The sequence below is a fragment of the Heteronotia binoei genome, chromosome 6 (genome assembly GCF_032191835.1).
Source record: "Heteronotia binoei isolate CCM8104 ecotype False Entrance Well chromosome 6, APGP_CSIRO_Hbin_v1, whole genome shotgun sequence".
Lineage (NCBI taxonomy): Eukaryota > Metazoa > Chordata > Lepidosauria > Squamata > Gekkonidae > Heteronotia > Heteronotia binoei.
In genome coordinates this window covers 44,679,343-44,823,521 of record NC_083228.1, presented here as the reverse complement: position 1 = coordinate 44,823,521, position 144,179 = coordinate 44,679,343, and positions in this window count along the sequence as shown.

Below are 144,179 nucleotides of genomic sequence, written 5' to 3'. Positions count from 1 at the left end.
ATATAACACAAACTATCACTAAGGTCTTCGTGATATATGTCTGACACTTTACCACAGTTATGTAAATATTCATCTTGCTGCTCTGACCAAGCTATTTCTTCTGCCATTCCCTCTTTTTGCATATGTAGTCTAGCATCTTTGGGGGGGGAGGGTTAGTTGTTTAAATCTCTGTACATGAAGCTCACAATAGGCACAGAGAAGTGCAAATGGGTGACTGCATGGGGGAAGTTATGATAAAACATATCTCACAAACAGCTTATATTCATTCATTCTTTCATTCATTCTAGTAGATTTTTATTCTGCCCTCCCCACAAGCAGGCTCAGGACAGCAGAAAATACAATACAATAGTATAATATAGTGGGTTGAACACATTGAGGAGAAATAGCAATGGTGATAACAGCTCTTTATTAGAGGCAGCATGGTAACTGGCTACTACGGATGTGCAAAAAAAAATTCGGTAGTACACGGATTCGGAAATATATGGGGGGGGGGAAATCCCATATATTTCTGAATTCCGTAGTCGGAATAGCCGCATATACGGTAGATGCACGGCTATTTACGAATATACGGCCCCATTATACCCTATGGGCCATTGAAATCAATGGCAAATAGGGTATATTTGAAGCTGCCTGGAGGGGAGGGGGTTTGAGGGAGAGCCCCCAAATTTGCAGAGGACTGCAGGGGACTCTCTCCTACAAATCCCCCAAGTCCCAAAGAGATAGGGCCAGGGGGTCCAATTCCTGGGGCACCCAAAGCCAAACCTAACTTCACATCAGAGAATCTCTATAGGACCCAAATGCACTATATACATCTATCTACTCTATGAAACCTGCCACACAAAACGCAATCTGTTCAAGGCTGCAGCAAACCCAGATGCCAGCTCTCCAGCCCTGCCCCAAAGAACATGGGGAGAGCTAGCCAAGCACAACAAGCATGCTGGCTCTGGGTCTCTCACCCAGGTGCCAGCTTCCCTGCCACAGAACACACAATCTACAGATGCCAGCTCTCCAGCCCTGCCCCAAACATCACGGGGAGAGCTGGCCAAGCACAACAAGCCTGCTGGTTCTGGGTCTCTCACCCAGGTGCCAGCTTCTCTGCCACAGAACACACAATCTACAGATGTCAGCTCTCCAGCCCTGCCCCACACAACATGGGGAGAGCTGGCCAAGCACAACAAGCCTGCTGGTTCTGGGTCTCTCTCCCAGGTGCCAGCTTCCCTGCCACAGAATACATAATCTACAGATGCCAGCTCTCCAGCCCTGCCCCAAACAACATGGGGAGAGCTGGCCAAGCACAACAAGCCTGCTGGTTCTGGGTCTTTCACCCAGGTGCCAGCTCCCCCCCCCCCCAAAAAAAACCCAGAACCAAGAAAAAGGACAACAGGAGAAGGCCAAAAAACTCAACTGTTAAAAAAGTGGCCTTTTAAACAATACAAATTAGGCCAAACAGCCCCCCCCCCAAGAACCAAAAGAGAAAAGGAACAACAGCAGCAAAATACAGCAGCAACAAATCAAACACAGAATCCTTTTAAAACAGTAAAAAACTTAACTTTTGACAATACAGGAACTTTACCAACCCCTCCCCCCCCAAAAAAAACCCCCTTCACCTTCACCCTAACCCCAAGAAATCCAAGCCACCCAAATCAGGAAAAGTAAAACGACATTGCACTTTTAAAAGTCCTCTCACTAAAATAAGATATGGGCAAATTGGCAAAAAAAAAAACCCCACCCCAGGTCCCCTCCCCCAGCAGAACCCCCTAACCCCAAATAAGCTACCCACCACCCAAATCTGGATAAGTAAAGGGACTCTGTGTCTTAAAAAGTCCTTTTACCAACTAAAATAAAAACAAGAGCCCAAGACTGTCTTACCTTAGACATCTTCTCTACTCCAGGCAAGTTTGGTAAGGCTGAGAGAGAGCAGCAGGGCCAGCACAGCACAGCATAATCTCTCTCACACACCAACACAGCAGCAATGGAATGGAGTCCAGCCAGGCAGACTCCTTAAAAAGGTTCTCTGGCCCTACAGAGAGCAGTTTCAAAAAATAGCACTGCTCTGTGATTGACAGACAACAGTGCTTACTTGGATACCCAAGTAAGCAAAAGATCAAAAGAACAACAATGTTGCTGATGGCTGGGGGATCAGCTACACAACAGCCCTGCAAAGCATGCATTTGCAATGCATTTTGCAAATGCATGCTTTGGATTGGCTGCTGGGGCTCCTCTTCCCCCTCCCCCCCCCCTGATTTCAGGGAGGCTATGGGAGAGGCGGGAAAAGGCTACCAAAGGTGGGAAAGGAGGCAAGCAGCTCCCCTGAGGCTGCAGAAGCCCCTTTCCTGCCTTTTCCATGGATTTCCGTATACTTCCGAATATCTATACGGAAGTATACGGGGAGCCATACTCGACTCCCACATGATGGGCCCCAACTGGATTCGGCTGTATGCGATTCTGTATACAGCCAAATCAGGGGTGATTCGGTGGTTGATTCGGTTCAGCTGAACCGAATGCACACCCCTACTGGCTACCACAAGACTGGTGAAAGGGCCTGCGCACCCAACCTATATACAACTCTGGTTTCCACGCTAATGTGACATAGGGTCATTCAAACAGGCAGGGAGCCCGTGGTTGGTTTAGGGTGGTAGGTGTTTATGTCCTACTGCCCCTTGTTCTCCAGTCCCCAAGCTCTGCTCTCCTGACTCCAATGAGCCAGGTAGGAACTACATACTCCCATTCAATACATAACAAATAGTAGAAACCCAATAATTCTGGAATTAAAACAGTTGAAACCATCTAATAGAAAAGCTGATGACAAATGTGCTAGATTTCCACAGTCTCAGATCTGGAGCCAATCAGCCAGTAAGAAGTAATCAAACTCACCTGAGCCACCTAAATTAGAATAGCAGAACATGGACTCATTAGGGGCTACTTTGGGCCACAGCCACTACTAGGGAGGGACACAAACTGGCTAATGTTTGTCATGAATTTTGGCTGGTTTATGGTTTGTGAAGTGATGTTTGTAAACTGAAGAGCTGCAATGAACTTGCATGAATTTTGATGCAATTTGTGGCAGTTTGGAAAGAGCAAAAACAGAGATTTAAATGGCTCTGAACCATTTAAATTCCTGTTTTCTTGGATGTTGTGAGGATAAAATCATAGCTCAGAAAACCATGTATGCCACTCTGAAATCCCCAAAGGAAAAGTGGGGTAAAAATATGATAGATAGTTACAGATAAGCCAATTTGGTCATTTTGGAGAGTAAACCATTTCCTTTTGACTTTTTCCAAAATTCTTCTTCAAATACCACAGGCATTCATTTGCCAACTAGCCCAATTTATATAGGGGCCATTGTTGATCCAAGCCCGTTCAACTGATTATAAAATCCTGGCAGAATTTCTTCCCGCCCCTTCTCATTGTTCATTTATTAGCATGGAAGAAGTTAACTTTTTATGCAGGTATGAGTGACCACATGATGACACCAATTTCATAGTTTTAGCTTTTTCTTGTAATTTGAAGTCACTGGTTACAATTAAAAGAAGCACACACAGACAGATATAACATATCAGCACTGTACAGATCACAATCTTCTCCAATCAATAGATTACAGATATTTACTATAATACAATGAACATGAACCACAACCTCATCTGGGGTTTTTGCTTTGCCAGGCACTGAGCAGCTTGCATGCATGGCTCCTTGCGCTCCATAACAAATAACAAGATCAGCAGGATCTGTGGTGATTTGTTGTATCACAGCAGTCATCTCCAGGTAAAAGTTTATAGCCCAAAGAGGGATTTTGCAATAAATCATTTACATACTCTTGCTTCATTTTCTGGGTTTTTAAAAAATTTGATCGAGAGTACCAAAAAAAGCCCACCACTTTTAAGTTAGAAGCTAATCAATTAATGTTCCGTCATGAAAACCTTTGATATTCGTTAATGCCATAGCAGAAATATAAAATGCTATAAAATATGCTCATAGTGGCTGCAAAACTAACTCTTACGAGATTCATAATTTGTAGTCTATTTCCAGCAAGAAATGCAAAATGATTCATTTATTCTTGCAAATTAAAACATTAAACATGCCAGATATCACTATGACAATGATGCCTCTTGTCTTTGAAACTATTTTAATTTTTGAGCATTATTGTGATGTTCATTTGGGATTGATCTATACCTTCATGTGACAAACAACATAATAGCAGATCATTTACCCCATACTGCCATCTCTTCAAGTTTCTTGAAGAACTGGCTGTGAGTATTCTGTATTCTTTTTATTGTCCTCAACTTGATAAACTTTTGACATCTCCAGAAACCTACTGCTTAAGGTGACCAGTTCTTTGATAGTGTTTTCTTTGGTTGTAGAACCTTTTCTCTGGCAAAAGCAACTATCATGCAAAAGTTTGTAGCATAGTTATGCAGTGTGTGAGGGGGGAGGGGAGAAGTGTCAGCTAATTAATTTCTAAGTGTCCTGTAGTGAAATGGACAGTAGCCCTTCCAAGGTTTTTTAAATGGCATCCAAGTGACAATGTAGTCCCAGATTAATAAGTGACAATTATCTTCCCAATAGGTTGTCTTATTTCATGGAAACCAACAGAAGGCTTAGATTTGCAAAAATAAAATGCCCTGCTAAATCAGAAGGATTCAGAAGGTCCACAGTGGCTAACCAGGTGCCTCAAGGAAACCCACAAGGAGGACATAAAGGCAACCTCTCCTGCCATTGCTCCAGAGCAAGTGATTTCTAGAGGTTTAAGTGCTGGCCTTTAGTGTGTGGTCTCTGGAGACTCAAAGGAATAAAGTCTGCACACAGCTGCTGTTAGGCAAACTATATACACTATTTATTTACAGATATTTACACAGACTAACAAAGTGCTCCGCATATACAACCACCATCCATCCACCACAATATCACTGAGCTACATTACATTTATATAGTTCAGCACAGTTCATTATCCAATCAGGTTAGTGCTGAGTCATTATACTCTTCCCCCTTACATCATCCTAGCTGACGCAACCTGGAGGACTGCCAGCTGTCAACTGTCATTTAGATCTTCTACTGTCCTAGCGGTGGTCTGATGACTGTATACTCTGACACCCCTCCTCATGTCTCAGACCACTAGCTTCAACATTTCTCTCAGCTTTAAGAATCTGTCCACTGCTACATTTTTTGTAAATACATCTGCCATGTTACCACAAGATTTACAGTGTTTAAGAATGACCACTCCATTATTTACGGCTTCTCTAACATTTTGGTAATGGATATTTATTTCCTTATTCCTGCTCTTTATTCCTCTGTCAACTGCTAGATGCTGAGCACCCATACTATCACAATACACCTCCACCAGTGTTGGGTCTTGTATTCCCAGATCCCTCATTAGCTGTCTTAACCATTCAATTTGGATGATAGTATCACTTATTGCAGAGTATTCTGCTTCACAGCTGCTCATTGAAATATGTGTTTGTTTCAGCGCTTTCCAACTAATTAGTGCACCATACATGAATATTGCACTTCCAGAGGAAGACCTCCCATCCGGTCTTTCCCCCCAGCTTGCATCACTGTAAGCCATTAGCACTTGTTCATTGTCAGTGCTCATCATTAATTTGTGTCCTGCTGTACCTTTCAGGTACCTAAGGACACGTTTGGCTGCAATCCAGTCCCCTTGCCTTGGCTCTGCACATTTTTGACTTAGCAGATGTATGGCCATACAAACATCGGGTCTGGTCCAGCATGCCAAATATAATAGTGATCCCACTAAGGACTGATACATTTGTTTATTTTCTAGAACAGTATCATCCTCTTCTTTTATATAACCAGTTGTCATAGGACTCTGAATGACCTTTGACTCAGACATCCCATACACCTTTAAGAGCTTTTGAATTTTCTCTTCCTGGCTTAATTGGTAATGGCCTTCTGCACTCTTAGTAATCTCCATGCCGAGATAGTGCTGTATCTCCCCCAGGTGTTTGATTTTAAACAGAGCTTGAGCTTCTTTTATAAACCACTCAAGTTGCTTATTGCTTTTACATAGGAAACACAAATCATCTACATGGAATAAAATGTAACATTCTTGTCCATATACCTCATGACTGAATAAACAAGGGTAAGCCACACTTTGATTAAATCCTATACTCTCCAGTGCTTTACGTAAACATTTGTTCCATTCATTCACTGACTGCCTAAGACCATACAAGGCTCTGTTTATTTTTAGGACAGGCAAATCATTTGCATTAGGGAACCCAGGAATTTGCTGTAGATATAATTCCTCCTTTATGGTGGCATTTAGATATGCGGTCGTAACATCAAAATGATGTACTGCCATGCCACTCACCCCTGCTTTACACAGCGTTACTTCCAGTGTTTCAATTCTTACAGTAGGTGCAAAACTTTCATCAAAATTTCTGCCCTCTAGCTGTGTAAATCCTCTAGCTACAAGCCGCGCTTTTTTCTGTAAAGACCCATCAGTCAGGCATTTCAGTTTATACAGCCACTTACAGCTGATGACTGTTTTACCCGCTGGTAGAACCGCAGGCGTGAATACATTGTTTTCTTTCAGTGAGTCAAATTCTTTCTGCATTGCACTCAGCCAACCATCCAGTTTCTTACGGTCTAAGGCTAGCACTTCTTCATAGTTTTGTGGCTCTTTAAAATACACATAGTTTATAGCCGTACTAAACCCATACCTCTCTGGAGGCACGCCTTTATTGACTCTGCTAGACAGTCTTATTTCCTGTTTTACACTCTCTGAACTTTCAGAGGACTGTGACCTGTGTTTTGCTCTTGGTGAGGATGCTTCTTGCTTTATAGTTACACTCCCCTTCTCAACCTGCTGAGATAGAGGTAACACTGCAGTTGAAGGCATTCATTTCCATGAACCCTTTGCAAATTTTGATCCTCACAAAATGATGCAGACCTACTAAAGCTTAGCATGTTATGCTCGTCTGCAAACCTATAAGATTTCATACCATTCTGGTAGCCCAGAAATAATAATTTCTTAGCTCTGGCTCTACCCTTTCTCCTTTTATTCACCGTTATGTTGACCCAGGCTTTTGTGCCAAAAATTCTCAAAAACTCTAGACTTGGATTTTTGCCATATAACACTTTATAGGGTATCTCATTTATGGCCTGTGTCCACAGTCTGTTTACAACGAAGCATGAGGTTTTTAGTGCCTCACACCAGTATGCAATTTTTAGGTCACTATCCTTGAGCATAGCATGGAGCACAGTATGAAGTATGCCCTCTTTTCGTTCAGCCACCCCATTTTCAGCTGCTGCTGACACATTTGCAATTCTATGCTCAATTCCCTGTTCACTCAGCCAGGACTTGAACTGATGTCCAATAAATTCCTCCCCCCATGTCGGTTTGCAAAGCACTAATTTCGCAATTCAGTTGCTTTTGCACTCTGTTTGCCCAGTATTTAAATGTGGTAAACACCTCAGATTTATTTTTCATAGCATATACCCATGCAAAATGACTTTTATCGTCGACCAGTATTAAGGCAAACCTATTTTTAGACATACTAGGGGGTAAGGGCCAATAACATCTGCGTGTATTAATTGCAATGGCCTCTCAGAGAGCCTGTTACTCCTTTTTGCTACATGATAGGCTTTAGACTTAGCCTGTTTGCATACGTTACAATCCAAATATGTATCACAGGGCATAACCTTTGTGACGGAAAGCTAGGGGTTAACAAGAAACTGAAGATGCACAAGGCCTGCGTCAGGTGACCTGAGGGTGGGGGCAAAGTGCTCAGAGCTCTCAGGAAGGGAAAAGAAGTTGAGAAAGAGAAACTGCTGAGGCAGTCAGTCAAGTTGATATCTGACAGAGTGGAGGCCTGTCAGAGAAGTCTGTCAGTGGTGAAGCCTGACAGAGACTGGGAGGGTCAGTTCGTGCCTGACAGAGGCTGAGGGGACAGCTTATCCTGTGAAGGAGCTTGAGACAGTGGCGGGAAAGACTTCCAGAGACTGCAGGCTCGACAACCTTCTCCCCTGTTAGGATAGCCAAGGTCTTATTTATTGTGTTGAAACTCACATGCCCCAGACGCCTATGCAACAGGTGGATACACCTGTGATGCAGCTTCTTATGCAACACCAACTTTGCTTTTACTGCATTTTGTTCTAGCACATAGACATTCTCCTTTAAATTACCTTTGGCTAACAATTTACGTCTTTTAAAGATTTTACATTGCTTATCATCAAAAGACACAGAAAAACCTGCTTTGGCCAAGGCTGACACACTCAGCAGGCTAGTCTCGAAGCTTGGAACACACAGCACATTTTCAAACTTGTGTTCTAGCTCTGGGAAATACACACTCCCCATGCACAGTACCTCAGCCGTCCTGCCATCAGCAAGACTGACAGATTTTAGACTTGCTGGCACAATGTCTTGGAGTAGTTTCTTCTCACAGCAAAACATCTGTGTAGCTCCCGAGTCCACAATCCATGGAGCATGCTGCAAGTGCAAGTCTGTCCTCACCAGCGTATCCTGCTGTCTCTGAGACAACTTAAGAACATAAGAGAAGCTATGTTGGATCAGGCCAATGGTCCATCCAGTCCAACACTCTGTGTCACACAGTGGCAAAAAATTTTATATATACACACACACTGTGGCTAATAGCCACTGATGGACCTCTGCTCCATATTTTTATCTAAACCCTTCTTGAAGGTGGCTATAGTTGTGGCCGCCACCACCTCCTATGGCAGTGAATTCCACATGTTAATCACCCTTTGGGTGAAGAAGTACTTCCTTTTATCCGTTTTAACCTGTCTGCTCAGCAATTTCATCGAATGCCCACGAGTTCTTGTATTGTGAGAAAGGGAGAAAAGTACTTCTTTCTCTACTTTCTCCCATGCATTATCTTGTAAACATCTATCATGTCACCCCGCAGTCGACGTTTCTCCAAGCTAAAGAGTCCCAAGCATTTCAACCTTTCTTCATAGTGAAAGTGCTCCAGCCCTTTAATCATTCTAGTTGCCCTTTTCTAGACTTGCTCCAATGCTATAATATCCTTTTTGAGGTGCGGCGACCAGAACTGCACACAGTACTCCAAATGAGACCGCACCATCGATTTATACAGGGGCATTATGATACTGGCTGATTTGTTCTCAAGACTTCTTCTTGCCTCTTTGCACCTCAGGGCAGTTTCTTCTCAGATGTTTCTCGGACCCGCAGGAAAAACATTTTCTTTCTCGTAGAGCTCTCTCCTCCGGCTGCTTCCAGCTGGACGTAACTCCTCTCTCATCTGGTTCTTTCACCTTCCCCAGCCTCTGGCTGAGACTAGGAAAGCATGTTTTGAAAATTATGATGGCTGCAAATGACCCAGGTTTTTTTGTTCTTCTGTGTTAGTGTTTGTAGCATAAACTATTACATTCTTCATCAGAGTTTTACATTTCTGAATATATAAAAAAAACTTCATTATAGAAAGCATGTTCCTACATATGCAGCATAAATTTTAAGTTGATGTTAAAATGATTAATGATAGCAAGAGTTCATATCTGGTAGAGGTTGGATGGCAGTGCCATCCTGGGCAGAGTTACACCCTTCTAAACCCTTCTAAAGCAAATGGGCTTAGAATGATGTAATTCTGCTTAGGACTGCACTGTGAAACTTTGAGGAAGAGCAACTAAAAATATGTGGATGTGTACAGCAATTAGATCATAGGAAAACTGGGGATATCACCTTCCTAAAGAAATGAGGACATGAGTACAACCATCTAGGCCTTGCTGTTCCTCTAATTACAATATCACTTTCCTGTGACACACCATTGCATTTTTATGTCCTCTTAAATTCGAATGAAATGTTCTTGCCAACAACACACTTTCTCTGCTCAACATTTTATATCACCATCTGTGAAAGATGAATAGTTGTGTTTTCTAGAATTCTTGTTATTTTTTTAAAAAAAACAACAACAACAAGATTTCTTTGGAAAAAAGAGTTGAGCATGGATTCCATCTAGAATCTGTAGCTAGCACAGAAGGACAACCAATATTGTGATGTTTTCACAATGAATGAAGGTCAGTTCTGTGTCTTCTATTTATCTCTTAATGTTGTTCACACAAGTGAGTTGAAAGGAGTCTCCAGTGTATGAATTTTCAGTATATCCTTTCTGCAGAGACTGTAGCTCAGAGACTGATGAGGTGTTTCTTTTCCTTATGTGCAAAAATATGTTTCCTTCCTTAATATTTAGATATATCGCCTTCATTTTATTTATCCCATTCATCTTCCAAGACTGTGGCATACCTAGCCTCTTTGGTGCCTGGGGCAGAAAATTAACACCCCTCTCTTTTATTTTTATTTTTTTTTAAATTGCTGTCAAGTCACATCTCATTAGGGTTTTCAAGGCAAGACACTTCAGAGGTGGTTTGCCATTGCCTGCCTCCATATTAGCACTGTTTAGCTTCTGAGATCTGATGAGATCAAGCTAGGCTGAGGCTATCCAGGTCAGGGCCCATTCTTTATACCAGGGGTGGCCAAGGGTAGCTCTCTAGATGTTTTTTTGCCTACAACTCCCATCAGCCCCAGCCATTGGCCATGCTGGTTGGAGCTGATGGGAGTTATAGGCAAAAAACATCTGGAGAGCTACTGTTGGCCACCCCTGCTTTATACAACAAAATTATTTTCAGGAATAATCATGAAATATCACTAATAATAATAATGGCCAGAAAATAGATTCAGGTGGGTAGCTGTGCTAGTCTGAAGCAGCAGAACAAAGTTTTGTCTTAAAGATGCCACTGGACCCAAACTTTGGGTCTGAACATCTCTTGCCTTGAAAACCCTATGGTCACCATAAGTCAGCTGTGACTTAATGACAAAAAAAATCCATCACACCACTTGTGTTTTGAGCAGGCACTTGGGAAGGTTTCTGTTCTTCATTTTGAAGCCCAGGAGCTGACCATCCCAAATATTTTTGAGAGATAGGAGTCTGCCCTTGTACTGATGTTAACTAACATTAGTCAAAGCATCATAAACTAGTGATTGCAAACATAGATGTTAAGAAACACACTCCCCTACTCAATGTTCCCTCTAAGCTGAGTTAATGTGAGCTAGCTCACAGATTTTTAGTTTCCAGCTCATACATTTTTGTCTTAGTTCAGGAAGCATGACACCATATAGCATACTAATTTATGCAGTAGCTCACAACTTTATTGCCAGTAGCTCACAAAGTAGAATTTTTGCTCACAAGACTCTGCAGCTTAAAGGGAACATTGCCCCCATCCCAAAGAAGGTGCTCCCATTCTCCATCATTTCCAAAGAACTAAAGTCAAATCAGAGAATCTCTGCAGTAGAAACTGAAGATGGAAGGCATTCTTGCAATCCCAGCTGAATCAATACCATTGTGGCAATGCCAGCTGATGTCAAGCATAGAATCACAGACTAAGCAAGGCAGGGGCTGGAAGCCCAGAAGAACCAGTGCAGTGTATAGTGCCAAACAAAGCCAGTGCCTTCTGTTCATAATATTAACAAAGGTTTGCTTCTATACTACTCTTAAATACATTCAGTCACCAAGGAGGATAGGGATGAGAAGGTCTTGAGACCAAAAAGTGAAAATAAAGGGGGGCGGGACACAGAAAAATTAGATGAAGAGAGGCAGAAATGAGTGAGAAACGTGGAAAAGAGGGAGAGAAATTAAGAGAAAACAGTTTTATCTTGCTGCGACACCATAACTACTGCTTTGCAAGATCTGACTGAGCTGCATGCAAGGAAAGGAAGACAGAAAAACTAGACTATTAGAGAAAATGACTGGCAGGCTGGCAACTACTGTAGCAGCTATCAACATGCTGGCTTGATTACATGATTTGTTAAGCAAGTTTGCTTCAATCTTGGAAAAAGGGAAGCCTAGCTGATCTGAGAGTTCTTTTGCTATGCTCATACTTCCCTCTGCCCCTAATAGCTACAGCCAGAACTGCATTTTAAAAATAAAAAAGAAAGATGTTTGGCTGGACTCAGCATGACAATGGCTTCAAGAACCCTCCTTTGAGGGCCTTCCTCAAGCTGCACCCTAAATGGAATGCACCCCATGCCCCACTGCTCCAAGAAACTCAAGATACAATATATTATTCCCCTCCCCTCATTATCTCAACAATTCTGTGAAGTAGGTTAAGCTAAAAGACAATGATTGGCCAATAGGGTTGCCAGTTTCCAGGTGGAGCCTGGAGATCTCCCAGAATTACAATCTAAACTACAGATATCAATTTCCCTGGAGGAAAATGGCTGTTTTGCAGGGTGGACTATATGGCATTACACCCCACTATGGTCCCTCTCCTCTACCAACCCAGTCTCCATCCCAGCCTCGAGCTGGCTATCCTACTGGTCTGTGTTTTACTGACCTACTCAAATTCCTAGCTGAGTGGGGAATTGAACCCCAAGTCTCTCCAGTTCTAGGGAAACATACAGTCCACTATAGCACACTGCAAGCCATGTAGTTCAAAGATGACATTATTTTGAGAGTTTCCCAGAACCCAGTACTTTCCTAGGTATTGACTCTTAACTGAAGATCACTTTGTCTACATTGCCTTGAAGCTGCTCCAATTCATGTTTTCTTTGGTGTGTTCTTAAAATTGTTCAATAAATCCTCCAGACAAAGAGATACTGTAGCCAAGCTATTTAACCAGGAAATGTAACTTTCCCCACTCCGGCCAGATTTTTATATCATACTTAGCAAGAGTACAGTGGCCAAGAGCTTGACCTTCTGAACTGCCATTACTCATAAATGACATTCTGGAAAAGTCTCTTAGACCTTAAAAAGGTAAAATAAAAGTGATAAAAAGTGTTGGAGTAAATGGAAACAACAGCTGAACAACTTCTTGTCCTATGCTGGTTACCCTTCTCTCAACAGAGCATTGTTTTCACAGGGAATTATGCCACAGACTATGGGTGATGGCATGAAAGGTGGTAGGATAAAGGTGCTGAGCATCCAAGATATAAGCCAGTTGGAAGAGAATGACCAAGTGGAGAGCTTCTAAGGCAAAGCAAAACTTATTCAGAGCAGGAAAGCAACGGGAGCCCTTTTCTCACACCAAATTCAGATTAACTGACTGTACATTGAGAGGGGAAAGAGCAGCACCAAAGTGATAGACACCCCCCCCCCAACCTATGCTTGGATACAATGGAAGATTTCCATGGATGAAAGGGGAAATTATTGTTGGTGATTCCCTTTCCCCACAGTAAACCTCTGGAGGTCCCCTAAGAGCAGCATTTTGGGGGGCTGCAATGGGAGGGGAAGATGAGTAAGCCATGCTCTATAAACAAAAATCCCTTTGGTCCTCAGAAATTACCAGGAGATCCAAGCCTATGTGAATTAAGTGGATGGGTGTGAATTAATGGAATGCTTGTAAGCAGGGCTTTTTTGTAGCAGGAACTCCTTTGCATATTAGGCCACTGTCAGGTCTTTGGTGCCCCTCCCGGTCCCCCGGCGTCGCCGTTGCCCCACCCGGGCACTCTGGGGCGTTCCCCGGAGGTCTCAGAAACAGGGGGGTGGGCACTGGGTTACTTCACCGCAGGCCCCCGTTCCCTCCTGGCTGTGCTATGGCTCCTGTCCCTCTCTCGCGCGAGGCAGCCTCTTTGCGCATCAGCCAGCTCTCCTCAGCGACCTCCTCCCTCCCTCCTTTTATGCTTCCTGACCCATCCTCCCCCCTCCCAGGACCTGCCCCTCTCTGGCTCCTCCCCCCCTTCAAAGCCCCAGACGCCCAGGAGAGGTGCGTCGGGGCCGGGCTGACTGGGCGTGCCTCGGGCGTCCCAGCCCTCAGCGGCGTGCTGCAAGGGAGCGTCTCGTGCTGCGACGAGCTGAATGGCTCTCCCTCTTGCTCTCCGGCGTCTTGCCCCGGCCAGACCTCACGGACTCGAAGCCGGGCTCGCCGTCTGGGAGGCGTCGCTCGGGTGGCTGCTTTCGCCCCGTCAGTCGAGGTGAGGGGTGGGGCCTCCACAGGGGCTTGGAGAGGTGGGGAGGGCTCTTGGGGCGATGCCGGGGGCTTGGAGCGGCTGGCAGGCGCCGGGGGGTCTCCTCCGCGCAGTCCCTGCCCGGGCTGGGCGGGACAGCCACACACCCATGATGCAGCCAATCGTCCTGGAGCTTACAGTAGGCCCTGTACTAAGAGCCCTGTAAGCTCCTGCTACAAAAGGAATTCCTGCTACAAAAGAAGTCCTGCTTGCAAGTATGCAAAAATAGAATTGTTCTTGACTGAACAATTTAATAACATTTTTATATGTTTAACTAAAAAAAAAGTGTTTTCTGTTTTTGTTTTTCTCATGGTTACACTAGTAAACTACTAAATATAAGGTAGGAAGCCACATGTTCTTGGGGGGGAAATTAAGAAAACAACCTACATTTTGTACAGTACTGGTTTGCTTTTAAATGTACCCCTTCTTTCCAAGCCCTGTAGGGGGAATTAGTTACTTGATGTGAAGTCCAGCAGACTGAAACTTGTGAAGAAGCCGCCTTTTCATTTTCACAAGCTAAAGGCAAGTTAGTGCTATTCTAGAATTGCAAAATGGGCACTGAGAGAGATTTTGTTAGACCCCAGGGTCCAGCCATGGATCTTTTCTTTCTATTCAGCTGCAGGCAAGTTCTGGAGTGAGCTTTGCTCAAGATAAACCTGGCTTTACATCAGAACAGGAATTTTGAATGACAGGAGAATACACCTAGTGACTCAACATTTCCCATTGTACCTTCTCATACTAAATTGGTCAAGACCTGAGTGGGTGATAGAAACAGCACCACCACAGGGCTTGGCATAAAAAGCAGAGAGGCTCTGCATACATGGTGAATATCTAAATATTCAGAACAAATACTGCTTTCCTCCTTCATTCATATGGTTGAGCAAAAGAGAGAATACAACACATGGAGCACAAAAGGCATCACAAAAGCAAAATTGCAGGTCCAAGACCACAGTGGCCATTGCCACATACAAGATGCAGGGAACACACATGTACTGTCATGGGGCAGCACAATCTTGCATCCATCCCCTTTCCAGTGTGCAAAAAAAGAAGCAAATGGCATGCAAAGCAATCCTGCTCTTTGCAGATACCTTCCTGAGGCAACAGGGCTCATAGGAGGTTGGAGCCAGAAAATCTGCCAACTCCTCATTGCCTGTCCCATGACACATCAGCTGAGATCGGTTAAAGAAACCATATTTAATTATTTAGAGGGCCCATGACTTAGTGGTAGAGCATCTGTTTGGCATGCAAGAAGGTCCCAGGTTCAATCCTCAGCATTGTCACTTGAAAGAACCATGTAGTAGGTGATGTGAAAGACCTCTGCTTGAGGGTGCTGGAAAGCCACTGCCAGTCTGAATGGATTATACTGACCTTGATGGATTCATTGTTTGATTCAGTATACATCAGTGGTACTTTTGCCTGTGGTACTTTTGCTGCCCACCCTCTTTTATGGGTTCCAGTTAGCCTCTGACTCTTCACAGATGGGTAGCATAAGAAAAGTCCTGCTGGATCAGACCAGCAGTCCATCTAATCAAGCGCAAAATGAAACTGGAGCCTGCTTCCCTTCAGCTGAATGATAAAATGAATCTTGTCAGAAGAAGAAGGGAAGGAAGAACTTTAGCTGTGTAACCAAATAAACCAAGGTGGGTGGATCTCTCTTGCAATCCCTTGCAAGTTAATCACTTGTTTTCTGTGAAGTTGAGTTGCAAATGTCATACTTGTCGTACTGTGAAAAAGAAATCGTCTTACCATTTTTCAGGGGAAAACAGGGAAGCTTGAATAATGTTTTATCTGCTTACTTTCTTTGCATCTAGAAAGGATTCTTAGATAGTAACGCTGATAAAATCAGGAGAGGGTCTGGAAGCGCAATTTCCCCTCTGATAAGTTTCATCACCATCTCTATTTTGGATATCTTCAGATATCTCAGTCCTTTGCGTTACCCACATTAGGAAATTCATTTTGTCACAGTTAATAAATATCTTTTTGATTCTTTCCATTGCCTGTAGAGGCCTTTAAAGAAAAGCAAATCTTCTCTGGTGGCTTCTTGTTCATCACGCTTTCCTCCTGAAAAGACAGCTTCAAATGTTTCACAGCAACAGCCCTGAGGCTTAGGCTAATATAATAACTAGGTTTTTTCCACCAATTCGTAGTCAAATTATATGTAAAGAAACATCTCAGATGTAAAGCTTGAGATGAGTTCCAGTTGAAACAGCTACTTCCTGGACTTTGGGAATAGTCTTTTATGTTCTTTGGCATTCTTTGAGGCGAATATTTAAATACTCACAAACCTAATCCCAAAGTCCTTTTGATGATGTGAGCATGTTTTGTGCACTGGAAAGCCTGCTGATTTAAACCTTCATCCTAAGCATGCTTTAATACAAACCCTTTTAAAATTCGTATGGATTTTCTTGTAAGCAAAACTTCCATTAAAAATTCAGGGCAACAGAAAAGCATGATGGTATTTATCCAAACCCAGATTATACAATCTACTTCACTAAATTATGATGTTTATTTTTTTCACTACCATATTGTTATAATAAATGTTTAATATTTCCTAATAGTTAATCATGATATATAATATTATAATTCTTAATCGTTCATCATGATTCCTTTTTCAGATCAAAGGCTTTAGGACCCAAAAACACATTGTTTTAGATGGCATCCATATGATAGAATAATTGATCCCCATCATGTTTAGCCACACAAATAAGATTAAATCATTATATTTTTAGGAAACAAGTTTTAAAAGGGCTCTGAAATAAATAAGCTAATTGTCCTTACTGGTGGAGGGGGGTGGGTTGTGTGTGTGGGGGTGGAACACTGACTTTGAGGATTATTTATTACTAGTAGTAGTAGTAGTAGTAGTAGTACTACTACACCCAATTCCCACTGCTGCAGGAATCTGGGTGATGTACAACATATCTAAAACCACAACCAAATAAAACCAATTAAAAGCAAGTTACAAAACATTATAGCAATCCAATGGTGAATAATAAATAACCCCAATTCACGGGCAGCAGGGGAAGAGGGCAAAAAGGTGGAAATAATAAAGAGTAAAACATAAAGGGCAGGTGTCCTGCATTTTTCATTAAATCAAAACCTATATTCTTGGTTACAATTGTAAAAGATAGAAAGATACTATCCCATGGTCTACTTCTATCGGCTGGATGGCCAACCTTCTGCATTGTTGTGACACCATGGGTACATCCACAAAATTTTAGCAGGCTATTAGTAGTAGGATGTTTCTGTTGAATTATGTTTCTCCTACATATTTGCCCTTTTAGATTTCTAAGAAGAGTTTCAATCAATTTATTTACTTCCCCCATTTGAGCAGTTACAAGAACAGTGCAGTTTGCAGGGCTTTTTTTGAGCAGGAATGCACAGGAACACAGTTCCAGCTGGCTTTGTGTCAGGGGGTATGGCCTAATATGCTAATGAACTCCTGCTGGGCTTTTTCTACAAAAAGCCCTATGTTAAACAATGGTGACATCAAATAGGTGTGGTCTAATATGCAAATGAGTTCCTGCTGGGCTTTTTCTACCAAAAAAGCCCTGGCAGTTTGTATACTAAGCAATTATTTTAAGTTAATTTGATTTATTTCCCCCTCCCCTTTCGGTTATAACCTGTAAGGGAAAGGAAAGTTAAGAAATTCTTATTCTTTGAGCTGATGGATTGTTATAAGAATTATTCTTAGATACATTTCCATTTAGAATATTATGTTAGTCTCACTGTTCATTCTTGTATTTGTGATCTTCAGATGATGATGCTTTTTGTATACTAGTCCAGAATGTTAAATACTGTAGTGCATCAGCTGATTTATATATTCTGGATTTTTATAGTTCCTCTGATGAAGTTCTATTGGACTAAAGCCATATCAGCCATATTTTTTATGGCTAAAGTCATATCGGCCATAACAAAGATCCTGCTTTAATAAAAAGCAGAGAAATGGAAAAAAAGTTGGAGTCAGATTCCTTTGTTATCTTTATAATTTGAATCAGCTTGTTTAATATTGGAATTAAAACTAGTTATATTAAGAAATCAGTCTAATAGTTGCTTCCCTCAGTTTCAGTCGGAAACTCCATTCTGGTTGTGACTCTTGAATCAAATTATTTCACTGTAGAATGAGAAAGAGTGACTGGTCCAAGGTCACCCCACATGTCTCATGTCAGAACACAGATCTGAACCCAGAAATCTCTAACCATTAGATTCATAGGGTCTAATTACAGGTCATTATGTTAGGACAAAAATGCTACTCAAAAGCAAATGACAGGTTATCAATAAATTGCAAAGAGAGCCCACCATAAATTGTTTTACCAGCAGATATTTGTTTCCCTATATTGAGATAGAACTGATAAGAAAAAGCAAGGAAACACAAGTATCTAAGGTACTAAAAATGGCAAAGTAGGATAAAGATACAGCAGTAAGGATAAACTATCTATAGACTTTGCACAACAGAAGATGGACCTCTGCCAAGTTCATGAATTAGTTTTCTGGATGACATTGCAACTAAGGGATGCAGCTCATAGAAGAGATAAGAGTGGTACATGGTATTTCTTTCTTTAAAGGAGAAATGTGTTAGGAAAACTAAGGGTAAATGATGCATTCCAAATCTAAGAGAGTTAATGATTGTGACCCAGAAATTTCACAAGTTTTGGAAGAGTTTCTTCAGAATCAAGAAATGCAAATGGAAACCATGAATCCTTTTCTTCTGGATGGACAAAGAAAAACAGCCCTGCAAATGTTAAGACAGCAGTTATAAACAGGACTTTTCTTTAAAAAGCAGGAATGCACAGGAATAGTTTAGTTTAGTTTATTCAATTTATATCCCGCCTTCCCCGCCAAGTGGGCTCAGGGCAGCTCTCAACATGTAATAATAAAACAAAATCAATAAAAACATTAAGTAAAACAATTGATGCTAATTTTCATACCAGTTCCAACTAGCTTGGCATCAGAGTGTGTGGCCTAATATGCAAATATGTTCCTGCTCGACTTTTTCCACAAAAAAGCCCTAGGTATAAACATCAAACATACTGCCAAGCCTGAAATATAGGCAAAGTGCTGAAACTGCTAGGCAATAGAATTTTTCGTTTAAAGTAATCAGTTAAATATCTACAACTTCTAAAGCTTCTAACTGTGTAGTTACTGTTCTGATTCTGTAGTGTGGATGAATCATCAAAAGGTCTCTGAGCAAATAATAACAGATGCTTGTGGGATTTCTTGCAGTTCCACAAACCTCTCATGAAATCAAATCCATTTAACTTTTAGTAAGGTTGGATATATAGCAGCACGTCTTCAAATACTGCACATAACATGAGGGAGTAGCTCTTGTTCTTAAGGGAAAATAGTATAGGCCATAGTAATGTCAAAGCTACATTTTCTGCTATTTTCTAGACAGCAATATAAGATTGAGCAGGCACTGCTATCAGCTTCATCCTCCCTATGCATAGATTCTCACTGCCATATGTAAGTAGCCTCTATATTGCATCTCTAGAATCTTTTGGAATTACAACTGATATCCAGAAAACAGAGATCCATTTGCCTGGAGAAAATGGGGTGGGGGAACTCTATAGCAATATACCCTGTTGAGATTCCTCCCCTCCCCATGGTCCACCCCCAAACCTCCAGGAATTTCCCAACCCAGATTTGGCAACCATAGTGTTCATCTGATGTGTGAGGAGGCAATGTCCCTTGTCCAACTGCCACAGCACAAAGAAATAGTGAAATAACAGCCCAATCCAGACATATGTGGTGGCCGGCTGCTCGGGCATGGGCGGATCAACGGCGCCACTCGTTGGCTTCCAAAGGGGTTCGGGGTGCCAGAGCACAGCATGGCCAAGCTTTGGCCGCCTCCTGTAGATGTGTAAAATACGCTGGAGCATGGCCTCCCTGAGCGCCATGAGGTCAGGGACAGGAGGGGGCACTTCCACAGGGACAGCAGGGATTGGCTGGCAGTGGCCGGGGAGCCGGCCCATGTGACACTCGCTGGCGGAGAGAGCACTCCCCGGTGAGAGGCTGCCTGCATGCCCCACTCCCCTCACGCACACATCCAGCCCCATGGTGTGGCTGTGAAATCCTTGGGGAAGCATCTGGTCAGCACTTACCACTAGCTCCATGGAGCAGCCTACCTGCCATAGGGTCAAAGCCGAGCCCCTGTCAGTGTCCCTCCCATGGGCTGGATGGCGTACCACATGCCTCAAGGGCCCCCTGCCAGGACACAGTAGGCCACCTGCTGCAGGCACCCATGTATCAAAGCTGCCGGCGACAGTCCCCATGGTGGCTTGCACTCATGCTGTCCCACAGAGACTCGGGCACCCATGAGGGGCGTGAGACAAATTTGAAGTGGCTGTGTGCAGGACTCGCCTCCCCCCACCCCCAGATCCCACTTGAATAAGGACTCAACACAATGTGCGGGGATAAGATTTATTAAAGCGCCAGGCTGCAGAGGGGCTGCGGCCCGGCCCCCTTGCAGGAAGCCTCCTTGAGCCACAGTGGGCAGAGGCGGCCAATCGAGGGGTGGAGTCATGGGGTGGGCAGTCCCCTGTCAGGGGCGGGCACAGCGTCCCAGACGTCATCCCTGATGGAACCCATGTGCAGTGTTTCCCCGCCCACCTCGCCAGGAGGGAGGCTGCCTCGGGAGTGGCAGGAGCAGACCCTCTGCTGGCGACCAGAGACTGGTCGATATTGGCGAGAAGCTGCTCCACCCTCTCGCCCCACTCCTGTGACTGCCTCTCCATGGCCAGGAGACTGGACAGGTTGCCAGTGGCCATGGACACGGTCCTCTCCATCCCCGCCATCCAGCGTTGGCCCACGGCCGTGGCCTCCCGCCATTCCTGATGCCCCTCCAGCCGGTTCCGTTCTATGGTTACCCACATGGAGGACAGGGTGGCAGGGATTCTTTGAGCTGGCCGTGGTCCCTGAGCCCTGGGTCCCTGGTACCCACAACCTGCACAGCCTTCTGCATTGCTGCCACCTTCCGGATTCTCCAGCATCTCCCCCTGGTTAGGGGCTGGATCTGGGGGGAGGGGGCGGAGGCCGCCCCGCACACAAGTCTTCTGTGGCCGTCCACCCCTGATTCCCGGGCCCTGGGGCATGGGGAGGAGATGTGGACAGATCCAGGGTCCACAGCATGAGGGAGGCAGCTAGGGCCGACAGTATGCGTGGGGACGCCCTTCGTAGGTTCTCTACCATGTCGGTTGTCAGTGTAATGGTGCAGCTACCTGCAGAACAGGACAGGGGTCAGATGCTGGCACAGCGGCCAGTTTCGGACGCCCCACGCCCTGCGCTCATTGCTGCACCTTGAGGGGACTCAGGTTGCTCATAATATGTGGACAGACGGAGGTTACCCACCGTGGCATCCATGACCTTTTTTCTCAATGTGTCCTCCCCCTGATTCGGCGCCTCCTGACGGCTGTCTGGACATTCTGGGGGCAGCGAGGGCTGCTGGACCTGCCGACCTCCCATCATGCAGGTACTGGGCGGCCAGCTCCAGTCCTCAGCTGTCCTGCTAGGGTGCCCTCCCACCTCCGAGTCCACAGTGGAGCTTGTGCCTGTCCGCGGCATTTTTTGGAGTCACCTGGGAAGGTTGTTGCCGTCAGAATCTGGCAGTCCCACGATGGCGAGGACGGGGGGGGGGTGCCAACATACTGCGGATCACCTAAATGCATGGCCAGCTACAGTCACCGGGCAGATGAGGGGTCCCATGATTGCCTCAGAGCCGGTCAGGGCCAGGGCCACTGCCTCCTCATAGGTTGAGCCCACAGCGATGAGACCCCGGACCCGCTTCTTGGCAGGGCCAAATGAGTCGTTCCAATGCTTCAGGGAGGACTGCTCTGTGCGGGGGACCTGGCTCACAGCGGACACTCACTCCACCACCATACGCCAGAATCCCCACCGACGGAAGTTCGCCCTTCCAGCTCTAGTGCCAGCAAGCACCACCGTGGCATTCACGGCCACCAAGTCAAAGATGAGCTCACATATGGGCCACTCGGCACGCAGGCAAGGCACCCAGGGATGAGAGCATGCCGTGAATGTGGCTTCTCACACACCGGGGGGACACCGCATGCTCCCATGTATGCTGATGCCTCTTGGGCACTTCATTCTATTATTAAACCAGAATTGTCGGAACTACTCTCGGGATCCCTTCAAAATTCATGCGCTTGTTGAAGGGGAAGATGACGAAATGGCAGGCAGAGCTGAAGTCCTGGGGGGGAGACACAAAAAACAATGACAAGGTAGAAAAACAGGGAGGGGACCCAGAAACCCCTGTGCATTGCCGGGCATGCATCGGCAGGGTTCTCGCATGCCGTGGAACTGTCAGGCAGGGCACCACGGCAGGCATTTTGTGGTCACAGACTCAACTCCCAGCTGAAGCCGTCCCTCGGCAAACAGCGGCCAACGGGGACGATAGCCACCACTCACACTTCTCCAAGTGCTCCCTGGGCTGAGCAGGCACACCTTCAAGTCCACAGGTTTATCTCATTTGCATATCCAGAAGCCCCCGTGGTGGCCTGCGCCACTCCCTACTTGTGGCCCCTGCATGACCCACCAAGCCCACTCCAAAGGGTGCCAGGAGGAGCCAATCATACTGACACTCTCAACCAGAACTAACCCCACCCCCGGCATGTAGCAGCTGTAAACTGCCTCAGAACACAGCAGAGGCGGCTTGGATTAGCTAGTTACTTCCCCGCCTCATAATGCTGGGCCTGTGGGTTTGAGGCCGCCCTGCGGCAGGACTGCTCACATGGCCAGCTTCCCTCTTTATTGAGCCTGCCATCCAGCTGCCATTATTTTTGGTTGGCCAAGTCACCTCCCTGAGCCGCCCCCTCTTTTCTGTTGGCACCCACCCCGAATGCAGCACCCCTATCAGCTCCATCACAAACCAGGCAATCTGGACACATGGTGCACCCAGATGGTCTGGACACATGGTGCAGCCCCGGACAAGTGTCTGCCTTGCCACCTATTAGTTCCCGCCCTTCACCGCTATCGCCCACTGCATTTCCCGCACAATTGCACTACGTGGGTGCCCTGAGAGTTCCCCTGGCCACAGAGCCATGCCCTTGGGATAGCCACGAACAGAGTGAACAGGGGATACAAGGGGCCATGGCGAGATGGGAAAAGTGAAAGACACAGAAGACAAGATGGGCATGCTGGGCTAAGTGTATTGATCTGCAAGCAGGGAGAGCAAGCTTGCGCATGGAGGTTCCTGACTCCCGCAGTCCGAAATGTCGTTGCCGGAAGATGCACCAACAGCTGCGGGGCTGATGGGGCAGGCCAGCTGTGCTCTGGCGACCAAAGAGGCTGGAGTGCAGCGCACACACCTGAAAGACAAAGAGACCGGGGGGAGACTTGCCAGTTGCAGGCATAGGACTCCAACCCGGGGCAAGCCTGTGGGGAGCAGGTCAAGCATCCCAGCTGCCTCTGGTAGATCCATACCACACAATTCCAGTTGTCCCACATCACAGTCCAGCTGAATTGCATGCGAGACCGGCGCGAGCGGCTGGACCTGCCCTAGATGGCGAGTCGTTGGCTGGGCTGTGGAAAGCTGGGACACGTGTCGCACCCCCTTCGCCCCGGCATGGGGATGCCCAAGACACGGGGTGGGGGGGCCGCCAGCAGGATGGACGACCAGGGCACACCCCCACATGCACATGTGCGGTGGCCGACAACCTGCCTGAAGCCACAACCACGCTGGACAGTCTTGGGGGCTGTGGGGACTCCTAGCCGGACTTACCCATCCATACAAGGGGCTCCGGAAGTGAGACCTGTTAGGACTAGGAAGCACAAGTGGTTAAGCAGGCAGCCCAAACTTAGCTCACTTCCCCCCAAGTCCAGCAGCTCTAACTTAACTAACATCCTTCTCTGTGCCATTCCCTCCACCAAGTGCACCCCTCCTCACACTACATCCGCATGCCATAGCCCTCCAGAGCAGAGTGCCGTGCCATGCGCCCTGCCCTCCCAGGGGAATTGTGCATGGCAGGAGTCGAAACCTTTGTAGGGAGGGGAGCACTGATTGGTTGTGGGAGGGGGGCCATCGCCAGTCCGGAGCAGGAGGGGATAACATGGCTCCCAAACAGGTTTCTGTGCTGCCACGCCGCCGGCGTGCGCTTTCTGCTTCCACTAGTGCCTATGGGGTATGCCAGCATTTTGCATGGCATACCCCATAGGGGGGGGGGGTGTCCCCGCACCAAAAGCTCTCTGGGAGTCGACCAGCAGCAGCCACGCCCCTGGGTCGGCCCCCTCCTACGCCGAAGTGCTGCCCTGTGCCTCTGCTGCGCCCCAAGTGTGGCATGGCAGCACTCCGCCATCAGCCCACGGTGGTGGCATGCTGCGGCAGCTGGAGAGTGGCGCATGCCTCATTTCCACTGGCACAGAGGAGGATCTGCCGGTGTAGGTCTCTGTACCGCCAGCATAGCAGTTAGTCCGCTTCCACAGCACTTTCAGGCCCCCCCCTCGTATTGCGCTGTAAATGTTGTTAGTCTTTGAGGTGCCACTGCAACTTTGTCATATATTGCAGCACAATGCAGCAAGACTGTGACCACTATTTAGGAAACACAGGAATCTCTTCCCTAAATTTCAGTGTTGTACTGGGACAGTAGACAATGAAACCAGAAGGAGGAGTGGCACCTGTTGCAGTATGGTGACAAATCCTTTATTTCTCATACTGCAGTAAATTCGTTCTCTCACAGCACCATATCAGAAGAGAGGGAATGCATTCTTACATTGCTGTTGCCTGGGAAACCAGGCAACACTTCCTCTCATCATATTACTATGTAGACAATTTGACTGGCTATGTAGCAGTGTGATGCAGTCTAACTCATGAAGTGTTCTCTGACTGGCTAGCATAATGTAGTGAGGATGAAGAGAAAACGGTGCCAGAGAAGGAAAAGAGAGGGAAACTAGCATGGCTGTGGAGGGTTGCTGTGTGCTCCCGTTTTCACTACAACATTTCTTGCAAGAGAACACTTCAGTTCAGTCTTCCTAGTTGAGAAGCATGTTTGTAGTAATTAGGCATCGAGATAAATGATTTGTTGGACTAATCTGATTGTTAGACATTGACATAAATTCACACAAGACCTGATTTGAAAGCTACTGCAGAAAATTAAACTCCAGGGATTGTGATAGAAAACAAGAGTGTATGGAAGTAAATTCATGAAATGATGAGAAAAATTATTCAGTCTTTCACTTGCATCTTCCAGTAATAATAATAATAGTAATATCTGTGTGAAGGCATTGCTAAACACTGTGCAGATTGCCAAAGGCATTTCATTATGAAATGATTGAACACGTTGGAATTAAGCTGTACAGCTTACTTTCATATATTCAGAACTACTATTTTAAGCAATGTGACAGACTACATGAAATTATTTCAATAAAAAAAAATGAGCATCCAGAATTGCTGGAATATGTGAGCATTTAAATTAGATAATCAAAATGTTTCATTTCACTTTACACCCAAGATAAAAGATTACACTTTCAGCAAGAGAAATACTGATAATGGTCAAATTTATGAAGACATTAGGAACCTTTGAAGATACATTTGGCCCTCAGGGCACATTGCTCAATGAATTCTTTACATACACCCATGCACACATTCAGTTGCATGAAAGCTTCCTCCTGGTACAGTCCACCCTGACTAGGTGAGACTATATAACAACAATGTGGCCTGGATGCAGCGGCGTCACTAGGGCGGGGCCAAGGGGGCCATCGGCCCTCCCCCAGAGCATTCTCATTGGCCCCAGGCACTGACCCATGACCCCCCCCCAACAGGAAGGGGCTGGCCCTGGGACTAGAATGCTGCTGCTGTGTGTGGGCTGGCCGGGATTCTGAAACCGGGGCTGCGCTGCCGCCGGCTCAGCTAAAAGCGGGTGGGTGAGTGGGGGAAACTTAAATGCTGCAAAACTGGTATCTTGGATTACGGGGGCTGGTCATGTGACCAGAGGGTGGATGAGGGAGGGGCCATGTGAAGTGGGCGGGGTTGTGTGCGGAGGGGGTGATGCAGCCCTCCAAAAGGGGTGATGCCCAATGGGGGGGGTGACTTGAATCAGTTACACCCCAGGGTGCAACCCACCCTAGTGACGCCTCTGCCTGGATGAATTGTAAATTGTGTGTGCTTTCCCTCTGATTAGTATCCTCCCTACCAGTGAGGTATATAAGATCCATGTGATTCTGGGATCTCTCCACAGGATAGTTCCCATTCTGTGTGAGTGCATGTGCATGCACAGGTATATGCATACATGCATATCTTGGTGAAGGGGGATCAGAATGCCAAACACATTGCTGTAGACTAGCCCCTGAAGAGAAACTCTGTGCTCTAGGAAACAAGTCTTCAAAAACCTCTCTTATCCCAGTTCTTCAGAATCAGGTAGTTTCTTGAATCTTGCAATGCCATCACTAAGAATTTACCTCGCCTTGCATTTATGGGGAAGGGGAACTGTTTTCCAAACTCCTTGCTGCTTGACTGCTACCCTGCTCTACAAAAACATGTAAAGGGGTAATTTGGATAAACATCCAGGGTCTCCTGTCCTCTAGAAAATCATATCTTCAGCTTCTTGTGAGGATTTTCAGCATCAAAATGAAGCTCTGTTTTAGTATGTCACAGGCCTAATGCTTGGATTACTGTTCATTCCTGAGACCAGAGATGTCTATTGTCTATATATTCTTGTGGGCCATTCCATTTTCCAGACCCTTGTTACCAGTCCAGGAATGGGTAAATATGAACAAATAATGGTGTATGAACAAATAAGGAGACATCCCAAGGATTGCCAGCTCCAGAATTCAAAACTCATGGAGATTTGAGGACACAGCATGGGGAGAGCTAGGTTTGAGGAGGAGAGGGGTCTCAGTGGGGTATAATGCTATATAGTCTATCCTCCAAAACATTCATTTCATCTAAGGGAACTAACTTCTGTCATCTGGAAATCAGTTGTAATTCTTGGAAATCTCCAGGCTCTATCTAGAGGTTGGTAACCCTACTCTGGATACAGTAGTAGACCTTATCCAAAGTTGACTGAGCAGTAAAGAGCCAGACAGGTAAGTGGCTGTGACTTCTTTGGCTTCAGAAGCCTTAAGTGATGTTAGACTTTCTATTGACTATGCCACAATGGGTACAGGAAAGTTTCCTCACTAAACACTACAATGTTTTCTTCACAAACTGGATGCATTTATTTGTTGAAATAATTTAGATGCTGCCTCTCCAGAGACTTCCTTGAGGCAATTTCCCAAGTAAAAAACTCGAACTATAATATCATAAAGCAACACTATAAAGTCTCAGTATTAAAAACAAGCCATGAAAATGTGGCCATTGTAAAGGATAGATGTAGTAAGAATCCAACCGGTTTGAAAGGCAACCTGAAAAGAGAGTTTGTGACCTTTTTGCTCAAAGTAACCTAAAGATAGTTTCCAACTCTAAAATTGCTCTGTAATCCACTCAGTTTAAATATAAACATCATGTTGAATCATATCTAGTAGATTTATCTCCTGCTGTCAGAAAGTCCTTCACGTTAACTCAGTATGCAGCTCATGCCATCTGTGATTATTGATGGGAGACACAGAAACTTTCCCTCTCATTTCTGCCTTATGGAGAGGGCTTGCCCCCATGATTAATATTTGAAATGTCCCTATTCCAGGGAAGCTCATTGTAACATTCTCCATCACTTTCCAGAGGGCAGAAATCCCCTCAGACTTTCAATAATTGACTACTTATTATTGGCAAAGCCAAAGAAGGATGTTACCACTTCAGCAGTTGGCTTTGTCTAAAGTTGCTAAAGATTTTTAGACTGGATGTCTACAATGCTGTATGTTTAATAATTATGTACATCACCCTGAGCACTTGAGGGGGTTATAAAATCCAATAAACAATGACAATGATGACGAATGCTGGGGTTTCTGTTGATATTTTATTAATATTGGGTTTGATGCTGCCACTTTTCTTTTTAACACAGAATTTATAACACAATTCTATTTGTTCTGATCTATGCAAATTAAACTATTTACTACCTACAGATCCCAATGCAATGTTTTCATAAATGCAGATCCTATGGTCAATTCTCTCTACGAGTATAGTTTGTTCACCTCCAGAAATTTCTGCTGGATATGTTCTGCTTCCCCCTTCCACCTGAATATCTCTGGCACTCTGGTGGCACCTTATTGCCTAAGATCAGCATTTGGGGGGATCATTTTAGGCCATAGGGAGAAAAAAGAAGTAAGGAATCCTGTCCCACTTATTGACAAAGAACTGGGAGTGAATGATGGATTTCAGTGTCCTCCTGATGGCTGATTCTGGGTGATGCAGATGTTAAGCTGCTTTATCCATGGCTGAATTGGATTAGCAATACTTAGGGGTTGCTCAGCTGTCTGTCTATAGCTGGAAATAGTTCACATTGCCTTGATGAGCCTTTGCAGCAAGAGATATAATTGTATTAGGCATATTTTGGAGTTTAGCATTGAAAAGTGTTCTGTTCTTGAGATCAAATATGCCCCCTGAGCTGGAGAAGATTGCACACCCTTCCTCATCCCTGGGCCTTCAATGCCTTAGCTGTACCCAGGTGCCTTTATGAGACTTTCCAAGCTTCACATCCCCTGGCACTTACGCTCTAAAAAGGAGTGCCTATTAAAACAAACTCCAAAATAAGAAGGGGAGCCCACTGACCAAGGGGACAGGGCCCTTACCAAAAGAGAAAAAATTGTGACCCCTTGGCCATTTCAGGTTGGGAAAATAGTGCAGGTGGAGAGGCATAAATCTGTCTTCCCACTTACCATGGTCCTTATGCAAACCAGGCTCCCTTGAGCCCAGAAACTGAGTACCCCAAGTAACTCACATTTGCTTTAAAAGTCTTGGTGGTGGACAAGAACATAATCTAAAGGCTTTTAAAAGCAGGTAATTAGGCCTATCATTTTCCTATCTGTCTTGTATCCAGGTCTCTGCCTCCCAGTCTATAATCAATAAACATCTCTTCTTCTAGGTCCTATGTGGAAAGATCCTCACAGACAATTAACCGTTCAGTGCTCTCCAAGACAATGTTTCATTTGTTAACATTCTGTTGTTGCCATTGACTTTCCAGGTCTATATCTTTGCCTGAGTCCTTGCAGCTATATTTTCTGTTTTGCTTACTTTAACTCTCAGGATAGATTTTTTTTTTTTTTTTACCAGAAGGTGGCTGCAGTATCAAATGGAGAAAGGCAGATTCATTTCAGTATTACCACGGCAACCAACCAATCACATTGTTACATGTTGAACCTTAAAAAGAACTAGCCAATAGAGAGCTAGACCACTGGTATCAGCCAGGAATGACAGCAGACCTCCATGCACTCAAGCAGAGGTCCCTCCCCCCCCCAACAGCCCTGGAGATATCAGGGACTCACTGAACCATGATGAAAAAGTATGCCAAAGACATGCTCTTTGATGTTTTGTTACCTGCTTAAGAACAGGTCTCCCACCTTAGAATGCATAGAAATACAGAACCACAGAATTTTGTCATATTCCTCATGATAAAAGAGAAGATTTGCTTGCATCTGATCCAAACTGCAACTAGAAGGAAGCACAGATGTCTCACAGCACTTTGCCCCTGGCATTTTTCACCTTCCAGAGCAAGGTGCTTTAAATACTAATGTTGTCTTTCTGATTCCTTCATTTTGACTGTGTGCTTGCTCCAGGGCTAAGAAATCACGTGTTTAGATCAATTAATATTCAAAGAGAAACTGATTGACAATGCTTTGCTTTCATGAAGGAGCAGAATGAGGACCAAATTTCATTTTAGTTATGTTCAGTCATTAGAATCTCCTCCCTCTCTCTCAGTCATTAGAATCTCCTCTCTCTCACACACACACACACACACACATACACATTCTCTGCTAAACTAGCATCCCCAATGAGCCTTTCCTCATTGGAAAAGTGTTCCAACTCCCTAGTGATGGTAGCTGAAGTTTCTTCAACCTTTCTCTAGCTCTGTGATATTCTTTTTTAAATCCACTTCTTATCACTACAATGGAGAACCAAGGAGACTTACAACATTGTTCTTCCCTGAGGGGTAGGCAGGGCCAGATCTAGGGGGGAGCAGAGGGGGTGCTTCCCCCAGGTGCCACCAGAGAAGGGGGGTGCCAAATTGACTATGGAGTCCATTCTATTATATGGGCCATAAGACAGAATGGGCCCATAAGGGGACATTATTTTTTAATTCCCCCCCCCCTCAAAAACATGTAGATCCAGTCCTGGGGGCTAGGTTCAGCTGAGAAAGTGATGAACCCAAGGTCACCTAGGTACCTTTCATGGCAGTGGTGATTCAAACCCACTTCAGACTGATTCTGGTTAATACATCATGCTGGCTGAGATGGGGCAACTTGCATGCAGGCACCTCAGATGATTGTATATAGCGAGACTGAGCATTTTACTTCAATCGTTTTTCTTGCTAATTCCTAAGATTTCTGTTTTTCTAATGGTCTTGCACATTGAGTTGACTTTTTAAGTGGGTCAGTCCATCATAACCCCAAGATCTGATCTTTTCTGGGTTAAGAAGAGACCATCAGTTATGTGTAGTGAAGAATTTTTGTTTGTGTCTGTGTGTATGTGTAGGCCCTTTCTATATCACTTTGTACTTACTTACAACAAACCTCATTGACCATTTTTCCCATTCCCCCAATCTGAAGGGATCCTTCTGCAATGCTTCACCATTCTGAATAATGTAATACAATCCATAAACCTAGCTACCTCACTACTTACCCCTGACTTCAGATCACTTATGAATGTTAAACAGCCAGTCCCAACATAGACCACACCACTTACTTCCTGCTGCAGGATCATTGCTTCCTATCACCAAGTGACAATCATTCATGTGTAAATTTATCGTTTGATTTAGAAAAACCTTTAAAAAATTGAACATCTTAAAATTTAAGCAGAAGACAGTCTTCTCAATTATATACTTTTTTATAGTGATGAAACTATACCCTCACTTTAAAAAAAAAGAATCCCAACAGAATTACTATGCACACCATGATAAAAATTGACTTTGGCCTTCAACATACTGAACTGCTTGTTTAATTTTTATAGGAGTTGATTAAGATGCCTTTGGCTGAGGTTTTACATTGTTGACTATAATGCTTTACTCTTCAAAGATATTGGAAGAGACAAAGCACAGGCTTACCAGACTATTAAGCATAATGATATGTGATAGACGGTGACGACATGAAACTCACTATCCAGGTAATTTCCTTATATATTGATTTTAAGGTCATTCACTGAAGCTAACGTTCTCTGTTTAAGCAAAATTGTTTTTGTCATGGAAATTACAGGTTGAATTTTTGCCCTTCAAGTAATACCAAGGTTAAGGAATCAGAAAGCGAACTATTTTGATCATCAATATAACTGTAATATAGTTTCTCATTATTTTTACACTTTAGAGGAACATGCTGTTTTGGTGGTAATGAAAGCAGTGTGTCACATTCTCAGGGTGCAGACAGGCAGGAGTCCAAAGCCAGTCCAAGGTAAAAGTCTAGGAAGTCAAGCAGGAGCCAAGTCACCAGTGCAGAATCACAAACCAGAATCAGTAGTCAATGTCCAAAAGCCAAAAGGTCAGGGTGCCAAGGAAATCAAGTAGGTCAGGATCAGGAAGGAGTGTGGATGCAAGCCAGAGAATAGACTTGTTGCTTCCACAAGGTTACCAGGTCCTGGGTGAGAGCTGTATGGGAGTCTCAATCAGCCTGCTCCCTGGGTGGCAGTGACTCTGCTAGAACTCAGGGCTGAGAGACCTGAAGCATCGGCGTGCCTCATGTCTTCGCTCTGAGAGTTCTTTCCGGAGCCTGCTTCGAACTCTTGAGATGGGAGGAGGAGAGCTTGGAGGAGATTGATCGTCAACAGCTGACACTGGTGCCTGGAGAGTGATTGATGGGCCAGCTGCTGTTTGTTCAGCTGAGGAACTGGCTGGCAACTCCTCCAGGTCTGTTAACCCTTCCAGCTCCTCCTTGTCAGGGCTCATGACACAGTGGATAATTTGAAAGTGGAGATTTGCCAAAATTTAGCACTGGATTAGAAGGAAAGACCATTTTCCTATGGAATAGTGTTAGGGCAAGGGGGGGCTCCCTCTGGGTGTCCTGCCCCCCCAGGGAAAGTGTATGCGCAATTCATCGCCTCTCCTTTCCCAGTGTAGTGAATGCTGCGTGGTCACTGTCTGGCTTTGCCTGGCAGATGGTCACTGCAATGGCCTCTCCTATATTACTGCATCCGTGGCAACACCTTCTCATCCCCCCCATTTTTCACAGAGTTTGCCACGTCATGGTGCGACCGAATGTCTGGCAGTATAACCGGATGGGCAGGCTGGGCTCACCAACCTCGCCAGTCAAGAGAAGGAAAACTCTAACATCAAGCCCAGGCAGACAGAGCTCGTTAATGTAACACCTAACACCTGGAGGACTCGCTGCCGGTGTCCCGGCTTACTGGGCCATGGCAGATGACCCCAAGGTGAAAGGGGGGAGCCAGTACTGCACACACTGCGCTTCACCTAAAAATTCCTCTGCGCAGGCCTGAAGGGTATCCACATCCACAACCCACAACATACCGCACAATTCCTGCAGCAATCGGCAAGGGGCGAAACGGCAGGTGGAAGATGCCACTAAAAGCCGCAGTCCCGATCCTGCATGTAGGCGGTTGAGGGTATTGGTCACCTGATGCTGACCCGGAGACGAAAGCATTTTTCGGCAGCACCCTGAACGACCAAGCAGCCTTATTTAGGGACAGCACTGGTTGCTCCACACGGAGAGGGGCCTAGAAAAGGTGGCCTAAACAAAGCTCGTCTCCTCCCCCCCCCCCAGTTGGCTAGCCATGGTCAACGGGCACCCTTACTTGCGGTTGAAAAATAACAACAAAGAAAAGGCATGCACCTGCCTTACAAAGTGTGCAAAGACTAAAGCTTGCATGTTGGAACATCAGAACCATGCTTGACACAGTAGACAGTGGTTGCCCTGAACGACACTCTGCTCTAGTTGCCCACGAACTTCTCAGGTTGAATATCGACATTGCAGCTCTCAGTGAGGTCCATTTGCCTAAGGAAGGTAGTCTTCAAGAACACGGTGCTGGCTATACCCTCTACTGGTCAGGTAAGTCAAAGGCTGAGAGCCGCCTTTCTGGCGTTGGCTTCATGGTCAGGAACTCCATTGCCTCTAAACTCGAAAACCTGCCAACAGGTCACTCAGATCGCATCATGTCCATGCACCTCCCACTTCAAAACAAGAAGCATGCAAAACTCTTCAGTGTGTATGCCCCAACCCTTCAAGCAGATCCTGCAGAAAAGAACAAGTTCTATGCTGATCTATGCCACCTCGTATGGAAGACCCCTATAGAGGACAAGGTGATCATCCTTGGCGACTTCAATGCCAGAGTAGGTAAAGACTCGGAAGCCTGGAAAGGAGTACTTGGCAAACACGGCATTGGCAACTGCAATTATAACAGGCACCTCCTGCTAGAATTCTGCACGGAGCATCAGCTCACCATCACCATCACTATCTTCCAGCAGAAGAACAGTCTGAAGACAGCCTGGATGCACCCATTGCATCCTTATTGCAAGCATTGGCACCTTATTGACTACATTCTGGTGCGCCAGAGAGACCTTCGAGATGTTTTACACACCCGAGTAATGCCCAGTGCAGAATGTCATACGGATCATCGTCTTGTACGCTGCAATCTCCGTCTTCACTTTAAATCTACACCCAGGAGAGGCGGTATCCCCCGGAGGAAGTTTCAGGTTGGCAGCCTTCAGTCTGCTGAAGTTAAAGCTGCCTTCTAGGCAAAACTCCAGACAAGAATTGAGGACCCCAGTTGCCCCACAGACCCTTCTCCAGAAGCACTCGAACACCTAAAAACTACCATCCTGTTGACCTCTGAAGAAGTCCTCGGGTTCTCCACAAGGAAGAACAAGGACTGGTTTGACGAGAACAATCAAGAGATCCAAGAATTACTGGCGTAAAAGAGATCTGCCTACCAAGCACATCTTGCTCAGCCCTCCTTTCCCGGGAAAAAAGCAACCTTTCGCGCGGCATGTAGCAACCTCCAGCGCAAGCTTCGAGACATTCAGAACGAGTGGTGGACCAAGCTTGCAGAGAGAACTCAGCTGTGTGCAGACACTGGTGATTTAAGAGGGTTCTACGAAGCCCTGAAGGCAGTATATGGTCCATCATATCAGGCTCAGAGTCCCTTGCGTAGTGCAGACGGCCAAGTGCTCCTCACAGACAAGGCATCCATTCTGAACCGGTGGTTGGAGTATTTTCAGGTTCTCTTCAGTGCCAATCGCGTAGTTCAAGATTCAGCAATCCACCTCACCCCACTTCAACCAGTGAAAACAGAGTTGGATGAGATCCCCACCCTAGAAGAGATTGTTAAAGCCATCAAGCAACTGAAAAGTGGCAAGGCAGCGGGAGTTGATGGAATCCCACCAGAGATCTGGAAGCATGGGGGCATAGTACTACATAGCACACTTCACAAAGTACTTGTCACCTGCTGGGAACAAGGCAAACTACCACAGGACTTTCGCGATGCAATCATCATTACTCTACACAAGGACAAAGGGGAAAAGTCAGACTGCTCCAACTACCGGGGGATAACCCTGCTCTCCATCGCAGGCAAAATCCTTGCTAGGATACTCCTGAACAGACTGGTGCCCACCATTGCAGAAGAACTCCTCCCAGAGAGCCAGTGTGGCTTCAGAGCTAACAGGAGCACCACCGACATGGTATTCTCAGGCAGCTCCAAGAGAAATGCAGGGAACAGAACAAGGGTCTATATGTGACTTTTGTCGACCTTACCAAAGCTTTCGATACCATTAGCAGGAAAGGCCTGTGGCAAATCTTGGAACGTTTAGGATGTCCCCCAAGGTTCCTCAGCATGATCATCCAGCTACATGAAGACCAGCGAGGCCAAGTCAGACACTGCAACGATCTCTCGGAGCCCTTCCCAATAGGCACAGGTGTAAAGCAAGGCGGTGTTCTCGCGCCAACTCTCTTTACGATCTTCTTTAGCATGGTGCTTCAAAGAGCCACAGTAGATTTAGATGATGACGATGGTGTCTACATCCGCTATCGCACCGATGGCAGCCTGTTCAACCTGAGGCGACTAAAGGCCCACTCCAAGACAATGGAAAAACTTATCCGAGAGCTACTGTTTGCTGATGATGCTGCACTCGTCTCCCACTTGGTATCAGTTCTGCAGCATATGACATCCTGCTTTGCAGAGGCTGCCAAGCTATTCGGCCTAGAAGTTAGTCTGAAGAAGACAGAAGTTCTCCACCAGCCTGCACCCCAGGAAGATTATCACCCTCCTTGCATCACTGTGGGTGAATCAGTTTTGAAGACAGTCCAGCAGTTCAGCTACCTGGGGTGCATCATCTCCTCAGATGCCAAGATCGACAAGGAGATTGACAATGGACTGGCAAAGGCAAACCGTGCATTTGGCCGACTACATAAAAGAGTGTGGAGCAACAAGCATCTGAAAAAAGGCACAAAGATCAATATTTACAAAGCGCTTGTGATGACAACCCTCATCTACGGCTCCGAATCGAGGGTTTTATACCGTCATCACCTGGGACTCCTTGAGCGCTTTCATCAGCGCTGCCTTCGCACCATCCTCAACATCCACTGGAGTGACTTTGTGACCAACACTGAAGTCCCCAAGCGGGCAGAGGTTACAAGCATCGAGGCACTGCTGTTGAAGACGCAGCTGCGCTGGGCAGGGCATATTTCCAGGATGGAAAACCACCGCCTTCCTAAGATTGCCCTGTATGGCGAACTTTCCACCGGCCATCAAAATAGAGGAGCACCAAAGAAGAGGTACAAGGACTCCTTGAAGAAATCCCTTGGTACCTGTTGCATCAACCATCACCAGTGGTCTGACCTAGCCTCAGATTGCAAAGCATGGAGGCACACCATCCACCAGACTGTCTCTTCCTTTGAGAACACACGCATAGCTGGTCTCGAGGACAAAAGGAGATTGAGGAAGAATCACACTGCTACAGCACCAACCCCAAATCAGACTTTTCCCTGCAGCCACTGTGGCCGGACCTGCCTGTCCCGCATTGGTCTTGTCAGCCACCAGTGAGCCTGCAGCAGACGTGGACTACTGCACCTTTCTTAAATCTTCGTTTGCGAAGTCAAGCCGAGAGAGAGAGAGAGAGAGTGTTAGGGCTAATCACATGTGAGAGGAGAGCAAAAGCAAAGTAAAATGTATCACAAGGGGAGGAAGGCATACTCAAGAGAATAATGGGATCTTACTTGCCAGAACAGAATCTTTAGCTGATTAAAGAGATTAGGAGTCTTCCTTATGTTGTTAAATTAGTATGTTGATTAGCAGAAAGCAAACAATAGTCTAGCCTTAGTTACATGGTTCATGCAGATTTATCTTCAGCTAAGTATCATGCCTCATTCTCCTAAGGAAATATTATTTATTTATTTACTTTGATTTTCTATCCCCCCTCTCTGCACGCGGACTCAGGGCGGCTAACAGACAATTTAAAACAATTTAAGATTATAATTTAGAACAATGAAATAACAATTAAAATACATTTCATGGTGCTGCTCAAAACTTCAGTATAGGCAGGATTGTAACTTTCTTTCTTCTGACAGTGCTCCTATAGTAGTCACAGTTCCTCATGAGTGATATCGCTCAGCAGTGTAGGGTGGCAGTCCTCTCCCATTTAATTGTTACGGGCCTGTCTTTAACTACTGCGTTTAACTACTGTCTTTAACTACTGCATTCAACACTAATATTTGGGGGTGGGTGATTGGATAATACAGTGTAACTCTTTCCTTCATGCCTTCTTTCATCCTTTGAGACTCATACTGGTGTTTGTGTCCAAGGGTTGTTTAAAGGAGAACTGCATGCACAAATCTGAGCACCCTAGAACACTTTAGAAAGAGACATATCTAGAAAACATTAGAAAGACGTGATGCAGACCAATATTTTAATCTGCTGCAGCAATAACTGCTTGAGGGCATGGTCGGCCTTGCCACTAGGCAAACTAGGCAATTGCCTAGGGCGCCAGCTTTATGGGTACACTGGAATAGGAGCCCCCATGTGATTCGGTGATGTTATCAGTGCAGGAGGTGGTGCCAGAAATTAGCCTTGCCTAGGGTGCCAGACAGTCTAGGGCCAGCCCTGCTTGAGGGTCTCTTCTCTTTCTTTCATGGCAGCACTATTCATGTTGTCAAATAATATGTGGACAAACTTTTCTTGACAACCATATCCAATTATTAAAAGACTATACATATTAGTTTCTAGAAAGCCATTTTTTCTAGTTAGTTGTATACATTCATTTGTATATGTAGTATACAAATCTTGAGTATATTTTGCTTTCCAGCAGTTTACGTGTCACAGATGGTTATGTCATGCAGAATCTATGTATTTCACCAGCTTTACAGTCCATTCCAAAATGTATTCATTCAGTACTAATTCACTGCTATCCCATCAAGTCCGTGTGACTTAGTTCCTTAGAATCATGTTTATTAGTAATCGGTTGACAGGAACTAGTATGTCCCAGTAGCACTTCTAGGACCCCATGCAAGGGATCATCAGAACTGCCTTGGGTGGTCTTTGAAAAGAAAGGTGGGATATAAATAAATAGTAAATAAAATAACTTTGAGCACTGGTTTAGTGATATCAGTGGCACTGCTGCTTCATCAGTATTCCCTTCATCTCAGATAATAGCTCTGGATGGCACAGCATACAAAACATGATATAACAACCATGCCAGAGCTGAATGGAGCTAACAGAATGACAGAAACCCATGTAATACCACTCTTACTCCCCCAGTAAGTGCATTTAGGAGTGGTTATAGCATTCTGTGCCTATAAGGAAATTTAAAAAAAAAACATTCAAACTGAAACCCCACACACATTCATTAGGGAGTAAATTCTACCAGAAATAATGAGACTTCATCCTGAATCACAGGTCTTAATGAGTATGAATGTTGGGGGGAAATGCTAAATCAGTATTGATAGGATCCCCTACATTACTGCATTTGTAAATGAATGAACCATGTCCTTCACTCTGATAAATGCTTTTGGTCTGTAGTATGACTGAAATCTGCCATAACTAATATACATCAAGTATGAAACTTGTGTTTCATTTAATGTGTTGGGAGGAAAGACCTTTGGATCATTCTCTAGAAATTGTGCTGGTCTGTGTCTGTGACACTGCATAGCACACCGCAGTCTACACTGGATGGACAGAGGCTTTAAAACTCTTCCAAAATTGCCTCTAGCAAAACAGCAGTCAGGTAATGCTCATTTTCCTTGGCCACAGAAAAGAAGGAAACAGTTGTAGTATAAGGAGTACTTGAACAGTTCGGCTCAAATGGCATTTCAGCAGCTCATATCCCCTTGGATTCTGGCGGCAAGCCAGGAAACCTTCATAGAGATGATCTTAGAGATGGGTACCAGACAGTGTTAATGTAAATCTAAAGTGATACCAGGACTGAACAATTCCCTTAGCAGGTCAGAGAAAAACATTTTACTTGCCACCAGCCCCAGCATCCTGACTATTGGGCTATTAACAATAGACTCATTATAGGAAAGGTGAGTAATTGTGGAGCAGTGGCAGGAGCCAAAGCAATATGACATCATGCTCTTGTCTACTAAGAAGGGGGGGCGGGATTAGACTGGGAACTGGGCCCTATGTTATTTTAATGCTCAAGTTCAGTTATTTAGTATTGGAAGCAAAACAGCAAGTCAGTCTGATAATCATTTGCATTGGTTTCATGGGGAAACACATTCCTGGGAGTAATTTTCTTTATTTATTTGTTTGTTTAATTCAATTTCTAGATCACCTTCCCCCAAATAGGGTTCAGGGCGGTTCACAACATTCAATAAATGCACTATACCATTCCAATAAATGCAGTCATACAAAAACAGGTCAAAAATTTAAAACAATGACAATCAAACTGTCCCAGACGGCTCTGGGCGAGAACAGCCAGATATCTTTGGGCTAGGGATTTATTTATTTTCAAAATGTATATCCCAGCTTTCTGCCCTTTGCACTTTGCTCCAGAATGGGAGGAACAAGTCTGTTCAGATTCAGAACATTTACAATATTTTCAAATACAGCATTATTTGGATTGGATCTTAAGAACATAAGAGTACATAAAAGAAGCCATGTTGGATCAGGCCAATGGCCCATCTAATCCAACACTCTGTCATGCAGTGGCCAAAAAAACAAGTGATCCAGTTATACATCTTAACTGTGCACGTGTCTCCCCATCAATATGTACAGCAAAATCCACACAGTCCTAGACTAAGACGAGGCCAAGTTGTATTCATCTGATTAATTAAAAGCCTAACTAAACGCAGCAAATTTTATAATTCTACCCACTGAGGACCAGCCCTCTTATTGAACAGGTGGATCCCTTTGTATTGAATGCCTACAGAGGTTACTGCAAGAACCAACTGTGAAAAGCCAGAGAGAAGTAATATGAGAGGAGGAGACTGCATGCTTCTTGATTTATTACAGTTGGCATAAGCGCATTAGCCAACATACTACATTGTTGAAAAATATAAAAGCAAACCGGAGCAGTGTGGAATGAATTATGGAAGTAGTTCAATAGAGGAAACATTACTCATGGCTTCTTGGGGATGACAGGATGGGAGGCCTGTGCAAGGAAAGCACTGTAAAAATTGGAAAGTAGAAAAAGAAATGAAGTGACAGCGGCTGCTTTGGCGGTGGCAAAAGATGACACCATTTCCTGACCACTGTCAATTGAAACCCTTTTTATGATCAGAATGCCATTATTTCTTTAACTTATTTATTTAAAACGTTTCTATGCTGCCTTTAGGGTTCCAGGCCATTCCTGACAAGTGGCAGAAGCTTGGAAGGTGGGGACACATGCTGGAAGTGATTCCACATCACTCTAGGAATCTCAGATATTTTGTGGTAAAACCATAGTTTCCAGGAATTCATAAAGCTACATTTTTCTTCTACTGCCAAGCAGTGGTGGGCAACAAAAGATGCTGGCAGGAACTTGTCAACCAAATAGGATCCCCAATATGACTAACATCAAAACATTGAAATACTTCAACATTAAAACAGCATTTAAAATAAAATGTATGTATAAAATAATTAAATAAAACATATGTACCACCACAACCAAGGAGAAGGACCAATAACAGTTTTGAGGGAATGCCAAACAACAAAAGTCTTCACCTACTGGTGAAAGATAACAATAGACAGAAATCTCCCAGGGGAGAGAGTTCCAAAGTTTTGCACAATGACCCAGAAGGCCCTTTCTCAGGTTGTCACTTCTCTGGTCTCACACGGTGAAGACACCCGAAGACTCCAAGATGATTGGAGTGGATAGGAAGGTCCACATGGGAGAAGATATTTCTCAAGGAATGCTGACTACAAGCCTTATAGGTCTTTAAAGGTTAATACCAGCACCTTGAATTGGGCCCAAAAGCAAAGTGGGAGCCAGTAAAAATGGAACAAGACAGGAGGGATATGGCCTGTATGACCCACTCCAGTCAACATTTTGGTCACAGCATTCTATGTCAACTGTAATCTCTGACAGTCTTCAAGCACAGCTCCATGCAGAATGCATTGCAGTAATCTAATCTAGATGTTACCAAGGCATTAAAGGCCTGTCTTTTGTCTACTAATCACTTTGGGGGTTTTCTGGAAACAATCCCAGAATCACAGACATTTTTTTTCTCTTTAATTTCTACTTAGGCATTAGGTCAACATAACTTGTATATTGGCTGATTTCAGCTCAGCAAGGTAAATTTATATGCTTAAATAAACCATTTATATGCTGTTAAACACAAGTTTAACTTGCCTAACTTTTCCATCTCTATTGCAAAATCAGTAAAGATTTCAAGAGATGAAGGGTTTTGATAGAAGTACAGAGCAATCACACACATTTGGGTGCATACACCTGGTACATGTACAGTCCAGCCCCAGGCCTCATATTGGAAAAAGAGATCCTCTGTATTCAATGGGTTTTATTTATAAATAATATTCATGGGATCACAACTTTAATAAGATTTTTCAATAAGATCACTGAGGTTCATTTTTATCCTTAAAATAATCTAAATGAGAGCTCTGCCAACTCCAAACCATTGTTTATGCATCACAGGAATCAATAGCAATGACTTCCAGGAATTCAATGTTATTAAATTAGAAGAGTATGGACTTCATATGTTTGCAAGATAAAACCTGGCACTCAAAATGTCAATGTTATAATAACTTGCCCTGAAGAAATTGACTTTTATTTCTCCTTTGGGGTGTTTTCAATATTACAGTGTTGTCACATTCATTGTGGCTAATAGAATGATGGATTCCCTCTTTGCGCATTAGTTGCTGAGATCACGAAAGCTAATATCAGATTCACTCACTAGTGATCCTGCTGGATCATTTTTCCTTCTCCCAGAGTGTGTGGTTTAGCTTTAAGTCATTTACAACAATCTATTATGTGCACCTTTTCTACTCTTGCCCTTGATGATTGTGACATACCCTTTTAAGACTTTACAATCATGAGTACTAAGAGGCCACCAAATATGTGTCATAAGAGAGTGCACTATCTACAATCTTGCTAATATGAAGTCTTCATGTGCAAACAGAAGCAACACATGTATTTACCATGTGTGCATGTCTTCACTACATGCAAACTGAGTACTGAATAATTCAGTATTTGCATTCACACATGCAAACTGTACACACATGGCAAATACATGTGTTGTCCCCAGGGCTTTTTTTGTAGCAAGAACTCCTTTGCATATTAGGCCACACACTCCTGATGTAGCCATCCTCCAAGAGCTTGCAGTAGGCTCTGTAAGAAGAACCCTGTAAGCTCTTAGAGGATTGGCTACATCAGGAGGGTGTGGCCTAATATGCAAAGGCGTTCCTGCTACAAAAAAAGCCCTGGTTGTCCCTGTTCACACAATGAGGAAAGGCTGAAGACTTGGGAATGTTCAGTCTGGAGAAGAGGAGGTAAAGGGGGGACATGAAGGGGAAAAATTGCAAACACAAGCAGCAGTCACATCTCCTAGACAATCTCTGAAGTGAAAAGTCAACTGTCATGAGGATGCTTGTTTTCAAGGAGCATAACAGTGCTATGTGCCCAGCAGAACAAGTGCCACAATGGCAGTGCCAGGACCTTCTTTCATCTGAGAATCTCTCTGAATTACAAACTAGGGGGGTGCTTTCTACAAGGACTGCAGCACAAAAGCAGTGCATTGAGTGCACTGGTGATAAGCAGCAGAGTCCTGTGCCAGCCTAATAGTGATCTGCCCAGTGACACAACCCTACCAATTACTGCCCAGCAGCTGAACCCAGTGCCCTTGTGGCCTGGGTATGCTGAAAGATGAATGGACACAAATCTGAAATCAAGATTCACAAAGCTGAGCAACCTGTTTTACTGCAACATCGTTTCAGAAACAGACTGGAACAGGAGAGGAGGGCAGGGTTAAGAGACATTGAGGAAGAAGGGCAACCACTTTGGGGGCCCATAGAATGGGAACCCCTGGTTCAATCTATTTTAGAACTTGGGTGTTCCTTGGAGGGCAGGCTTCTGCAGCAACAGTGCAAATTTGGTGCCTCTCCCTCAGATCCTCTTCTCCCCAATGTCAATTTTCCCACCATGGGGAAATTGACACCTGACATAGGAAAGCATGGGGAATGGATGCACCCTCTTTGAGTGGGGAATGGGGACCCTCTGGTCCAGTCTGTGGGGGAGAGGCTCCTGCAGCTGCCCTGCAAATTTGGGGCCTCTCTCTGAAACCCTTTCCTCCCCAGAGCCCATATATTGCTCTATGTTTTGCCATCGACTTCAATAGCCTATATGGAACAATGGTGAAATGGGTGTGCCTTCTTTGGGTGCCCCTAGAATTGGACCCTCCACCATTGTATGCTTGGTATTCCCACTGCTGCTGACCTCCCAGTTCACCATTGACAACCAATAGCAACCCTTCTTCCTGGTTGAGCTGTTTGAGGCAGAAGTACTGGGCTGTGGCTCTTCCTTCTCCCCATCCTCCATCTGCTGTTCCCATCTGCTGGCCTGTAGGCTTTGTGCTTTTTTGCAGAGCTCACACTTCCTTTGCATATACTCTGAATTCCTGACAGCAATACTGCCTTTTATTTGATGGTTACAGATACTGACCAGCTTGTACTCCCCATACTTGCAGAGGTGGTAATGCCCACCTGCAACCTCTGGGTCAAAGCCCTGACCTGTGGGAGAACAGACATCCTTTTGGGGCCTGTCTCCAGTGTGGTGGCCAGCATCCAATCAAGTTCTCCAATCAGGGGGATGACATGTCCCATGATAGCCTTATGGGTGCAATGCACATCAGTGGTGTCCTGAAAGGGCATGAGGACATGCACCATTTGGGAAAGGGTCAGCCAATTATTGGAGCTAATGCTGAGTTCCTCCATGCAGGACATTAATGGAGGAGATGCATCTTGCACCATGCTCTTCTGCTCCACCAAACGTGCAATCATGGCATAGGCTGGAGTACCTGCCTCTTGCATAGTAGATGGGCAGAACTGATGCTGCACAAAAAATGGGTGGCTGTGCACTAGCAAGTCTCAGGCAAGGACTGCATCTCAAGGGTGGCAGCATTCCAGGTGGCCCTGACAGCGCTCCCCAGCCCCAGAACATCATTCACCACCAGATGAAGCATGTGCAGCAGGCAGACGATGCCCTTGAGGCACACAGCCTTCACCTCTGTCAGCATGTAAAACGTTTGCGCCCGGCCTTCTTCCATGAACATCGCTTCACGAAACATGAACCATCCAAATGTTTTTTGATGAACTTTAGTTCGTGAGCCAGTTCATGCCCCTCCCTATTTATTTGCAATATAGATTGCTGTTTAGATATGCTTAGTTGTTTGTCTCTGATGATGGCAAAGTGTCATCAAGTCATAGCTGACTTATAGTGACCCTGTAAAGTTTCCAAGGCAAGAGACAAGCAGTGGCAGTTTGCCATTGCCTGCCTTTGTGCAGCAACCCTAGACTTTCTCAGGGGTCTCCCATCCAAGTACTAACCAGGACCAAACCCAGCATCTCTTCTGGCAAGATTGGGCTAACCTGGGCCACCCAGGTCACGGCTGTTTGTCTCTACTTGCATCTTTAAAATGCATAGAGGGAGGGAAAACAAGAGATATGGATCATTGTATCACTCAGTTGTGTGTGAGTTTGATAAAGGTCATTGAGCCTGATCTACAGATTGTGTGTGTACTGACCTTTAATATCAAAAGTGTTGCATTCTGTGTTTGGTGCTTCAACTTTAAGGACTACACAGGAAACATTTTCCCAGATACTTTATATACAAAGCAGGTGTCGTTTTATAGAAAAATAGGTGGTGGGGCTCATTATCATATATCACTAGCCAAAAGAAACCCAACGCAAGAAAGGAGAGCCCCGGGCAAGTGAGGCCTGCTTGGGCTGGCTAGAGTCCCCCCCGCCCCAAGTCAAAAGGCCAGCAAACCTCTCTCTCGGCTTGGCTTCGCGAACGAAGATTTAAGAAGGGTGCAATAGTCCACGTTTGCTGCAGGCTCGCTGGTGGCTGACAACCACTGCAGCAAACCACTGCAGCAGAAAAATAACGAGGTCCGTACAGAATTCTGGTTTGAAGCGAGGTTTACTTCTGGTACCAAAAAGTAGGACCCAGTCGGGCTTGCTGCCCCAAAGACTGAGTTACAATCATTCTGTATACAGACAGTTTTATCCACACAGAGGCAAGCCAGCAGGCACATGAGCTTATCTGATTTCAAAGGGTCCCGCCTCCACTGAGTTCCCCCTGGTAAATTTCCATGACCAAGTTCCTTTACTTACGGTATCTATTTTAGCAAGGCACCTCCAGGGGGCCCTTTCTCTTATCTCGGCTAGCCAGCTTGGGCATACACCCACTTTACTGGAGCCAACGTTTTAACAGAATGTTACATCAGACAGTCTAGATTAGAGGCAAATCATGCTCTTATTCATTATTATAGGGGTATTAATTAATTATTCAGGGGCTCTCCACCACCCACCACCCAAAATCACATAAGAAGTAGGGAAAGGCTGGTGCAGGCTTTTCCGGGGGGGGGGGGTTAATAAGGGCTGCTGGGGGCGTAGCAAGACTCCTGGTGGCTGGCTTGCTGCCCATTCTCCTAATCCAGGGATTGTTATGTAGCTGCACCTACTATTTAATGGACAAGGTAGGGGGGAGGAGGGGGACATCAGAAAGCTTCAGGAGCTGTGCTCCCCTGAGCTCCTGCTGAATCTGAGGCCTGATACAAAGTCATCCTTCTTTTCAATGAGAAGTTTACTGCTGATAAGAAAAACTATTACTGCCAGAAAACAAAGACAGTTTCTGGATAAACTCATACAAATGGTGTTGTTAAAAGAAGCCCACTTCATTGTTGTTATCCTTTTTAACCTGAGAGAGACTTTAGCAAATCAAAGAAGGAAAGACTGCAGCTTTATGGATGTAGGAAGTTCCAGTGAATTTCAGCAAGAAGCAGAGACTGGCAAAGACCATCAATCACTGCTTGAGGTGTCAGCTACTAACACAAGAGACAAGCACAGCTGGAGTGAAGGGAGTCAGCAGTAGATCTTCCCATCTGGAGCATTGAGCTATCCTACCTAGATTCTTTAAGCCAGGCTTTTCATTTATGACAGTACACCTTCCATTTAAAGCCCTGAGACCTTATTTTAATAAAACAGGAAAACAGAGCTTTTAAAAAGCAAGCAGGAGACTCATGATGATTCACAGGGGGCATCTCATTCTTCTATACTATTTCCACTTTCTCTCCCCCCCCCCAGTAGTCTCTTCCTGATTCATTTTCTCCTCCCTCCCTCCTTCCCACCCACCCACATTTCCCCTCCCCCTAGTCTTCTGTTCTCCCTCCTTTCATCTCCATTGAAGCCTCTTCCCTTTTCTTTTTTCCTTCCACATAACTGATTTTTGCTGTTCCTCACCCCTTCACATTCTTCTTTTCTCCCCCGTCCCTGCTTCCTTCCCTCTTTTCCATCTTTACCTTTTCCAGTCTCTCTCTCTTCCCACCTCCACCTTTCAGTGACAGGAGCCAACATCAGGAATTCTCAGCAATATTATCACAGTTGCTTAGCAATTCCCCAAATGTCTTCTGAGAAATCAAAAGGTTGTCTTGTGAGAACTTAGTGAGCATTCATCTCTTAAAGTTACAATCATTGCTTCTATGTTTAGACTTGAAAAAATAACCAATGCATTTCTTGATTTTTCTGCAAACCTGGGGCTCCATTCTGATTTGCAGAGAAGTCCTTTCATCTGTCCCTGGCCCCATTCTGTGGATTTTTAATAACCTGCTTCAGAATTAGATATAGTGATCTTATTGAACTACTATGACTGTGAATATGGTGGGGTATTTAAAGGGGGGGTTGGCGTAACTGAAGTTATTATTTAATTAAGGAAGGTGTTAAATAAATAACAGTTCTTATTCAATGAACACATTTCTGACACTGTCAATTCACAGACACTAAAATACCTATAGAGATTTAGGAGCAGAGCCTGGGGAGGGCAGGGTTTGGGGAGAGGAGAGACTTCAGTGGGGATTGATGTCATGGAGTCCACCTTTCAAAGCAGACATTTTCTCCATAGGAACTAATTTCTGGAAGATCTCAAGGTCCCATCTGGAGGCTGGCAACCATACCATAGATTCTTGGTCTTGACAACAGGATTATAAAAGTTCTGACTGATTAGGAGAAAACTATTTTCTGCTAATTTGTTTGAAGACTCATCTGGAAATGTGGCATCCCTGTCTAGTAGGGTTGCCAAGTCCAATTTAAGAAATATCTGGGGACTTTGGGGGTGGAGCCAGAAGTCTTTGGGGGTGGAGCCAGGAGACATTGGGGGCGGAGCCGAGAGCAAGGGTGTGACAAGCATAATTGAACTTCAAGGGAGTTCTGGCCATCACATTTAAAGGGACTGCACAAATTTTTAAATGCCTTCCTTCTGTAGGAAATAATGAAGGATAGGGGCACCTTCTTTTGGGGCTCATAGAATTGGACCCCCTGGTCCAATCTTTTTGAAACTTGGGGGGTATTTTGGGGAGAGGCACTAGATGCTATACTGAAAATTTGGTGCCTCTATCTCAAAAAACAGCCCCCCCAGAGCCCCCGATACCCGCGGATCAATTCCCCATCATTCCCTATGGGAATCGTTCATAGAGGTGCATGATGGCTCTGGGGGCGAGGCTTCCCCCGCTGGCCAGCTGGCTGGGGGAGGGGGGAAGCCTGTAAAACCGGAGGATCCCCCTCTTGGACCTGGGGATTGGGAAGCCTACTGTCTAGTGTGAAAGACTAACTACAGTCCTTCAAATTATACAAAATTAGGTGGACAAATGGCCTGTATGAGGCAGCTGCATATGAATCCCATTCAGACTTCTGGCGAGATTAGATTTAAAGTCTTCCCTGAGGCAACCATATAAAACAGTATATGCATGACAATTCCTAAGCTAACATAGTTGTTAGTTTTTATTTATGATATTACAACAGTGGTGTACAAAGTATAACAAGATTAAAATGGTATAAACACACAGAAAGCATAATAAAAGTACAAATGACACTAATCCATCTAACTGGAAACAATATTCAGACTTAGAAGTCCAATATGGCAATACATACAAAATCAGTTAAAAGTTATTTCTTCTGTTGTCTCAGAATCTGTGCCAATGTGGCAACTCTAATTATTGGCAAGTATAATACTTGGTTAGGCTTTATCACTTTTATTTTTACAATTTACTTTTTCATGTCAAAATGTAACAAGAAAAACAAAACAAAAACATTGTGAAATAAACAGAAAATTAAATAAAAAGCAGTATATAATTCAAAATTAAGGTACAAGGACACAACCCACAGATGGGAGAATTATTATAGATGCAACAAAATTACGATAAAAATCCCAAATTTCCTCTTCTGTGCCAGCAAAAGGCACTGGCAAAAGTGAATCTTTACCACCTTCCCCCTTCTCTCAGCAGTCACCTGTGAACCTCAAAAAGACAACAGGAGACTTGTGAGCATATAGGGTGCAATCAGTTGTATCAAGAAGAGAAACTGAGCAAAATTGTCCCTGTGTCTATACTCTCACCAAAGTTTCTTTCATCAATAGAAGTGATTCTGGCAGAACAGGCAGAAGAGATTATTTTGCTTGCTTTCCTTTCTTCATGTTGCATGGTTGTGTCTTCATCAGGGGTGCTGGGGGCAGGCACTAGGGGAATAAAATTTCCAGGGTCCAAGTCAGCTAGAGTCAGGAAGTGCATTTACTTCTTTGTTTAATTCTAATGCAGTTAATAATAATAATAACTTTATTTTTATATCCCGCCCTCCCCCACCAAAGGCGGGCTCAGGGCGGCTAACAGACATGGAATTCCATGATTCAAATAAAACAGTGTATGCAGTTTTAAATATAGTCAGTTACATAATAAATTAGTTAAAATAGATAAAATATATAAATTAGGTGCTAAAATACAGTAAGTCATAATATTTACAAGATGGTTAGATGGCCACCCGTCACGTTAATCCGGTTATATCTCGAAAGCAAGCTGGAAAAGAAATGTTTTGCAAGCCCTGCGGAACTGATTCAGGTCCCGCAGGGCTCGCACCATCTCTGGAAGGTGGTTCCACCAACGAGGGGCCATTACCGAGAAGGCCTGCTCCCTAGTAGCCTTCAACCTAGCTTCTCTTGGCCCAGGGATTGTTAGAAGGTTCTGAGAGCTAGATCTCAGTGCTCTCTGGGGAACATATGGGGAGAGGCGGTCCCTTAGGTAGGCAGGTCCCCGGCCATATAGGGCTTTAAAGGTAATAACCAGCACTTTATAGCGAACACGGTACACAACCGGCAGCCAATGCAGATCCCGCAGCCCAGGCCGCACGTGTTCCCACCGTGGTAGTCCCTCAAGCAGCCTGGCCGCCGCGTTCTGGACTACCTGAAGTTTCCGTGTTTGATATAAGGGCAGCCCCATGTAGAGGGCATTGCAGTAGTCTAGTCTCGAAGTGACCGTTGCGTGGATCACAGTTGCTAGGTCGCCGCGCTCCAAGAAGGGAGCCAACTGCCTCACCCTCTTGAGATGAAAGAAGGCGGATCTAGCAGTGGCAGCTATCTGGGCCTCCATTGATAGAGAGGATTCCAGTAGCACTCCCAGGCTCTTGACTTTGCGCACTGGTATCAGTGGCGCACCGTCGAAAGCTGGTAGGGTAATCTCCCCACCCGGTCCGCCGCGGCCCACGCAAAGGACCTCAGTCTTCGCCGGATTCAGCTTCAGCCCGCTCAGCCTGAGCTAGTCAGCCACGGCTTGTAATGCCCGGTCCAGATTTATAGGGACATCCCCAGCCCGGTCGTCCATCAATAGATAGAGCTGGGTGTCATCTGCATACTGATGGCAACCCAGCCCATACCTCCATGCGATCTGGGCAAGGGGGCGCATAAAGATGTTAAACAACATCGGGGAGAGAACTGCTCCCTGAGGCACGCCACAGTGAAGTGGGTGCCTCCGAGACAGCTCCCCCCCAGAGCCATAGCTCTGGCAGAGGTTGTCCTTGAAAGGGCAGCTGCTGTGAGAGCCCTCTCCAGCCCCACCCACCTCACAGGGTGTTTGTTGTGGGGGAGGAAGGTAAAGGAGATTGTGAGCCGCTCTGAGACTCTTTGGAGTGGAGGGCGGGATATAAATCCAATATCATCTTCTTCTTCTTCTTCTTAAAAAAACCCATGCTTGGAAATGCTTCCAAAGCCTTACAAAGCGTACTTGTGAGGTATGACAAATTTCACTTTCATTTAATGAAAGTGCAGCTGCCAGGGTGGGCAAAAAAGAGGATGAGAGAATGAAGACTGTATTTAGGGGAACTGCACTGCTGTATTTTTATTTATTCATTTAGGGAATGGGAAAGTCTCCTGGGTCCATCCCCAAAGTCCCCTGGCTCCACCCCCAACGTCCCCAGATATTTGCTGAGTCAGACCTGGCAACCTCACAGGGTGTCTATTGTGGGGAGGGGAGGAGAAGGGAGAAAAGATTAAGCCATTCTGAGACTGATTCCATTCTGAGAGCCAGTTTGGTGTAGTGGTTAAGTGTGAGGACTCTTATCTGGGAGAACCGGATTTGATTCTCCACTTCTCCACTTCCAGCTGCTGGAATGGCCTTGGGTTGGCCATAGCTATTTCAGGAGTTGTCCTTGAAAGGGCAGCTGCTGTGAGAGCCCTCTCAGCCCCACCTACTTCATAGGGTGTCTGTTGTAGGGGGAGAAGATATAGCAGATTGTAAACCACTCTGAGTCTCTGATTCAGAGAGAAGGGCGGGGTATAAATCTGCAGTCGTCTTCTTCTTCTGTGTGAAGGGCAGGGTATAAATCCAGTCTCTTCTTCTTAATCTGCTTTAGTGGTAATAAGTGAGGAACAGAAGTTAGAGCTTAGTTTAGCTTCCACTGCAAATAGCATGGGGGCAGGGCCTGGAAATAAACTGGGCCAGGATATTCTGATTTTTTTTTTTCATTTTTGGCCCCGGAATTTCCACAATCATTCTGAAGCTGGTGGGCAATTTTGAGATTGTTTGTTCATTTGTTATTATAGTGGTCCTTAGACCAGTCATACAGAAGGAAAATACAAATATACAAGGCTCCATGATTTTAAAATACTCATAACAGTTTAAAAATAGTAAAATTTCATCTAATATTTAGTTACCATTACTACCTCCACCCATCTAACTACTTTGCAGTTTCCATAACCTGAGTATCTCCATACAAAAACTGGCTACTTGGTGGGTAATCCTGGGGTATCTTTCAGAAAAAAAGAAACTCAAGTTTAGGTTTTTCTGTAGACCTGAAATGTTTTCAATCAGCTCGGTGATGATCTTCTTACATAACACTTTATAATACAGGCATACGAAAAACATGTGCTCTCTAGTCTCAGCCTCCCTTAATGGGCAGGTACAAAGCTTTTCTGTGTAAGGAACAGTCTTATATTTTCCTTCAAGTATAGCAGAAGGGAGGACAGAGCATTTTGAAAGAGCAAAGGCTCTTCTAAACTATTTTACTTCCAAAGATGTTACATAGTTACATCCTAAAGAAGACTTCATTGGTCTTAAAGGTGATATTTGACTCCTGCTTTGTTCTACTGCTTCAGACCAACACGGCTGCCCGCCTGGATCTATCTACAGAGTTTGCCAGTTCAGCTGTGTTTTTGATGCTCACCCTCATCATAGTATTTTTTAAGCTAGAGATATAGGGTTGGTGTTCTATATCCTCTATTTTTTTTTTGGCTTGGTCTATTCCACAGGATAAGAACATCTGGGCAGCAGTGGGGGGGAGAACAATTCTCAGCAGATAACTTTGAACAGACTTACATCAGTCTGATTACAAATTATCACAGTATGTCATAGGGAATAAAAATTGTGGGTTAATTTTACCCTTTAGTCACATATAAATAGACAGGATATAGACTCAGGCTTCAACTTTTAGACAACCTGTCTCCAGTCTTATCCTGTCACTTGACACACATCTAGGTCCTTGTAAAATGGTTCTTAAGAACTTAGATTGAACTCTTTCTTCAGGTACAAAATATGAGCTGGATTCTTAATTTTCTGATGATGTTTTTAGTAATTCCCATAACTATCTTGCTCCATACCATATCACACATTACTTTGGAGAGAACTCTTGGTGGGACTGGGGAGGGGTTGCAACATGAAAGGGCCTGGGTAAGTGCTTGTGCACATATGGAACATTGTATACAACCTTCTGGATCTCCAACTTTGTCTATAATAATTTGTCAAAATACGCAAGCTACAGGGCATTTCCACCACATATGGAGGTATGCTTTTGGCTGCACATCCTCTCCAGTGATAATTCATTATGAATAAAAATTCTGTGTTCCATCTCTTTTTATATTCATTTATATTTTTGTCAAAGTCAGGGAGTATTTTCTGTTCTTGACTGTGAGCTCTTTATACTCATTTATATTATACATATTATACAAATAAAAGTTATGCATTGTACATATAAATCAAAATTATATTTATATGTACAGTCTATGGTGCCATACAATTTATATAGAATAATTATTTACATACAAATAAAACTGAAAATGGGATAGGGAAAATCTATAGAAGTTACAAAAATAGCATTAAAATAAAGAATAACAAGTTCTATGCACACAGGGGAGAAACACAATATCAAAATTGCAGGTTGCAGCGGGTTGAAACAGCAGGGATCACAAATTCAAATTCATCCATAACAATAATTTGATCTAGCAACATGTCAAAGGGAGGACTCATGTACCATCTGTTCATAATTTTAAATGCTAATTCCCTAGTATTAGCATACACAGAGATGACTGGGTATTATGTCTGTACATTATCACAATGCACCCATCCCAATGCACCCACAAATCTCCCTCCTGTGCCCCCATATAGCCATAATTCATTGTGCATTCTTTTACAATTACTTATAGATATTTTAAAAAAAAAAAACCTTTGGAAGTGCAAACATTTGAAAATAACCAGAAGCTGAAAATGGTTAGGAACGTCTTTAGTTTATCAGTAGCCAGACCATAATCATGAGCGGCAGCACCCTTGTCAGACTTTTGGTCAAATGTCCAGCCCTCAGCTATCTTTAGGGTTGCCAAGTCCAATTCAAGAAATATCTGGAGACTTTGAGGGTGCACCCAGGAGACTTTGGGGGTGGAGCCAGGAGCAAGGTTGTGACAAGCATAATTGAACTCCAAAGGGAGTTCTGGCCATCACATTTAAAGGAACCGCACACCTTTTATATGCCTTCCCTCCACTGGAAATAATGAAGGATAGGGGCACCCTGAAGAGAGGAGAGGGCCTCCAAACCGGGGGATCCCCTGTCTCCACCTCGGGATTGGCAACCCTAGCTACCCTGGTTTAGTAGAGGGCACCAAATGCAGACTGTAATTAGAGATGAGCAAGCTTCTGCCAACTTATCTCCATCTTCTTTTATTCCTTTACCTCCTCTCTACTAGTTTGTTCTGGGATCTAGTTCCCTTCCCAGAAAGCTTGGTCATTATTGTCAAATTATTCTGGGAACTATGATTCTAAGAATGAACTTTTAGAGAGGAGGTGGAGGAATAAAGGAAGATGGACAATGATATTGCAAGAATTTCCTTTCCTCTTGGTTGCCTTCAGCCACTGTTACCTATTGTTTCTAAGTAGATATAATGCAAAATACATTCAAAAGTTATGTCTTTTGTTAACACAGATTCTGTAGCACTTTCCTGCCTGGCTTTTTGGTGTCTATAAAACTAGCTTTTGAAAAAAATACTGTGCCTTCCTGTTTCTCTAGAAATATTTATAAAGAAGCATTTGACACTCTTCCATTTTGAAACGTTCACTAGCCAACACTCTTTCCCTTTCAAAAGATGAGTGAACCCCCCAGTGAGATTACCAGCCTCCAGTTGGGGCCTGGAATTCTCCTGGAAGTACAACTGATCTCCAGAATACAAAGATCAGTTCCTGTGGAGAAAATGGCAATTTCAGGGGGTAGACTGTATAGTATACCATAAAATCTAGGGAAAACTCAAGTGTCCCCCTAGGTATCTCTCCCAACTCTCCAAGAATATCCCAAACAATAATGTGCAATCCAACACAGAGATCACTACAAATAGTAATGCATATCCTCATCCACATCTGCCTCAGAGGAATACTTGCTCTCTCAGTGGTGCCAGACTGAACTTCAGGATGGAAATTCAGGGCCCTGGGGCATGTAGGATATGCATTTCTCTGTGGTTTCTGTGGAGGCTGGATGGGATGGAATGAGACAAGTTTGTTGAAGGTTCCTTCTGTGCTTTGCTTTTGATTGTATACATTACTATCAAAAGCCTCCCACCAAGATAATGGTGCCTAGAATCCAGAATTACCTAACCAATCTCACTGTGCCCTTTTAAAACAAGATGTTATCTGATTAGTCCTGTAAAAAAGTATCAGAACAAGATGGAATTATCAGCACTGGCTTTCATATGACTGAACTACACAAAGGTGAGGAGCATTCACTTAAACCATCTCTAAGCTTGGGTGAACAAGTGTAATCAATTATAATGGAATACAATGCTAAAAAAAAAAAAAAAAGGTAGTCCCCTGTGTAAGCACCAGTCGTTTTCGACTCTGGGGTGACATTGCTTTCACGTTTTCAAGGCAGACTTTTTATGGGGTGGTTTGCCATTGCCAAAATCCTTCCTACACAGAAATTTTTAAGAGATCAGATTTCAGTCCAGGGAATCCTGCTGTTTCTACTGTTTTGGTGAGAAGCCCCATGACATCTCTACCACTATTGTTTATGCTATGAATACTTTCCTGTATTCTATAAAGCACAGAGAAATCTTTCCTACCCAGTCTCCAAAGGGGGTACGCTTGCACCCTTTCACTCTCCTGTTTGAATTATTCTAGCATCGCCCTCGAGACACAATTATGAATTCAGCTCATACTATGGTCCTGGGTTAAAAGGATGCCCAGAAGGATTATGCTGTCTCAGAGGTTTGGGAATCTTTGTTTTCTTTCTGCCCTCTGTTTCACAAATTATTAAAGAAATGGTTAAAAATTAAAAAGCAGAGCTTGTAGCTGAAAAACCGCCTTCTTTGCAGAGGCTGTAAGAATTCTAACAATGTTGCTGGTGTACTTTGCATGTGAAGACAACTTTCTGCTTTTCTCAGCTTGCAGTGGTCTTGCTTGTGAGATCCAGAGCCCAGGAATTGTTGCTGTAATACAGCTGGTGCTATGCCAGTTAAAATAATAACAGCAATGGCTCATAATTCCCAATATTGTCAGGCAAGAATTGCAAACCAACTACATCTAAATTCTAAAGTAATGCTTCAGCTTAAAACTTGAGAGCCTCTAATGAGCAAAAGGGGTAATATAATGTGGACTGCATGACAAATCCAAGTTCCCATATATTTTTCTTTTGCATTCTAGCTGTGCTCTGGTAGAAGAATTATTCTTTCTCTTGTGTAAGTCTGTTTCAAATCTTAATTATGAAACAGAAATACATTTGGAAGTATAATTCTTGTTACATTTCTCCAAGTCAAAATCCTCAATGCCAATTTACTCACTTAATTGGTATTAGATTGATATATGTGTTACTGGGGTCTTAGGAATGATGCCCTTGATAATGTCTGAATACAAAGCTAGGCCTTCTCTCAGGCACCTCAAAGTCATGAAGGCCAGTTCAGACATTATCATGTCAAGTGTTCTATATAATTGCCAAACATGTCATGTCTGAAAATAAGCACATAGATAGCACCCACAGAAACAGTCATGTTATGAAAAGAACTCATACACATAAATGTAGGGTAAGATCCCTGTAGTGATAATACAAATGTTATATATGCATAAGAGACACGATTTCTGTGTAATCCCCATATCTGAATGAGGTCCAGGAATTCATTTACATGTGTAGAGATAGGCATGAACATGGTGCCAAATGAACTGATTCTGTTCATGAGATTCATGATGCTGTAGAATGGCCCTCCAGCAAGCTAGAGACACCAAGCTCACAGAGGACCTCCTCTAGCTAACTCTCTTCTACCTTCCCACCAAACCAAAAGGATTTACAGGATCTCGGTTACAGTCTGCCAAAGATGGTGCCCCCAAGGAATGTGCTTTCTGGATAACTGACAGGCATGGTTCAGGAGTGTATAGAACGGACCCTGTGCAAGATAGACACATCAAACTCACAGAGGACTGCCCCCTAATGCTCCTGTCAGAACTTGTAACTTTTATTGCTTTGCTTTGACCAAACTGACTCCATGTTGTAACTTAGAGTGCTTGACAGCGGTCATTGACCTGGGCCGCTCTGCTATGCCAAATATTTAGGGCAGTAAGGCAGGCGGCAGAGAGTCTCTGCTTAACATCCACAGGTGCCTATGGAAGCCAAGCCGTTTGGCCTTCGCAACAGGAGGGCATCCTCCTTTTCTGATAACGAAGGGTGGGAAGAAGAGACAACCATTTGAGACCGTGTGAATTATTGTTTTATTATGCTTTGCTGTGGGCATAAAATGTAACCAACTGCCCAGAATCGCCATTACTGTTATTTCGTTACTATAGTACTGTACTTCTTCAATAAAGATCCTAACTTGCAACAAGTATTGGACTCTTCTGAAGTTCATCCAAGTTCTGACATTATAACAGTAATCCTTTTGTTTTGGGCTTATCGGAACTGGCAACCTGGCCCGATGGCGGCACTGGCCCCAGACAACGGAGAGCCCAATATCCCACCAGACGAAGAACCCCTCGACCCGAAGGTAACCGGAGCGAGGAGGAAGATTAAAGTCCCCGCGCCGTTTTCCGTTGACACCTTCGCCCCCCGAACCTGGAGTCCGAGGAAGTCTACGGCCGCTATGGAGGCCGCGGAAGAACGCTACCGAATTATCACCACAGGCGGGGGAGAAGGGGACGAGGACGAGCCCAGAGACGAGGGGCTCGGCACTTATGGTGGAGGGGACCCGATCCGAACACTACGCAACGAATTGTTCGATTGGGTGAAAGAAATCCATGACGAGGTTCACGCCTCCAGAACCCTGATGGCGGAGGAGATGCAGCAGAACCTGGGAGCGATCCGCGACCAAATACGCACGCTCCAGGGGGTCGTGGCCGCGGGGCAAATCCCGGGAGGAGGACCGGCGGGCCCTCCGGCAGGCGCGCCGGCCGGGCCCCCGGCCGGTCCCCCAGTGGGCCCTCCGGTGGGACCCCCCGCGGGGCCGCCGGCCGGCCCTCCAGTAGGACCACCGGCTGGACCCCCGGTCAGTCCCCCAGCAGGCCCCCCGGCTGGGCCACCCGCGGGACCGCCGGCCGGCCCTCCAGTGGGACCCCCGGCCCCACCACCCGGTGGGCCGGTGGCTCCGGTAGTTCCGGCTCCTGCCGCCCCAGCCGGAGGAGACGGGGGGGGACACCGGGAGCTGAAGATCACCTTCGACGGAGACGGAGAAGCGGTGGAGTACTTCACGATCCAGTGCAACACGTTTTTCACGCACTGGGGAGCGGGGTACCCCACGGAAGCAAGCCGCGTAGACCACATCGCCTCCAGGCTGAGGGGACAGGCTCAGAAGTGGTACGTGGGGCTTTACACGGGACGGAAACCCGAACTAGCCACCGTGGCAGACTTCCTGCAGGCGATGCTCCGACAGTACGGAGACCCCCTACGAGAGGAGAAGGCCATCGCGGCCCTACAAAGAATAGAACAAGGCAACCGCACCATCCGAGAGTACGCTACCGAGTTCATGGGCCACTGCGCGACAGCCAGGGGATGGAATGAAGTGATGAAGTACACCGCGTTCAAGAACGGTTTGAACGCGAACATCTTAGACCGGTGCTACCACCAGGGAAGACCAGACACCCTGGTAGGATGGATCCAACTGGCTGGGGAGGTAGAGACCGACCTCCAGCACGTCAGGATGCGACGCCAGCAACAAGGCAAGAAGGGGGGAAAGTCGTGCCCCTCCCCGAGCAAGACGGAGGGGAAGCGAGGCCCCACAACCTCGACCCCCTCAACCGCAGCGCGAAAGTGCTTCAGGTGCGGGGATCCAAATCACCTGGCCGCGAACTGCCCGGGGAAGCCAACACCGACTCCGACGCAACCCAAACCGGCGCCCACCGCACGGAAGAAGAAAGGCGGGCGAACGAAGGAGCCCAGTCGGGGCACCGTCGCCACTTCCTTGGCGATTGACGAGGATGTTACCACCATAGAAGAATCCAGCGAGGAGTTCTGGGATCAAGAGTCGGCGGGAAACGACAGCGACCTGCTTTAAACAGTGCCGCGAGGCAGGTCGACAAAACGCCGGCACTACTAACGGTGAGAGTTACCGGGGGGCTATTGTTCATGGCGGTCACCCTTTTGAACCCCAACTTGAAAAGATTTATGCACGCCCGGGCCCTGATTGATTCCGGGTGCACGAGAGACATTATCACCCCACGCTTAGTGGAAGCGCTTGGGTTAGCCACGTCTCCCCTTCCCCACCCCATCCAATTTGAACAAATGGACGGGTCACCTATGAGGGGGGAACCGTGCACCCTAGAGACCCAGGCAACCCCTGTGGGAACCGAAGAGCACTGGGGTGTAGAAACTTTTGTCATAGCCCCATCCTGCTCTTTCGATGTGGTGGTGGGATCGGGATGGCTAGCAAAACACCAGCCGGACATTCGATGGGCAGAGCAGATCGTGCGGTTCCCGGACTGGCGGTGTGAACACCACCACTGGAAGCCCGAGTGGGGTCCGAAAGCACCCCCCCAGAATGAGAGACTCTGCCTCACCCTCGAGGAGATAGGATCGATCCCCAAAGAATACAGGGACTTGAGGAAAGCATTTAGTGAGCAGGAGGCGGACGAACACCCCCCGCACCGCCCCACGGACTGTGCTATCGAACTCATTCCAGGGCAGACACTACCGAAGGCAAAACTGTATTCAATGGGTTGGGCGGAGAAAGCGGAGCTGAGAAAATTCATTGACAAAAATTTGAAACGGGGCTTCATTCGACCAGCCACGGCCCCCCATGCGGCCCCTGTACTATTCCGCAAGAAAAAGGACGGGGGGCTTAGGCTTTGCACAGATTTTCGTGGGATAAACGGGATTTCTATGTCCAATGCTTACCCGATCCCGCTGATAAGGGACCTTTTGAACACGGTGGCCGAGGGCAAGATCTTCACTAAGCTCGATCTCCGAGATGCGTACTTTCGCGTACGGATTAAGGAGGGAGACGAGTGGAAGACTGCGTTCAACACACCTATGGGACAGTTTGAATATCTAGTGATGCCATTCGGGCTCCAGGGAGCGCCGGGGGTTTTTATGAACTTTATAAACGAAGTGTTGAGAGAATTTCTGTTTAAGGGGGTGGTGGTGTACCTTGATGACATCATTATCTATTCGAAGGATCTTGAATCCCATGTACCCCTAGTACGAAAAGTATTAACTACTCTATGTAAGAACAAATTGTATGCCAAACTGTCTAAATGTGAGTTCCACAAAACGGAGCTAGACTACTTGGGATTCCGAGTGTCGGGGGAGGGGCTTGCAATGGACCCGGCAAAAATCCAAGCGGTTCTAGATTGGGAACCACCCCGAACCCGACGGCAGTTACAATCTTTTCTCGGGTTCGCAAATTTTTACCGCGGATTTATTAAGGGGTTCGCCCGGGTGATGCTCCCCCTCACAGAGCTCCTAAAAACGAAGGGTAGGGGGGAGGCAGCGAAAAAACCCGGGGCGCGCTTAACATGGACGCCGGAATGCCACAAAGCTTTCCAAGAACTCAAGCAACTCTTCACCTCTGAACCAATACTGGCTCACCCCAATGAATAAAAACCCTTTGTGGTGCAATGCGACGCCTCCGACGTCGCTGTAGGAGCCATATTGATGCAGAGGAACGGAGAGGGGGAACTGCGTCCCTGCGCCTATATCTCTCATAAATTCTCAAACGAACAAAGGAACTGGTCGGTGTGGGACAAGGAGGCTTTTGCAGTAATGTTTGCCTTGAAAACGTGGAGATCCTGGTTAGAAGGAGCCCGAGTTCCATTTGAAATTTGGACCGACCACAAGAACCTAGAAGCCCTCACGGGCCACCGCAAACTGACGGCCAAACAAATTCGATGGGCGGGATTCTTCGCAAAATTCGACTTCGTGCTAAAACATATCCCAGGCACTAAGAACTTTTTGGCTGATGCGCTATCACGCATGCCACAGCACGAAAGTCAACGAGAGGAAGTAATCGATTCTCTCATTCCCCCCTCAGCAGTTGCGGGAGGGGTCACTACTCGTTCAGGGAAAAAGACCGGGGCCCCGGAATTACCACAAAAGGAGCGCTTTGCGTCAGAGGCAGACTTAGAAGGAGCAGAGCGCCCCGAAGGGCTCGAGCAAGGGGAGGGGGGACTTTGGCTCCACAAAGGGAAGATCTACGTGCCTAAGTCCATGAGGAAGGAGGTTTTAGAACAGAGTCATTCTAACCGCCTGGCCGGTCACTTTGGGTACGTAAAAACCCTCCACTTAATTACCCGACAATTCTGGTGGCCGAAGCTAAAGAGAGACGTTTCCGAATTCGTGCTCGCATGCCCTACTTGTATCATGTCCAAACGCAGAGGGGGAAAGCCCCCCGGCCACCTCGTCCCCCTCCCCACGGCCAATCGACCCTGGGCCGTTGTGTCGATGGACTTTATAGTAGAACTTCCTCCGTCCCAAGGGAAAACGGTGATACTGGTAGTGGTTGATACTTTTTCAAAGCAAGCCCACTTCATCCCCTGCAAGAAATTGCCCACAGCCAAAAAATTGGCCCAACTTTTCTTCAATCACGTGGTCCGCCTACACTCATTCCCCGAGAAGGTCATTAGTGACCGCGGGCCACAGTTCGTTGCCAACTTCTGGCGGGAGTTTTGCAAGCTAGCTGGCATCGAACAGGGCCTTAGCTCCGCTTACCACCCGCAAACGGACGGACAGACGGAGAGGGTGAACAGGCTTCTTGAACAATATTTGAGGTGTTACATTAATTATCAACAAACAAATTGGGTGGAACTCCTGCCGTTCGCCGAGTATGGCTACAATAACAGTCTCCATAGTTCCACCAAAACCTCTCCTTTCCAAATAGTCAACGGCTATGAGGGGAAGCCCTTCCCAAACCTCCCTCTCCCCGCAGGACTGAAAGAACCCACTTCATGCCTTCAGTGGTGGGAGGGGATAAGGGAGGGGTGGAAAGTGATTCAAGAAAACCTGGAGGAGGCAAAGAGAGAGTACAAACGGCACTTTGACAAAAAGCATGCCCCGCAATGGGAACTGAAGGAGGGCGAGACAGTGTTCCTATCCACCAAAAACTTGCCCCTTCCCCAAGGATGCCGCAAACTTGCCCTTAAATACCTGGGTCCATTCAAAATAAAGAAGGTTATCAATAAAGTGACTGTGGAACTAGAGTTGCCCAAATCCCTGAGTAAGATCCACCCTGTTTTTCATTGCAGCCTTCTTCGCAAGGATCCTGGAGCTACGCAGTTTCATCCTCGCCCCCCGGAGCCGCCTCCGACATTAGTGAAGGGTCAGAGTCACCATGAGGTGTTAGAGATCCTGGACTCTAAGGTCCAGAGGGGGGTGCTGTACTATCTGATCAGGTGGAAATACTTTCCCCCTAGCTGTGATGAATGGGTAAAAGCTTCTGATGTATCTGCACCGCAATTACTCAAGAAGTTTCACCTACTGTACCCGCACAAGCCCAAGCCGAAGAGCTTAGGGGGGGCAGTATGTCAGAACTTGTAACTTTTATTGCTTTGCTTTGACCAAACTGACTCCATGTTGTAACTTAGAGTGCTTGACAGCGGTCATTGACCCGGGCCGCTCTGCTATGCCAAATATTTAGGGCAGTAAGGCAGGCGGCAGAGAGTCTCTGCTTAACATCCACAGGTGCCCTTTGAAGCCAAGCTGTTTGGCCTTCGCAACAGGAGGGCATCCTCCTTTTCTGATAACGAAGGCTGGGAAGAAGAGACAACCATTTGAGACCGTGTGAATTATTGTTTTATTATGCTTTGCTGTGGGCATAAAATGTAACCAACTGCCCAGAATCGCCATTACTGTTATTTCGTTATTATAGTACTGTAGTTCTTCAATAAAGATCCTAACTTGCAACAAGTATTGGACTCTTCTGAAGTTCATCCAAGTTCTGACAGCTCCTCTATATGTCCTCCAAGTTATGGGCAGATTGAACTTAGGGGAACTGAGTTATGACTTCCCAAAGAAGATGCCCCCAGGAAAAAGCTTTTAGGGAAAATATCAGGTGCTGTTTCAAAAGTGTATAGAATGGACCCCCTGCAAGCTACACACACCCAGGGCTCGAATTCAGCAGGAGTGTATAGGAGCGCTGCTCCTGAATCTCCTCCAGCCGGAGTCTGCATGCAGTGGGAAGAGAACTCCCCACTGCACACAGATCCCTGTACATGTGTATAAATAGGGAATGTTTTGTCTGTCAGTCACTGGGCCCAACAGGAAAGCACTTTTAGAATGTATCCACCTTATTCCAGAAGTGTGTGTGCGCATGCACACACACGCAAATGGTGGTGAGAGGACCAGGGTATGACAGCTACAACAGCAACAGAGAGATGATGATGTGTGTGTGGCATAATGGCTACAAATGAGGGCTTCAGCTAGAAAATCCATGGTTCAGAATTCATTTTGTCTGAGCCATAAGCTTAGTCATTTCCACACTTTGGATGCCTTCACATACTTGGAATGCCTTTACATGCCAGACCTGAACATCAGTGGAAATATCAACGTATATTTCCCCTTTTTTTTTCTTTTGCTTTAATTGCATAGCAGCAAAGGAGCTGGGCAAATGGTTCCAGAATGTCAGTCATGGGTGAAAGCAAGATTTTTCTCCACCTGCACTAATGGTGACAGGAGAGTCACTGGAGGAAAATATAAGAGGTAGACTAAATCCATAATTTAAAAACAAAAAAGAGTTTAATGTCACAGAATATGAAGTGACAGAGTATTGCTGACAGTAACAGGATCTGAAGACCATGAAGGCAGTATTAATAAGAAAGCAACAGCAGGAATCTTTAAACTGACCATCTTTCTCAGAAATCTTGAAGGAAACAATGGCCTCAGAAAGGCAGTAACTGGCAACTTAGTTTAGAAGAAAAGGCACATTTCATGATACTATCTCATGGTTTTTTTGGAAGTTCAGAATATTTCTTTATTATTATATATTTATATGGTTTCTATCCCACCACTTGTGCTTTAATTTGAAAGACCTCTGGAGGAGGAGGACAACTGAAATGTAGATCACTGTAATCTGCAGCCATTTTTATGTCCTAATAATTGTGACAGAAACAGTAATCTTCTGTGCACTGTTCATGGAAGCATCTAGCTCAAATCAATGCAAAGACAAAGTTATCTGATGTATAGAAGGTATAGAGAAGGGTACCATTGTCAACTCCTCTTATAGAGGCCTGTCATAACTGTGCTGCCATATTGGGAAGATTGCAGTTAGCATGCCATTACCAATATAAAGGAATACTGAATCTCAGAAGGCATGCAGTCTCATGAGGTATAAGCTCTACTACACTTGTGTGTTAGTTGTGGCTTTTGATTAGAAGCCAGGATAAGGCAAAGCAATGGAGAACAAGCCTCTTCTTGCTGCTTGCTATTAAGAGAACGCTGTATTGCACCCCCCCCCCCAGTCGGAATAAAGAGGTTGACACGGTAAGTTGGGTAAACTGGGCTGCTTTATTAACATAACTGTTTAAACTAGGACGGCAAGGGCCATGGGCCTAAACAGGACAAGCCCTGGGGTCAGCCCCATGACCCCTCCTTGTCCTAAAACGGGCGAGCCACCTAGCCCCCAGCACGAGCCCAAGCTGTTATAACTGGTGCTGGGCCAGCCAGACCCCAATCACCACCCTCACCTAGGCCAGCATCAATCCATCCAGAAAGATCCGCCCAGGTAAGGCTTCATTGTGGCCTGCATTCCCAGCATTGAACTGTGAAGCCCATCTGCTGTTCATACAGACTACCTGCACCAAAATGGTGCCGCGCCATAGGTGTTCACCAGCTAAACTCTGTATCCCATTCCTCCTCCTGCCACCGCCAATGCCAAGCCTCTGCTTAGGAATTAGCACCCACCGGACAGCCCAGAGCCGACTGCAGCCCTTGCCGAAGATCCTTCAAAAAGGCCTGGTTACCCAACTCAGATAGATTAACTGTCTGGCCTATACAGCTCAAAATTCTTGACCCATATGGTCAGATGGGGAAAGAATATGCCTAAACCCCCCTCCATGGCCTTCTGCAGGGCCCAGTTGGCCTTGTGCCTGGTCTGCTCTATCCCAGCCAGGTAGAAGGCGGCACGCCAGACCCTGCATGGCAGAATTGCTGACCAAATCAAGACAACCCAAGGCCACCTGTGCTTAATGGCCTGAAGATCAGCCTGTGCCTACACAGAAAGGGCCTTCCCTTTCATAAGTCCAAGATCATTCCCACCAAGGTGGATGACCAGGATGTTATTCCTCCCATGGAATAACAGTGGCATGATCCCAGGCCAGCACAGGCCATGGCTACCCAGCCTCTCCACCTCAGCCCACTCGCTAAGATCCAGCTACATACCAACTGGCGATTTCCTGGCCTGTTGGGCAGCCCAGAAGACCATGCTGTGCCCGCAGACAAGGATAGATAGATGATAGATAGATAGATAGATAGATAGATAGATAGATAGATAGATAGATAGATAGATAGATAGATAGATAGATAGATAGATAGATAGATAAATTTATTGTCATTGTTCTCCACAAAAAGAGAGCAACGAAATGAGGTGCTCTTCCACAAACATACCAACACATCAAACACACATATTCATATTCATACCATTTAAATACATCTAAAACCATTAAAACCATTTAAATACATCTAAAACAGATAAACATTCATAAAACCATTAAAACCATTTAAATACATCTAAAACAGATAATCCTTCATAACCCTGCATTTAACCTAACCACAGCACTTGGATAGAAACTGTCCTTAAATCTGTTTGTCCTAGCCTTCAACACTCTATATCTTCTACCTGACGGTAAGATCTCAAATAGCAAATGGCCCAGATGTGAAGGGTCCCTTAGGATCATTTGTATCTTCCTTTTACATCTCATATTATACAGATCCACCAATGAGGGGAGAGAACATCTGCAAATCTTTTGTGCTCTTCTTGTCACTCTTTGGAGCACCCTTCTCTCTGCTTCCGTGCAGCTCCCAAACCACGCGCAGAGGCAATAAGATAAAATGCTCTCAATGGAACTACGATAAAAGGCAACCAGCAGACTCCCTGACAGTTGTAGTGATCTTAAGAGTCTTAAGTAGTATAGTCGTTGCTGGGCCTTTTTCTCTAGAGCTAAAGGATCCAACGCCTCTCCTTATGAGCCTCAGCACCTGCAAAACTGAAAACAGTCACAATCTGAATAGAACTCGTCCACAGGCAACATAACTGCTAAACCTGAATCCACACCCATTACTGAAACACCAGCAGGCACACATATGACAAAGACCACTGATCGCCACCAACCCATACGCTGGATAGCCGAGGGGGTGTAGCCCATTGCTGCCACTGTGGATGCAGCTCCAATTTGGAACAAATGTGTGCCAAACTTGCCCCCCCAACCCCAATTTTGCCAATGCTCTACCTGTCACTATCCAAAATTGATACTTTGTAAGGGGGGAACCGTCACTATGGCAAAACAAAGCACCGCCTCCCTCGGTCCTTATCGAAATGTACTGTCTCAGAGCCTTGACTGGGCATAGCTCAGGCAATTTGCAAGGGCCCAGTGTAATGACTGTGCCCCTCTGATGCTGGTCTGTCTTAGATCGTCGAACCGTTAATTTGCCTCCTTATCTATGAAGTTAATGTCGCTGGTGCTCAGTACATGGTCGGAATTATCTGTTCGCAACTGCACCACCAACTCACTAATCCTGAGTTCTCCAAATAAAGCCACCAATGAGCCCATGTGAAAGAGAGTGGCCTCAAAGGAAGAAGAACATACTCTTGGCCAAACTTGGTATAGCCCTTTTAGCACTGATGGGGATATAGGCTGCCAGGTATCAGCCCGCAGCCCCCTCTCCCTAGCCCAGCCTTCCAGCATCTTTTTAATTCTAAAGTCCCCTGTGCCATCAGAAGGGCACTGGGCCTTGCTAATAAAAGCTATAGCAGCCAGTTGTCCCCTGATGGATTTTAACCCTAGCCCTCTGTCCTTCTGGTGGACACAAAACTGCATAAGGTGGGCCACAGGGACTGGCCAACTATCTGGCAGCCTAGCAGCACTTCTGAAAACCCAAAACTGTAGGTCTGCCCTTACATAGGCTTTTCTAGTACTCGCCGCCAATGTTAGTTGGATTGCCCTACCAGCTTTGGCCGTCCAAGCTGCCAAAGGTCCTGTGGCATTCGCACTGGCTGAGGGTCCACTTCCGGAGCAAGCTGACGGAAACGGTCGATCTGTTGGCAAGACAGAGCATCCACCACCCCATTGCAGACTCCAGGAACATGCTTCACAAGAAATAGCAGGTTCAGCCAGAGGCAGCGTAGTGTACACACATGCACCAAGTTCATCATCAGCACTGATTTGGAGGACAGGGAGTTGATAACATATATCACTGCCAAGTTATCACACCACAAATGGACGGAATGGTGGGTGAGCTGCTCTCCCCCCCGCCCATAGCCAAACGGCTACCACAATGGGGGAAAATTCTAAAAAAGTGAGGTTGCGACAGAGCCCACTCGCAAGCCATTCCACGGGTCACTGTTCACCACACCAATGTCCCTGAAAATATATCCCAAATCCATGGTTTTGGCAGTGTCTGAAGATATCTGGAGCTCTGCCTCAATTTTTAATTCTTCCTGCCAAAACGAAATCCCACTGAAGGATTCCAGGAAGTTATCCCAGACCTCCAGGTCCTTCCGCATACCTGCAGTCAATCATATTCTATGATGAGGGAGATGGAGGGCCCCCATGGCGTCACAGGGATGCCTTAAAAAGGCCCTCCCTGGGGCCACCACTTTGCACGCAAAATTGAGATGCCCCACCAGTTGCTGGAGCTCCAGCGATGACACCTTGCGTTGCATTTTGAGGGCAGCTAGCCAAGCTCTGAGGCCCGCCACCTTATCCACAGGCAGCTGTGAAGCTTGTTGCATGGTGTCCAGCTCAATGCCCAGAAAGGTAAACATTGAGCAACGGCCTTCCATCTTTTCGTGTGCCGGCGGCACCCCGAGCTCACATGCCAGACCCAGAAATGACTGCAGCAGTTCGGCGCACCACCCAGAGCCCACAGGGCCCATGAAAAGGAGTCATCCAAGTAATGAACAGTGTCCATTAAACCTGACCTAGCCTGGAGCACCCATTCCAAAAACCACTCAAAGGCTGCGCAGGAAATGCAGCACCCCTTTTGCAGGGCCCTATCCAAGTAGTACTTCCCGTCAAAAGTAAAGCCTAGCAACTCAAAATCTCTTGGGTGTACAGGCAAAAGGTGAAATGCCAACTTAATGTTGTATTTAGCCATTTCAGCCCCTACCCCGCAACCCCGCACTATCTTGACCGGTTGGTCAAATGAGGTGTATTTAACTGAACAGAGGTGATCAGGAATAGAATCATTCATTGATCCACTCCTGGGGTAGGAGAGATGGTGTATCTAACGGTATTCCCCCAGTGCCTTTTTAGGCACCACTCCCAGGGGAGATACCCGCAAACTGGGCACCAGTGGAGCCTCAAAGGGGCCGAGGACCCATACTTCAGCACACTCCTTTGCTATTTTTGCCCACACCACATGCTCCATCCCCACTACTGAACGGAGATTGGACGCCATACAAGGGACCCTGGGTCCCTGGTATGGAATCTGAAATCCCTCTGTAAATCCCTCCAGTAAATAAGCCCTATCAGCCACAATGGGGTATTCCCGCAGCAACTGCCTAAGAACCTTCAGTCGTATGGGACTGGGTCCCTTTACCAGTAGGTTGCTGGTTACTCCGTCCCCCGGGGCATTTTACCCCTCCCTTGGCTTAGATTTACTGCAAGCCAAGAAGGCATGTGACCCCCCCTCCCCCCCCACATAGCGAACATTCATGTTTAAACTTGCAGGTCTTCCTGGAACACACTCCCTTGGAAATATATTCCCAGCAAAACAGTCAGGGTTGAACCGACTGGCCCGCTGCACCTCAGGCACCCACACTGGTCTGTTGTTTGTGCACCAGATGCCCACTGTCCGCCCTATCGCCCGTATTGGGTTTTGCCAGGGATATCAGCTGCAGCCAAAGCTGCTGATTTATCAAATTTTTTAAATAATTTTTTATTGATTTAAACTACAAAAGAAAGAAGCATTGCAAAGAATACATAAAAAGGGGGGAAAGAGGGATTGACAGAATGGGGAAAACAGAAACAGAAAGCAGTACAAATATATCAATATAATTCTACCTTCCAATAAAATACTCAAATTATTTTACTTACAAGTATAAAAATCTCCATATATTTTACCTTCCTTTCTTTCATTATCAGAAAAAAATTCCTTTTAATAAACTAGTAGTAGCAATATGAATCTAAACACTTCTTATACACAAATAGGTATAACAAGTTTTTTAAAAAACTGTCTCAATTCCAATTTTATCTGATTTAACTTAAGCCTATTATAGGCATAAATTAGATTGTTGGTTTAACAAAATCCTTATTAAAACAAGCCCATAAAAATCATATCTTTATCCTTAACAAATTACATAGGATATAACTAAATAATTTGTCTATCTCAGTCTAAACCATTTCTCCAAAAAGCATATTAAAAACAAATCCACCAAATTACCAATTCTACCAGATACACAACAATTATGCTATCTGCCTTTACAACTGTCCATCCATTTCTTACAACAATATGAGCAATCTCACTAAGTAAGCATACTGTAGATACATCTACTATATAAAGAAATATGTTATCTGCACTCTTTAACATTAATCCAAATTGACTATATATTTAATTACAATTTTACCAGCTCTCTTACTTCTTCAAAATCTCCCTTATTCTTTTAAAATTGGATATCTGTTCATTATTAATAGTTACATGTTTGTTTGCCCACAAAAGAAAGAACCAAAATTCAGGAACCCTTCATCCCAATGATTAAAAACTTTTAAGTTCCTTTAATTTCTGCATCCATATTACATCAGAGTCAGCCCATTTGATCACAACTTGCCTTTTAAAATCGCATACCACTTCTTAATCAGAGTTCCATATCTAGCCATTCACAAAAATAAAAAAAAATCCAAAATCCTTCTTCTGGAAAGCTTTGCACGTCTTGATTTATTGATCAGAGTGTACCTTTTCTCTTCTTAATATGGCCTGTCCCCTCAACAGCGGAAGGAAGAATTCAACACCATTTTCCCTCTCCGCATGACTTCACTGGATCTTGATTTCCAGTCTTGTTTTAAAACTGTGACATAGGAGGCCATTTTAATTTTCCTTTGTTTATTTTGGAGCATGTCACTTTCCCATTCCGATTTCACAGCCGTCATCATACTCTCTTTAGCACTCAGCTCCTGTAGGATTGCAATTTCATTAGCTTTCAGCATAAAACAACTCATTTGGTCTTTAATGAGCTGCATAAATGAGGCAAGATCTTGTTTCAGAGAGATGATATTTAAAAGATATCTTTTTCATGAGACATTTCGCTAGGCAGTGCCATTTTTCTCTGATAACAAACTCAGTCTCTTAGTTCAGATTGTAAAATAGCTTCAAGCTCCACAGGAAGGTCCACCACTCCAGAACCTTTTCCCCCCAAAGCCATCTCCTGACCTCCAGGAGCAGCCTGGGCCATTCCGGCCCTTAACAATGCTGCTCCCAGCCCCACGCTGCCTAAAATCGCACCACACACCACTCCCAGGCTTCCCTGCTCATCCCAGCCTCGCCTCCACTCCGTGGCCACCTGCCCTCCCGACTCTTGGCCTGGTAAGGAGAACTCTTTCAATGCAACTCTTCTCACCGAGAGCTGAAAAGGAACTGCGCAGAGCTGGGCAGGGCTGGGGCTTTGATAGCACCTTCTCCATGCCCACCCGCAGTTCCCCGAATGCCCAGGAAGGCCGGCCAGCCTCCCATCCATCTGGGTCGGCAACAAACGGCCCCCAGCCTCAAACCGACGTCAACCCAGCTGGGAGGGGCTGAACTACGATGCCCACCAAAGCGGGGAAGCAGGAGGGTGGCGTCACTCCTGTGAGCACACTTGGGGGGGAGGTGGCATCTGGGAAGCTCACAGGGAGGAGGTGGGGTGGCGAGCTAAGGAGAAGGGGAAGGGCCAGGTGGAGGAAGAAGACAGCAAGCAAGGGGGGAGGGGCAGGCAGGCTACTGAGGAGGAGGAGAGCCAGGCAGGTGGAGGAAGAGGACGGCAGGTGAGCTACTAAGGGGGGGAAACAGCGGGTGGAGGAAGAGGATGATGAGTGAGCTGCTGGGAGGGAAGGGTGAGTGGTGGCGGCAGCAGCGGTGGGGACGGGGAAGCGCAGCAGTAGGGAAGGGAGTGGGCTGATGGTGGTGGCGGTGAGGGGGCTAAACTAGATGGTTGTCTTGGGCACCAGGAGGGGGGAGCCCAATTTGGTGCCCCCCTTCCTGGCACCCTAGGCAACCACCTAGTTTGCCTAATGATTGAGTCAGCCCTGGGTGAGGAAGATATTCCCTGCCAGCTTCCAAAGTGTTGCCTGAGGGCTGAAGTGGAAAAGAATGGGAAGAGAAGGAAGCTGCTGAGTTGGACACTGGTCTCTCTCTCCAAACTAGGGGCGGGGGGGACTTGCCTTGAGAATTTAGTTCAGGTAGGAGCTGAAATTGACTTGCTACCCAAAACTTTATTCAGTTTTGTTTTAAAATTGTAACATTAACATTCACCTTATACTGAATGAAAATTTGAAATGGGTATTTTGCATCCAGTATTATTCAGTTTCAGTATTTAATATTAACATATAAGAGACAACAACATTTGATAATTTGCATGCTGCGTTGTTGACTGTTTTGACAATATTTGACAGCTGGCATGCAGTTTAGCATCTTATGTTTAGTTATATGACAGTATTTGATAAATCACAGGCAATAGCATTGGAAAGCACTAGATAACAGATATATTCTGAAAATTCCTTCCTTGATTCCTGCCAGATTCAAAAGAGAGGTGCCTACCAAGCACTCAGAGTTAATATTCTAAAGTAAAAATTTATATTGAGATGCTGTTCTTCAAGCATCAAACTGGTTGTCCTTATCAGCCCCCAGCAGGTGAGCATCCAACACAGGTTGCTTTCATATACATTGGATAGTGCCTTTTCAATGCACTTTAGCAATCATTTGCAATTGGATTTTCTTTTGTGAAACAGGAAAAAGGTTGCAAATGATTGCTAAAGTGCACTGAAAGTGCATTAGGAGTGCATTAGCTGTATGTGAAAGCAGCCACTAACCTGTGATGAGAATGAGTTAGCAGCAGCATTTCCAATGGATTATATATAAGGGGACAATCACCTTATATAAGGTGAACATATATAAGGTGATGCAACCTACTCTTGTTTTTCTCCCCAAAGAATTTGTATGTATCATGTCAACTCTTAAATACATTTATTTGATTTGATTGAGGCCACTCTGTAAGATAATAAAAATAGAATTAAATTGGGGGGGGGGGGGTTCTTTCTTCTTTAGCACATTGTACATGCATGCATTGTTAAATTGTGAGCAGGGCTATAGTCTTCTCAGTATCGGATTTAATTGTAATGTGTTTGCACTCCCATTTAGTTCTTCTCATGTTAACCTGATTTGGTTCCAGCATAAGTTGTTGTTTACAGGAACATCAAGATGCAATGAACTAGCTAGTTTGTAACTAAAGTCCAACAGCACATACACCCCACCTCAAGTGGCAGGAACTAATATACTCAGTACGTTCTCAACAATTATTAGTATTGCTCACAAGTGACAGGAAAAACATTAGCTAGCATACTGATGTTATAACTACAACTGAAAATAATAAAATCATGCATACAAGTCTTGGGATGTCTTCTTTTCAAAATTCCTGTATTCCCTGAGGTAATTTCCCCTCAATGAGTACTGGTCATCAAGTACAGGTAAATTCAGTCTCTGGAGTGAAGCCCAGAACTCCCCACTCCAATCCTTTCAATTGAAAGGAGTGCTAAAATACTTTACTGCACTATTTATTTCACAAGACTGTGAAGTAATTACCTGATGAGACAAGATGATCTCATTCTTCACCTGACTTTCTTGATCTTTATTTGCCTGGCTAACAATTTCCCTGTTTTATTTTCTCATTTATAATAATTGGCCAAGCACATAATATGACCATTCCAACTGACCCGGCACTTATCTGCATCTGTTAATGACTCTTCTGAGAGAGCTGGGGAGGGGGGGGATGAGAAATGCGGGTCCTGTAAATGTATCTATTATGAGAAGCTGAGATAATCCTTATTTATTGATGGCTTCCTTTTAATCTCTCACTGACATTCACTGAAAAAGAGCCTTTATCTTGTACACATCTTGCAGGCATCTAGAAAGAACCAGGGCGGGGGGGGGGGGGGGAACAGCCTTGTCTGCATTTTGATGATTATATGAAGTTTTGATCTACTACTTAATAAGCTCTGTAAGTCAGGGGCAGCGTTCCATAACAGCTGCACAATCAATTGCCAGCATATATTTTAATGCTTCAGTAATGCTTTAATTGTTAGGTTTGGGATCCATGTGCATAATTTGAGACCATTCTTCCTAGTGATTCATAAGCTGCTAATGGGCCAGAGTTCACATGATGCATCATTTCAAATCAATCTTTTTGAACGTTTTATTTATATAAATATGTTGAATTATTAAAATTATCCATTCTCCTTAAGTATTCTGCATTGCAGTTTGACCACAGCATCTGAGGACTCTTACCTCATAATTGTGACTTCAGGCTGTGGCTGCAGGAAGCAGCAGCTGCTTGGCATGGAGGAAGTCCTTGTTTCAGTCCCAGGCACCTTCCATTAAAAGAATCAAGAAGTGGGTGATGTGAAATTCTTGGAGAGCGGCTACTAATGTCAGTAGATAATACTGATCAGCGGTCGCACCCAGTATAGGGAAGCTTCATATGTGTGGCCTAAATCTGTTAAAATTAAGCCTGAGTTTTGGTGGCTTCTGTTTTCTATGCTGTGTTGTCCAACATGATAGAACCCTTCTCTTAGCAGCATCTTAACTAGACAATATGTGGGAGGTGTGTGAACAGTTTTCTAAGGCAACTTTAGTGAAGTGATGCTTAACCCTTTCACTTTGCACTCTTCGTTCACTCAAAATGCAGGCCATAGTATTGGAGCAGGGGGGTTGCTCATTGCCCTGTACCATTTTCTCTGTTGAAAATATCCAACCGCAGGCCCATAGCCAGGAAATTTTCAGGGGGCGGCACTGGGGAAAGTGGTGGAGCCCCCCCCCCCCCCCGCCCAAGCGCCTGACATGTTCCTGCTCTGGATATCAAGTGCACTAATATCACAAAATAAAATAAAAACAATCATGTTGTTGCTGCTGCCAGTGCAGAGATGTGGGAACGTGCAGGTGCTGAATTTTGGTGAGGATCAGGGTCAATGGGGGGATCCAATTGAAAGCCCAGACCATGGATTTCTTCTGGGTTTGTGCGTGAGTTAAGGTATCCTGAAGATGGCAAGTATCAGGAGGGTGGGATGGGTATCTCTGGCTGAAATGGGGGGAGGAGAGGTAATTTATTCCTTCTCTTCCCTCCCTGTCTTTCACTTCTTGTATTGAGAGTCCCTCCCCCACTTCTGTTGGTGGTGGAACCATATTCTGTTGAAAAACTGGTTTCAAAATAAACACAACCCTTAACGCAGACAAAAAATACCAGCTCCCAGACCCTGTTCCCATTCTCCTTTGAGTGGCAGCTGCTTCCCCTACTTTGCAAGAAGCAGCTGGGGCTTTATGTTTTCTCCACCCTACCCCAGCCAGTCCCATCACCACCACTGCAACCTCGCCTGCTGCTGGCATGAGTGGGAGCAAAGGACAGAGAGGAAGAGAAGAAGAGAAGAGACAAGGAAGAGAAGGGGCAAAGAGGGACAGCAAAGGGGGGGCTTAGAAAATGCTAACGTGGAATGTGGAGTCGAATTAAAGTTAGATTGTGAGAGGGGGGCAGGAAAAGACAAAGTGTGAAAGAGAAAAAGAGAAAAGGGAATTGAAGGCACCCTGGAAAGGGGACATGGGAAGGGAATAGATCCTTGGGTTGGTTGTGTGCATGTTTGTGTGCGGAACAAGTAGATTTTCAGAAGCAAAGTTAATGGAGAAGCTGGGACAGAGAAGGAGGGAATGCAATGAAGATGGGGAAGGGAGGGAAAAAAGAAGGAGTGCTTGGCCAAGGGATGACTGGAAGGGGAAGCTTGGCTAGGGAAGTGAAGGGAGGTGCATTTTGGCTTGAACAAATAAACTGACCAGGGGAGTGAGTGAAGCAGGGGTGCTGCGAAAGGCAGGGGAAATCACAAAAGGATGACCTGGGCTGAATGGGAAGTTGGGGAGCCTTGGCAGTAGGTGGGTAGCCAGGTCCTGTGGGGCTTCAATGTAGCTACGAGCTTGACTGGATTGATGGGTTGCTTTAAACTCCATAAGGGGAATAGGCAAGCAGAAAAAGAATACCTGTCTTTTTCCCTACTAGAGCTTAAAGCAGTTCAGGGAAATTCATTTTTAATCCAGGAAGAGTCAAAGACAAAAGATTGAATTTCCTTTTCTCATTCTTTAACCTCAGTTGAGATTGATCTTTCCTTTACATCTGCTTTTTAGGGGCAAATTGACACACCCTGGATAGATCATGGAACTCTAATGTGACATTTACTGTGGACCTGACATTTTCACATATGATGCCACATAATTTCAAACAAATAATATGATTCAGAGATGCCCTTGTAACTCCTTAATATGCTTCTTTCATTAACTGCTGTTGAATAAGTTGTTTTTGATTTTGTTTGAATTTTGAATGACTTGCATCAAACCTCTTATGTCATCTGACATTCCAGCATTTGTTTTAGATTCTGAGAAAAACTAAATCCCAAGAGTTGCTTTGTGCTCTTCATTCAGATGGGTGGAATATTCCTTTGAATGGGAGAAGAGACTCAATATAATTTGTCAATGAGCTATTAATCAGTGTAAAGTGCACATTAATCACCTGGACATCAACATTGGTTCATGTATAGGGAGCTTCCCCCTCCCCGATGTGATATCTCATAGGTGGTATCCTGATTCACACAGATTATAATACCCCTCCCCTCTGTTTTTCAATCTGATGTTAGGATCATGTCTCCCTTAGTTACAGTGTGCACATGCAATGCTCAGTTTGGATCAGGACCATAGTTTATGGGAGAAGGGACTTTCTACCTGCACTGTTTTCTTCCCCTGCACTCTGTGCTTTTCCACAGGGGCAAATAAGCATCCCCAGGGCCATTTCAAATTGGGAAAGGCAGGGGAGAGGGCTGAAGTCCCTTCTCCCTGTGTGCCACAGTCCTGATCCTCATTGGGCACCATGCATATAGGAACTGAAGAGAACCTACAACTCAGATCTGACTAATCTTATGTCTACTGCAGCCAATCCTATGTATACTGCAGTGTGTGAATTGGCCTATTGGATATACAATGAGAAACACTATTTAGTTCCAATGGTGGCACAGTGACAATGCAAAAATATTATCTTATATCGAGGAAGCATTTGAAAAAGAAAGCAGTATGGTATGGAAATAGCAAGCTTTAAAGCCAGCCTCTGATAATGAATGAGAAAGTTAATCTTTCCCTGCATACTGCTGACAGGCTAGGTTATCATGTCTGTAAAACACATTATCCTCCATTTTACCAACGCACTGAACCACTGATGGCCCCTAAAAAGACACACTAATAATAACAGTGATAGTGAATCTTTCCTGGCTTTTTCCTGTATCTCTTCTCTCTTGCTAGAGCATTACCCAGGAAATTCTTATTACTTTCCCATACACTCATCTTCATCTTTGCTATCAAGCTCAGTTAGTGTATTTCTTCTAAGATGATCTCTGCTCAGACTGCAGATGAACCTGCCGCCTTATTACTGCAAAGAGGATAGAGGCTTGTTCAGCAAAGCAAATTAAGGATTATTTTGAGAGTGACAGGAAGGGGGAAAGAATGTAAGAAGCAAGAAATGCTGGGTGTGAAGAAGGCTGGACTTCTGCTGTGATCTCTGACATGGTGCTTTGCTATAATGGGATACATAGCCTCTTATTCAATTTTCTCATTTGCACAATGAGGAAGATAATGCAACCTTAGCTCATCGGGGGAATGTTATACTTAAAAATTCATGACTAAAAGTGTTGCTTTAGAAACAAAACAACTATTTTGATATTTTTAAAGCAAAATATAGTGAGGGGCTGAGTCTGAAAATATCTAAGAAATAAGACTGATAAGTCAGAGATCCATAGTCAAAGGACCTAAAACTCAGTGCAAGGCAACCAGTGCTGGCATTCTTGATTAGGAGTAGGTACCACATTTATAAGGAGCCCTGTGACACAGAATGGTAAGCTGCAGTACTGCAGCCCAAGCTCTGCTCACGACCTGAGTTCGATCCCAGAAGTTGGATTCAGGTAGTCTACTCCAGGTTGACTCAGCTTTCTGTCCTTTTGAGGTCGGAAAAATGAGTGTCCAGCTTGCTGGGGGTAAAGTGTAGATGACTGGGGAAGGTGACATACCACCCCATAACAAAAAGTATGTCAAGAAAACATCAAAAGAATATAAGAGAAGCCATGCTGGATCAGGCCAATGGCCCATCCAGTCCAACACTCTCTCACACAAAAAACCAGGTGCCATCAGGAGGTCCACTAGTGGGGCCAGGACACTAGAAGCCCTCCCACTGTTGCCCCCCAAGCACCAAGAATACAGAGCATAACTGCCCCAGACAGAGTTCCATCTATACCCTGTGGCTAATAGCCACTGATGGACCTCTGCTCCATATGTTTATCCAATCCCCTCTTGAAGCCATCTATGCTTGTGCCTGCATCCTCTCTTGGCCCACACTTGGAAAGTGGTTGTAAAACGCTCTCCCACTAAACATAGACTAGGGTCCAAAGACAGCCCAAAAACTCACTCACAAATTGACTGGCAGTGCACCCCTCCCACCCATCATCCATCCCCAAACCAAAAGTGAATGCTGGTTTAAAATCTGCAAAGCAATCCAACTTTCCCCAGTCCCCATCCACACATGCCTAATAATACTGAAAGGGCCATTGCAGCCCCCAACTGTAACCAACAGCACCCACAGGCCCAGCCAGGGCAACCCAGTTGTTTTTTTCAGGGGCAGGAGGAAGAAAGAGGGAGGTGCCAGTGATGATGACAGGAAGCCAGCAGCCATACCAATGCTGAGGTCCCTCTAATGGGACAGTGATAGCCGGAGTGTTGCTGCTGAGCTGAGAGATAAGGAATGGTTCCCTTCCTCTCACACAATCTGAGGCCCTCCCAGTGATCTTCCTCATTTGGGGTGCAACTCTGGCTCACCTCCTTGTGGGGCACCCTGGGTAATGCAAAAGAGCCTGGACCAGCCAACCATCCATCACTCAAGGTAAGTCTAAATACTTCTTGCTTTGTGTCAGATACAAAATGATACGGAGCTAGGTGTGGTCCAGTGCTTCTCTTGTTTGAGAGTTGTGTTGTTTGGGGCAGGGCTGGAGAGCTGGCATCTGTAGATTGTGTATTCTGTGGCAGGAAAGCTGGCATCTAGGTGAGAGACCCAGAACCAACATGCTTGTTGTGCTTGGCCAGCTCTCCCCGCGTTGTTTGGGGCAGGGCTGGAGAGCTGGCATCTGGGTTTGCTGCAGTCAGGTCTGCAGAGCAGACCTTGAGCAGATTGTGTTTTGTGTGGCAGTGACATTGGCAACTGGGTTTATATTGGTTGCAGGTCAGCAGGGTTCATAGAGTAGATAGATGAATGTAGTGCATTTGGGTCCTATAGAGATTCTCTGGTGTAAAGTTAGGTTTGGATTTGGGTGCCCCAGGAATTGGACCCCCTGGTCCAATTTTTTTTTTTTTGCCTTTTGGGTTTTGTGTGGGACAGTGCCCTGAAGCTGCACAGCAGTTTGGGGGGCTCTCCTCAAAACCTCCTGCTCCCCAGAGCCACTTTTCCCACAACAATTACAGTGGGGGAAGTGGCTCTAATTGTTTTTTTCTCACCATTGGGAACAGTGTTCCGTTTGGGGCGCCCATAGATGATTGCAATCTTTTGGGGCCAGGGGGGCTGCATGCAGGTTAATCCCCTGAAGCTGCCCTGCAGTTTTGGGGCCTCTCCCTCAAACCCCCTTCTGGCCAGAGCCACTTTTCCCACAGCAATTATAGTGAAGGAAGTGGCTAATTGGGCTTTCCCCAGCATTGTTGGCGATGGACCTTTTGGGGAGCCCAAAGACAGGGACCCCTGGCCCAATCTTTTTGGGACTTGAGGATTTTGTAGGGGAGAGTCCCCTGCGGGTTCCCTGCAGTTTTGGGGGCTCTCCCTCAAACCCCTTGCCCTCCAGTAGCCTCTAATTATGCCCTATATTGCCATTGATTTAAATGGCCCATAGGGTATAATGGTGGGATAGGGGCACCCTCTTTGGGTGCCCCTGGAATGGAACCCCTGGCCCAACCTGGGGGGGGGGTTGTAGGGGAGAGTCCCCTGCAGGTCCGCTGCAAATTTGGGGGCTCTCCCTCAAACCCCCTCCCCTCCACATGGCTTCCCCTATTTTGCCATTGATTTCAATGGCCATAGGGTATAATGGGGCTGTATATTCGGAAATAGCTGCGCATCTACCATATATATGGCTATTCCGAGTACCGGTATTTGGAAATATACAGTATTCCGAATTTTTTGGCCCCGAATATTTCCGAATCCAATTTTTTTTCACACCCCTAGTCCCATGCCAAAGTCCCTAGGTATGTCCAAATCCACAACTGGTAACCCTACTTATACTTTAGGTCATCTCACTGGCTGCCAAGTAAAGACACTTGTGCTGAATCACATCAAAGCAACACAGCATCATAGACGCCTTCTGGGTGACTTATCAGACTTACACGCAGCCTACCTCAACACAGAGTTGGGTAAGGCTTTTACCTGACAGAAAATAACAGAACTGGTTGGCTCTGTCTTCTTAGTCAGGAGATATGAAGTAGGCATCAGTCTACCTCCCAGACTAACCAATCCAGTCTTTGCTGAATTCATTTCGGAGAACTGCATTTATTTGTCAGCTCTTCAGAAGGACATTTCCAAACTCAAGATGATTTAGAGGACAGCAACCCAGACGAAGAGGAATCCATCATGCAAGATATATGAGAAGGGCATATGGATGACAGATACCATCATGTTCCTAGCATCCATAACATTTCCTGCAGCTTTGTTGCTATTTCAGCTACCTCAGCTAAACCCAGCTCTGGAGCTTAACAGATGTGTCATTCTCATAACCACAACGCTTGATCTTATAAACCAAAACACAAGTTCCAGGCAGCTGATAATTTTAGATTCATAATTAATTTGAAATGTTAATCATCTGGCAGATGAAATAGGTACACTTGTTTTACATCACAGGAAAACAAAACACACTGGAGTAGGAAGCAACTGATTGTCACAACTGCCATGAACATGTTGTTCCAACAGAGTTCATTCTCTGACCCCTGAAAGTTTGAATAGTTGCCACTGCTAAAAATTGGAATTGCTGTGATGTTGAAATAACATTATTTGCTGGGATGGGTACTAAAGGGGCAGAGGGGCAATCTGAGGTTGGTGCATGACTTGGAAAGGCTCAGAGAAAGCAGTAGAGCACCCATTCAGCTGCCAGCTTTTCCCTGGTGGAAGATCCTTCTCAAGCCTGAGGCACCCAGAGCCCAAAGGCTCTATACTCAAACTAGAGGGTGTGTCCAGCAAGCCTCTGATCCATCTGTGACTGGTTTGTGGCAGATGAAGGAAGATGAAAACCTTTAGTTGTCATTGGTTGAAAGAAGGGAGGGAGTCTCCCATTGCAGTCCCAGAAATAGGGGTGCCCAGCTACATAACCCTGTGACTTATCTTTTGATTTGCTCAGTCCTAGAACTTTAGGAAGTCAGAGATGGGCCCATCCCTCAGATTATGAAGTGAGGGGAGGGGAAAATGGTCAAATGTAAGTTAACTTTAGCCAGCAGTTTGTTTTGTATTTCTTTCCCTAGACAGTCTTGCTATATTGTCCTGTGTTGTAGAATACTTCCCAACCATCTGTGCTTCCTGCTTAGACTTGCAGAAGGCTAAAGCTTGCTTTAGAAACCAAAGGCTAGCTTGATCTTGTTAAATCTTAGACACTAAGCAGGGTTGGCCCTGCTTAGTAATAGGATGGAACAGTAGGGTTGCTATGCAGAGGCAGGCAATGGAACCCACCTCTGAAAGTCTTTTGCCTTGAACACCCTACAGGGTCACCATAAATCAGCAGAGACTTGGCAGCACTTTCCACCACCAAAAACTGAAGAGATTGATCCTGGGAAAAGAAGGACTTCCTTGCACAAAAGACTGCAATGCATGTTGACCATTAGTGTGCTACTCCATGCAAAGATACTGACAACTCTGGAAGAAAAGTAGAGGGGTAGAACATGAAGCTAAGAAAAGCTGAGTTTGACATCACTTCTCGTATTTGCATGCACCCCTAACAAAGGTGGACCTGGGACCATCTCTTGCAGTTTTGTATGGGGAAACACTTCCTTATTAGGATTTCTCAGGTGGTAGTGGTGCTGCCTTGATTCTGATCCCCTTTGCAGTGAAGGAGCCCAAACTGGATAATGTTTTCCCTTACAAATCCAAGCTCCTCAGTGCCTTACCTCAAGCACTAGGCCCAATGGCAGCAGGCGAAAGACAGTGAGCCACATTCCTAAAGGGGTTAGATCTGTAACAGCCACCACATGAAAAATACCCCCTTTCAAAAGTTAGATACTATAAATCTGCTTGTGAAGCTTAGTGTATATTAGGATTCAATATCAAAATAAAACACTGGCATTCTGACTTGGAGTTCTCTGGCTTTCATTTCCCATTTCTCAGCCCTCTCATCTCTATCCAGAACATCACTTCTACCGATCACCTCTTTCATTACTTCAGAGTTTAGACCATGTGAGAGTCACCTTGAAATCACTTCTCTTTTTGTCCCTACATTTAAAACTTGGCATGATCTTCCTATTGTCCTTTTGTTGACCTTCCTTATGGCTCTGCCCACAGCCTCCATACTTTCAATTCCACCATCCTCAGAAACCTCACTGTACAAAACACTGTATAAAACAATTTTACCCATTGTCTCTTGCTCTCCCTTATGCCTGAACATGCCCATAGCAACATCTCTTTCTTCCTTCAGATCCCTTTTCAAATCCTTCCTGTTCCAGAAGGGCTGTGGTTTAACCATTAAACCCTGATTTCCAGCAGGAGCCAAGCTGAAGTACATGTAACTGCATTCTGCCATTGTTCCCCCCTACCTGTTCCCTCCTACCTTGTTTCCCCCTACCTATCCTCTGCCTGTTGCTTATTAGGGGTGTGCATTCGGTTCGGCCGAACTGAATCAACCGCCGAATCATCCCTGATTCGGCTGTATATGGAATCGCGTACATCCGATTCCAATTGGGTGTCGATGCGCGTAGAGAGACCAAGAGGGTGATGCTTAGCGACGCAAGAATGAAGGCTGTACACAGTAGCTGTAAAACCACTATATACATTTATTTATACCAACTCGCTCTCCTGACTGACAATATGCTCCGCTGCAACTCCAACTCCATAAACCCACAATCACCACTGTTGCTCTGTACATTTATACATGGGACAGCCAATCAGCAACTTGCTGTGTCATGCTGACTCTGCTGGCTGATGTAAGACTTCTGGCAGCCAGCCACCTGCTGTCAGGTAGATCATCTAAGCCTTCAGATCTACTTTCTGTTTTGCAGCACATGCTATAAGCTGTCTCTTTTACACATAATAGTGACATTGGGGCCCATTATGCAGGATCCGGGTATAGCTCCCCGTATACTTCCGTATAAATATTCGGAAGTATACGGAAGTCAATGCAAAAGGCAGGAAAGGGGCTTCTGCAGCCTCAGGGGAGCTGCTTGCCTCCTTTCCAGCCTTTGGTAGCCTTTTCCCGCCTCTCCCATAGCCTCCCTGGGATCAGGGAGGGAGGGGGAAGAGGAAACCCAGCAGCCAATCCAAAGCATGCATTTGCAAAATGCATTGCAAATGCATGCTTTGAAGGGCTTTTGTGTAGCTGATCCTCAGGCCCTCAGCAACAATGTTGTTCTTTTGTCTGTGTGTGAGAGAGATTGTGCTATGCTGGCCCTTGGCCTCAGGCAGCTGCTGCTGCTCAGCCTTACCAGACTTGCTTGGAGTAAGAGAAGACGTCTAAAAGGTAAGACAGTCTTGGGGTTCTTGTTTTTATTTTAGTTGGTAAAAGAACTTTTTAAGACTCAGAGTCCCTTTACTTGTCCAGATTTGGGTGGTGGGTACTAGCTTATTCGGGGTTAGGGGGTTCTGCTGGGGTGGGGGGGGGGTTGTTGCCAATTTGCCCATACCTTACTTTAGTGAGAGGACTTTTAAAAGTGCAGTGTCCTTTTACTTTTCCTGATTTGGGTGGCTTGGATTTCTTGGGGTTAGGGTGAAGGGGGTTTTTTGGGGGGGAGGGGTTGGAAAAGCTCCTGTATTGTTAAAAGTTAAGTTTTTTATTGTTTTAAAAGGATTCTATGTTTGATTTGTTGCTGCTGTGTTGTGCTGCTGCTGTTCCTTTTTTCTTCTGGTTCTGGTTCTTGGAAGGGTGCTGTTTGGCCTAATTTTCATTGTTTAAAAGGCCACTTTTTAAACAGTTGAGTTTTTTGGCCTTCTCCTGTTGTCCCTTTTTCTGGTTCTGGTTTTTTTTTGGGGGGGGGGGCAGGGAAGCTGGCACCTGGGTGAGAAACCCAGAACCAGCAGGCTTGTTGTGCTTGGCCAGCTCTCCCTGTGTTGTTTGGGGCAGGGCTGGAGAACTGGCATCTGTAGATTGTGTGTTCTGTGGCAGGGAAGCTGGCACCTGGGTGAGAGACCCAGAACCAGCAGGCTTGTTGTGCTTGGCCAGCTCTCCCCATGTTGTTTGGGGCAGGGCTGGAGAGCTGGCATCTGGATTTGGCTTTGGGTGCCCCAGGAATTGGACCCCCTGGTCCAATTTTTTTTTTTTTTTGGCCTTGTGGGTTTTGTGTGGGACAGTGCCTTGAAGCTGCATAGCAGTTTGGGGGGCTCTCCTCAAAACCTCCTGCTCCCCAGAGCCACTTTTCCCACGACAATTACAGTGAGGAAGTGGCTCTAATTGGTTTTTTCTCACCATTGGGAGCAGTGTTCCTTTTGGGTTGCCCACAGTCTTTTTGGGCCAGGGGGGTTTCATGCTGGGGAGTCCCCTGAAGCTGCCCTGCAGTTTTAGGGCCTCTCCCTCAAACTCTCCTCTGGTCAGACCCACTTTCCCCACAGCAATTATAGTGGAAGAAGTGGCTAATTGGGCTTTCCCCATCATTGTTGGCAATGGGCCTTTTGGGGAGCCCAAAGACAGGGACCCCCTGACCCAATCTTTTTGGGACTTGGCGGTTTTGTAGGGGAGAGTCCCCTGCGGGTTCCCTGCAGTTTTAGGGGCTCTCCCTCAAACCCCCTGCCCCCAGTAGCCTCTAATTATGCCCTATGTTGCCATTGATTTCAATGGCCCATAGGGTATAATGGTGAAATAGGGGCACCCTCTTTGGGTGCCCCTGGAATGGGGCCCCCTGGCCCAATCTTTTTGGGACTTGGGAGGTTTGTAGGGGAGAGTCCCCTGCAGGTCCCCTGCAAATTTGGGGGCTCTCCCTCAAACCCCCTCCCCTCCAGGTGGCTTCAAATATACCCTATTTGCCATTGATTTCAATGGCCCATAGGGTATAATGGGGCCGTATATTCGGAAATAGCCGCGCATCTACCGTATATGCGGCTATTCCGACTACGGAATTCAGAAATATATGGGATTCCGAATTTTTTTCCCTTGTATACTTCTGAATCCGTGTACTTCCAAATTTTTTTTTTTTTTTGCACATCTCTATTGCTTATCCTATAACCTTGGCAGTTTTAAATCAGAACTACCTCTAGGACAAGTACCTATGATCTGTGAAACTCTGTAAGATGATGTTGTATAGACATGCAAGGAAGAAAATATATTTACCTGAAATAGTGTGTTCTGCTATTTGGCCAAACTTGGTACATACTGATATTTAGTTGGAGAATTAACACTAGCATTTAAGGCTGTGCCTGCACAGATACACTTCCATAAAAATCCTCAGTCATAGTGTTTGTTTTTTGTGGACTGTGAGCAGAAAGCTTCTTGGGATTTGCAAATTGTACAGCACTGTATTATAGAGAGGGACCTGAGCTCTTCTTTGTATTCTGGAGCTCTACTTTGCATTTCCTTTAAACATTTTTATCACATTTGAGCAAAGACTGGTATGTGCTTTTGTATACAATACTATGCTGGGATGCATAACATCTGGAAAAGAGGGCAGAATAGTAAAAAGATCTGTTAGTGGCTGCAAAAAATGTAGATATGTGGAAAACTCAGGATATGGAGGGGCTGAAGATAGGTAAGTAGACAGGTAAATAAACACTCTGATCAAGGCAAAGGGGGAAGAGGTTACAGCCAGAGGAAAGAGTGAAATCCCTTAAAACAGACTGCTAGTGTTATGGACCTTCACAGTAAATGTAATACCTATTTTGTTCCTGTTTGGGAAAAGACTGGTTTCCATCAAAGGCATAGCTGCTACGGTCTGCTCTGTTCCTCACCTAAGTGGGATGACACTAAATTGTTCAGGGTGGTGAGAACCAGAGAGGATTGTGAGGAACTCCAAAGGGATCTGTTGAGGCTGGGTGAGTGGGCGTCAACGTGGCAGATGCGGTTCAATGTGGCCAAGTGCAAAGTAATGCACATTGGGGCTAAGAATCCCAGCTACAAATACAAGTTGATGGGGTGTGAACTGGCAGAGACTGATCAAGAGAGAGATCTTGGGGTCATGATAGATAACTCACTAAAAGTGTCAAGACAGTGTGCGTTTGCAATAAAAAAGGCCAATGCCATGCTGGGAATTATTAGGAAGGGAATTGAAAACAAATCAGCCAGTATCATAATGCCCCTGTATAAATCGATGGTGCGGTCTCATTTGGAGTACTGTGTGCAGTTCTGGTCGCCGCACCTCAAAAAGGATATTATAGCTTTAGAGAAGGTGCAGAGAAGGGCAACTAGAATGATTAAAGGGCTGGAGCACTTTCCCTATGAAGAAAGGTTGAAACGCTTGGGACTCTTTAGCTTGGAGAAACGTCGACTGCGGGGTGACATGATAGAGGTTTACAAGATAATGCATGGGATGGAGAAAGTAGAGAAAGAAGTACTTTTCTCCCTTTCTCACAATACAAGAACTCGTGGGCATTCGATGAAATTGCTGAGCAGACAGGTTAAGACGGATAAAAGGAAGTACTTCTTCACCCAAAGGGTGATTAACATGTGGAATTCACTGCCACAGGAGGTGGTGGCGGCCACAAGTATAGCCACCTTCAAGAGGGGTTTAGATAAAAATATGGAGCACAGGTCCATCAGTGGCTATTAGCCACAGTGTATGTGTGTGTATAACATTTTTTGCCACTGTGTGACACAGAGTGTTGGACTTGATGGGCCGCTGGCCTGATCCAACATGGCTTTGTCGGAGCGGGAGTAGCAGAGTGAGGGAGATGACTTGCCCGACACAGGGCTTCAGGAAAGAAAATCAGGCAGACACGTGCAACTAGTGCCAAAAGGTGTATTAACATATATACACAACAAGTGCTCTCTTGTGCAGTCTATACAATATCACCTCCACGGACAAAGTGCTTCGCCTAACCACCATCTCACAGGGAGAGACCTGCGTGATGCACACACAGATCATATATAGTCCAAGCAGCCAATCCTGGCCGTGCTGACTCAGCAGATTGCATCACTTGGCTTCTGCCGGCTCAAGCCGGTCTGCTGATCAGGTCACTGTGACCTAGCCTGGCAGCTAGATCACCAGCTGTCATACTGTAGCTGTCAGACTGGGTTTATGTAGATTCTTGCTCCAACACACCTCCTAATCTATTTAAACCCAGTGCACCAAAACACTTTACACAGTTTACATACATGTCCACCAGCAACATTACAGTTCATATTTACGTAGCTCGGAACCCTTTCCGGAATTCGTTCAGGAACTCATCATGATTGTAAAACACATCATCGTGTTCCTGTTCAGCCAGCTCTTTCAGACGCTTGGCTTCAGCCTCCTTCTCCCTTGCCTCGCACTCTGCCACCCAGGCTTTCCATTTCTTAGCCTTTTCTTTTAACATTTCCTCAAATCCGGGTGGGTCTGGATTGACAGTCAGAGTGACATAGGGACACTTGTACCTAGCGGGACGTTGGCCTTTGGTGGACCTGGCAGACACCCGTGGCCCTGTGCTTGGACTAGCTTTGTCTTCTTCGGGTTGCTCTGTTCCCACCTCCTGGGCTGGTTGCTCTGCCCCTGTAATTGGGTGTTGAACCTCCTGACTCTCACACTTTACCTCCAGTTCCTGCATTTGAGGCTCTGCCTCCTGACTCTGCTCGTCAGGCTCTGTGCCAGCATTCGGCTCACCTTCTCCAGCCCCACTGGGTGCCACCTCCTGGGCTGGAGTTCTGGGCTGCGCTCCAACATCGTTATCGCTACTTGGCAGCAGGACAAATTGTTTCTGCAAGGAGTGCAACCTTGGCCAGCTGCTATCTTCATTGAACTGGGCACTCTTACTAAGTGTTATCTTGCTTTTGCTATTGCAGAAACGATAACACCTGGCCCTTGGCTTGTAGCCCAGAAAAATTAGGCTCTCTGCCCGGACATCCCCCTCCCCGCTACTCGTGGAGTGGATGCCAACCCGAGCCCGTGACCCAAAGACTTTTAAAGAACTCAAATCTGGGGTCTTGTTCAACAGTAACCTGTAAGGCACATTTTTCACAGTATTACACCAAACCCTATTTTGCAAAAAAACAGCTGCATGTATGGTTTCTGCCCAATAGGTCATTGGCAGTTGTGCATCCTCTAACATGCAATACATCACATTCTGCAATACAGCCCCATGCCCATTTTCTCGGGGCGTTGCCGGGTTCGTCAGACGGTGGGCGATGCCCTTGTTCTCCAGCCAACGTTTCATCTGGTTAGATAAGAATTCCCCCCCTCTGTCGGTTTGTACAGCCAGGAGATTAACCCCTAATTGTCTCTCCACTGCTTTGACCCACTTGGTGAATGTCTTATACACCTCAGACTTATGCACCATGGTGAAAACCCACGCGTACCTCGTGTGGTCGTCGGTGGCCACCAAGCAGTATCTCCTCCCCGACAGACTCTTTGGCAATGGGCCAATAACGTCTAAATGGACTAGTTCCAGGGCTTGTGTGCTTTCCCTTGAGCTTTCTTTAGCAACAGCACACGCCTTGCTTTTGGTCTTCTTGCAGACCTGGCAATCCAAGTAACATTTGCAAGGATTTACTTTCAAACTAGGCACAAGCTCCAGGGTTTTCTTTAACGCCCTAAATCCGCAGTGCCCAAGTCTCCTATGGAGCAAATGTATACAATTATTGTGCACAGGCTCATTCGACACCTGAGCCACCTGGGCACAATCACTCTGGACCACATACAGTTTACCTTCCCTCTTTCCTGTCACAAGCAACTTTCCCCCACCTCCCAGGATTTTGCAGCAGGTTTTCTCAAATCTCACCTGGTATCCCTGGTCAAACAGTGTGCTAACACTCAACAGGTTAGACTGCAGTGAGGGTACATACAACACATTTTGCAACATACATTTCAGTGCAGGAAATTCCACATTGCCTGAGCAAACAGAATTGGCAGTGGTCCCATCAGCCAATCTCACATACTTATGCTCAGGACTGTCAATGTTTTTCAACAACTCCTTCTCGCAGCAGAGATGGCTCGTTGCCCCGGAGTCTAAAATCCAAGCAGACCCTGTGCTCTCTACTGCAGACGTGACCAGCCGGGTTGCTTCCTCACACGGGCTGGCGGTCCTCCGCTCTCGCCGCACACGCCCCCGCCTCTTCTCCCTCTCAGGGCAAGCTCGGAGCAGGTGCTGCGACGACCCGCATCCATAGCAGCGACGGACTGCAAACGCAGTCGGCTCCACTTCCTCCACCTTCGGACGCCTGCCAGCAGCAAAAGCTGGCTCATTCTTGGCTGTCTTCCCGGACACACCGATAACAGCACGCTGCCCGGCCGACACCCCCGGACAGCTCACGGCCGCAATTCTCTCTTGGAAGTCAAGCAGGTGGGCACAGACGTATTCCATGGTCAGGGTCGCTACGTCCACCGTCTCCAGAGAAGTTATCAGGGGAGTGTACTCAGGTGGCAACGACGACAGCAAAATGTACACTCTGTCGTCTGGAGCTACAGTCTTGCCTCTTGCCTCCAGCTCAACGAAACAGTCCGTTAGCCGTTTGATGTGATCTTTCACACACCCTCCAGCCGGCATAACGGTGCGGAACATCCTCCTTGTCAAGGCCATGAGGGAACCAGCAGTGGTGCTAACATGCACCGCACTCAACGCGTCCCAGGCAGCCTTGGGAGTGTCCATCCCTCGCACATAAACCAGCTGGTCATCTCCTATAGATAGCACTATGTTGGCCAGTGCCTTATCCGATAACACAGTCTCGGCAGGAGATAAGTCAGCAGCGGGGTTACTCACGAACAGCCATTGCCCTTCACGCTTGAGGTAGTGTTGCATTCTCAGGCTCCACACCGCGTAGTTGGCTGAGGTGAGCTTCTCAACGGCTACTCCAAGCTGTTGCTGAGCCATCGTGCCGACTCCTCCTCACAGCTGGCTGCCGACGTCCCTCTGGCTCTCAAACAGAGAACGGTGGTGCTTCTGTGTCCTTCACCGGCGTTCCTCGCCTCCGGCTCTCTCCAAACTCACAGTCAGCTCAACTCTCAACTCTCTCCTCCGCGCAGCGGAACCGCCCTGGGCCCATAACCCTGTCGGAGCGGGAGTAGCAGAGTGAGGGAGATGACTTGCCCGACACAGGGCTTCAGGAAAGAAAATCAGGCAGACACGTGCAACTAGTGCCAAAAGGTGTATTAACATATATACACAACAAGTGCTCTCTTGTGCAGTCTATACAATATCACCTCCACGGACAAAGTGCTTCGCCTAACCACCATCTCACAGGGAGAGACCTGCGTGATGCACACACAGATCATATATAGTCCAAGCAGCCAATCCTGGCCGTGCTGACTCAGCAGATTGCATCACTTGGCTTCTGCCGGCTCAAGCCGGTCTGCTGATCAGGTCACTGTGACCTAGCCTGGCAGCTAGATCACCAGCTGTCATACTGTAGCTGTCAGACTGGGTTTATGTAGATTCTTGCTCCAACAGGCTTCTCTTATGTTCTTATGTTCTCTTAAGTACTGGAAACCCAAATTGAAGCTGCCTTCTGAAAGGGAGGGTATACCTGCCTGCCTGGGGGAGAGATTGCTTTCTATCAAGAGCAGAGCTGAGGATAAGGTTCCCAAGGTGTTCCAGACTAGAGTGAAACAAGCTAATGAAGAGCTGTAGCTAGCCTTCTATAAAATGGCATAATCATATGTATTTCGGAGGCAAAAATAATGCTTATGAATTTTGAGGACCTGAAGGGAAAGAAAACTTAGGGGGGGGGAATCCCCAAACTGACAGCATTTTGAAAAATCAGGATAACACAGACAGTCCTAATTCTAAAATCCTAATTCAAAATTATTACAAATATGTTTGCAATGAACAGCCATAATACCAGATAGGTTTGTTGTTTGATAACTTAGGGGGAGCAGATCCAGGTGGGCAGTCATGTTGGCCTGAAGCAATAGAACAAAGTAGGAGTCCAGTAGCACCTTTAAGGTCAACAAAATTTTATTCAGAATGTAAGCTTTTGTGCGCATGCATGCTTCTTCATACAAGGAATGAGGTACAATGAGCAGAGCTACATATAGCTGGTGAACAGTGGCTTAGAATGCAAAATGAAACAAAGTTAAAATCCAATGGCAAAAATAGTGTAATTAACAAATTGAAAGAACATTTGGTCTGGATAGCATTTGTGCAGGCAACCAATAAAAGGTAATAAAAGCTGTCTGTTAATTGCCCTATTGCTAGTAAGTAGGGTTAGACTAAGGACACGTTTTTTCTTAAAGATATTCTTGTCCACCTAATTTACTAATTTAATTTAGGGGGAGTAATTTTCTGTTTTTAACACTTTGAATCCATGTTGAGCACAGAGCCCAAGTAAAATAAACAAATGCTAATTTACAAATTTTTAAAAGCCCCCAGAAATACAGGATATATCCATTTTTGCTTTCCTTCTTATTTGTTCTTCCCAGCATGCCAGGGGTCTAATATGATATCAGTATACCCATTGCCCTCTGAAGACAGCTAAATATCCTACAGACATTCTAAAGGATATAATCAAACAGTCCTTAATGCTCTGGTCTGAAAGATGTGTTTTTCTCCTCCCATTCTTTTAAAATCCAATTTAAGGAAGAGTTCTGGAGAGCAAAAAAGCTTGTGTACTATCATGCTATTTTGGTTGACCTTAATAAAAAGTATTCTGTAGCTTTTGTTTTGGGATAAGGTCAAGAATGCCATCTTTGCTGACTACTGTATGTTTTCAAGATACTTTCTTGTAACTGCATATACCAATGGTATCTAATACCTTATAGTCTGGTTTAAGTTTACTCTCCTATCCATGATGCCTGCTGGTACCATATATCTACCCATACTAATTTCCTTCATGTGTTTTTGGACATGCCCCACAATAAGGACTTTTGGGAGACTGGTTTGAATTTTACAAGATATGACTTCTTATCCAGCCACCAGCTCCTAATAAAAGAAAAGAAAATCCAGAACTACAAAGTGGAACAGAATCCATTGTTACTTATACCCAAGCTATTGTAACAGTATGAACAAATACATAATGTGCCAATGCAGGCATAGCCAGATGGGGAAAGAAAGGAAGATTGGATGCTTGCTTTTATAAGGCGAAAAACTAACAACCAACTTAATTTTATGTTCCTTGCTGTGCAAAGTAACAAAGGAATTACCCAGGGATATTTTTCCTTAATTTCTGATTTTGTTTACATTATGATATATAAGTGATGAATTATTTTCCTGGATGTGAAAAAATGTGAGAACATATTTTACATTTAATTCATGATGAAATTTTCCAAGGCTTCAGTTCAGCTATCAAATTAATTGTGCTAGTCCCTGGGTTAACCCTGCAATTTTCTTCCTAATGAATTGGTTAGGACATCTGATTATCCTACTCAATAATAATGGTTGATCTTCATCTGTCACTTTATGCTTAGCTTCTACTTTCCTTGAGTTAAAATCAGATGAATAATATTCATATACCAGCCATCCTACTCTCTGACATTAACAGTAATTTCATAGGTTGCTTCTTATGTGCAAATAACATTCTTTTTCCTTATATCTAGATTGATGATTTCTAATTAACCCTATAGCAAGATAATATAACAGCAATTTTACATTAACTGAATGTGTAACAGGAAAAAAAAAGTCAGAAACCTCTGCAGCATCCTTTGCAGAGGAACTGATTTTAACTTCGCCTAGGGGGCAAATTTGCACCGCAACTACCTGTAACGAAACCAAAGACAACCTCTTCTCCCATGCAAATCTGCATAAGAAAAAGGACAGGAAGAAAGTGTGTGCTTGACTCTTTTGCAGCCAGCTGTTTCCTTCCCTACAGTCTCTCTCTTACTTTTCCTCTTAATCTGTCTGTTAATTAATTCTGCCCACGGCTACTCCATGGATTGAGAGAGAGTTAAAGGAAAAGGAATGAACAAAAGAACGGATAAATACTCCATTCATTCCTAGGATTCTCTGATAAAATTGCCCTCTCCTAAAGGAAGCTTTGCGAAGAGCTGTCAGGTTTGGCTACTTGTAGCTGCAGTGTAAGTGGTAGGCTGGCTATAAATTGTATTCTTTTTGTCATTACATTGCTAGGGGTAACCTTCTGGATCCATAAAGGTTCATCTTGTGCTCTCTCTCGGCTTGGCTTCGCGAACGAAGATTTAAGAAGGGTGCAATAGTCCACGTTTGCTGCAGGCTCGCTGGTGGCTGACAAGACCAATGTGGGACAGGCAGGTCCGGCCACAGCGGCTGCAGGGAAAAGTCTGATTTAGGGTTGGTCCTGTAGCAGTGCGATTCTTCCTCAATCTCCTTTTGTCCTCAAGACCAGCTATGCGCGTGTTCTCAAAGGAAGAGACAGCCTGGTAGATGGTGTGCCTCCATGCTTTGCGATCTGAGGCTAGGTCAGACCACTGGTGATGGTTGATGTGACAGGTGCTAAAGGATTTCTTCAAGGAGTCCTTGTACCTCTTCTTTGGTGCCCCTCTATTTCGATGGCCGGTGGAGAGTTCGCCATACAGGGCAATCTTGGGAAGGCGGTGGTTTTCCATCCTAGAAATATGCCCTGCCCAGCGCAGCTGCGTCTTCAACAGCAGTGCCTCGATGCTGGTAACCTCTGCCCGCTTGAGGACTTCAGTGTTGGTCACAAAGTCACTCCAGTGGATGTTGAGGATGGTGCGAAGGCAGCGCTGATGAAAGCGCTCAAGGAGTCGCAGGTGATGACGGTATAAAACCCACAATTCGGAGCCATAGATGAGGGTTGTCATCACAACCGCTTTGTAAACATTGATCTTTGTGCCTTTTTTCAGATGCTTGTTGCTCCACACTCTTTTGTGCAGTCGGCCAAATGCACGGTTTGCCTTTGCCAGCCTGTTGTCAATCTCCTTGTCGATCTTGGCATCTGAGGAGATGATGCACCCCAGGTAGCTGAACTGCTGGACTGTCTTCAGAACTGATTCACCCACAGTGATGCAGGGAGGGTGATAATCTTCCTGGGGTGCAGGCTGGTGGAGAACTTCTGTCTTCTTCAGACTAACTTCTAGGCCGAATAGCTTGGCAGCCTCTGCAAAGCAGGACGTCATATGCTGCAGAGCTGATACCGAGTGGGAGACGAGTGCAGCATCATCAGCAAACAGTAGCTCTCGGATGAGTTTTTCCATTGTCTTGGAGTGTGCCTTTAGTCGCCTCAGGTTGAACAGGCTGCCATCGGTGCGATAGCGGATGTAGACACCATCGTCCTCATCTAGATCTACTGCGGCTCTTTGAAGCATCATGCTAAAGAAGATCGTAAAGAGAGTTGGCGCGAGAACGCAGCCTTGCTTTACACCTGTGCCTATTGGGAAGGGCTCCGAGAGGTCGTTGCAGTGTCTGACTTGGCCTCGCTGGTCTTCGTGTAGCTGGATGATCATGCTGAGGAACCTTGGGGGACATCCTAAACGTTCCAAGATTTGCCACAGGCCTTTCCTGCTAACGGTATCGAAAGCTTTGGTAAGGTCGACAAAAGTCACATACAGACCCTTGTTCTGTTCCCTGCATTTCTCTTGGAGCTGCCTGAGAACAAATACCATGTCGGTGGTGCTCCTGTTAGCTCTGAAGCCGCACTGGCTCTCTGGGAGGAGTTCTTCTGCAATGGTGGGCACCAGTCTGTTCAGGAGTATTCTGGCGAGGATTTTGCCTGCGATGGAGAGCAGGGTTATCCCCCGGTAGTTGGAGCAGTCTGACTTTTCCCCTTTGTTCTTGTATAGGGTGATGATGATTGCATCGCGAAAGTCCTGTGGTAATTTGCCTTGTTCCCAGCAGGTGACAAGTACTTTGTGAAGTGAGCTATGTAGTACTGTGCCCCCATGCTTCCAGATCTCTGGTGGAATTCCATCAACTCCTGCTGCCTTGCCACTTTTCAGTTGCTTGATGGCTTTAACAGTCTCTTCTAGGGTGGGGATCTCATCCAACTCTGTTTTCACCGGTTGAAGTGGGGTGAGGTGGATTGCTGAATCTTGAACTACGCGGTTGGCACTGAAGAGAACCTGAAAATACTCTGACCACCGGTTCAGTATGGATGCCTTGTCTGTGAGGAGCACTTGGCCGTCTGCACTATGCAAGGGACTCTGAGCCTGATATGATGGACCATATACTGCCTTCAGGGCTTCGTAGAACCCTCTTAAATCACCAGTGTCTGCACACAGCTGGGTTCTCTCTGCAAGCTTGGTCCACCACTCGTTCTGAATGTCTCGAAGCTTGCGCTGGAGGTTGCTACATGCAGCGCGAAAGGTTGCTTTTTTCCCAGGACAGGAGGGCTGAGCAAGATGTGCTTGGTAGGCAGATCTCTTTTTTGCCAGTAATTCTTGGATCTCTTGATTGTTCTCATCAAACCAGTCCTTGTTCTTCCTTGTGGAGAACCCGAGGACTTCTTCAGAGATCTGCAGGACGGTAGTTTTTAGGTGTTCCCAGAGTGCTTCTGGAGAAGGGTCTGTGGGGCAACTGAGGTCCTCAATTCTTGACTGGAGTTTTGCCTGGAAGGCAGCTTTAACTTCGGCTGACTGGAGGCTGCCAACCTGAAACTTCCTCCGAGGGATACCTCCTCTCCTGGGTGTGGGTTTAAAGTGAAGACGGAGATTGCAGCGTACAAGACGATGATCCGTATGACATTCTGCGCTGGGCATTACTCGGGTGTGTAAGACATCTCGAAGGTCTCTCTGGCGCACCAGAATGTAGTCGATAAGGTGCCAATGCTTGGACCGTGGGTGCATCCAGGTTGTCTTCAGACTGTTCTTTTGCTGGAAGATAGTGTTGGTGATGGTGAGCTGGTGCTCCATGCAGAATTCTAGCAGGAGGCGCCCGTTGTCATTGCAGTTGCCAATGCCGTGTTTGCCAAGTACTCCTTTCCAGGCTTCCGAGTCTTTACCTACTCTGGCATTGAAGTCGCCAAGGATGATCACCTTGTCCTCTGTAGGGGTTTTCCGTACGAGGTTGCGTAGATCAGCATAGAACTTGTTCTTTTCTGCAGGATCTGCTTGAAGGGTTGGGGCATACACACTGAAGAGTGTTGCATGCTGCTTGTTTTGAAGTGGGAGGCGCATGGACATGATGCGATCTGAGTGACCTGTTGGAAGGTTTTCGAGTTTGGAGGCAATGGAGTTCCTGACCATGAAGCCAACGCCAGAAAGGCGGCTCTCAACCTTTGACTTACCCGACCAGTAGAGGGTATAGCCAGCACCGTGTTCTTGAAGACTACCTTCCTCAGGGAAACGGACCTCACTGAGAGCTGCTATGTCGATATTCAATCTGAGAAGTTCGTGGGCAACTAGAGCAGAGCGTCGTTCAGGGCGACCACTGCCTACTGTGTCAAGCATGGTTCTGATGTTCCAACACGCAAGCTTTAGTCTTTGCACACTTTGTGAGGCAGGTGCATGCCTTTTCTTTGTTGTTATTTTTCGACCGCAAGTAAGGATGCCCGTTGACCGCGGCTAGCCAACTGGGGTGGGGGAGACGAGCTTTGTTTAGGCCACCTTTTCTAGGCCCCTCTCCGTGTGGAGCAAGCAGTGCTGTCCCTAGATAAGGCTGCTTGGTCGTTCAGGGTGCTGCCGAAAGATGCTTTCGTCTCCGGGTTAGCATCAGGCGACCAATATCCTGAACCGCCTACATGCAGGATCGGGACTGCGGCTTCCAGTGGCACCTTCCACCTGCCGTTTCGCCCCTTGCCTATCGCTGCAGGACTTGATGCGTTGTGAGTTGTGTGTGTGGATATGCCCTTCAGGCCTGCGCAGAGGAATTTTTTAGGTGAAGCGCAGTGTGCGCGGTACTGGCTCCACCCTTTCACCTGGGGGTCATCTGCCATGGCCCAGTAAGCCGGGACGCCGGCAGTGAGTCCTCCAGGTGGTAGGTGTTACATTAACGAGCTCTATCTGCCCGGGTTTGATGTTAGAGTTTTCCTTCTCTTAGGCTGACGAGGTTGGTGGGCCCAGCCTGCCCATCCGGTTATACCGCCGGACACTTCGGTCGCACCATGACGTAGCAAACTTTGTGAAAACGGGGGGGACCAGCGAGAAGGTGTTGCTACGGATGCAGTAATGCAGGAGAGGCCATTGCAGTGACCATCTGCCAGGCATAGCCAGACAGTGACCACGCGGCGTTCACTACACCGGGAGAGGAGAGGCTATGTCTTGCGCATGCACTTTCCCTGGGGGGGTAGGATTCCCAGAGGGAGCCCACCCCCCACCCCCCCCCCACATCTTGTGCTACATTATAACCAATTCCTACCTCAGGATCAAAATAAATAAGTCTCTACTGAGTAACTACTCTGATCTATTTGAAGAGCCAGCTCATGATTCAAGTTATAGTAAACCAATCTTAGTTTCTTTCCTTAGCAGTTTCAGATATTATGCCCTGAAAAGATGACTGGCAAGAAACTTATAAAAACATATCTAACTCATTCATCTTCATGTGGGAGAAAAGCTTGAACTGAAGATAGACAGTGGTTGCACAAGCACTTGTGTATCCTCTATTGCAGGGATGTCAAACTCATTTGTTATGAGGGCCAGATCTGACATAAATGAGACCTTGTTGGGCTGAGCCATGTTGAGCCAGGCCAAGTGTGTACCTATATAAGATTAAGTAGCAGAGGTATAAACCTTACAAAGGACACAGGCAAATGCAATTAAAGATTTGTTTAAAAAAAACAAAAACTTTAAAATAAAGCCTGCTTTAAAAATTAGCACTCGTTGGTCTTAAAGATGCTTTCTTTGTATCTCTCCCATCTGATCCAGGGAACTGGATCTTTTCTTGCCTAGGAGGGGAAGGAGCTGCAGCCAACAGAAGGAAGAGAGGCTTGGCTCAGCAGCTCTGCTGGGCAATTGAGAGAGCCTGGCAAAGCAAGCTCTCCCTTCCCACTTCCTCCCCAAGGGAGAAGAAGAAGAAGAAGATATTGGATTTATATCCCGCCCTCCACTCCAAAGAGTCTCAGAGCGGCTCACAATTTCCTTTACCTTCCTCCCCCACAACAGACACCCTGTGAGGTGAGGAGGAGCCTCAGCCAATTGAGAAAATAGAGTCTTTGCACTGTAGCTCCTGTGCAATTGAGCAAGCCTTGCAAAGCAATCTGTTATGCAGAAGGAAATTTGTAGAAATAACTGTGCCTGAACTTGCCAAGTTTTCCCCCATATCCCCACATAGGCCAGTCCTTGGATTATGGATACAGGGAGGGAGGCATTTAATTGCTTGTCAGAAAGCAAAAATATGAGTTCATTGAAGAGGAGCAGGGACTTCTCATTTTTAATGATGACTCAATTTTAAACTGTGTGGTGGAATTAATGTCAAGACATACATTTCCCTAATAGCAACCAACATTAAAGTGCATTGCAAAAAGTTGCCATACTGAGCACGGCTAGAAGCAGCAATAATTAAAGAGAAGAAAGCACATCACGTCCCTGAGAGTTACAGCAGAATACTCCAGGAACTCATACTGAAGCAGCAGGTTTTTAACTAAGTAACAGTAATCTACACATGCAAGAAAGCAGAATATTGAAGGTTAGTGGAAAACACAACACCCCAGACCACAAGAAATGTCAATACTATCTTCTTCTAAACCTTTATTTACACTCTGGAAATTTGGTTCCCCATGTAAATTCAGATAATGAACAGAAGTTGATTAAACTGTATATTATGAATATTCATGAAATCACCTGGACTTTCATGTTAATTTTATTCCTCAGAATGTGATTCTCTATGCATAACAAAGTATTGATCTCTTGCCAGGAATGCTAAATGAGTTCATGGTAGATCTGATGAGATTTTCTTGAGTTTCTGAGACCAAAATTTATAAGGGTGATATAAAAATACAAGCAGTTTAAAGGATGCCTACTTTTAAAAAGCTGTAGGCACCCTAGGAGCTTTCTAAATTTAATTTGGCCTATTAATCTATAAATGAAATGTGATGTAAATCTTCTATTCTAGAGGTCAAAAAAAATGATTGCCATGCTTGCAATGAATCTATCAGCTAATTTGCTGATTAAAATAAATACTACAGCATCTGAAGTGCTTGTTTGAAGATATTTAATTATAGTAACAGTTTAATTTGCTAAAATAACACTAGCAAATTGTTATTTGAAAAAAAAATCCTGCACATACTTTCTGGATCTCTAGATGCTCAGATGATGATTGCAATCCCTTTTATCAGGCAATAATGTGCATTTGTTTTAAAGCATTGTTTTAATCTAGAAATAATGAATTAAATGATCACTTGATAATTTTAGCACTGGAAATCTAACAAATAAAGCAGAAGTGTGTAAAGGAAAGTGAGCATTATTTGTAAAGGAGATGTTCAGGTATCATTCAAAAATCCATTAAAAATATCTATAGCAGAAAGAAGACTGAACATCAAAACTGAGAATTCCACTAAAGAATTTCTTGAGAATGCAATTGAGAGGTCAGAGCGGTGACAGAGTTTTCTGGATGATGTGTTGTCATCAAACCTTTTTCAATCCAGCTTCAGACCTGGCTGTGGAATGGAGATAGCTTTGGTTGCTTTTGTGGACAAACTGTCGGCTAACAAGGCCATGCTTCACTATTAATATTGCTTGATCAACAGCTGTCTTCAGCACAATATTGTTGGAAGCTGGTATCGATATTAGAAAAGCATTTGAATGGTTAAAACATTTTCTATTTGATCATGAGCAGATGGTAGTGGCAGGAAATCTGAATCAGGTCCTTGAGATCTGTGTGTATGGTGCTGTCAAGAGAGCATTCAGCTTTACGAGGATGGCTCTACTGACTGTGCATTAATCTCTATGTTTACAGGTGCTGCCACTTCTAAAAGGGAGGTTTCTCTCCAAGGCCCCTGCTTAGTTCAGCCTGTTTAGCTAATTAGCTGCAGCTAAACTGTCAAGTAGAGCTGTCAGTTGCTTGTATTTGGGGAAGATCCCTTAGAGACAGACTTATGATTGGTTGAAAGAGTTAATAGGCTGAGGCCATTCCATTCTCATAAGAATGACTAGGCAGAAAGCAATTAGCTTCCCAAGCTTCACTGTATTTTCTTGCTGCTGGAAGGCTGTGCTCCAGACTGGCCAATGGAACTATAGACTTTGAACAGGACTGTTTGTTTGTTTGTAGTTTATAGTCAGGTTTGTTGTTTTCTTGCATTTTTCCTTGCTGAGCTGTGTACCCAACCCCTTCCTTTTAACTGTTTGTCTTTGTAAATAATTTTTAATTCATTATAATTTTGGAGTGAGTTACTGGACCAAACCCAGATAAGACTTAGCTATGTCACTATATTCTTGGCCTGCTATCTTCACAAGTGCCACAGGATTCAGTGCTATCTCCCATATCATTGTATATTTGTTTGCAACATCTTGGTGATATCATTTGTAACTCTGGAGTTGGATGTCATCAGTATGTTGTTTGCACATGGCTATGCATTTATCTAAGCCACTGGAAGCAGCAGTCTCTACAGTGTCTCACTGTAGCAGTCAAATTAAATCCAGACAAGATGGAGGTGGTGCTCTTGGCTGATGTTCTGAAGGGTATGTCCCCTTTTCTAGAAGGAATAAAAGAGTCTTTGGCAGAATCAGTTAAGAACCTGGATGTTCTGTTAGCTCTTGCTCCATCTAGTAGACAAAGAAAAGGGAAATCCCTCGAGTGCTTTCTCCCAGCTGCATTGTGCATGAAAATCGGCTCCCTTTTTTTGCAGGGGGACACATCTGACCTAGTCATGTTGACCCATGTGGTGCTAACCTTGTGGCTAGATTATTGCAATGCAATCAGTATGAGATTGCCCTTGAAAATATTCCAGAAACTGCAACTAATATCAAATGTGGTAGACTGCTTCTAATTGATGGTTGCCATAACACACGCATTATGCTCACGTTAAGAACATTGCACTAGCTGCCAATACATTTCCAAGTTGAATATGAGGTGCTACTGTTTACCTTTAGAACCCTTCTTGGCCTGAGACCTACATACTTGAAGAACCTCATGAATCCATATGGCAACAGTGTTCCTCTGATCAGGGTTTGATGTTTGTCCCTTTGTGTAAACAGGTGAGATCATTCTCTCTCTAAAGACAGTTGAATGCATGCTCTAACCCAGGGGTGTTGAAATCATTTGTCATGACAGCTGGATTGGACATAAATGAGACCTTGTTAGGCCAGGCTGTGTGTGTCAAAAAATGTAATGCCAGGGAGTAGAGATATAAACTTTATAAAGAGCACAGACAAACACAACTAAAGGGTTTTTTAAAGATTTAAAATAAAACATGCTTTAAAAATTAGCACTCTTGAAATAGCTTGTTTATTTAACTCTGATAATTGACACCTCTTTGCTTTGAATTATTGTATCAAAATCAGGAGACAATGTGCTATAACAATCTTGAATATGCTGTTCAGATGTGTATATGTACGTTGCAAGCCTACTTTTGATTTATTGACATTCATTACAGAACTCTCATGGTCAATGTTTTGAGCCTAAGACCCAGAGGAAAACATGGAATGGCTGGGCATTGCAAGTTTTTGTACATAAATTACTTCATGTGCATGTCAAGAACATGTGAAGGCACCATGACACAGACTGAGGGCTATGAGTTCATCTACAAAACTATTGTCTTCCCCACAGAAATAACTACAACTCCTATGAGGCAGTGCAAGAATACAGAGACAGCAATGCATAGTGGTCAGTGTCAGCCTATGGGAAGCCTATGTTAAAATCCCAATCCACAAAGGAAATGCTCTGTGTGTGGACACACACACTCAGCCTAATCCACCTCACTGGCTTGTTATTCCTCCTCTAAATAGTTCACATTGTTTTCCTACTGAGAAAGACTGACTCATGAAGGCATGAATGCAGAGAAAGGGGGAGGCAAACCCAGTTGCACCCCAATGAACCAACAAAACTCTCTCTCTCTCTCTAGCAAGGTAAAAAGTTCATACCTGGAATAAAACTTCATTGGTCTTAAAAGTGTTTCCTTTGTATCTCTTGCATGGGATGAGGGAACTGCAAAGGAAGCTCTGGCTCTTTTCCTCCTTCCCAAAGAGATGAGGAGGGGGAGGAGCCTCTATAAGCCAAAATGCCCTCAAAACGAAGTTAGGGGAATTGTCAGGTAGGCACCTGGCTTAATCAGGATCTTTTTACCTATGTATACAGGATTCCACGTCCAGAAATTAATGCTTAAATTTACCAAGGACTCTAATTAAGTGAAACAATTGAAATTTATTCCAGAAAAATATAGGCTTACATACAAGATAAAATACTCATAAAATCATTCATACAGTCCTAAGAAAAATAGAGATATAGAGACAACACATGGGTAGACAAACAGGGTGATAATTACCTATCACAGTCTTCAAGGAAGGCTCCAATGGCGACGAAAGAGGATGGGGGAAATGGAACCCTCAACTGTGGCCAGAATCGGGGATGGATCTAGACAGTGGAACTGGGGTACTGCTAGATGCACACCTGTGAGGAGCTATGTCACAGGTTATAAGGACTACCTTGAGCCCTCAGGGAATGGGAGGTACAGGGGTGGAAAAAGGGGAGGCACTGCAGTGACCATAAGGGCTGGACTTCTACAGTAGCCAATAGCAAGTTAATTGGTGGCACCTAATTGGGTGTGCATAACTGACCAATGAACAAGCTTGGGTCCTGGTTACCTGTTTGGACTTTTAGGTTACAATAGACCAGGGTGGGGATGCTACAGGATGACAGTTGGGGAGAAGAATGGGGGAAATCACTGGGTGGAGGTAGTAGTAGTAGTTCTTTATTCACGGTCATCCAACCAGCTTAATACAAACAAAAACAAAATCATAAAAACAAACCCATCACCTCTTACACAAAATTCCTGACTCCTACTATTACACATATTGTTAAAACTCATAACCAAGATTTACATTCTCAATTTTCCTCCTTTCCAACTGAGCAGCATAACAGAAACGGGCAATCTTAGATGAAACATCAGAATGAACGTCAGACAGGAGGAAGGCAATTTGCTCATCCTCCTGCCTGCCCGCCAAGGACCCAAGAATCGGAGAGATTAATCTTGCCCTCAAGTCATTGTAATTAGGGCAGTGCAAAACGATGTGGAGAGTTGTTTCCACCTCACTGCAATTGCAGGGGCACAATCTTTCCAGATATGGGTACCCAGCGTAACGTCCCAAAAGCACTGAAGAGAAAAGAGCATTGAGTCGTGCTTTTGAGAAAGCTATCCGATATTTTGGGATAGTGATGTTGAAAAGGTACCTGGCTGGGGACAGTACTTCGGCTTGCTTCCCTAAGAAAATGTGTGCAGAAAGACTAGCTCTAGCAGATCTCAGTTCAAGCTCCACCAGCCTCAGGCGCAGAAGTTCTTTCGCATCCCTCAGTTCCATCATTACTAGGGACTCAGGGGAGAGATCACAGAGTCTAAAATGATCTAAACACCTTTTCTCCCAAGTTCCCACAAAAGAATAAAAAAAAGGTGGAGGTGTGCTTGAGTTTACCAAACTTATCTAAAAAGGTGACAATAGATGGTCAAATTGCTACCTAAGGTAACACCCGGTTTACACAAAGGAACTTGGCTCACTGAAGATGGTCTTCTGCAGTCTTCTCTTGGCACCAGTCTTTGTCTTGAGTTCCACTAGACAAAGGCTTAGGCAGTCTGACAGGGCCCATGCCTACAATAAGCTTGATGGCTCTTATGCAGAAGTTGAAGCAGCTGTTGGATACGGGAGTTTCTTGCTTTGCTGTAATGGAGTCAGGAAAACAAGATGGATTCTGGTGGTATTAGCCTTTGGTTCATGGAAACAGGCTGGAAACTGTTTGCCTGTACAGTTCATGGTGGCGTGGCTTCTTCCACTGCAGCGGCCAAGACTGGGCACGCAAGGAGCAGCTGGAAGCTCGTCTGTAGTTCTGGCTAACACCCATCCAGAGATGTAGAATGCTGCCGCAAAGCTGAGGCTTATAATATCCACATAAGCCTTAGAAACCATGAGCAAAGTCCACTTCTTAGAGCAGATGTGTGCAAGTCAAAACTCCAGGCACCCTGGCAACCATAGTGGTGATCACGATGTCCATGTGTATGAAAAGTAGGGGGCTTTTTCTTACACCTCAGCCGATAGAAGGAAGGGAGGCTTGTCTCAGTAGCTCTGCAAAGCAAGCTCTCTCTCTCCCACTTCCTCCTCAAGAGAGGAGCTTCAACCAATGGAGAAAATAGAGGTTTTGCTCTGTAGTTCCTGTGCGGTTGAGCAAGCCTGGCAAAGCAAGCTGAGATGCAGAAGGAAGCAAACAGAGGGAGAAGGAAGCGGATGCCAGTGAGTTGCTTGCGGGTCTGATAGGAGCCCCCTGAGGCCTGATCTGTCCCATGGGCCACATGTTTGACACCCCTGCTCTAACCACTACATCACATTGCCCACTGGTGACAAAATATTGGACAACATAGGCAATTAAAGGATTATATTTGCCCTTCCAGGTTCTATGCTTTATTTTAAACTATATAAATTATATGCACAAATCTGAAGACCATATTTTTCTATGCTGTATTTTAAACTATATAAATTATATGCACAAATTTGAAGACCATATTTTTACAGACTAGTGATTTTAGTGTTATATATGAATATACTCACATACAGTAAAGCGCTCCCTCTCAACAGAGAGAAAATTGTTTTTTTAGTCTATAGTTTAGGAGGGTATTAAAACTACAAATATATACTAAACCAAGAATCTTGATACAAATCTTGACAAGCTTAACCAAACTAAAGCCATGATTGAGGTGATTCTCTGGTTTACAATTGCTCTGCTCTGGCTGCTGCTTCTTCTTCTGCTGCTGCTTGCAATAAAGTTGATAAATCAGGAGGATTCTCTGATACCTGTCTTTGTACGGTTTCAAAATTACAGTCTAAAATTACATCAGTGTATTTGCTTAGAAGAAAGTACCATTAGTTTTGATGGAACTTACTCCCCAAGACTGCAGTATAATATTGAGACAAATCATTTATCGCTTGGAAAAAAAATCCTTTCCAAGATGTAATGTTTGAAGCTCCAAAAAGGAAAAGATATGGATGATTGGGAGAGTGGGGGGGTCACTGAGCAGTCACTTTTCTCTTTCATTAATAGCCTACTACAGCAGTGAAAGGCTTCTAGGGAATGACAGATCTTCAAAACAGCCACCTACCCAAGCAAAGATCAAAACAGCAGCCTTCCTTGCTTCCAGGCAGCTCCCTTGATTTGTCTTCCAACTAATTAAACACAGGTGCATGAAAGGGCATTAGTTTCCAATGATTGATCATCCCTTGCCCATTTCCTTCTGAATAATCGGGAAACAGCAGACCATCACTGGGAGTCCATCTGACAAAAGATGGATTCATTGAGATAATTTACCCTTTTTAATTCAGGCCTGAACTACTACCCCATCTAAAAGACAAATTGAGAAGAAAAATCTTTAGCTGTAAATGGATCTACCAGAAACATGGATACAGAGAATATTGCAGAGCACAAATTATTAAAGACCAAACTACAAGCTATGCAGGAGACTTGTGATTCGATATCCTGAAGCTGGAACTTTACAATTCAAAATGCAGCTACGGGAAAGAGGAGGCTGAAATGGATTGTTGCAAAGGCACACCCTTCCTCCTTGTTGTTGCCCCTTAGAACACACTCCTTCACATTTAGTGTTCTCTATGGATGGTAGGGGGAAAATATCTCCCCACCCCAAGCTTCTAGCAGCTTGCTGGTGTGGGTGTGTGAGAGAGGTTTCTGTCAGGGAAATGGTTACTATGGTCTTGATCCATTTCAGAGCCCTGCAGCTGCTCTTTAGGATACACAGGCATGGATCTCCCATATAACATGTTGTTTGATCCAGGACTTCTTTTGTAGCAGGAACTCCTTTGCACCTTAGGCCACACAACCCTGATGTAGCCAATCCTCCAAGAGCTTGCAGTGTGTGTGTGGGGGGGAGACAGAGTACGGGGCAGCAGAAGGGCACCTGCCTGGGGTGCCACACACCCTTGGGCCAGCACTGGTTAGAACTGCAACCAGTTTTGAAACCATCACATGTGAGAGTCTTAATGATTCTTTTCTACAACACAGTCTATTGCAGCCTGCTGTTAACTACTCTCAGCATTCCATAATTAATGCTATATCTGCCCATCTCCAATTCTGACTTATTTAATTCCTTCACTATGTTTTCCTCTGAATTAAACCCAAACAAATGGTAACCATATAAACAGGCCGACATCTATGACATCTATGTTTTAATCTGAAATATGTGCCCGCCCCACCTGTGGCATATTTAATCTTGTTGTGCTTGTTTTGACTGTTTTATTATTATTTTATTGTTGGGTTTTAACAGTTATTTATTATGTCTGTAATCTGCCCTGAGCCCGTTATGGGAAAGGGTGGAATATAAATCTACTAAATAAATAAATGAAATAAACTTCTTGTTCCTGTTTGGTCCTTGAAACTGTTAGACATCTTCATTATGCCATAAGCTAATTTACTGCTCACCCTCTAGCTCACATGTCTGGACTTGCATGCACATGAAAGCTTATACCTTGAATAAAACTTTGTTGGTCTTAAAGGTGCCACTGCTCCACCACCGCCCCCCCAGTATGGTGTAGCAGTTAGGTGCATGGACTATTATCTGGGAGAACTGTGTTTGATTCCCCACTCTTCCACATGCACCTGCTCAGTGACCTTGGGCCAGTCATAACTCTTAGCCCTTTTCTGCTCAAGAGCAGTTCTTGAAAGGGTTCTCTCAGCTCCACCTATCTCACAAGGTGTCTGTTGTGAGGAGAGGAAGGGAAAGAGATTGTAAGCTGCCCTGAGACTTCGAGTGAAGGGCAAGGTATAAATCCAGTCTTTTCTATTTCTTCTTCTTCTTCTTCTTCCTGGGCTCAAACTTTGTTCTGCTTAGGGTTGCCAAGTCCAATTCAAGAAATATCTGGGGACTTTGGGGACAGAGCCAGGAGACTTTGGGGGTGGAGCCAGGAACAAGGGTGTGACAAGCATAATTGAACTCCAAGGGAGTTCTGGCCATCACATTTAAAGGGACAGAACACCTTTTTAAATGCCTTGTTTCCATAGGAAATAATGAAGGATAGGGGCACCATCTTTTGGGGCTCATAGAATTGGACCCCCTGGTCCACGTTTTGAAACATGGGGGGTATTTTGGGGAGAGGCACTAGATGCTATACTAAAAATTTAGTGCCTCTACCTCAAAACATAGCCCCCCCCCCCCGAGCCCCAATACCCGTGGATCAATTCTCCATTATTCCCTATGGGAATCATTCTCCATAAGGAATAATAGAGTGCCCAGTAGACATTTCCCTCCCCCCCCATGCTTTCTAAAGTGGGGGGGAAGGGCCTCCAAACCAGGGAATCCCCTGCCCCCTCCCTCTCTCACACACACAAATACTTACTGGGTCTTGTTCCTGCAGAACTTTACTTGATCTGAAAACGAAAGCAAAACAAAGGGAGGGGCCCTTCTCCAAAGCCCTTCCTGTTTCCTGCTTCCTGCTCAGCCTTAAAGGCACATATTTTAAAAATGGACCTGCAGGACCTCTAAAACTACATGGTGACTGTGGGGGGGGGCTTCCCCCGCCGGCCAGCTGGTGGGGGGCGGGGGAAGCCTGTAAAAATGGGGGATCCTCCACTGGGACCTGGGGATTGGGAAGCCTAGTTCTGCTGCTTTAAACCAACCTAGCTACCCACCAGAATTCAGGATCACAGGTATTCATGAACCAGAAAAAAGAAGGAAAGGCATGCACACTTCTTCAAAGTAAGCAATAAAAGCAGAGGTAAAGCAAATTGCAGTCTTCATCTGGCAGAGTCTGTGTGAGCACAGGACAACTATAGGAGCAGCAGGGAAGGCCGCATTTCAAAATCTATCTGCTTTGGCAATTTTTCCAATGATCAGAATAACTTCTTGGTCATCTTGAAGTCTTCTCACCCTTAAAATGCACAAATCTTTTGTCTTGGAACTTGAATCTTTTAGTTGCCTTATGCTGCACCCTGTTGTGCCTTAACAGCACTGCAGACTCCATGGCACATGTGATCTAAGATAGTTTTTTGATGGCAAAAATGCTTAATTCAAGTGCACAGGGACTGAGCATATCATACCCTATATCAGTTAATACACAGACCTATCTGTAGAGTTGAATGAATGATTTCCAGTTGTCAAATTGAACAAACGTTTATATTTCCAGTCCCCTCGTTAGAGGTTCAAGACTTGTTTAAATAAAATGACATCTTCATCTGTAAAATACTGTTGCACTGTTTTGACTGAAATATACTTATTTGCAGACTTCTGTTTTTATCTGAGTTATTTTTACATTTTCTATATCTCACAGTTGCTAGGCAAATGCTTTCTTTTTTGCAGTTTAGTTCATGTTGCCGACTGCAAAATGGGTGCCAGCACCAAATAGCTTCTGAATAAGATGGACTTAGTAAATGACTTGGTTCCTTACACAGTTAGCCTAAGGTTGTGTGTGTGTGTACACTGAATCATTCACACAGCTATACACCTTTTCATTTAATATAGATACAGCTATTATTTGGACTCCAAATAATAATTCTTCACAGAAGCCAGAGAGCCTTGAGTGACAGGCTGTTCCAAACAATCTGATTGGTTAGCATCATCTGATTAGAGAAAGACTTTTGAACTACATGCTGAGTTGAGATTCAGTCAGATTGCTTTAAGGGTTGTTTAGGGAGTAATCCAAACAGGTCTACTAAGAAATAAGTCCTATGTTATTCAATAGGTGTTCCCAGTAAAGTGTTTTTAGAACTGTGCTGTAAGATGCTTGCACAGCATCAAATCCAGATGACTTTAAGAGAGCTCTCTCACCAATAAGAGACCTCCTGTTTCGTTCTATGGGAGCAGAATGATATATATGCCCAGCTCACATGCAGCCACTGTTTACCATCAGCAGCAGGCACACCACACATTAGAGGCAGAGAAAGAGAGGGAAGGGCACTGGCTGTGATTTCTCCAGAGAGCATTTCCCTGGGGACATCTGCTTTGGGGGCTGTAACTCAAACTCCCTAAATCCAATCCTCATCAAACATGGAGAGCAAGTAGAGGAATCAGCTCAAGACTCACTGTGAGTTTAGCATCTCTAGCCTGCTGGAGGACTGTTCTACCACATCACAAACCTCATGAAATGAACCAGTTTCATAGCCAGGAAGGTCTGAAAAGGGTCATGGTTTGTATCGCCCCACGAACTATGAACCTCCATTTTTGCCCATCCCTAGAGCTAACTCATTTGACAATTGCATCTCCCTGGTGATGAGACTTTCCAGTGCAACGTCACTTACTAAATGGCAAGACACTTTAATGCAGGCAAGTAGAACTTGGTTTCTTTTTGAAGGGTTTTTGACAAGCAACCACATCATTAAAGAACAAGGTCACAGTAGGCTGTCTCTGTTATTAATCTGTTTTTTTATTTTATTTTTTAAATTAAAGCAATCCAAAATCTTCAAAGGTGAGAAGGGGCTGGGCCACTGATGTGGCCAAAATTCTGAATGCCCTGGTAATCCTGGAATTCTTACAGCTACTCAGACCTTGATTCAGCAGGCGTTCACAGGAGCGTGACTCCTGAACCTTTCTGAGGGTTCCCTCTCTTCCTCCCCACCTACCTACCTTCTCCATTGAATAGTAGGTGCAGCTGCATAACAATCCCTGGATGAGCTCCACCACCTATTTTTCTACAAAATGACCCCTGCAGTTACTTACATTATGTGATTTGCTTCCATGCATGATTCAATTGGTCTAGGAGGTATGAAGTGGGGTGGGGTGGTGGTTCCCAGAACAATTCCTTGGCTGTGGCCCTTGATGTACCTTAGCAGGTCTGAAGAGGAGTCCTTCAGAACTGTGAATTTTGTTAATGGCCACTTGAACTCCTCCAAAAGAAGGACTCTGTGCAAAGAACTCCGGCTATCAGCTCCTTGGAAATTAGCATTTTACTGACTTAAGTGTAGATGAATCAAATGCAAAGGATGCCTTCTTTTACTTTCTTTACTTGCTTGCTTTTTTGTTCCTCAGCTCAATTAGAAAAAGACTCCTTAGGGTGGAAAAAGTCTTCAAACTTTGCTCTGTGTGAAGTGGTGGGATCCACACCATTATTTCTAATATCCAAGTATGCAGTTTTTCTCCTTCCCTCTGCTGTATGTGTGTATGTGTGTGTTCATTACAAATTGTATTGACAATTCAATGGTTAGTGAGCTTCAGTTGAGTCAGAATTCTATAGCTCTTTTGAATTACAAAAAGATCAGTCTGTGGCCGCTTTTCTCTTGGAAAGAAAAGATTGGCACAACAGAATTCAGGTATACTGTGAATCTTGTGCATTTCATATCATGGGGAGTGGTCAGTCTATCGGGCATTTTCACACAAAGCAGACTCAAAAAATGCTGTAGAATTTTCATTAAATGTATCCAGAGATTGGAGTCAAGAGGGTATGGGACAAATGAGACAAACTAACTTGATGAAGCCACATTGCTCCGTGTTTGCAAATGTCATACAGAAAGAGTCAGATTTTCAGTGAACACAAAGGAAAAAGAAGTATCAGATGTATAATATAGTGGGTTCCACGCAATGATGAGGCGAGGTGGTAACCATCATAGCTCTTTTATTAGATACAGCATAGTGTAGCGCTGCACTCAAAGACTGAAGACTGGGCCAATGGGGCCAACTATATATACACTCAAAGTACCCGTGCTAGCATGCTATTGGACAATTCAAACCAGCAGGGGGCTCATGATTGGAGCAGGGCAGCAGGGATTTGGATCCTGCTGCCTATTGTTCCTGAGTCCCCAAGCTCAGTCCTACAAGCTCCAATGAGCCAGGCAAGAACTCCATATAATAGTCACATTTTAGATCACATATACAACAAAATGTTAAATGCAGTGAGGTGTTACTGAAGGCTGGTTACATGATACTCAGTGATTGTATAAGATCATATAGTGATACCTTGAAAAGTCTCAGTACTGAAGTACCAACCTCTTGCTTCGGTAAGGCCCATTCATTTTATTGCTAAGCTCATACATTTGGTTCCGCTCGAGAGCCAGGCTCCATCAGTTTTGATTCATTATCAGAACTCAGGAATCCTTTGGAAACAAAGCCCTGAAGTAGAGTCTTTCTCCTTTCTACTAAACAGGCATAGCACTTAGTTCAGAACATTCCTAGTAAGGACAGGGGACCCCTGGACCTCAGTTCAAGAAATGCATTTTGGGAGGGTTTTTTGCATTTTCTCATCTGGTTCCTATACTCTTAAGACTTTTGGTTCTCTGGGAAAATCTATAGATTTGTAGTCCAATCTTTTTTCCTGGCATATTTCTTTGAGATTCCCTTGACAGATTATCTGATACCTATAGGAAGCCATGCTAAACACCATGGTAAGAAGCATAAACTATTGGAAGTCAATGTGTGCTGACATATCACAAGGGATTAAGAGGAAATGCACCACTTGTATCACAAGTGCAAAAGTAAAACATGTTTTCTGTAACGCACCAACTTCATTCACATTGCTCTTTTTAAAAAAGCCCAGCAATCAGTTTACATTAATTTTAAGATAAAGTGCAATGTAAAAATATGGGATTTCTTTTTTTAATCTGTTTTTTAAATCAATGATTGATATTTCAGTTACACACTCTTATTCATATTTTGGAAGACCATTACGGAAAAGGTGGTGAAGCATTGCACTGACTGTCTACAGTATATACAACTTCTTTTATATAACTAAATACAGTAAAAAAGCAGCCATCAAGCAATTGCTAGTGCAATCAAGGACTCTCATGCATAAAAATATCCGATCATTACTAGTTGTGATTTGATTCTTTTTTTAGGCTTCATCATGCATTTATACTTTTAACATGCAAATATTTATATGCATGCAAATAATGTAACCTTGTCTGAAATAAGAAACTGCAAAAATTCACTGTGTGATCATCTCTATCTTTAGGTTGACAGAAAACTTTCAAAGTAGAGGGCAAAATAATTCTTAATCAGCCATTATATCCTTGGGGAAAGTCTTTGAAAGAATAATAGTATATATAGTTCAGGGCAGAACTAAGAAAAAACACAGAGCAGTCTCTTCTCCATATTTATTTCTCCCCTCTTCCCAATAGCATATAATTGCCCACAACCACCCTGTTCTGTTATATACTGCTCATTTATTGCAATCAGAGAGCCAAATCTTTGGTGAGCTGTTCTGAACTAATTCAGAGTCTGATCTGTGCAATTACACTGTTTTCTCACATATTTCAATAGCTTTATTGTACCACCCAGGTCGTCAACCACCACCACCCAATTTTCCAGTACAGAAGGATTGAAAGTTTCAGGGTTTTGAGACTTACTGCTTTAGTGTTTCCATCTGTCTTCACTCTCTGCCAATGAACTCCACTGATGGAAAAGGCATGAAGGGTAATTTCATCCCTTTCCCCCTTCCTCACTGCAACTCACTGAATTACATGTTGATTTATTCATGTGAATATTGCCACCCAAGGAATAAACTTTTCTAGAGTCAGAAATAGCTGTGGGGTGGGGGAAGCAGGAAGATATGTGACCATAGTTCTTCCTTCTTCAATTTTAACCTTGCAACAGCTAAAGAGGTAAATTTTGCTGAAAACAGCATCCAGTGCACTTTATGGCTGATTGGGGATTTGAACTCAGTTCTCCCCATCCTTGCTTTCTGCCAGTGCCATTCTATAGCACAGAATCTCTCAGCTACTAAACTTTTCTAAGTGTTTGCTCACTTACAAGTTACAGCTTGGGGAAATCTCCCATTCATGACCAAGTTAATTTATTGATCACATCAGTATTCTCACTTCTCCCAATGAAGCTTAAAACAGCATACAAAGTATTGTTCTATGTTATTGAGATATGGCCCACCCCAGGGCTTTTTGTGTAGAAAAAGCCCAGTAGGAACTCATTTGCATATCAGGCCACACCCCCTGGTGTCATCATTGTTTCACACAGGCCTTTTCTGTAGAAAAAGCCCATCAGGAATTCATTTGCATGTTAGGCCACACACCCTGATGCCAAGCCAGCCAGAACTGCATTCCTGCTCAAAAAAAGCCCTGCCCATTCCTATGAGATAACTAGTCCAAGATGACCTCATAAGGTTCATATCAGTGTTTCCTACTCCGTGTCAACCACTCCACCCACTCTATTATGATAATGTAAGATGGCAATGACTGAAGAAACGTAAGAAGACAGGCAGGGAAACCCCTAGCATTGAGAGCATGTTCCGAGAAGCTGAAAAATGTGGGCACTGAGAATATACTTAAAATTGTGGGCTAACTTTATGCTCACACAGAGAAAATATTCACTTGATAGCATAAATGGGTTAACATTGGGACTAATCAGGAGGAAATTATTTGATTACTGTAAATCAGTGCTTGTTTTCCTCTTGAGGATACATGAGCCGAATAAGAAGTATGATCACTAACAAGATCTGACTGTTTTTCTTTTATACATGACCCAAGAATAGCAGGATCACGGCTCTTCTCCCATTACTAGCGGGATTTCATACTGTTCAGCTAGGCCTGATAAGAGCCTTCTCTTGAAAAACCATTAAGGAAGGCATTACCACAACTTCCCTGGTTCGTTGCACAACCATCATTGCAGTTTTAAAAAATATTCTTACATTAATAGCCAACATGCAGATCTGCTCAATTGAAGCTGTTGCCTCTTTCAATTTCCCAATAGTTTTCTTATTTCTAACAGGCCTTGAATTCAGCAGGAGCTCACAGGAGCATAGCTCCTGAACCTTTCTGAGGGTTCCCCCTCCTCCTCCCCACTTAACGTCAATTGAATAGTAGGTGCAGCTAAGTAACAATCTCTGGATTAGGACAGCTGGCAACCAGCCAGCCACCAGGAGCTTTGCCACACCCCCAGCAGCCCTCATTAACCCCTGGAGAAGCCCATGCCACCCTTTCTTCACTTATGTGATTTTAAGTGCTGGGAGGCTTGCTGGTCTTTTGAATGGGGGTGGGCAGGAGAGCTTCAGGTGAGTGAGGCCTGCTTGGGCTGGCTGAATCTCTAGCCAGCCCAAGCAGGCTTCGCTCACCTGGGGCTCTTCTTTCTTGCGTTGAGTTGCTTTTGGCTGGTGGGGGCGGTATATGCTAATGAGTTATGCTAATGAGCTCCACCACCTATTTTTCTACAAAACAACTCCTGATTTCTAATATAACTTTTTTTCTTTTCTTTTAACCCATTTTTATCTTTCCAGTTTCATCCCTTCATACTCAGGCTCTCTTTGCTTCATTTCTACAGCAATGTGCTTCCATGGTGAATGAGAATCCACTGACTCCAGTTACATCCCTTGACAGATGGCAGTCTAAGTTGGCGGGGTGGGGTGGGGGATTAATACTCTCCAAAGAAGTCATGCCACCCCTATCCCTGGAGTGGTATTTCAGGAGGCATTTTGCAACAGTGAAAGGGGGAGGTGGGAATCTGTACTTCTGTGGATGTAATTTTGACAGAATCCAGGACTCATTTGCATGAGAAAATGTGAGTGTCCCTCTTTTGTCCATTGCATCAGTGTGGTACAAATAAAATTTGTTGTTGTTGTTGTTGAAAAGAAAGTGCACAAATCACTTACACATCTGTGTTAGTTCTTTCTATAAATGTGTGAAGTCACACTTGTAACTTCTTCCATCTCTTACAGGATTCCATTTTGATTTTCACAGCCATCCCTTTAGCTTTCATTTCTATCAGCACAGCTAGGTTTTCAGGTTTTCTTTGCATTTATCTTGCTGAACTCCACAATCAGATATTACCAGCCTTGGATGAAAGGAAACTAAAAAAGAGAGAGATTTCTGTGTTATTTTGTCTTTTTTGGTTTAGTCAAACCGCAACATGATCAGTTCATCTGTTCTGCAGAGAGACACTAAAACATTTTGCATAGTGATGGATTCTGCAGTTGCTGTGTAATCAAATCTTTGGTTTCAGCAAACCAATCAGGATGGAAATCAAGCTGTAGAAAGTAACATGTTTAAAGTCTACTATGCAGGTCTGAGCTGATGGCTGATTCAGGAAATGTAAACCACTGATTCTTTGTCTGGGTTCGAATCACTGTTAGGTGAGATGAGAAGATAGCAAAAGGTCTGTCAAATAAAAAGGCAATGTAGGTAACAGAACTATGGATAAGAGCCATGAACAAGTTTATTTGCCCTAAGGATAAACGGGAGTCATATTGTTAATATATATCATCTGCACATCATCTGCAAATGATACTATCAAAGCAGTTGCCTGCTTGGTACATTAACGTCTTAGAGGACTAAAAAGAAAGAGATTTGCGAGGATTATCAAATAATGCTAGTGACTGGGATAATACAGCCTGGTACTCAATAGAACCACTTCATTAAATTATGGTCTTATGAGACTGTTTAAAAAATGGATTTTACCCTTAGCATCGTATCCATGCTGGCTCTAATATGATTCCAGTAAAACAATATCCCAATCCAACATAATTGGTGGGGACAACCATACTTCAGAGAAGGCACACTCCTTATGAATGCGGAAGAAAAAGGATAGAAAGGGGTGGAAGAAAAGGGATAGAAAATTGCTAGAGACAACTAATTACGTGATATCCAAATATTACCATAGATTCAAAGATTACATCTTGAGTGACATCCAAAATGGAAGTCTGGATGTTTTTCATGTAGTCTGATAAGTCAGACTTGGCCTCAGACAAGCAAAGAACATCCACTGTGGCATGTTGCTATCCACAGTTTTCACCCCTCTGTGTGCAAAAGCTTCTGTGGTTTTGCAGCAAGTGTCAGGCGATGGAGACTTAAGGCTGTATTCATTGAGACAATGTAATACTTTATTGGAAACTCATAGCTGGAAACAAAAGTTGAGACTAATACCTGGGAATGGGTGTCTCTTAGTCTTATGGAATCTACATCAAAGCAATATCTAAACAAAGACACTATTCTCAAAACAACAGGGAGCGAAGGTGCAAACTTTCACACGAGAGCTTCTGCTTATCTCTTTGCCTCTGGGAAGATGCTGGCCAGCGGTGGTATCTATTAACGGTCACATTCCTTTGCTCCTTTTACAACCTAAACAAAGTTAGCACTTCAAACGTCCCCCCTTTGATATGCATGCTAGCTACAATATAACAGTATAACAAAAGGCTGTGGGTTAGTATGGAGAGTCCATTTGGTTAGTATTCTATAATTTCTATAATTTCAGTATGATAAAGTTACAGAGCCTGACAGCAAGGACTAAAAGGTAAAGGTAGTCCCCTGTGCCAACACCAGTCATTTCTGTCTCTGTGGTGACGTCAGATCACGATGTTTTCATGGCAGACTATTTTACGGAGTGGTTTGCCATTGCCTTTCCCAGTCATCTACATTTTCCCCCCAGCAAGCTGGGTACTCATTTTACCAACCTTGGAAGGATGTAAGGCTGAGTCAACCTTGAACCAGCTACCTGAACCCAGCTTCCACCAGGATCAAACTCAGGTCATGAGCAGAGGGCTTGGACTGTAGTACTGCTAGGGTTGCCAAGTCCAATTCAAGAAATATCTGGGGACTTTGGGGGTGGAGCCAGGAGACTTTGGGGGGAGCCAGGAGACATTGGGGGTGGAGCCAGGAGCAAGGGTGTGACAAGCAGAATTGAACACCAAGGGAGTTCTGGCCATCACATTTAAAAGGACAGCACACCTTTTTAAATGTCTTCCTTCCATAGGAAATAATGAAGGATAGGGGCACCTTCTTTTGGGGCTCATAGAATTGGACCCCCTGGTTCAATCGTCTTGAAACTTGGGGGGTACTTTGGGGAGAGGCACTAGATACTATACTGAAAATGTGGTGCCTCTACCTCAAAAAACAGCTCCCCCAGAGCCCCCGAAACCTCCAGATCAATTCCCCATTATACCCTATGAGAATCAATCTTCACAGGGAATAATGAAATGCTCAGCAGACGTTTCCCTCCCCCCCACACACACACCCCATTTCTGGCAACTCTGAAGCAAGGGACTGGCCTCTCTACTTACGAGTTGCTGCCAACTTCTTCAAAGTAACACAGACACACCATCCCAAGAGGAAGCCTTTCAATTGGAGACTGAAGCCTCCGGAGGTAGAAAGGCACATGGTCCTCTGGGGACGGGGCTTCCCCCCCGCCAGCCAGCTGACTGGGGGTGGGAAGGAGCCTGGGAAAGCAGAAGACCTGGGGATTGGCAAGCCTAAGTACTGCAGCTTTACCATTCTGCGCCACGGGGCTCCTGCAGCAAGGACTAGTACAGTCTAAAGACATCTACAGGCTATGATAGACCTTTATAGACCTCACTGTGCATATTTTAAAGTTTCAGACATGTGTGCCTCAACATCCCTACCCAAGGGTCATTTTGTAGAAAAACAGGTTGTAGAGCTCATCCAGGGATTGTTATGCAGCTGCACCTACTATTCAGTGGACAAGGTAGGTAGGTGGTGAGGAGGAGGAGGGCCATCAGAAAGGTTCAGGAGCTATGCTCCTGTGAGCTCCTGCTGAATTCAAGGCCTGTTCCTACCTATTTTCTTGGAGGCATAGAAAAACACAATATCAGGGGTGACCAAACTGTGGCTTGGGAGCCACATGTGACTCTTTCATACATTATGTGGCTCTCAAAGTCCCCACCTCCCCGTCAGTCCACTAAGAGAAGGCATTCCTTCCTTCCTTGTTGCAGCTCTCAAAGATCTGATGTTTATTCTGTGTGGCTCTTACATCAAACAAGTTTGGCCATCCCTGCACAATATGATGAAAACAGTAAGGAATACTAAATACAGTGTTCTCAACTCTGCTATGGGGAATTCCTGGAGTTTTGGAGGTAGTACTTGGTGAGAGCAGAGTTTTCTCCCTCTGAAGCTGCAGTTTCTGCCAGGAGAACTGCTCTCTGTGGTCTGGAGATCAGTTGTAAACTCTAAGAGAGCTCCAAGCCCCACACTGAGGTTAATAACTCTGAGGTGAAGATTCAGGTGGTATCTGTACCATGTTATTGACTGACACTAGAACCAAAGGAAATGTTGCAGAAATGGCTGTGCTTAGGAAAGCAGTTTTGAGAAACCAAATAAGCATCCAAAACCTAAAGCAATATCCATCTTACATTGTTGTCAGCTGCACAGTTTCAGTAAGTTTCCTTGGCCACACATGTCATTCTCCTGCTGGCATTGCAAACAAAAGCTACAACAGCAAATATTACCTCTGTTTTCTCTCTCATTGAAATCAATAGGGTTTAAGTATGTGGTTTATTGCTTTAATAAAGTTTCCGGATATGCCCAATTGGTCCATATTTTTAGATACAGCATAAATGTTATTCTTCTGTTGATTTTTCTGGATTGCCTACATCATCATACAAGCTGTGCTTGCGCAGTAGACAGAAAAAGACTTATGATGGCAATAAATTTGAAGAATTGATTTGTAATTAGACATTTGTGGATGCTTGTAAAGCAAATGACAGACACCTCTTTGCTGATTCACAGCTTAACATGTACGTTGCCTCTGAACCATTTACCGCCACACAAATGAGGCATTAAACATGTGTTTTGGACTGCTGGGAAAAAAATCATTACCAAAAGGCAGCTGATTTTTTAAAAAAATCCAAACTAGAAGTTTGAAGAGACTAACACTGCCTTTTGGCTTTTGAATTATCTCAGGAGAAGTTGCTTTCCTAGAAAAATAAGCTTTTATTTAGCATTTTAAAATTTTCCAAACCATGGATGGAGCACATGCTTTGCATATAGAAGGTAACAATTTCAATCCTTTGCATGAACAGGTAAAAGGATCTTGGATAGCAGGCAGGGCTTTTTTTGTAGCAGGAACTCCTTTGCATATTAGGCCAAACACCCCTGATGTAACCAATCCTCCAAGAGCTTACAGGGTTCTTAGTTGAGGGCCTACTGTAAACTCCTGGAGGATTGGCTACATCAGGGGGTGTGGCCTAATATTCAAAGAAGTTCCTGCTACAAAAAAAGCCCTGGTAGCACTTGCAGGCATTAGGAAAGTGAGGTTAGCATCCAGTAGCACCTTAAAGACCAACAAGATTTCCAAGGAATAAGCTTTCGAGATGCAAAGTTCCCATCCTCAGATACCTCGACTTGAATATTGGTCTTCTACTGCAGACCTACTCAGGTATCTACCTGAAACTGTGTTCTTAGGAAAGAAGAATAATTCTCTGTTCAAGACCCTGAAGAATGGTTGCTAGTCTAACAAAGCCAGATGGACCTATGATCTGACCTGATGTAAGGCAGCCTCATATGCTCAGAGCATGAAAATAATGAAATTATTAAACTGAGCAAACACGTGGAATTGACAGCCTTTGAACAGCAGATGTGATAAAAATCTGTTTCTGCAAACAGGAATCTGCTCATACGCATGGAGACCAAGCCCTACATGAACTCAGCTTTTTGCTCCAGACTAGCCATATGGGAGGAACATGATTTGGATTTTCAATAACTTTAATTTGGAAATTAAACCAGGATTGTGTATATGGAACGGTTTTACTGAATTGTCATACAAATTGCCATGGTGTTATATGCAACTGCCTGCTGTCTGGTGTTTTTACCTTGACTTCACCCCTCTCTTCTCTTTATCTGGGAAAAAGGAATAAAACTAGTTTCTGGTTAAGTGCATGTCTCTCTTCCATCTTTTCCTCATGAGAGTTTATTGTTCTAGATAGGGTTGTCAGATCCAATATTTGGGAACTTTGGGGGTGGTTCCAGGAGCAAAATTGTGGCAAGTATGATTGAACTCTGAAGGTAGTTAAAGCCTTCCTTCCATATGAAAATAATGAAAGATAGAAGCACCTTCTTTGGGGGCTCATAGAATTGGACCCCCAGTCCAATCTCTTTGAAACTTGAGGAGGGGTTGAGGAGAGGTACCAGATGCTATGCTGAAAATTTTGTGCCTCTACATCAATGAATAGCCCCCAGACTCCCAGATACCCGCAGATCAAGTCTCCATAGGGAACAATGGAGTGCTCAGCAGACATTTCCCTCCCCCCCCCATACACACACCAGCTTTCTGATAACCCTAAAGTGGGTAGAGGGCCTCCAAACCAGGGGATCTCCTGCCCCCACCTGGGGATTGGCAACCTAGACTTGAGACCATGTATACAACAGACACAAATGGTCCCTTCTTCCTTTCAACTCATGTTTTTAGGATTTTCACAGGTAGAGGATGCTCTTCATGTGACAGGCATTATATGTAGATGAATTTGGATAAGAACACTTCCCATTATCAATTCACTAGGAATAGACTGAAACCACAGTGACATGGCTATTGGGATCTGAAGTATACAATTCACATATACTTTCAGCCAGTACATGCCACATGACTGACAGTGTTCCAGAGTCTTTCATCTATCCTACCTGCAATTTTCAGATCATGTCTTTAAAAGAATGATTGTAGTGGTATACCAGAGTCTGAACACCTTATAGGGTTGCCCAGGCCTGCTGATCACTGCGGAAGAAGAAAGTGGGCAGAGAGATTGCATCCAAAATGGAAGTGATGTGAGGAAAATACCCCTATTTCCCGGACATCGTAGACACCCATCTGGTTGCCAGGGTGCCTGGAGACTCAGCTCACACACAACTGCCAGGAGGACATGGGTTGTGTCTACCAAACTGGAAGGGACTTATGAGTACTAACAGCCATAATGCTACATCAGTTCTCCATGTCTCTGGGGAAGTGCTAACAAGGAGAACAGATGGTTTCTAGTCGCTTCGGACGACTCCCATCTCAGCCGCGGAGCAGAAGTTGTGCAGCCAGGAACTGTCCAGGCAAGCGGTTTTCAGCCTTGACCGTAGAATCCACTTTGGGAGGCTAACACCACAAGCAACTATCTTCCTGATGTGCCAGACTCCATTACATCGAAGCGTGAGGCTCATGTATTCAACAGATGTCAACTATGCATAAGGCTACCAAGCTTATCTTAGGCGTGGATCCTGCCAGACCACCTAAGCCTTTGTCCAACGGAACTGAAGACAAAGACTAGTGCCAATAGAAGATCGAAGAAGAAGACCATCTTCAACCAGAGCCAAATTCTTTGTGTGGACCAGGTGTTACCTAGGTAGTAATTTGGCCATCTATTGTCAGCTTTTTAGATACATTTAATAGTCTTAAGCACACCTCCACCCAGTAATTTCCCCCATTCTTTTCCCCAACGGTCATTCTGCAGCCTCCCCCTTGGCCCATTGTTACCTGGAAGTCCAATCAGGTAACCAGGGCCCAAGCTTGTTCATTGGTCAGTTATGGGCATCCAATTAGGTGCCACCAATTAACTTGCTATTGGCTACTGTAGAAGTCTAGCCCTTATGGTCACTGCAGAGCCTCCCCTTTTTCCACCCCTGTACCTCCCATCTCCTGAGGGCTCAAGGTAGTCCTTATAACCTGTGACACAGCTCCTCACAGGTGTGCATCTAGCAGTACCTCAGTTCCGCTGTCTAGATCCATCCCTGATTCTGGCCACAGTTGAGGGTCCCATTTCCTCCGTCCTCTTTCGTCGCCATTGGAGTCTTCCTTGAAGACTACGATAGGTAATTATCACCCTGTTTGTCTATCCATGCGTTATCTCTATATCTCTCTCTATTTTTCCTAGGACTGTATGTATGTTTCATGAGCACATTGCCTTGTATGTATGCCTATATTTTTCTGGAATAAATTTTAATTGTTTTACTTAATTAGAGTCCTTGGTAAATTTAAGCATTAATTTCTGGACATGTATCCTATATACATAGATAAAAAGATCCTGATTAAACCAGGTGCTCACCTGACAATTCCCCACCCTCGTATTGAGGGCATTTGGCTTACAGTGACATCACTTCAGATAAACACTCTAGGAATCCTTAGATGCCTATGGTCTGTTCAATGCTGTAGGTCAGAATCCCTTTAGGAATCCCTATGGTAAAGAACATAGAGATTTGTGGAGATTTCTAGAACATCGCCTGTCACTTCCGGGTTTGTATGCACCCCACCCCCCATTTCACCCACCATAATGACCAGTGTCAGCAGGCAAGTGAGTTGATCAGTGAGCAAATGCCCCCTGGGTGCAGGCAGATGATAACCTTCATCTTGAACATGTTAATTGGAAACAGGATTTAGCTTGGTGTTCAAAAATTTTAATGTGAACATTAAAACTTGGCATTCACTGTCTCTAGGCTTCCCAATCCCCAGGTCCCAGCGGGGGATCCCTCATTTTTACAGGCTTCTCCCCACCCCCAGCCAGCTGGCCGGCAGGGGAAGCCCCGCCCCCCACAATCACGATGCAGTTTTAGAGCTCCTGCAGGTCCATTTTTAAAATATGTGCCTTTAAGGCTGAGCAGGAAATAGGAAGGGCGTCGGAGAACGGCCCCTCCCTTTGTTTTGCTTTCGTTTTCAGATCAAGTAAAGTTCTGCAGGAACAAGACCCAGTAAGTATTTGTGTGTGTGAGAGAGAGGGAGGGAGCAGGGGATTTCCTGGTTTGGAGGCCCTTCCCCCCCCCCCGCTTTAGAAAGCATGGGGGGGAGGGAAATGTCTACTGGGCACTCTATTATTCCCTATGGAGAACGATTCCCATAGGGAATAATGGGAAATTGATCTGCGGGTATTGGGGGCTCTGGGGGGGGCTATGTTTTGAGGTAGAGGCGCCAAATTTTCAATATAGCATCTAGTACCTCTCCCCAAAATACCCTCCAAGTTTCAAAACGATTGGACAAGGGGATCCAATTCTATGAGCCCCAAAAGATGCTGCTCCTATCCATTATTTCCTATGGAAGAAAGGCATTTTAAAAGGTGCACTGTCCCTTTAAATGTGATGGCCAGAACTCCCTTGGAGTTCAATTATGCTTGTCACACCCTTGTCCCTTGTCCCTGGCTCCACCCAGGGATTGTAAGGAGATTCTGAGAACCCGATCTCAGTACTCTTCGGGGAACATATGGGGAGAGACGGTCCCTAAGGTAAGCAGGTCCTAGGCCATATAGGGCTTTAAAGGTAATAACCAGCACCTTGTACCGAACTCGGTATATTATTGGCAGCCAGTGCAGTCCCCGAAGCCCCGGCTGAATGTGCTCCCATCTAGGGAGGCCTAATAGCAACCGGGCGGCGGCGTTCTGCACTAGCTGCAATTTCCGGGTTCAGCACAGGGGCAGCCCCATGTAGACCATTAGACCATTTACAATCTGACTCTCCAGAGGAAGAAAACAGAGTTTCAACTCAGACTTTGTTTTACATCAGAAAATCCTCTCAAACATCTCCCGTTTCTTTGTCCATGTTGTGAGAGATACATTAAGGCATTATTTCAGGGCAATCACATCACCCTGCCTCAGGTCACAATTTTTGATGTAATTAGACTGACCACAGCTCAGTCTCTGTGTGTGTTTTCCTGAATCCAAACAGCATACCAAAGATGCTGGACATCTTCCTCTTCTCCTGAACCTTGCCTCTTCTGGACAGGATGCTATTGCCCCATCCCTGCCCATATTCCTGTTAATCTCTTTATTCCTCATTGACCTTGTTTGCTTGTGACCTCTGGTATGCTTCTTGTTTGTATGCTAGTACTCTTACTTTCTCTCAAATAAAATTCATTTCTGTTTTAATTTGGGCTGGTTATTTCAAGAGTTATGTAAAAGGATAAAGATCCCCATAAATCCTGGAAGCCAGCCTCACTAGATTACCCCCCTCATGCACCCTCCATCTCCTTGCTAATTCCTCCAACAAACAATGGGCAACACATAGCATTTGGGATAGCACATTGGCCTTCTTATGCAGGGCCGGCCCTGCCACCAGGCAAACTAGGTGATTGTCTAGAGTGCCAGCCTTCTGAGGGCACCAAATTAGGCACCCCATCATGTGAGTGCAGGGGGGTGCCAGAAATAAGCCTTGCCTAGAGTGCCAGACAGTCTAGGGTTGGCCCTGTTCTTATGTTCCTTTATGGATCCCTTTGTTCACATTGTATGGAAAGGAGAAAAGCCATAGTCTTTTTTCCACTTTATTTGCTACCTAGTGGCTGAGTGCCCAGCCTTAATACGTAAACACCAGGATCATTTAAACTATTTTGCTGACTTAGCCCAAGTAAAAGTGATAAAACAGTAGATGAGCATTCTCCTCAGCTGATCAACACTTCACAGGAATAAATTAGTCACCATAAAATATTTCACATTAAGAGATAATGTTTTAGCAATGACGGTAATTTGAATTAAATTATTTGGATATGAAATCAAATTGAATTTTGTAATGATGGTCTCAGAAATGTGTGCGTCATGAAGATAACCCTTTCCCAAAACTTCCCAGCTAAACTGGTCTCCCATTTGTATTATATTCTGTCCTCCAAATATTTTAAATAACTTTTTAAAGGTAACTGATCTCAGCCAAAAATGTCCAGAGTTTTAATTGCTAACACCATTGTCTCCAGTATAGTTGTATCTCTAGACACTGGGCACACTATGTCAAAAATTAGCCATGAATAAAGTATTTTAATTTAGTCCTGAAATGCATAATGAACTTTTGCTGGACTGTGTTATTGTTGGAAACAATCTCTGCACAATCAATAACACTCCCAATCACTGTTTATATGGATGAGGTGTTAATAGCTCCAGAAACAATGAATGGCAGTAAATAGAGTATTGGACTTAAGAGACGGGGCAATCCCAGCTCATCAAGGATCTCAGTGGCTGGCTTTGATGAACTGCTATCTCTAACCCTAATTTCTAAAAATATCTAATAGTGACGTGAATAGTAAATAATGAAAAGAACCAGTGTAGTGTAGTGGTTGGAGACTTAGATTAGGACCCAGAAGGTTGTGAAGCTCAATACTGTAGAGCTTACCAAATGATTTGGATCCAGTCACTGCCTTGGATCCAGTGCAGCATAGTGTGGATGAGAAGATTCATCCCCCTCTAACTATCTGACAGGAAATCTAATAGAAGAATTAAATTGGCTTAAATTATCCTGGGTTTTTTTTAATGCCCCTGAATTGCTGTACTGATCTGTTCTTATTTATACAGACCATTGACTGATTGTGTCTGGGTTTTGTTGTTGGATTCTTCCCTATTTTGTTCCCACTTGAATAATGATTTTGAAAAATTTAATCCATTCTAGTTTATTGGGTTTATAACTGTTATTTTGTTATGCTGCTGTTTTTGTCACTGATTGCATTTAATTGCTTTTAATACTCTCGGCTTTTTTTGTAGCAGGAACTCCTTTGCATATTAGACCACACACCCCTGATGTAGCCAATCCTCCAAGAGCTTACAGGGCTCTTAGTGGAGGGCCTACTGTAAGCTCCAGGAGGATTGGCTACATCAGGGGAATGTGGCCTAATATGCAAAGGAGTTCCTGCTACAAAAAGGCCAGGTTTTTTGTTAAAACAATTTTAGTTGTAACATATGGAAACAATATCTCTTTCTTGCATCATTAATAACTTTTTTTCTATCCCATATATTACTTTCTAACCACCCCTCCCCATTACTTGACCCCCACCGGTGTTATTTACGTAAAATACTAGTGTTTAAAAGTACCCTTAACTAATAAAAACAAAGATTAATATTCTTCTTCCTTCTAAGACTTAATCATTGTCAAAAAATGTCCAGTGTCCTTTTATTTTCCACTCTTTTTCTACATATTTTCTGAACTTTTTCCACTCCTTCTTAAAAACTTCTAAGTCATAGTCTCTTAAAATTCTTGTTAATTTGTCCATTTCACTCCATGTCGTAACTTTTACAATCCAATCCCATTTCTCTGGTATTTTTTCTTGCTTCCATAACTGCGCATACAATATCCTAGCAGCTGAAAGCAAGTACCAAATTATAGTTCTATCTTCTTTTGGAAATTTTTGCATTTGTAATCCCAACAGAAAAGTCTCTGCAACTTTCTTAAATTCATATCCCAAGATCCTAGAAATTTCTTGTTGAATCATCTGCCAATACTTTTTTGCTCTTTCACAAGTCCACCACATATGGTAGAAAGAACCTTCATGTTTTTTACACTTCCAACATATGTCTGGCATCTTATTGTTCATCTTTGCTAACTTTTTAGGAGTCATATACCATCTCTACATCATTTTAAAACAGTTCTCTTTAATACTATGGCACGTCGAAAGCTCCATAGAATTCTTCCACAAATATTCCCAAGTTTCCATCTGTATTTCTTTATTTACATTAATTGCCCACTTAATCATTTGAGATTTCACTAATTCATCTTCTGTAGACCATTTTAAAAGTAATTTATATAGTTTTGAAATTAATTTTTCATTATCTCCAAGCAGAACTTTTTCCATGTTTGTTTGTTATTTTCTTATTCCTTAAATTTTAATATCATTTTCCACCAAACTCTTTATTTGTTGCATTTGGAACCATTCATACTTATTATTCAACTCTTCAACAGTTTTCAATTCTATTTTGCCACTTTGTATTTTTAATAATTGATTGTATGACAACCACTTTTCTTCACATGTCTCAGCTGTTATTTTTATTACTTCTGCTGGCGGTATCCATAACGGCTTTCTCTCATTCCCATATTTCTTATATTTCATCCGTGTATTTAACAAATTGTTTCTTATATAATGGTGAGAAAAAAAACCCATCCATCTGCCTTTTTCCATAATACATATAAGCGTGCCAGCCAAATTTATTTCCATGACCTTCCAATGCTAAGAGTTTTTTGTTTAACAGCATCACCCATTCTTTTATCCACACTAAACAAACTGCTTCATTATATAATTTTAAATCTGGTAATTGGAATCCTCCTCTCTCTTTTGCATCTGTTAAAATTTTCATTTTAATCCTTGGTTTCTTCCCAGCCCACACAAACTCTGAGATTTTTCTTTACCATCTATTAAATTGTTTACTGTCTTTCACAATCAGAATAGTTTGAAACAAATACATTATTCTTGGCAGAATATTCATTTTAATTGCAGCTATTCTGCCCAGCAATGACAAATTAAGGTTATTCCATTTTATCATATCTTCATCCATTTTACGCCATAGCTTCTCATAATTGTTTTTAAACAAATCAATATTCTTCATTGTTATCGCCACAACCAAATATTTTACCTTAGAGGTAACTTCACAACCCGTTAGCTTCTGCAATTCCTTTTGTTTATTTACTTGCATATTTTTACATAGAAGTTTTGATTTTTCTTTATTAATATAAAGTCCCACCAGTTCTCCATATTCTTGAATTTTAGCTAACAACAAAGGTGTTACTTGTATGGGATTTTCATTTATAAACATTATATCATCTGCAAATGCTCTGTATTTATAAGTAAATCCTTTTACTTTTTAATCCTTCTATTTCTTTGTCTTCTTGGATTTGCATCAGTAAAATTTCAAGAGTCATTATAAACAACAGTGGGGAAAGCGGACAGCCTTGTCTTGTACCTTTGCTAATTATCATATCTTCTGTAAGATCTGCATTTATACATAGCCTTGTAGGTTGTTCAGTATATATTGCTTTTATCATCCTTATAAAGTTTCCCCCCAACTCCATATTCTCCATTACTGCAAACATAAAGTCCCAGTTTAGATTATCAAATGCTTTCTGTGCATCCGCAAAGAATAATGCTACTCCCTTTTCTGGATGTCTTTCATAATATTCTACAATATTTATAACAGTTCTAATATCCTCTTATTTGCCTTTTGGGGAAAAACCCCACTTAATCCTCCTATATAAAATTTATCAAATATTCTTTAAGCCGTTCTGCCAATATTCGTGTATGTATTTTATAATCATTATCTAATAGTGAGATTGGTCTGTAATTTTTTACATTTGTGACATCTCTATCTTCTTTTGGAATCAACGAAATAACAGCTTCCTTTCATGTATTTGGTATTTTCCCTTTTATTCTTATCATGTTCATCAATTTCTGAAATTTCGGTATTAATTCCTCTTTGAAGGTTTTAAAAAAATTAGCTGTATATCCATGTGGCCCAGGTGCCTTTCCATTTTTCATTGCATTAATCGCTGCTTCAATTTCTATTTTTTCAATTGGATCATTCATATTTAAGGGTGCTATTTTAATATTTTGTAAATACGCTTCCATCTTTTCTTCTTTATGCTAACACCTTTAAATAATTTAGCATAGTACTTAAAGAATTCTCTTTTTATTCCTTCTTGATCTGAGTGTTGGACTGGATGGGCCATTGGCCTGATCTAACATGGCTTCTCTTATGTTCTTATGATCTACCATCTCTCTTCCATCAGCCACAATTTTATTAATAATTTTGCTTTCTCTCTTTTTTTTTCAGTTGCCAGGCCAAATATTTTCCAGGTTTATTTGCTCCCTTGAAAGATTTTTGCTGTAATCTTTTCAGATTCCATTCCAGTTCTTCATTTAACGAATGTCTCATTTGTTTTTGTAATATTGTAATCTCCCTCATAATTTTCTTTTTCCCGGGCCTTTTTCTCAGTTCCCCTTCTTTTTTCTTTATTTCATTTTGAATGTCCAACATCTGTTTTTCTTTTGCCCTCTTGTCTTTATTATTCAATGTAATCAATATCCCTCTCATTACTGCTTTATAAGCATCCCACACCATCTGAAATTCTATATCTTCTTTATCGTTTATTTGGAAGAAAGCTTTAGTTTCATTTTCTAGAGATGTCACTATTTCTTTATTCTGTAGTAAATCTTCATTTAATCTCCATCTTCTTGACTTTTTTAGACAATTTTGTAATCCACATTATTGGGTTATGATCAGCCCCTATTTTAGGTAAAATCTCTATTATTATTATTTTTTTTTGTTATAAGGCCTAAATCCTTAGTGCCCCACAACATGTCAATTCTGGAAAAAGCAGCCTGTCACTAATAACACAGGTCGAGATGCAGGACAGGAATCCGGAAGTGACCGACAGGCTGCTTCAGCGTGCCGCTGCACCGGCCCCCTGGGCCCCACAACGATGGGACCGATGCCACAGGGACCGGCTCGAAACACTCTATAACCCCTCAAAAGAACAGCAGTCTAGCTCGCTTCCCCTGAGCCCTGCCACCATAAGTCTCAAGGGGGCTCATTTTGCGGCATCTCCCGGCGGGAGGGTGACACCCGCACGGGACACATATCAAATGAAAGAGGGGGCGCAGTGCTATCAGAAACAGCTGGCGGGGGGAGTCGGGAGACCACCCCACTGGGGGATCCACACCCCGAAAGTGATGAAGGTGGCGCAGATAGAGCCAACAGAGCAAACAGGACAAAATAAATAGGCTGCATTATGCAGCACAGTTGAGAAAGTGCCTTATCCCATATACTGATGAAGTAAATACAGGATCTGAGAACAAAATTGCACCAGAAGACACAAACACAAAGCTCCCTTACACTGAATCAGTGCTTGGGTCCACCAAAGTCAGTATTGTCTACTCCAGTCACAAGAGCAACACAGAATAAAGGTCAGATGTTTGAGAGCCGCAAGACATGAACATCGGATATTTGAGAGCCACGGAAGGAAGGAAGGAAGGAAGGAAGGAAGGAAGGAAGGAAGGAAGGAAGGGAGGGAGGGAGGGGAAGGGAAGGGAGGGAAGGGAAGGAAGGAAGGAAGGAAGGAAGGAAGGAAGGAAGGAAGGAAGGAAGGAAGGAAGGAAGGAAGGAAGGAAGGAAGGAAGGAAGGAAGGAAGGAGGAGGGAGGGAGGGAGGGAGGGAGGGAAGGGAGGAGGGAGGGAGGGAAGGAAAGAAGAAAGGAAGGAAGAAGGAAGGAAGGAAGGAGGGAGGAAAGAGGGAGGGCAGGAAGGGAGGAGGGAGGGAGGGAAGAAAGGAAGGAGGGAGGGAGGAAGAAGGGAGGGAGGGAGGGAAGGAAGGGAGGAGGGAGGGAGGGAAGGAAGGAAGGAAGGAGGGAGGGAAGGAAAGGAGGAGGGAGGGAAGGAGGGAAGGAAGGAAGGAAGGAGGGAGGGAGGGAAGGAAGGAGGGAGGGAGGGAAAGAGGGAAGGAAGAAAAGAAGGAAGGAGGGAGGAAGGAAGGAGGGAGGGAGGGAAGGAAGGAGGGAGGAAGGAGGGAGGGAGGGAGGGAAGGAAGGAAGGCCGCCCCCTCCCACCAGCCGCCCCCCCCGCTTTCGGCCCCCTCCCTCCCTGCTTACCTTCTTCCAGGGCGGGTGGCGGCCTCTCCTCCGGGCGGCTGGTGCTGCTGGTGGGGTGGCGGCGGCTGCGGAGGCCAGGGAGACGGCGGAGAGGCTGGCGCTGGTCTCTGGAGGACCTCCAGGGACCAGCACCGGCCTCTCCACGGCCTCCCCGGCCTCCACCACCGCTGCCGGGCCCTGCGCGCGGGAGGGGAAGGCGGCGAGTGAGGGAGCCAGCGTCCCTGCGCGTGCGCACACCGCCGTGCACACGCGCAGGGACGCTGGCTCCCTCACTCGCCGCCTTCCCTGCCCGCGCGCGCGGCCCGCCGGCTCCCCGCTGGCTATACCGGGACTTCTAATGGTCCCGGTATAGCCAGCCCGGGAGCCGGGAATTGGGGGCCAGAACCGGGACTTTCCCGGGAGACCGGGACGGTCTGGCCACCCTCTCCAATGAAGCAGTCCTTGCACAGGTTTGCTTGTGGTCTGACATGTAAAAACACCAAAAATTTTGACCTCACCAAATTAAATTTCAACTATCAGATTTAAAAGAATGAAGCTTGCTTTCTTCAATGAGCCTAATTTCGCTGTCCTCAGAACCTCCTGGGCTCAGATATTAATTTTTAAAGTTTTTATTTTTCCCAAAATGGCGGTCGCGACTTTCTGCTTCACTTTACAAAAAATTTCTTTTTTCCTCTAAGGACTTCTGAAATAGTTATTAACAATAATGTCCAATAGCATTTACATTATAATCTTCACCTCTGTCGGCTCCACCAATTTTTAATGTCCCGAACACTTTAAAAGTTTTATTTAAACTTTAGCCTCCCAGCAATGGCTTCCGTTGTTTTTCTATGATATTATAGTCCTAGAGTAGGCTGGCTGCTTCAATGATTTCCCTTTTTCATCCAATACTTCCTGCTTTACTTGCCACCAAATCCCGTTTTTGCTGGTAGAGAGATCTCACGATACTTGACATATTTCCTGTGTTGACTGTGAGAGCTGCAATTCTATGATGATGGGGCTTTTTCTCAAAAACCGCAAGTAGACCAAACAATAAATTCCTTTCCACTTTTTAGCATTGTCCTTTAAATTTACAAAGTCCAAATTTCACCCCTTCTCCGCTTCTTCTTCCAAGCTTTCTATATTTCAATTTCCCATTTTCTGATTTCATTTTGTTTAACTTTAATTAGTCTCGGAATGAAAGATAGCAACCAGTACCTTTTCTGTAGTTATCCAGATCAACACCGGTCTTATATATCTTTAGATGTTTAGTAGTATCAAGAAGGTTAGGATCCTGTCGAGCTTATGTCAAATAAATTACTCTGGAAATTTCTGCAGGTGATGAAAATGCAACTCGTCTCCGGAGACCCCTCAAAGCCTCAAAGGAGCCCCCCCCCCCGCCAGGGACTCTCTGTTAGCCAAGGTAAATCTCCTCAAAGTTTCCTGTGCATATCTTGGACTGACTCTGTCTGAGAAAAGTAGGCAGTAGGCATTAGATTGCCTTTCACTACCCCAAACAGAAGTTCCAGCCTGCTCCCCTTCTGAGAAGCAGTTCAGCTCGACATTTTCCAACCCCAGAAGTCCACAAAAAGGCCCTGTTAATACTTATTTATCACTATCTTGGGAGCCTGATTTAAGGCTAAAACTGACCTATGGCAGAAGTGCTATCTGTTAAAAAGTCCTTTTTGCCATGAAGGGTAACTCAAAGAATTTCTATTCCTTTCCATTTAAAGAAAAGTCAGTGAATTCCAGAAAATTCTTTCAAGATGCTGCTTTTCACAGGCTTTATTTCCAATTAAAAAGCAATACACTTCTGAATGACACCAAGGCTCCAAAAGAGTGTCATCTAACTTGCTCCCATACAATTTATTAAGTCAAAACCATTTGATGTTACAATAGTAAACACAAGCGAGTCCCCTGCAGATGATGAAGAAAAACAAGTTTAGCAGTAAAGCAAATAGAAAATATTGATCTCTCTTTAGATACTGTAAATGAAAATCTTCTGAAAAATATATCTTCCCTTATACTCCACCGATCAGTGCCCTTCATGATTTAGCAGCCAGAGATACAGAGAGATGAACATAACCTTGAACAATATGAAACTTTCATGGCAACACAGGAATGGTTGATCCATTTCATCACTGGAAAGGAGCAGGGGCAGGCTGAGACATTAAAACAACCCAAGAGCTCACTGAGTCAAGCAATCCTTGAGCTGGCAGCTCTTCAGGGGAGTGCTTGGTTCACACCCAGACAGTGGCAGTGATCACCCACTTATTGTCACTACTGCTGGATCCAGACTGAGCAACCTGTCATAGGCTGCCAGTAGGGCTGAAACTCAGCTTGGCTTGCTTCCGGTTGTCCATGGCCCAACAGTAAATTTCTCAGTCAATTAAATGGTCAATTCATCCCTGGAAAGGTTCAATAGTTGCCTAGAGAAAATATAAATTTAAAAAGAGCTAATTCTTTAAGTTGTCAGAAGCCATTTGTTGCCGCTAATTGCTGCAATGACTTCTGACTCAAGTTCTAAGTCAGGTGAACAGAAAATTAAAATGTAGCAGATGATATTCATAACAGAAATATTAGAGACTGGAGAACTTAGAATATTTATTTATTTATTTGAATATGAATAAACTATTAACCAATATTTTCAGGTGCATAGGAGGGTGAGGGCCTGTTATTTGTGGGGGGAAAGCACTTTACCTCATGCGTCTTTTCATCTTATGGGAGTTCCAACCCCACCCCCTTCCCTGATAACTCTGCGGGAGATCTAATAGAGGAATGCATATTTAAGGTATTTTGTCTTCCACTGAATATTGCTTTTCTGCATTCTCCAGCACTGTTCTGCATTGGAAAATTGGTACTTGAAATTCATATTTGGTTAGCTGCTTTGAAGAGATATTTAATATTCATCTCATTATATAACTACTAACTGGGACCTGCAACAGTAACAGTGGGAGTTATCCCATCTTTTCATCTTGCTTCCTTTGCCCCTTCCCATCAACTCTTTTAGGGCTGCCAGCTCCAGGTTGGGAAGTTCCTAGAGATTTGTGAGCAACGCCTGGGGAGGGTGGAGTAAGGAGATGGGAGGGACCTCAGCAGCATCTAATGCCACAGTGTCCACCCTTTGATGCAGCCATTTCCTCCAGGGGAAATGATCTGTGTCATCCAGAGAGCAGGAGCAATTTTCAGAGAAATCCAGCCTTTCCCCAAATGGCAACCCTATCTCCTCCCCCTTTTCACCCCCCCCCCTTTGCTCTTATTCTTCCTGTCCCTTGCAACTTGCACCTCTTCCTGCTTAGCTGACCCAGCAGTGGTGGCACCTATCTTGCCCTTCCTTCCCTGCTGCTGCTTCTTATGTTGCCATTCCTGCAGGCCGCCTGCCCCCTCACTCATGGGACTGCTACCTCCAGCAGCATGGCGCACCTGGCTGGGATCACCTAGCGAGGCCTGATCTAAATGTGACACTTGGAGGTAAGAAGAATTTTGTGCATGCCTAGCATCCAAATCATCTGGTGCAATTCCAGCCTGATTCAGTATTAACATGCCAGTGCAACACTCAACCAGGCAGCTTTCTGATGTACTAACATTTTATGCATGGTGATTGAAGGTACAGCTTAAACCAGACAAAAAGTGTGTACAAAACTACCCATAAGTATATTTTTTTATGAGTGGCCACACTTCAGTTGGAGGCTGAGGTGAACCAGCAAGTGCCTGGATCACAGCTTGTTCACTTAGACATCATGCTATACTTCTAACATTCTCCCAACTTCCCCCTTACCTGGCAACATTGTCCTCCTGATTTAAGACTAAATTGCCACATAGTTACAGCATGGTTTAGGAGCAAAAATTTCAGCATGTGGTATAGATAAGTGAATCTAGCTGGAATTACTTGCTATATTTAATGCTAACATGAACTGGGCCTGGCACAATCATTGGTGTTCTACTAGAGCATCTGCCACAGAAGACTTCCATAAATTATCAGTTTTATTGTGCATTAAATGAAATTGGCTTAAATTATCCAATTTTATTCTTTAAAAAAATGCTTCCTCTACATTCCAACAAATGAGTTGTGAAAGGTGATAGTAGCACATTCTTGTGGTTTATGAAAAAAAAATCCAAGAACGCATATTGCTAAGTATTCTATTGACAGTTCATATTCATACTGGACAACCAAATTTTATTGGATTCTTGTAAATGCAATTGTTTTCTGCAAATGTCTGCTTCTTTGCCAGTGATAATGGATCTAGGGAACTTTTGATCACAACCAGTTGAATCATAGGGCTGGCTGTTACCCCAATCACCTGCCTCAATTGGGATGAGGAATTAGCAAGAGACAAGGTTGGCAAGAGGGGTACATCGAGATCCTTTCACCTATATATACCAGGATCAATTTCAAGAGGAACACTCTCAAATGATTTAAAAAGATGGTCTTTATTGGAAAATATTAGTTAAATGTAAAGCATACACACAGACAAAATCATATTTACAAGCAAGACTACAGAAAAACGGATGAGTTTAGAGACTTGTAGGGAGTTTTGGCACAGAGTGGTAAAGCTGCAGTACTGAAGTTCGAGCTCTCTGCTTATGACCTGAGTTTGATTCCGGCAGAAACTGGGTTCAGGTAGCCGGCTCAAGGTTCATTCAGCCTTCCACTTTTCCAAGGTTGGTAAAATGAGTACCCAGCTTGCTGGGGAGAAAGTGTAGATAACTGGGGAAGGCAATGGCAAACCACCCTGTAAAAAGTCTGCTGTGAAAATGTTGTGATGCAATGTCATCTATTGTCCAGGTCCAGCAGATCTTGTAGCGCTGGGATGGAATGAGGGGGGGAGGCCTGTAACAAGTGACGCTACTTAGCAACAGACATATCTACTTTTCAGAGAGAAATCTCTTAATGTATAAAGAGATGTAGTCAAGGAGGAAACCATAAAGTGTTTTACAGAGAGGTGTGATTTACACTTTTAGAAAACAAAGGAAGTTTCAGGAAAGCAAACCCACATACCAGGATGTGCAGGAATGCATGTCAATTACCTGGGATGGGGGGAAAGAGTAGCCATAGAGCCCCGTCAGCCAGCTTGGAGAAGGCACTTGTCTCTTTAAAACATTTCTCCAAGCCAATCCAGCTGGCAGCTTGGAAAATCTATTAAAGTTACAGTTGCTTTCTTTACACCTCTCCCTCCCTCCCCTCATGTATTTGCCTCCTTACGGCTCTCAAACATCTGACCATGTCTTGCAGCTCCCAAACCTCTGATGTTTATTCTATGTGGCTCTTACATTAAGCAAGTTTGGCCACCAGTGCCTTAGAGGAAACAAATGTTCTGCTTTCTAGCAGCCTTCCAGGGTCCACATTTAGGCCAGCTCTCATGGTCTAGCTGTATCCTTTCTTAGGACTGTGCACAGACTCAGAGCAGTGCCCTGGGGAATTAAGAAATGAGATGCCCATCTGTGCAGCTGTGTTAGGCTGCCTCATATGCAGGTCACAATGGTAGGATTGCATAGCTGAGATATCTAGCACATTGACTTTTCATATAAATAAATTGGGCTCTGTAAGTCATGTTGTTGTGTCCAGTGCTCAGACATATACCTTATCTGGGAATGAAACCCTTAGCTCCTCTTAAAATCTATGCATTTTGTTTTAAGTCTGTCTATTTGCAGGCTGCTGAACCTAGAGCTGAGTCTTCTACACCTAAATTCCTAGTCTGAAAGTTTCCATTCAGTGGATTGGATCTAACTCTCAAGACCTACCTGTAGGCTTTTATTGAAAGCCATTGATCTTGATAAAGAACCATTTGAACTGTGATACATGCTAGATAAATCATAATACTGTCCATTGGGTTAGGATACTTTGAAGAATAACACATTGTTTACCCCCAAAGCAAAGTAGCAGTAAAAGCCGTGGTACAAGAAGATTTTGGTTTGTTTGTTTGTTTGTTTGTAGGTAGTCCATGCAATCAATAGGATGTGACATTGCACTTTCATTTGTGACAACTGTTCAGACTTTCTTTCTGTACATTGGTAATATTGCAGGTCCCTCCAGCAAGCATTTCTCTGCCTGAACAAATAAGCAGTGCGATGTAGTGATTAGTAAGTGAGAGACCCAGGTCTGAATCCGCACTTGTGCCATGGAAACTTGGTTTGTCACCCTGAGCTGGTCACATACTTTTAGCATAACCTACCTCACAGGCTGCTGTGATAGGGTTGCCAATCCTCAGTTAGGGGCAAGAGATCCGCCAGTTTGGAGGCCCTTCCCCTGCTTCAGCATCATCAAAAAGTGGAGGGGGGGGGAAATGTCTGCTGGGCACTCCATTATTCCCTATAGAGACCAATTCCCATAGGGTATAATGGAGAATTGATCCCTGGGTATCTGGGACTCGGAGGGGAGGTGTTTTTGAGGTAGAAGCACAACATTTTCAGCATAGCATCTGGTGTCTCTCTTCACCCCCCCCCCCAAGTTTCAAAAAGACTGGAGCAGGGGGTCCAATTCTATGAACCCCAAAAGAAGGTGCCCCTATCCTTCATTATTTCCAATGGAGGGATGGCATTTAAAAGGCATGTGGTCCCTTCAGAGTTCAGTCATTCTTGTCACACCCTTGCTCCTGACTCCACCCTCAAAGTTTCCAGATATTTATTGAGTTGGACCTGGCAACCCTATGCTGTGAGGATAAAATGGAGGAAAGGAGACTGGTGTAAGCCACTTCGGGTGCCCATGGGGAGAAAGACAGCGTCTAAATGAGGAAAATAATGAAATAAATAAATTCAGTAGTAGTTTTCACTAAATAGGCTATGTTTGAAGCTATCCTGATGTTTTAATAACACTACTTTCTTATAAAAGATCCAAAATAGTTAGAAATTTGAGACTATTTTTATTTGGAAAAGCATAATTGTCAGATGTGTTCTAAAACTTCATGGAAGTAGTAACAACAACAAAGTGGAAAGAAATATTTTCAGTAACTCATTGGGCGTTTTCGCACTGACCTTCTAGTGGCGCGACCACCCTCTTCACACCGGAGGATCTGCCCGGATTTCGCACAAGAAGCGCCGGCGCACCCAAAAGAGCCGGCGACTTCCGTCGCGAAACCCGCTCAAACGTTTTCCTGCTTCTTGGCGGTTTCCGTTTGAGCGGGTTTCGCGACGGAAGTCGCTGGCTCTTTTGGGTGTGCCGGCGCTTCTTGTGTGAAATCCGGGCAGATCCTCCGGTGTGAAGAGGGTGGTCGCGCCACTAGAAGGTCAGTGCGAAAACGCCCATTGTTTACTCTTAACTGGCAGACAAATTACAATGCAATCCTTAACAGAGTAACTCCAGTCTAAATCCAGTGATTCAACAGATTTAGACTGGAGTATCCCCATAGGATTATAAATACAGGAAGGGATTTTTTTTTCTGTCTGGTTGACTTGTAAGCAAACAATGTCTTTCTTGTCATAACAGTAGACACACTACCATTTTGCCATGGCATGCCATATGTTCATAGATGTCTTTTGAACATTGTAGGAATAGATGTTTCCCAGGATTATACTGATTCCTTCAAAGCCACATGACACTGGCAGATCTTTCTCTCCACTAATTCTTTTTCTCACTCTCTCATTATGAGCCATGAGACAGATGACTCTACCAGCATGTTGCTTTTATTACAGTCAGTAGCAGTTGTGCGTGCATATCGAGATACAAATAGAGCCTGATATGCTCTGCATCTCATTTGCCAATAAATCTGCTTTTCCTTTGTCTGAGACACAAATTTGCATTCATTTAATAAATGAAATTGCCATCAGCTTGGTATGCTGGTGTGGGCAGGAACTTACTTGCAACTTCATCTGGACTTGGCTAGCTTGTGGTGCATTGGGTTTAATTGTTGATACAGGCAGGTTTAATAGAAAAGACTATGGCAGCTTAAAAAGCATGGCTGTAATTTTAATCAGTCCAGTTCCAAGTTGTTGAATGCTGTATTACATTGAAAAATCCATTTTCAAATTTCACAATTGGCAAGGCAATGTAATCCTCTTCATGTCTAACCTTTAACATCCATTTTTAGGTTTTTAGGTTTTTTAAATGTTTTGACTTTTAAATGTATTAACTTTGTACCTTGTTTATTGTTTTGTCGTTTGCTGTGAGCCGCCCTGAGCCACTTTGTGGGAAGGGCGGGATATAAGTTATAGAATAAATAAATAAATAAAATAAACATCATCAACAACATTAAGACAGTCTTTATCATTGAAGAGGCCAGCAGTGCAAGCTTAAACAGTTATAACTAATCTAAATGTTTAGTTTCATTGGACACAACGGGTGGAACTTTGCTTAGGACTTTGTAAATAACTCAGATTTCTAAACCAACAGATATATCCAAGTAGGCAGCCATGTTGGTCTGAAGTAGTAGAACAAAATAGGAGTCTATTGCACCTTTAAGACCAACTTAGTTTTATTCAGAATGTAAGCTTTTCTGTGCATGCACGCTTCTTCAGATGACGAATGAGGTATAGTAAGCAGAGCCACATATAGCTGGTGGGGTTTGGAATAGTGGTACAAAGTTAAAATCCAATAGCAGAATAGTAAAATTAACAAATTCAGAAAACCTTCGATCTGGGTTGCATTAGCATGTCAGGCCGGGCCATGTGTGTCATAAAATGTAATGCCAGGTAGTGGAGATAAAAACTTTATAAAGGACACACAAAAACACAATTAATGTTTTTTTTAAAAAAAAACTTAAAATAAAACATGCTTAAAAGATTAGCACTCTTGCAATATTTTGTTTATTTATCAGTTTCTGATAACTGACACCTCTTGCTCTTAATTATTGCATCAAAATCAGAAGACAATGTCTGTGCTGTAGCAATCTTGAGTATGCTGTTCAAGTGTTGTTCAGGTGTGTGTCTAAGTTGCAAACCTTTTGATTTATTGACATTCAATACAGAAATCTCATGGTTAATGCTTTGACCTAAGACCCAAGGGAAAAGATGAAATGGCTGGGCATTGCAAGCTTTTTTACATAAATTGCTTCATATGGAGTCAATGGAGAAAATAGAGGTCTTGCTCTGTAGCTCCTGTACAATTCAGTAAGCCTGGCAAAGCAATCTGTGATGCAGAGAAGGAAGCAAGAGAGAGAGAAGAAAGCAGATGACAGTGAGTTGCTCACGTGCCTGTTAGGAGCCCTCCAGGTGCCTGATTTGGTCCTCGGGCCACATGTTTGACACCCCTGCATGTTTTGTAGCATTTGGTGTTCTATCACAATGTACTGTTGTTCAGTCGCACAGTCGAGTCCAACTCTATGCAACCCCATGGACAAAGTCATGCCGGGTCCTCCTGTCTTCCACCATCCTCTGAAGTCTGCTCAAATTCCTGTTCGTTACATCAGTAACACTATCTAGACACCTCATCTTTTGCTGTCCCCTTCTTCTTTTGCCTTCTGTCTTTCCTAGCATCAGGATCTTCTCCAGGGAGTACTCCCTTTCATTTGGTGGTCAAACTATTTACTAGAACCCCTTAAAATAAGAGAACTGGAAGGTCACTTAGACGTTATAGAAAAAAATGTTGTTATATCTTTTGAAATACACATACATCTTTATATATAATAGGTGGGAGCTAAAATATCTAACCACTGAGGTAGGGATTTATTGTTCCTTCCTGGATGTTTTCCATATTTTTATGTTACAGTCATGTTTACTATCATATTTGGACTTCTAGATCCATAAGGTTCCTGTGGTCTGAATATTTTGGTTTATAGAGATTACTGACAGGAAGATACAGAGGAGCTGGTATTCTTTGAATAGCTTTCTGTTTCCTGCAAATGGATTAGTAATCCAAAATCACAAATGCCCCTCTCAGAATCTTGGGTGGTGGAAAGTGCTGTCAAGTTATGGCTGATTTATTGAGACTTCATAGGGTTCTCAAGGTAAGAGATGTTCAGAGGTGGTTTGCCATTGCCTTCCTCTAAGTAAAGACCCTGGACTTCTTTGGTGAACTGCCACCAAAATATTAAACAGGGTTGATTCTGCTTAACTTCTGAGATCTGATGAGATTGGGATAGCCTGGGCCTCAGGATCCTTACTGCAGGGGAAACACTTGCATTTCTCAGACTACAAATGACATAAACTTGTAACAATATACCCATGGAATAAAGTTAGAGTCCAGTGGCACCTTTAAGACAACAAAGCTTTATTCCAGATATGAGCTTTCGTATGCATGTACACTTCTTCAGTTCTAATTAAATGGAAGAAAACCACTCAAACCTCAGACAGAGGCTGAGCAGCAAATTAGCACATAACATGAACAACACAGCTATCCACCTGGATCAATATATACCCACGGCTTACTTTGAGAATGATCAGCAACTCTAATCTTGTAGGTCCAAAGTGCTATATAGCAGATACACTATGAGGCTTTTCTTGTTCTCTGTAACTGGTGCAATCCCTAATGCTTCATGAAAAGCTGCCTCAGAAAGTTGGAGGCCTCTGAGGTAGAATTCAGTACAACCTGAGGTTATGCAGCCAGAAGTTAAAAAATTACCAACTCTACCAGTGCAAGAGCATTTTCTGACATAAGCAACAGGGTTCACTTTGTCTCTACTCTAAAGAATTCAATTGTGCTCATGTTATGCTGTAAATTTTGATTAGTCAACCAGAAGGTTACAGCTAATTGAATGAGGATGCTCAAACCAATGTTAAGAGAAGAGCCCAATCCTGACCCAGCATCTGAAACTTTATTCATCAAGAGCCATAGACCTCACATGGGTGTATCTGTTAGTATTGTGAAGACAATGACAGTTTCTAAGCACATGCTGGGAAAGTGAAAGTAACTGATCTGCCAGGTAGATCATTTAGGTGACAGGAGGTGGCTGCTTGCCAGATTGCATCAGCCTGGACAATGTCAGCATGACTCAGCAGCAAGCTGATTGGTCACCTGGGGAGATGAATTGTATAAATGTACAGAGACACTTTACTGTGTGTGGGTTATGTATGGTGGTGTTGCAGCGGAGCATTCTGTCGGTTTGGAGAGTGGAGGTGTAAATAAATTGTATATAGTAGTTTTACCACTGCTGTGTGCAAGCCTTCATTCTTTGCATCACTAAAGACCACCCTCACTAAACACTGGTGCATCAACAGTATCAGGGCCAAGTAGGTGCTGGAGTGAATGACTCAGTATACCTGAACATTGGGGGGAGCTGCATCACTCTATGTATAGGTGTTATCTCCTTGAATTAGATGACTCTGTCTTCACCTGGGAGCTGCCCTCTGACCCCTCCTTTCTCACACGCACTTTGTCCTCTCTCTCTTTCACTCCAGTTGGCCTTCCATGGAGATTTATGTCTTGCAGGTCTCTCCTGTAGAAACAATGCCTTCATACTCCCATACACATGATGCTGGACCAGCTGGCCATTTGTGATAGGAAAAGTACTCTTTAGATTAGGTTACTTTCTCTTCTTTTCATTGAAACACGACTGTAACTTGAATCTACTTGAATAAATGTAAGTTTACCTTTTTTTTTGTAATATACTTAATGGGAGATTTATTTACTTTACTCAGTATCATGTACTATGACTGAGCTAATCTCTGCTATATTAACCAGATATCCCAACAGTATGTCAACAACACATAGACTCTAGAATTCAGAACACACAGTCCAGGACACCCTCATTATTAGAACAGTCTAACTGTGTGACATTTGTAGGTCTCACACTCAAAATTTGAATAGGATGTCTGCCTTAGAATAATAGCCAGCACTACAGCAGTTAGGAAGCCAAGTCACAAATACATCAATGTGGAGAGGTGTGAATGTTTCCTTTTCTCACCCCGGAGCTGACTTTGGATTGAGAGAGGGATCATTTAGAGTGACAGGCAGAAAGATATCTGTGCTTGCAGAATGCCAATTGTATTTACAAGCATGGGCATAAACAGCCACATTCAGGCTCTGACCATTACCACCCATTTTCACAAACTGAATTTAGAAAGAATGAGTAGTGCTTCTTAGCTGTTACAGTTCACAAATTCTTAAAAAAAAATGTGAGCAGAACTACAGTCATCAAATGGTCAAGCATAACTGATCTTTGTAATGCTGTAAAGGTCAGAACTGACTATAAAGCCATTACCTGGTTGAGTTGCCAGGTCCTGCTCTCGAATCCATGCATCTCATAAGCATGTCTGACCTTTCAAACACTGGTTTTGTATCTTCAGACATTTGTGGCAGCCTGTCTACATGTCTTTTCAAAACTCCAGTGTTAACATCATAAACAGCTCTAAATAACTCCCCAAATAATCTCAGAACAATGAGGTATAATTTATTAGCTGACATCAGAGACATTAATTTAACAGTGCAGCATGGGCCAAGTTAAACTTCATAGAAGTCACAAGAGGCCTTATCCAATCAGTGTAGATTATAGATTTTAATTTCTCAGCTTTCATTTACGGTAACAACATCAGGCAGGGTTGCTTTTTACTGAACACTGTCAAACCTCTTGTGAGTGCATTAACAACGGTGATTATTACAATCAAAGTTGTCAGCTTCCATTTATTCTTTTGCGATGTGAGGCATTTTCTTCCATCAGCATGGAAGTATGCACTCAAGAGAAGAGAGGATTCAATTACAGTCTGAACCAATACGTCTGCTATAATGAATGTTGTGGATTAAAATATCTGTTGATGAATACCAAGATATACCTAAAACAAAGCAGCTCAGAATGGCTTTGTATATATACAGTATATCCTCAGTTTTCTTTCCTCACCTGACATTATTTCTTTAAAGGTTACCTATTAGCTTCACAAACGTGGTGCACAAAATGTCATAAGCTTGGACCCACCAAAGCTTTTCCATGAATGAACAGATTTATTTATTCAGAGCATTATTTGCTATGATAGGCAGAGCGCAGAAACCTACCAAGAGACAAAGAATTCAATGAGACAAAGTTAGAGTTCAGTAGCATGCAATGAGAATTCAATGAAAACAGTGCTTTGAATCAGCCAACAGGAGTTGTGTACTGGAAAAGTAAAGATCTGATGGGGGAGATATAGTCAGAAGTTAGATTTTAAGGGTGAAAAGAGAAGGAAGTTTTGAGAGTGAAGAGTGATTCTAAGGAAAGTGTGAACTGAACTGGGGGGATATTTGGTTATGTTTCCTTGTCTTGGGAAGGTGGTATTGTGTATAGTATTCAGTTCAGCTTAACAGCCCCCAAGTCCACAAACTTGATGTCCAACTTAAGACACCAATGAACACCATCAGTATTAAACCCACTCTGACCTACTGGCTACCTACATTGTGCCACATCACTCCTCTGCAGCTCTGAAGACAGGATGCTCTTCTTTGTGATTAAAGATCATCAAGAACAGGGAATTGCTTATTCACAAAGACATGGCTGTCATGGTCTATCCAGGCTAAGGTCCCAATACCCAGCAAAAAGGTCTGCACACACCCTGCAATTACAAAATGTTGTTCAAAGGAATGAGTAGTTGTGAACATGGATGCAATCAATTCCACCCAATATCCATATTGATAAGCATCAGGGCTTTTTTTGTATCAGGAAGTCCTTTGCATATTAGGCCACACACCCCTGATGTAGCCAGTCCTCCTGGAGCTTACAGTAGGTCCTGTACTAAGAGCCCTGTAAGTTCTTGGAGGACTGGCTACATCAGGGGTGTGTGGCCTAATATGCAAAGGATTTCCTAATACAAAAAAGCCCTGATAAACATCTATGAGAGACCTGTAAGATTTGACTTGCCACGTAAAGTATGGAAGTTGGCTAACAGAATACAAACAGGTTTTGGCAGATATGCAGACCTGTTGTTCAAATGGGGCAAAATACCAAGGCTTGAATGTAATTGCGGTATAGCCTGCCAAATTATTTTTTGCCTCTTTCAGGAATGTGAGCGATGTGCTTTCCATGGAGGTGTGATGGAGTTCTTTGAACTTCCCCCAGTAGTGATTGAGTGGATTGAAAATTAAATATTATATTAGCATTTAGTGTGATCATTCATTCTGTCTGTATATATGTTTCATCAGCTCAGTTATCTTATGTTTCCTGTGCATAATTTTGCCATATGATAGAAAAATAAATAAATATGTACATATTATTTAGGATTCAGGACCTACATGGAAACTAATAATTGGTGATTACAGGGAAATAGATTTCCTATTCCTATGTCCGTCTTGTTTGGTCACCTTCCTAGTCAATTTGTACATCCCAGCAATAATCATTAGAGAGTTTCACAATAAAGGACCATTTTTTCCCACTTGGGGTCCTTTCCTCTAGGAAATGAAACTGCATGAATTCACATGCATTTCATCTTTTCTTCACAGGGAGGTGACCAATAAAAAAACACATCATCATCATCATCCCAATGACCTGTCAGAACATTAGGACCCTGAATAATGAGACATTCCGAGAAAGTGCTAATTGCGTACAATTACATAGTTGTGGTGGAGCATCCTTAAAAGTAAATGCAAATAATGAGGAACCTCAATAATCAAGGTTTCTAACAATCATTTCTTAAGAATGAGTTGCTTTCTTTTTAGAAAAAAGAAATTATGTACCCAAATTGTTTTTTAACGTGTGCAGGGTCTTGAATCCAGAATCTCTGCCTTCACTAAGGAAGAAACACACCAGCACAGGCTTCAACAACATAGCCCTTTCTTTAGGAGCCAAACATTTTGTGTGCGTCTGTGTGAATTCTAGAAACCCTGCACTGGTTTGATAATGTCCACAAGTAGAAAATTGTGGTACTTGCGGTGCACAGTTCATTAAGCCTGATATGAAAATCACCATAATCACTGCAAATACTCAGAGCCTCCAAGTGAATGTGAGAGGATGGATTTCCACCAAGCTTTTAACTTCTAAAGAATAGTATCTGAGATCTGAGAAGACGCCATTCTTTCCCTAGCATGCTGTGAAGAAAGGCAATTACTGAAACAAAAGACCTTAATGCCACTATCCAGTAACAGTTACATGCTGTTTCAGAGATGCTACAAATGAGTCGATAGTGCATTAAAAAAAAAAAAACCACAAGACTCTGCTTCAGAGAAAGTGTAAAGAAGACAAGTGTACAAGCTTCTTGGCAAAGAGGCGGTGGGTGAATAGGGACACACATCTTGCTCTGTATTTCCTGATCTATGAATTCTGACCTAGATTGCAAGAACAGACCACCTATGAAGCCTTGGCAACAGTGGTCAAGTCCTTTTTTAAAAGGCCAGCTGCCAGATACTAACTCTTTATGCAGCCCAACTCACTAGTCTTTATTTTAATGTTGCTCCCTGCAGCATAAGCAGGGGCAGGGAGGCATTGAGGTTCACTTTCCTATTTAAAATGGTGTATGGCTAGCCTGATCTCATCAGATCTTGGAAGATAAGCAGGGTTAGCTCTGGTTAGTATTTTATGGTAACACCAATGAATATCAGGGTCACTGTATAGAGGAGGCAATAACAAATCACCTCTGAATGTCTCTTGCCACAAAACCCCCATGGGGAAACAATAAGTGGGCTTCAACTCAACAAGTTAAATAATAATGAGATTCCAGCTTCCAGTTAGTTTCACAGGGAATGGAAAGAAGCGGTGAAGAATTCAGAGTTTCTGGATATGAAGCTTGGATGTTTTAATTTAAAGCTATTCCCTTTTTTTGAAGCTTCCAAGAATGTGTCTCTGTCACACTCATGAGTATTTTGCATGTACACATTAATGAATGAGTCTTTAGAAAAAGAAGATGACTGCAGATTTATACTCCACCCTTCTCTCTGAGTCAGAGACTCAGAGCGGCTTACAATCTCCTATATCTTCTCTCCCCCCCCCCCACAACAGACACCCTGTGAGGTGGGTGGGGTTGAGAGGGCTCTCACAGCAGCTGCCCTTTCAAGGACAACTCCTGTGATAGCTATGGCTGACCCAAGGCCATTCCAGCAGCTGTAAGTGGAGGATTGGGGAATCAAACCCGGTTCTCCCAGATAAGAGTCTGCACACTTA